The sequence below is a fragment of the Mustela lutreola genome, chromosome 12, assembly GCF_030435805.1.
Source record: "Mustela lutreola isolate mMusLut2 chromosome 12, mMusLut2.pri, whole genome shotgun sequence".
Taxonomy (NCBI): domain Eukaryota; kingdom Metazoa; phylum Chordata; class Mammalia; order Carnivora; family Mustelidae; genus Mustela; species Mustela lutreola.
The window spans coordinates 2,521,108-2,659,751 of NC_081301.1; the positions used below are offsets into that span (position 1 = coordinate 2,521,108).

Here is a 138,644-nt window from a genome sequence, read left to right on the forward strand (position 1 = left end):
GAGGAGAGAGGAGAGAGGGGAAGGTGGGGGCATCCTGAACATTCCCTCAGAGAAGGCCCTGCCTAGGAGTCGACACCGGAGAGGAGCAAGACAGAAAGATGCCAGAGAACGGAGAGGTACAAAGGCCCTGAGGCAGCAGCGTGGTCCCCGGCTGCAGTTGCCAGGCTCCCAGGCACATGTGCTGTGCTCTCTCTCATGCGCATGAGCACCAGCTGTGCGCCTGGTTCTGCAGGCGTGGGGCTCTTCCCCAGGGGCTCAGGCTCTCCGTGGAGGACAGACACACCAGCCAACGGGCACCCTCAGGGACGTCACCATGGGGCAAGGGGCAGGGGCTCACCAAGCTCAGCCCTCACATCTGTGAAGTGGCTCAGATGCTAACCTTGGGTGCTCTCTCCAGGGCAGTCTGAATCGTCCCCCGGAGTTCTGCTGCGAGGCCCCAGGAGGACGTCCACAGTCCCCCATGGCACAGTGAACACGTCTGAGCAGACCCCGTGCCATCTGGCACCCCATTTTGGCCTCCCTGGTTCTGAGGAGTCCACCAACGCCCCGTGCCAGGGCAGCTGCCGAAAGGGTTTGGTGGGAGAGGGTGGGAGTCCCAGGGGCGGGAGTCAACAGGGCCCAGCCTCCTCCCGAAAGCAGGGGCACACGCGGATGGGGGGCTCAGAGCCACTACGTCCGAATCCTGAGCAGGCTCTCCTACTCCCTCTATACCCATCTCCCTCCTCGCCAACTGGGTGCCCGCCCCCCGGCCTCCTCGGACGTGCCCGAAAAATGGGAAAGTCCTGGCTCAGCCCCAAGCACGAGAGCAGGGGTGACAGCGGCAGCTGCCCAGCTCCCAGGGGCTCCGTCCAGGCTTGGCCCGGGTGTGCCTCCGCACGGAGCCAGAGGGGTGGACGCGCGTGATGAGGTGTGAGCTCGGGCTCCCGGGAGCAGGTACGCCCCGCTGGGAGACAGGCTAGGAGAGGAGGACATGCCAGGGGAGGGGAAGGTGCACGGCCTCCCGTTCCCAGCAGGGTGCCGGTCTCTCCTCTGAGACACTGGTGCCTCCACCCCGCCCGGCCTCAAGACCACCCGGGCCAGACTTGCCTTCTGGCCCCTTCGCTCCTGCCCATACCAGGGGCTGCAGGGGCTGGAAGCGGCGGCAGGGACGGCCCAGAACTGGGCCAGGTGAGGGAGCCCGGAGCCCACGCTGGATGCCCTTTCCCGGTCCAGGACCCTCCAGGTGTCCAAACTGGGCCAGCGTGAAGCTGCGCATTTCAGAAGAAGGTCGATTCTCTAGCATCGCTGGACACGGCACCCGTGGGCAATAGAAGCCACGCAGATGGCCAGGAGAGGGAGGACACGGGACCCTGTACCCACCCAGAGAGCCCCTGGACCCCGAGGGCAAGTGGGGAAGACCGCACATGGCCCTGACCGTGGGGCACCATGAAGGGCTCCCGCTGAGCCTCGGACCCCTCATGCTCTGCCACCAGGTGCGCGAAGCTAGATCCCAGCCCCGTGTTACCCTCCTGTGCCACATGGCACTTGACCTGGGGTCTCCCTCGGGAGAGGGTGGATGTACTACGTCCTGCCCCAGACGTGGGGGACATGGAGGACACAGGACACGGACGCCGGGGCCTACCACTCAGTCTGTGTTGAACTGGGGCCTGCAGTGAGACAGGCCAGGTGACTATCACACGCTGTTCGTGCCCTCAGAGTGGGGAGATGGGATGTCCCCCACCCAGACCACTCAGCCTTTCCTGGGGAAAGGCGACAGGCAGGGGTGGGGGGGCCGGTCTCGGGCTTTGATTCTAGCTGGGAACCCTGGGGAGCCCAAAGTCCCTCCCACCGCAGGCCGGAGAGCAGGGCCCCATTTCCCTCAGCAGCAGACACAACGGCCCAGACATGCATTGGGGGAGGCCCCGTCCCAGGGGGTAGGACCGGGAGGACGAAGCTGGGCACGTGGCAGGTGGGAGCGAAGTTCTGCGAGGCCACATGTTCCCAGAAATGCCCAGTGCAGGGGGTCGCGCGGAGGTGCCGGGACTCCCCCCTTTACCAGCTGGGAACCGGGGGACCAGGTCTTCGCCAGGCCAAGCCCGGATGCTCCCTCTTCAAGACCGTCAAGGCTGGTCCATGAGAGCTACCTGGGAAGGAGCCCCCACCCCAGTGTAGGACCCCCACTCTAGCCCCCTAGGCTGCCCACAGCCGGGCCCCTGCTCGGGGTGGTCTGCTCTGCCTTGAGTGTCCAGAAGTCTAGGGCCGAGGGGAGATGCCCACCACCCCCAGGGGTCAGCCTGGCAGAAAGAAGCCCGATTCTGTGAGAGCTGTGACCAGGGTCCGGGGCCAGTCACCCCCCAGCCCCACGCTCATCCGGCCGGCCACGTTGTGGGGTCTGGCCTGAGCAGCCATGTGAGAACGGAGGAAAGCCAACCCCCCTCAGGTCTTGCTCTGGAGGCTCATGCTTGGGTCCACATTCTGCAGTCGCCCTCTTGAAATTCTTATTAATTTTTGAACGAGGAGCCCTAGGGCCCCCCAATTCTGCAGCCGGTGCAGAGCCCAGCTTTCCTGCTGAGTGCGTCAGAATCAGCCATGCCCCCACCCCGGGCCTTGGCTGCCCGTCTGTGAAATGGGTTCATCCCTGGTCCCCGGGGTGGCCCGGGGGGGGTAAAGGGAACAGAAGCAGCTCTGGAGCCCTGGGGTGGAGGGTGAGGTGCCCCAGAGAGACGGAGGAGGGCAGGGGTGGGGAGAGGCAAAGCTCCCCGTCTCCCACGTGGTGTCTGCCTTTCTCTCCCTCCGTGTCCGGCCCCACCTCCCCCCAGGCGCTGGCAGGAGCCGGTATGAGTCTCGCGGACAAGGAGAGGCTACACATTTTCTGAGATGTTTTAAATGTTGCTTTGGCAACGCTGCCTCCCCCATGGCCCGAGTCATCCTGACATGAGACAAGCCTGACCTGCGTGCCGGCCCCAGGCTTCAGCTGCCCGCGGCCCAGCCAGTCCCGGGCAGCAGAGGCCGGCCTGCCCTCTCCAAATGGCCTCTTTTTGGAGCCAAAACACACGTCTTCGTGCGCCGGGCTCTGCATGGCTAAGTAGACCCCAGACCCCAGGTAAATGTCTAAGGCCAGGAAGGGGCCCAGCCCAACTGGTGTGACTGGGCTGGAGGCCCTCACGCTGCAGGAGGAGAAACTGAGGCCCAGAGAGGCAGAAAAGCTCGCACGGCTGAGCTGGAGGGGCCCCAGGTGTTGTACCTAACAGGGTTGTGGGGCGCGGAAGGGCGCGGGCCTGGGAAGTGGGGCACAGGCACCAGCCGGGGGTTCTCTGACCCTCGCCTCCCTGCCTGCCAGCGAGAATATAAGATATTTCTAAACACGAAGGACCTCAGTGTACCCAAACTACCTGGGCCAGGGCCTGACGCGCAGAGGGCAACAGACGTGGTAGCTCAACCAGGAAAGGCTTGGATGGGCTGGCAGGTGGCATTCAGGGCCCAGGCCACCGGTAGACAGTGAAGGGAAGCCAGCAGACCCCCCTGGCAGGAGCAGACCCCCTTGGCAGGAGCAGGCCCGCCTCCTCTGCCTTCATCCCGGCTCCTCTCAACGTGTGGGGAGTTCCAGGGACATCCACTGTGGGGGAGGTCGGGTTCCCCCATACACTCTTAGGTTCAGAATTGGAAGGCTGCAAATTAAACTAACAAAAGTCAGGTTTGTGAAAGAATAGACAGATTTTTCACCCACGTAAGTACATACACCGAAAAACAGGATTGGAAAGGGGCTCGTGTGCCATCTTAGGGGCCCTGAGGGGAGAAGAGGGGAGAGGCGCCACGGAAGACAAGTGACTTCTGGGAAAGGTAAATGGGCCTCGGGAGAATTGGTGGGAGCTAGGACAGCATCATCCCAGCGCAACCCCAGGCCGCTGACACCAGGGTTCCGGAACATTCCTCACAGGTTCCACTGGGCTCTGGGTCATGTCCCTGCACGCAGGTGGGGGGAGCAGAGTCCAGACCCTCCTTTGGAGCCAGGGAGAGTGGACGGTCCAGGTTGCAGGTGACCCCCAAGCCTGGACTCCACTCCTGCCCGGGCCCTGGCTCAGCCCCTCTGCAGGGGGAGGTCTCAGGGTGACCCGCTCCAGCGGACCTCCCCTGCCCACTCCAGACCTGGAAGGGATGTGTGAGCCAAGGCCGGCAGGCCCATCAGGACCGGTGCCAGGGAAACGGGCTGGAGGTGAGCGGGGAGCCCTGTAGCCCCAGCCTGGGCACGAGGGCGGCCAGCCGAGTAAACTGAGCAGAGCGTCTAGGAGATGTGGCCGTGGACCAGGGGCCTGGAGGGAGGCCACGGCTCTGACCCTGCAGCTCCTTCCCACAGAGGCCCGCGGGACTCCCTGCCCAGGAGGCTCCAAGATGGCCTGTCCGAGCCCCAGACGCCGATGCCCTCCACACAGGCATGAGAGCAAGACATACCTGGGCCCCCCGCCATGCCTCGGGGCCCGCCGGACCACGGGCTGGGGTGTTCTCCTGCCCCCCCCTGAGGGGCACAGAAGGGCACAGAGTGTTAGGATTAGGAGCTAGCCTCAGCTTCACCCTGCACGCCCCCCGCCCCGCCCCACCCCACCCCCAGAGGACGCAAGGTTCCATGCAAGATGGACACTCTGGCGACAGGGGGCTCTCCAGCGGCTGAGGCCACCAGCACAGAGCTCACAGGCCACCAGCACAGAGCTCACAGAGCCCACGAGGGCCTGGCCAAGATGGGGAGACGGGGACAGGCCATCCGCTCACCCACGTAAAACCCGGGTGCCCTGGATCCTGGAAATCAGCCCCGATTTATTGCCCCCCACACATCCGAGCTGCCCTTCAGCCCCCCAGAGAGACCCCTAAAACCTGAGCCGCAGACACGACCAGGGCTTGGGCGACCCACACACACCTACGCTGGTCAAGGCTGTCGCTCCGAGGGGGGCAGGGCATTGGGCATGCCAAAGGTGGGGTGTGGAGGCTCGGGGCACCTGCTCCCTCCAAAGTGGACATCAGGGGACAAACAGGCCTTGGGCACAAACCTTCTGCTCTGCTTCTGGAACTTCTATTCCTCTTTTGCCACGAACAGAGGCACCAAGAAACCGGGAATGGAAGCTATAGCTGTGGAAACGTTTGGGAGTTTCCACCAGTGACTGCACAAACATGGAACCTTTGGGGCTGTGGGGTGGCTGGGGGCCCCACACCCCCGGACCGCCGCCAGATGGCCCAGGACAGGACCAGCGGAGGCCACCCTGTCTCAGCCACTCGTAGCCCCTCGTTTCAGCGACTCCGAAAACCTGCTGCCGGCCCGGGCGTTCTGCTGGCTGGGATTTTTACTGTCGAGTTGTTTTAAAGGTTTATTTTTTCCCTCGCTGCACAAAATTGATGTCCTCGCTCACCAAGCTGCCGTCTGTCTTCAGGTAGAAAAATGCACCAGGGGAGCCCTGGGACTGTCTGGTTTGTCTCGAGGAGAGGAGGGAGCGCCGGCCCAGTTCCATAAAGAGGCAGAAAACGCACCCCGAGCTCCCCTTGCTCACACACTGTCCGCCCCAGGAGTGCGCAGTTGGCCGGGGCTCAGGCGTGGCTGATGCCCCATCACCAGCCCCCGACCTGCCCCCGGCCCAGCGGCCAGCAGCACCCCAGCATCCCAGCGATGGACCTGTTTCCTGGCTTTCCTCGGCCACAGCCACTGACCGTGGCCAGTAGCTGAGAAGTGAGTGCCCCTTGTCTCCCTTCATCCTTGGGCCGGGTTCCCTCCAGGTCCCCCTCCGGTGGCGAGGCCCAGCACAGCCCTCCAGAGGCAGAGGCCAGGAGCGCAGCCTCTGGCTGGGGGCAAGCAGCCGTTGCAGCCAAGCCCACGTGGGAGCTCCTGGCTAGGGACTGTGCTGGGGCCTCTGTGTGGCTTCTCACTGGCCGAAGGAGGGGCTTCCATTAGGATCCCCATTTTACAGATGAACCAACTGAGGCCCAGGGGAGCTTAGTAACGTGCCTAAAGCCACACGGCCAGGATCGGAAAGCAGGTCCTCTTGATGGACACCACCACGTTGCCACATCCTTCCCAACCCCAAAGACGGCGCCCACAGGTGCTCTGGGGCCCAGCCAGCCCTGGCTGGGGGTGCCTGGAGGCCCAGTTCCATTCCAGCACCTAGAACCCACCCGACTTGTCGGACGCCGCCGTCCCGTGGAGAAGAGGAGCCGGGCATGTGGGAAAACAGGCCGTGGGAGGTGCCACGAGAGCCGCTGGGAGGATGGCCACCGCGGGCCCGTGGCTGAGCCGGAATGGGCCAGTGCAGCACAGCAGAATGTGTGTGAGTCACAGTGTGCGGCGTGACCCACGGGGGGCAGGGGCACTGCCGAGCTGCCGGGGCCCGTGTGGAGGGAGCCGGCGTGAGGTTGGAAACAGCTCTGCCCGCCCCAGCCTGACGCTCCAACCACACGGAGACGTCGAGCTGTGGCCTCGTGAGAACCCTGCTTCTGGGTCTTCGTGACAGCCACCACCGGTCGCGTCACCGCCAGCCACGGGCCCCCCTTTCCTCCCGAGAGAAAGAAACTGGAAGCTTCTTCACGCCAGGGCCCCACCCCTCGGGGACCTGCAAGGCACCTGCCGCGGGGTTCAGCCCTCACGGACACCCGGCAGGTCCCCGCCCTCCCCGTGTGGGGCGACGGACTCCCGCTCTGGTAGAGCAGGACGATGAGGGCCCAGAGTGGCTTGGCCTGTGGAGAAGGCGGGTGGGCTCCCTGGATGAGGCCACACCTGCACCCGTCAGGCCCCCCCCCGACTCGGGGGGACAGCTCATCTCTTTAGGCCATGTGTTCGGAATCGGGGGCGATTCTGTTTCCCAGGGGACATTTGGCAACGGCTGGAGACAGTTGTGGTTGTCGCTACGAGGGTGGGGAATGCCTGCCGGTGTCTGGCAGTAGAGGCCAGACGCTCGGGCCGTCCCCCTGCACACTGGACGGCCCCGCTCTGGGCCACCGAGGGGCGAGGGTACCTCCCAGACCAGCAAGACACGGCTCGCACGGGAGGATGTGGCCAGGGGCCCTGGCAGCCCAGAGGCAGGGGTTGGTTTGGGGGAGGGGGGCCCCAACTCCTGGGGCCCAGTGCAGGGGCTCCCCATCACAGGCGACAGGGGTGTCTCACCTTGGCCTCAGGAAGCCAAGGCAGGGGCCACAGCTAACTCAGGCACTACCTGAATCCCCTGAAATACATCCTCAAAAACAGGGTGTTTGTTTCTTTCGTGGCCTTTGGGAAAGAGCCAAAGGGTGGCGGCTGCTGCCGGAGGTCCTCACGGCCCAGAGCAGCAGTGAGGACAGATGGACAGCAGTGTCACCGTCGCCGCCGGCCACCTTTCCCTGGCCATCTCGTGGCCTGGCGCTGAGCATGGTCAGACGCAGCAGGTCCTGGATTCCTCACCAGAACCCTCTGAGGTGGGGGCTGGTCCCATGGCACAGACAGGGAAACTGAGGCTCAGGAAGGGTCTCTTATTGTCCAAGGTGAGAAAGCTGAGGCCAGCACGGCCAGGTTCTTCTGGTCCGGGCCCAGAGCCCTTGTCCAGCTGTCCCGCCGCTTTGGGGCAAACATGGCCACCGCCCCAGGAGCAGCCTGGGTCCTCTGCAGCAGGATAAAACAGACCCTGCTGGAAGCCCACCGTTAGCTATCCGTGTGCGTTAGTGACCGCGTGAGCGGGAGCCCCCTGGATGCTAAAATGAACAGGCAAAAAATCAAGAAGGAACAGGATATTTGCGTTCCCAGGTGACACGTGAAGGGCTGAGGGCCTCCCGGGAGAGGCCGGGACCCGACGGTCTGCAGGGCCTAGAGATCCATGACCATCAAGTCCTTGCAGGAACCCAGTGAGGCCAGGGCTGCTATGATCCCATCTCACAGAAGGGGAAACTGAGGCTTGGAGCAATGGCAATATGCTCGAGTCTGTGCAGGCTGTGGGCGGTGTCTGTGTGCAACGCCCAGCACCTTCCACAGGCCCACACGCCTGGCACGTGCTCGCCCCCCCATCAACACAACCGGGGCTCACGGGGAATCCTCCAGGAGCTGAGATCTCCAGGGAGACAAGAATTCTGTTTGCAAAAACCTAGAGCACAGGAAGGTCAGACCGCGTGGTCTTTCTTCAAAGGAGAAAGAAACTCAGGCAGGTAGAGGTGGTTCAGGAGGGCTTCCTGGAAGAAGGAACAGGGTCAGGGATGGTCTCCGAGCTTTCCAGGTTGGAGCCCCACAGCCGTGTGACCAAGACCTCTGGGATGCCCAGTCTGGGTCTTCCCGAGGCCACACCCACGCCCAGCCAGGAGGCCACCACCACCCCCCGGCTGGAGACCTGCCACCTGTCGGCCTCCCGCCCGGGCTACAGAGAGGACGAGGGAGTGAGTGTCTCCCTCAGCCACAAGCGGCTGCTCTCAGGGACACCAAGCCACAGATCATCCTGGTGACCCACTGCCCCCGAGACTGAGCCCCTCTCGATGGAAAGTTCTGGGGCTCCTGAGGATGCGTGCATTTCCTGTGACCGGGGGAGGCCCTCGAGGGGCTTGAGGAGGGATTTCTGACTCACAGGTTGACAGCCAAAGCCCCCAGTGGCGAAGCGGTGGAGGGACCCCACGAAGCCGGGGGGTGTCTCTGCACCAGGGCCATGGCCCGCGGGTCTCGGGGCGGCTGCGGCGCTGGCGGACACCCCCGGAGCTACGCTCTTCCCTCCCCAGCCCTCCGTCTCGGGACGGTCCACCTCCTGCCGCCTGCCGCCCGCCCCCACCCCATCGTGCCCTTGAAGGCCAGCAAGGGGTCAGGTCTGTCCCTCCCAGCCAGACCGTCGACGTCTGTCGACCCACCTCTCCCCAAAGCAAGATGCGAGCGGGAAACAGAGCACACGACCGGAGGGCAGGCGCCCGCTGGAGGCTGACCCGGGCCCAGAACCCGCCCGGCCGCCCCCTGCCCGGCGCTCCCACCTCACCCCCACCTGGGGAGGGTCTGACAGACAGACTCAGCTCGAGCACAGCCGTCGCCCACGGCCAAGGCCCCCGCAGGCTGTGGGAGGCGGACCGAGAGCTCCACGCTTAGCGCAGAGCCAGAGGCTACTTTCCATGGAAAAAATGTCTTCAGACCCCCCCAGAGGCCAGGAGGCCCCAGCCCATGACTCAAGGCTGCTACAGCCACTGCTGAACCGTGTCCCAGACAGAAGGCGCCCCCCGCCCCCCACGCCCTGTGTCCCGAGCCAGGCTCTGCCCCTCCCCCAGCCGAACAGCCTCCGGGCTGAGCCCCACAGCCCCACGCGAGCCCGGGGCCTCCGAGGCCTCGGCCTCCCACCTGCCAAGTGGAAGGAGGGGGGGGGCAGTTCACTTGTGCCCGAAGAGCCTGCGGGGCATTGCTCGGGGGAGCCCTGCTGCGTGGGCCCCCAGGGCAGGGCCTTGCTTCCAGGTCAGACCCGGGTCAGCTGGTCCCCTTGAACCTGAGTGGCTTTGGGCAGACACCGGCCCGTCCTTGCCATCGCTGGGCTTCTCTGCGGGGTTTTATTTCAAGAAACATTTCTGACGAAACACGGACGTGGTACTACGCTAGCCCCCCACCCTGCCCCGGGCAGACTCCCCCGGCTGTGAGGTCCCTGGGGTTGGCAGGCCTGTCTGGGAGGGGTCCGCAGCTGGAGCGGACGGAGGCCTGGCCTCCATCAGGGAAAGCTTCTACGGAGAAGCCCCAAAATCTTAACGACGGGCAACTGGCCCCCTTTCCTATACAGCTCCTGCCATGTTCCTGGACCCCTGGCTCTGGGCCCCAGCCCTCCATAGGCACCCGTCTAGCGGTGCTGAGACAGGCACGTCCTGACCCCAGGCTGGACCCGCCCAGGGCAGAAGGCACAGAGGCTGGCTTCCACCCTCCCTCCCACTCCAGGACGGAAGCCAGGACCCGGGCACAGCGTGACGGTCAGCGACCCTCGGCCCCCAACCCCATGGCACGCGTGGAAAGAACTGGAGTGGGGACACACTGAACCGGGGAGCCCTGAGCCCCACAGTCCCAGGGCACCTTCCCGAGCCTGGGAACCCTCGACACCAAAGGCGTGGCGGGGAGAGCTGAGCCGAATCAGCCAGGCTGTGTGCTGGGGCCAGGGGTGGGGGGTGGGGGCTTGTGGATGCCCCCCGCCCCCCCAGCGGAAACTAAACTTTGGCCACGAGCCCGGTGGAGTGCTCCTCCACCTCCTCCCTCCCGCCGAGGGGCGGCCCGGCCCGGCCACAAGTTTGGGACCAGACGCCCCGGCGAGTCCAAGGCGAGGGCCCCTGTTCTGCTTTCCTCACTTCTGGAAAAGACCCCGTGTTTCATCAACTGTCCTGATTCGAAAGCCAGGAGCCGGCCTGGGACCCGTTCTGTGTGTGTGTGTGTCACAAATCATCCCGAGCCTCATAGTTTCCCCCTGACGTCAGCCGCAGGGTTTGGCTCCGAGGGGCCTGGGAGGTCCTGCGAGCCTAAGCGCGGTCGTCTTTGCAAAGTAAAATCAGATGGTTTTTCCAAACCTCCCCCAACCCTGCCTCCTCCGCTCCCTCTCTCTCTCTCTCTCTTTTCATTATGTTCCTTGGACCACGTCCAGATGTTTCCTGCAACAACAGCCCTCCAAAATTCACAAAAAGAGAGAGCAAGGCGCGCGGCTTCCTGCCGGCGGGTGGACAAGCAGACGTGGCGGGGCGGGGGCGGCCACGTCCACAGGCCGGGGAGGCGCGGGCCCCAGGGCGCTCCCAGGCCTCCGCTGCCGCCCCGCCCCAGGGCTGGACCCTGGGAGGACACGGTTCTGGGGCCACAGGGCCTTAAGGACGGCTGCTCTCTCCTGACGCCAGGGTCCTGGCCACACTGGGAGCCCGGGGGGGCTGGGGCCGGGGAAAGAGCTGCGCAGAGCTTCGGGACCCGGCTTTGGGCTGCGACGGGCCTGCTGGGGGTCCCAGCCCCACAGCCGAGGCGTGCAGCCACGGGGAAGCCACGTCTCCACGCGGAGCCTCTGCTTCCACGCTAGGGCCCGTGCTGGGAGCGTCCAGTAAAAGCAGCCTCTTTCCAGTGCTGGCGCCAGAGACCGACTCACCTGGAGGCAGGTGTGGAGCTGAACGGGGAGGGCCGGTTCCAGAGGGCTCAGGGGAGAAGGGGCATCTGCGCCCTGGAGGGAGCCCAGGTTAACCTCAGGCAGAGATGGGGGAGCGTGGTCGAGGCTGGGAACCACTTGGAGCCACGGCCCGAAGACTAGACATACTCACAGTTGGGGCCTGAGACCCCTCTGGGAGGGCTGGCACAGGAGGGCCCCCGGGGGGCTGCCTGACGGGCCCGGGCCATCCCAGCTCTGCCGGCACCCCAAAGCCTCAGCGAGGCCAACGTGGAAGTACCACCAGAGCCCAAGGAGAAAGATCCAGGCGCCGCCTTCAGAGGCCCCCACAGGCCCCCTGCACCCCAGCTGCAAAGAAGACCCAAGTCTTCATGTCCATAGTTCTGCCACACAGTGTCCCCTCCACGCTGTTTCCCGGTGCCCAGGAGGGTCAGATCTGGGACGGGGCGGGGGGCCAGCACCCGCCTCCCCAGCCCACGGAGGCTCCCCACACCCAGAGCACTGTGGTTCTCCCCGGGGACTCGGGGATCCACGTGGCTGCCCTGGGGGGCCAGAGCTGGGAATGTGGACAGCCGGGGAGAGGCGTCGAAGGCCCGGGAAAGCCTCAGCGAAATGTGGCAGGGGTCTGTACGTGGGGGCTCCTGGGACAGGACTGCCCTCTACGGGCTGTGGCAGAAATGGGGCCGACACGGTCCCCACTCCCCTGCCCGCAGGGCCAGCCCGCAGCGGTGTGGTTCCGGGGCCCAGTCGGCGCTCACATGCTTCCCGGACCCGGGGTGCCCACACGTGGGGCCGATCAGGGAAGCCACCTGAGATCCCCGGCTGTCGGTCAGGTGCACGCAGCTGACCCGAGCCTTCGGCCCTGCAGAGGCCGAGCTGATCCCGTGAGGCCCAACTGCCCCTGCAGTGCCCCCCCATCTCTGCCTCAGCAGCAGAGACTCTCTGGCGTGCGCCACGGCCCCAGGGAAACTGAGGCAGGGCGTCTGAAGGGCTCAGACGGTGCCTTCCAGCAGCTGGGCCAGGACCAGACCTTTCTTCAGAAAGCACAGGCTGTGGGCACATGGGGTCTGCCGAGTTAACCCTCTTTTCCTGCATGGCGATAGACCAGCCGTGCACTGCGTGGGGAGGCACCGCCCGAAGGAGCCCGGGCAGGGGAGAGAGTCCGAGGGCAGACTCCCGGTCCCGCCCGACACAGGGCCGGCCCCGCGGGGTCCAGGACACCTGCTCACGGGGGATGCGTGGAGGCCAGATGGGGTCACGGAGCCCAAACCCACGCCCAATCTCACACGGCGCACCCACTCGGCCTCCCGAGAGAGGTGGACCCACACTTCCAGCGGCTCCGCGACCGGGCCGGGCCTGGCTGCGTGGGCGTGACCCCCCCCCCCCCAGTCACCACCGGGCTTCCTCCCTCGGCTTCAGGGGGAGTTCAGGCTCGACAGGCGCGCCCCTCACGGCGACCACACTGCTGGGCCCTGCCCCAACCCACCCAGAGCCCCCGAGAAGAACGCACAGACCCCTTCTTCCGTGGAAGGTGCAGCAAGTGTCTGCGGGGGGGGGCACTGTTTATGCCGGATGAAGCCGCGGGGTACACACAGCAGAGGAGGAAGGTTTGGGGGGAGAGGGACCCGCTGGCCGCCCACCCCGCGGCCCCGGAACCACAAACCTCAATCCTAGAACAATCCTTCCCCTACAGCAGGGAACATGGACCCCACCAGAGCGCGGAAGGGACATGCCTCTGGTCACACAGAGCTGTCAGCCCTCAGCCACCAGCACGGTCACCTATCCAGAGACGTCCCCAGTGCAGGCGTAATCTTTTGATTCTTCGCAGAAACACTTCGGAAGATCCGTGTCAAAAGGCTTTTATCAGCGAGGAGCATCCGAGCAGCCCGGCCCGGGGCCCCAGCAGCAGCCCGGGAGGCCTCGGTCGGGCGGAGGGAGGCCTCGGTCAGGCCCCGGGAAGACCAAACAGGCGGCAGCTGGAGAATCCTGCCTGGTTACGGGTGAGCTTTGGGACTCCCCACCTGCGACAGAAAACCAGGGGCTCTAGAAGGTTCTCAAGCATAGGCGCAACGGCCTTGTCAGCAGTGGGACCAGGTCGCCCTGTCCAGGGGCCCGGCCAGTACAGCTCGAGACCTATGGGCCCACCTGCCAGTAGCTGAAGAGGGGAAATCGTCGACACTGGTCGAGGGACAGAAATCAAAGGATTTAACCCCAGCGCTCCTCCAGGCGCACCTGGTGGGGAGGTCCTCACAGCTCCTCGACCTCTTCACACCATCCTCGACCTTCCCGAGCCCTACACGGGTCCCAGGGATGAAATTAGAAGATTTTGTGCCCGAGGACCTCCTGTTCTGTGCCCAGCCCCGAGGGGAAGCCTCCCAGCGCTCCCCCAGCCCCGCCCCTGGCTGCGCTTTGCCTGCGCTCCCGCCGCACTCTGAGTTCGTCCCCGTCCTGACCCAGATCAGCCCACACGTGCTGTCTGCCGGCAGCCCCGTGAGAATGTTCTGGACTTTCACTGTCCAGTATGCCAGCTACGAGCCACACGTGACTTCGGAGAGCTCGGAACACAGCTTGCACGAGCGGAGACGTGCTGCGAGTGTGAACGGTACCGCGTCTCTAGGACTTTGTGCCGAAAACCAAATGAAGAAGAGCTCGTTAGTAACTTTTGTGTTGCTCGCGTATCGAAGTCATAACAGTTCCCCATACTGGATTAAATAAAAGTATATTATTAAAGGTCACGTGGCTCCCGATGCGACTACCAGAATGTTCCTAATCCCATATGTGGCCCACACTGCGTCTCCGCCAGAGGCACCGGCCACCTGCCCAGCCAGCTTGGGTTTCTGGGCAGTGTCTGCTGAGCAGATGGGTGAGTGGGGGGGCACCCTGGGGTCTCCGACCCGCCCCAGCACGACGGTCCTGTCGTCATGCGGGTGCCCTGGGACGGCACGGAAGCACGGCCCCCTGCTCTGGGGTGTCGTGCGCTCAGCCCCGCCGGGCACTGGACCCCGTGCTGGGGTCTCGGGGCACCCCACGGAGAAGCCAGGGGGCCCCACGAAGGAGGAGTCCACAGGCTGCTTAACATGCCCCGGACCAAGCCTAGAGGCTTTGAGCGGGCAGAAGCAAGGCACGGGGCGGCAGGGGTTGGGGGGACTCAGTGCTGGCCTTTTCCCTGGAGCCCACGAGGCCAAGGAGAGCGGAAGCAGGAGGCAGGGCAGAGAGAGAGCGGGCCGAGCCTCCGGGCCAGGAGCGTCATGGAAGGCAGGTAAGGGGCAGAGCCATTTGGAAGGGGACTGAGAGGAGGCCGGTGGGGCATCTGGCTGGTGCCCAGCCCCGTGGCCCTCATGCCCTCCGGCCCCGGCCTAACCTGCCCATGGCCCCGCGCACCGGCTGCCTCCCGCCCCGCTCCCAGTCAAGGCCTGCTCAGAGCTCACACCTCGGACGGCCTCCCGCAGGCCACACACCTTTCCTCCTGACAGCCAGGCCCCCAGCGCAGGCTCCGGCATGTCCCACCGTGCCGGTCGTGGGGGCCTTCTGCGGTCTCTGGGGACAGGCTGGGAGCATCAGAGCGGTGTCCCAGGTGCTCAGAATCCAAACCCACTTCATGCCTGACAAGGTCTGGCCACGGAGGGAGCTCGACCTGGCCCTGCCCTTGGCCTGGCCCGGCCCGGATCCCCTCGTCCTGCATCCACTCCCCCCGCGGCAGGGGCACCCGCCCCACCCACTCCCGACCGTCCGGGTGTGAGCCACTAGCTGGGAGCCGCAGGCAGGGGCGAGGCGGGGCGAGGCGGGTCGCAGCGTGTCGGCCGCCTTCCCCCCAACCCCCGCCCCGATCCCAGTGCCTCCTGTTTTCCGCCCTGTGTGTCCAGGGATGTGGGACAAGACACGCATTTGAGGAAAGGGGGCCCCGGGACGAGACGGAACCGGAGATGCTGGCAGGGGCCCCTCGGCGCTTTGGCGCTCCCAGGCGGGCAGCAACTCGGCCTGGCGTGGGGACAGGGCGGGGACCTCTCCGGGGCCCAACCCGGTGGCAGCCCGGGCAGATGGCGCGGGGAGAGGTCATGGTGGAGGCGGTTGCCAGGGAGACGGCGGGCTTGGCCAGGCCACCGGGCACGGGGCTCCGGGGAGCGCTCAGCGGGGCGACGCTGCCCTCTGGTGGCGGCGGCCGGTGCTGCCCGCCTGGGCCGCAGCGTCCAGGGCCCTCCTTCCGTGCACCCCACCTGTCCGGGCTCCAGCCGCGGTGAGCTTCCCCGCCGCCCAGCACCCCGGGGACGGCCCGTCTGGCCGGAGTCGGCCACACCGGCAGCCCACACCACCTTCCACTGCCACATCGGGCTCGGACACTGTCCCACGGCTGGGAAAGCCCAGACACGGGTCTGGGCGTCCCCCATGGGCCCACACCGCAGCCTGTGGTTCTAGACGGACACACGTCAAGGGTTCCCGGAGGTCCCCGGTCCCTGGTCGGGCTCAGCCCGGCTCAGCACCGTGACGAGGTGCCATGGACCGGCCCATCGCACGGAGGCGGAAACCGAGGCTCACCTGGAGAGCCGAGTGAGGGCGTGAGTCCCGGCCGCAGGGCCTCCTGGTCCCCAGCCACTACCTGAGGCCACGGAGCCCTGCCGAGCCCACGTCCTCTGCTCCACACGGAGGCCCTCTCCAGTGGGAGGCTCCGTTCGGACCCGGGCTCTGGGGCCTTTCCACCCCCGTCTGGCTGGCCTGGAGCCTGGGAAGCCTCTGCCGGGAGCACTAGAGGCTGAGCACTAGAGGACTCCCGCTCGGGTGACATGCCGTGTGGCCCGGGCACCAAGCCGAGGCCCCGGGCTGAGGTCCCTGGTGTGTCTGGGAGCCAGGCCACGGCTGCCAGCTGGGCCCCGACGGAGAGGGGCGGCTTCGCCCCACAGGCCGGCCGACGGTCCCCCAAGCACCCAGGCTGCTGCTGGGTTGGCGGACCTCGGCTTTTTCAGACTGTGGTGTCCAAGCTGCTCCGGGACGCGGACTGGCCGCGTGTGGTTCTGTGACAGCGCACACCCCCGCCTGCACAGGTTCTCTCCTGGGGAGCCTAGGACTGAAGCCGCAGTGACCTAGCTAGTGACCCTAACCTTAGGCCCCCGTGTCTCCCCACCCCCCTGCGGCCCTCCCTCCGCTTAGCCCTCCCCTCCCCTCCCCTGCCAGCCCTCCCTCCCCCACCTCTGCCCCCCTCCTTGCGTTCTCACCCCTCCCTGCCTCTCCCCTGCCTCTCCCCCTCTCTCCCTGCTCTCTTTCTTCCCTGAACGTGAGATACTAGCAAAGGCTTGATGTGGAATCTTTCTGGAAAAGCCAAGTCTTTGTTTACAGCAGCCGGACGACCTCACGAGTACACGTGTTGGTTTCCGTAAGAACTCGGGCGACGCTCTGTGACATTTTTTTACGCGTACGCGGCATTTTGATTTTCGAAATGAACTTTTTTCCTTTAGAAAGGCATCAGACTTACCGCAGAGCACGGAGGGGGCTCGGCACTTCTGTCCGCGCGCTCAGCGTCTCCACCCTCCCCACGCTGGCCTCGGCCGCCCTCGGGCACGTCTGTCCTGGAGAACGAGCCCACCGGTGTGTCGCGCCCACGCGTCCCGGGGGCCGGCTTTTTTGTCCACCCGATGCCCCTTCCCTGTCCCAGGGGCCCATCCTAGACCCCATGTGACCTTGAGCCGCCATGTCTGGAATGACTTTCCTTCTGTCTGGTGACCCGCACAGTTTGAAGGAGGACTGGCCTCCAGGGAATGTCCCTCAGTGGGCATCGGCCCGTGCGCCTTGTGCTTGGGTGGGTGGGGAGGCTGGGAGGGAGACCACAGGGGGGGCTGTCCTCTTCACGTGGCTTCAGGGGTGCCCGCTACCGTGTGGCTGTCTCCCGAGGTGGTGGCCCTGGTCCCTGGCCGAGGCCATGCTCCCGGCCCCTCCACCATGGACTCCCGCTCGTCCCCCCATTTGACAGTGGCCCCTGATCAGGACGTCCCCTGCGCAGCCACCACTCTGGAGCGCACTCAGCCACCACCTCTCCGGGGATCGGGCGCCTGGACCAACCCCCCCATCACTTGGACACGGGAGTATCCGTGGTACACGGGGAGTGGTCCTCCGGCTCCGGTGGCCCGGCGAGCCCGGGTCAGAGACCAAGGTCTGGGCGTGACCACAGCGGTTCTGTGGGCGCGCTTGCCTGTGTTATGTGCGTGGGTCCCCCGCGTGGCCACACACGGCCATGTGAGGAAGGGGCAGGGGAGCCCATGACGTCTCCAGCTCTGCCCCACCACGTGACCGCCGCTGCCTCCCCCAGCCCGGCACCCCCACTCCAAGAGGGACGAGCCCGGCACCCCTGCGGCCTGGGGAGTAGCTTCGGGGGCCAGAGTACGGCTTCTCCCACACGTGCTCCCTCCACCTGCTGCCTCCAGCCCTGCTCCCTCCCTGCCCCCTTCGGTGAGGTTGCTGGCCCAGGACTGTCACCTCCCCTGGCCTTCTCTCTGCTCAGTTCCCTCACAAGGGGTGTGGCCGGGGCAGCGGGTCTGGACAGGTGGACAGCATCCTGTCCCCACCGTTAGGGCGGCAAATGGCATAGAGGTCCCCCCTGCTCCACCCCTGCTCGCACCGGAAGCCTGGGGACCAGGCCTTTCCTGGGACCGCACCCCCTCAGGAACGGAGTCTGGCCCTGTCCCCCCTCTAGGGCTCCTGTTACTCAGCGACACACATTTCTGATGCGCCCGTGTCTCGTCTCTGCCTGGCAGATCCATGAACCGGTCACCTGCTCGAGGGCCTGGCAGGGCCCGCCTCCAGTGACCAGGAGCAAGCTTCCACTAACGCTCCTGTGCAGGTTTGCGGTGGGCGTGCCGTCAAGGCATCACGGGAACACCTAGCAGAGTGACCGCTGGACGGCCTGTGTCCCTCAGAGCCACTCGCCCTGCCCCTCCACGGGGATCCAGAGTCTTCAGCCGGGCTGGGCAGCCAGTGGGCAGGGGAGGTGGCCAGGCGCCGGGCCTGGGCTCCACAGCCAATCTGACCCTGAGCTGTCACCTGCTCTCCTGGCCTCAATGGCTGACCCCAGCTGTGGCGAGATGACGCTCTGAGGCTTCACAGGGCCTGCTGGCAACCAAGGCCACCTGGCCACAGACAGGACAATGAGGCCGGGGAGGTGAGTGTTGTGCCCAACAGACCCCCAGCTGGGGACGGACACGGGTCCCGGCTTACTGAGCCTCACGTCTCCCTGGGGTGGGGGGCGGAAGTCAGCGCTGCTCCCAGGGCTGCCCCGGAGGCCTGTTGCCCCAGAGCCAGGGCCGACTTCCCAAAGCCACACCCCTGCCCTGCTGCATCGGGACCCCTTCGAGGGCCAGGGCGGTCGAGGAAGGCGCCATCAGACGGGTCCCTTCCAGCCCCCTCCCCGTGCTCCTCTCTGGGCAGCAGGCCGCACGGGCCCAGAAGCTCCCACAGGAACTCTGCCCATCGGCACTGGGGGTCCCCGGCCGGCTGCAGACACAGGCTGTCCCAGCCCCTGTGAGCAGAGTGTCGGGGCCTCACGGGCTTTGGTCGTAGATTCCCCAGGTCAGGGCCGGGAAGGGCTGGCAGGTATCAGGGTCGGGCCTGAGGCTGGGGGTTGGGGAGCCGTGCCCAGGCTGCCGTGCAGAGGCCCGGGGTGCAGGTGCTACCCCCGTGATGATGAACGGGGGCCCACCCTCTGGCTTCCCCCTGGGCAGGCTCCAACCTGGCCTTGGATTTGCACCTTCAAGGGCACAGTGATGGCCCACCTTGTGCACTCACAGCCCTGGCCTTCTCGGGAGGTGCCCCCTGCTCAGGGCTGACCTCTGAGGGCTCCAACCCCCACCCCTGTCCGGGTCCTGGCCCTGTGTCACAGCCTCTTTGGAACAAGAAACAGGAAGTGGGGACTTGGGGGCAGTTGTCTGGATCCAGGCCCCAGGTGGGGTCTTTGCTGTCCCCCTCCCCATAACCAGGCACCAGCCTGGACCTCTGATGCTAGACCCCCCGGGGGACGGCTCCCGGGGACTGGAAGGGATGGAGGGAGCCGGGTGGGCTGTGCCCCAGGGCGTCCAGCAGAGGGCAGTGCTGCTCCACGCCGCGGCCTCCCCTGCACTGGGGAGCCATGGTGGGGGGGCTGGTCTGGTCTGGGCGGTCCTGACTGAGGACTCCCCAGGGCTCCGCACACAGCAGGGAGGGTAGCCTGGGCCCCCTGCGCTCTGCAGCTGGAGGGCGGCTGGAAACGCTCGCCGGAACCGCTCGCCGGATCGGCCAGTAGGGTGACACTCGGGAGAACTCGAGGTCACCAGCAGCCCCCGAGTTTAGGGACAGACGGGCCCCTTGCAGCACTAGGCGCTGGGGACTGAGCGCTTTACATGGCCCCTTCCCTGACTCCCCCTGCTCCCGCCCCTCCCTGCCTGAGGCCTCCCCAACTTCCCTGCCTCTCCACGGGCTCCCAGCACTCGGCGGGCCACTGCCCTCACGCCCAGTGGTGGCACGAGCTCCCCTGTCCCAGGTGTCCGAGGCAGGGTGCCAGGGCTTCTCCCCAGCAGCTCCCCCCATTTCCATAGCTCCCAGCACCCTGCCCGGCTGCTTGCTGAGGGTGGAACCAGCCCCTCCCAGTCACGGGCCTCCGGGCTGCACAGTGGGTGCTCAGGGCTGTCCCAGCCCAAATGCTACCCCCACCCCCCGGCCTCTGGAGCCCTGGAGTTACAAACCCCAGCAGGGCGGCCTGTGCTGGCAACAAAGCCGTTGTGCCCAGCACCTCTGGTCCAGGGGGACCACCCCAGGCAGCTGCCGCCACGGGGGCTGGGAGCAGCAGGGAGGCCAGAGGCCCGATTGCCTGCCATGCTGGGTGCACGCATGCGTCACCGGGGGCCCTGCTCCTGGGGGTGGGGCTCCAGGGGTTCCACCCACCGCAGAGGTTGGGGTGCAAGCCGGCCCGGCAGGACTCGTTGGTCTCCTGGCCACGTGCCTCTGCTCCCCTCGTCGGGGTTGGCACAGCGCCCAGCTGTGCTCCTGGGGGTCTCCGTCCTGGAGCAGGTTTGGGGGACCCTGGCTGGGGGCAGGAGTGGCCCCCATGGAGGTCATCTCAGTCAATGGCCTGTTCTGGCCAGGGCTGCCCCTGACTGATTCGGACCGACAGACCGGGGTCCCCCACACAGCTCCTTAGGAACACAGGGATCGGCCCTCCCGGCCCCAAGGGCAGGGTCTGGGCAGGGCCACACCCTGAAAACCCGTGAGGAACACTCCCTGCTGGCCCCTGCAGGACGGGGGGCCCCTCCTCGCTTTGCAGCTGTCCCAGCTGTCGGACGGGGACACTCACACCTGGCGCCCTCCCAACCCACCTGCGACGACCTGGCATATCCTGAAGGCCCCGCCTGGAGCTGGGCTGGCACCTGCATGGGGAGGGGGCCCACCAGGGACCGGCGGCCCCACACAGCGCACTCAACGGTGGCTTTGGTCATGTGGAAGGCAGGACAAGGGCCCCTTCCCGGGAAGGCAAGCCTCCCGACCCCCCACCCCCACCCCCCAGGCCTGAGCCTCTTTGCATACCCCAGAGGCAGCCCCCAGGGCTGGTAACACGTGCTTCTGAGCAGACAGAAAGCAGAGCGGGTGGGTCCCCCGGCCAGTCCCAGCAGGTGGGGGGCCTGCTGCAGGCAGAAGTGGGCCTCCCTGTGCCCACCCCTCCTGGGGAGTCCAGGCTGAGGCCCCATGGGCACAGCCAGCAGCAGGCTGGTCCAGCCACGGCTGGGGCCCCAGGAGCGAGACGTCAGGCCCAGCTCACAGAGCGGGAGCATGTGGGGGGTGCCAACTCCCCCGGGGGAGACCCCTCTGTCCTGCGTCGCACTCCCAGAGGCCTTGTGAGGCCCCTGCACGCCGGTGTGCAAAGCGGGCACCTGTGTATGCAGGCTGTGCGCACGCGGTGTGTCCACAGTGTTAGGACGGTGTGTGCGCGCATGTCACATGTACACGGACGCTGTGGGCGAGCGTTGCTGTGAACGCCTGTCCTGAGCTCTGTGCGAGAGCTGGGTTGCGTGAGTGGAGCCTGTGCGTGCACGTGCGCGTACACGGGCCGTGTGTGGACACGTGTTGTGGGTGCACCTGCTGGGGAGGGGAGACGCGGGCCTGCCTTGGTGAGGTTCGCCGCTCTGGCTGAAAGCGCCCCTCGCCTGCAGCCGGCCGTCTGTCTGGTGGCAGAGGACTCCAGGCCTCAGGGCACCCAGAGCCTCCCTGGGAAGGAGCTGGGGGAGGACACGGACACCCGTGCCCAACGGCAGCCAGGCCCGGCCCGGCCCCCAGACAGCACGGAGATGAAGAGCGTTTACGACACGGCACAGAGCAGGTGGGCCGTCATTACTCCGTTAGGAACGTGGCAGCTGGATGACGTCATTCACTCTGTGGCCCCGCATGAGTGCGCTGGCCCGTTTGGGCTGGGGCAGCCTGGGGCAGGGCGGGTGGCCACGTGCCCAGTGTCCAGTGAGGCAGAGGGGCCCACAGGGGCTCCATGAGGGCCGCGGAGCAGAGACCAAGGAAGGAGCACGGTCGCAGGACGGGGCGCCAACAATCCGAGCCCCCCAACCCCCTGCAGGTCGGGCAGCAGCTGAGTTGCCCCCTCGCCTGCGCCGCCCCCAGGAAGCCCTCCTGCCCTCTCGCACGGCCCACTCCCGGCCCCACACAGGAAAGCCCCCAGCAGAACAAATGAGAACGGGAGTGGGATCTATTTTTAAACGCTCATATTTTGTTTCTCCTCTCACGTTTTCCTGTGTTTTTCTTTCCACGTTCTAACGCTGCTGTGGGTCCGCGCGCGGCACCAGGGGTGCCGGTGCTCCGAGAACAATCGCGCAGGGAAGAAAGTTCACAGTCAAACAGTCTCGGGAAGGCCAGCTGGCGACGGGGGAGAACAGAGCGAGGCTTCGAGAATCACTCAGAAGGGGAAGAAAACCCTGGACATCCGGGGCCCACCCTGCCCAAGGGGAAACGTCCGTGCCGTCTGCACAAAGCCCGCGCTGCGACCTCGGCCGTGCGAGCGCTTCCCGGAGAGCGGTCTCTCTTCCAGCCCTAGAAGCAGAAACCAAACAAGTCCCACCCCCCCACCATCCACGGATACATGAGGGATAAAATTACATTTGTACAAAAATAGATTTTTTTTTTTTACCTTTCCCGATGCTTTAGACACTTTCTCTCTACTCTGTACTCATCACCCTCCAGAGGGCTCGCGGCGCGTCCCAGAGAGGGCCTTGCTAAGGGTCGGGGGCCGGTAAAGCTGCTTTTGCTCCAAAGCATCTGAAAATAGATGCACTTCTCGCCTTGAGATCCTCACGCAAACCCGGTTTCCCCACGGAGGGTCCTCACGTACTTGCTTACGTGAAGCAGGTGTATAGGAAAACGGGGGAAAGTCTCGATTAGAAACGAAGACAGAACGTTGGTGACTGCCCCGCGTGGGCCGTCGGCGCCGCCAGCCCCGCGCTGTCTCTGCAGCAGGACGTGTCATGCCACACCCCCGCGCCGACAGGGCACGGGCCACGCGCCCAACTCCATGATGGGGACGACATCAGCTGATGGCCCACTGGCCGCACATCAGGCCAGGCCCTGCCGGCGGCCCCCACAGACCAGGGGGCTCCACGCGGTGTCTGCGCTTGCCGCGGGCTCAAATCTTCGAGGAACAGGAGACATGGAGAGCCGGGGGCGCGGGGCCCTCGCCCCAGAGACCGCGTGCTTCCGGGCGCGGAGGGCAGGTCGGCTTCCAAGGACAGCCCCTGCAGACGCAGGCAGAGTCGTCTTCGCTCCCTGCCCCCGATGTCACAGCGGGAACGTGAGTCCGCACAGCACTCCCGGGCCCCGGCAGCTCCCAGGCCGGGCCGAGGCGGGGACGAGCGAGGTGGCCAGCAAGCTGATGTTAGTGCTGTCTTTAGAAAATTAAAGATTGTCCCACCAAAATAATAATAATAATAAAAATAATTACAAAAATCACCTTAATTGAACCAGATTGATAACACGACTAGCGGTCCGGTTAAATAAAGCTCCTAGCTCTCTGCCGAGCCCCGCGCCGTCTCCCCACCTCCCCACCTCCCCACCTCCCCACCTCCCCCACGGCGCAGGAAGCACGACAAGGACAGCCGACGGAGGAGAGGACAGCCCTGCGCGCCCACAGTGCTGCGCCCGCCGGCCGGACGGGCTGGGGGCTTTCGGCTTTCCAGGCCGGAGCCTGGGAGCCTCAGGGCTTTATGGACAAGCAGCCGGGGCCCCCGGGCCCGTAACGGGGAGGTTGTGCAGAAGCCGACCCTCCAAGAGACCTAGCCCTGGGCTTCCTCCACGGAGGCCCCCATGTGCCCAAGGACCCTGGCAGTGGAGGGGCAGGGGTGACGGGGCGCGTCCGACTGCGGAAAGAACCAGGGGCATCGGGCGTGGGGCGGTCTACCGTCCCCACAACTGGGGGGACCCCGAGAGTCCCCAAGAGTGCCTGCGCCACTGCCTGTCACAACCGAGCCCCCACAGGCTTCCAAGACTTTCGGGAGAGTCTGGGAGCTGGGCAGGCCCTCCATGCTCCGCCCCTGCCACCCATGTGGCAGGGGACCCCTCCCCTCCTCAGGAGCCGCCGGTGGCAGAGGAAGGTGGCTTCCGGGCAGGCTTTCAGAGCCCTGGCCCGGCGCCTCACCGTCAGGTGGGCTGAGACCTCTGGAAGGCAAAGCAGGGCTACCTCCTGCCCCACGGGGCCTGGAGGCCCCACCCTGCCTTGCCCTAGCTGGGAAACCAGACTCTAGGGAAGGCACCCCCAACCCAGGGCTGCTCATGGGGGCCCCAGGAGGGAAGCCTGGCTACAGAGCAACCCCTCAGGGGCTGAGGACACCAGAGCTGCCCACCTCCCCTGCCCCCTGCCACCTCTGCTCGGGCCCCCAGCAGCGACAGACGCTGGGTTCGTGGAGTCTGAAGCGCAAGACCGGGAAGCACTCAGACCAAAGGGAGGGCGTTACAGTGCAAAAGAAGCCAGTTCAACCTGAGAGAGCCCTGCCTGGCATGGAGCGCAGAGCGCCCCACCCCAGGAGGCCGCACCCCTGCCCCGGCCGGGGAAACACTACAAAAGCAGGCACCAGCCTGGCTGGGGGTGCCGTCAGCCGGAGCACGTGCTGGAGCCCCGCCTGAGGCGGTCACTCCGACAACAGCTGGGCTGGCTGTCCCCGAGGGGCATCCAGCTGCATGCCCCAGGACGCAGGCAGGCCACAGTCCCCGAGTCCAGGACTCGTCTGCACAGAACAGGCCGCCGGCGTCGGGGGCCCCTCCGCCAATAGCTCCAGAGGAAGCCTGCCTGCCCCTTCCCACTGGGCTTATCTGCCCACGAGGCCTTCTGGCTCCACGTGCCCCGGGGGGCCCCTGGCTCCCTCCAACTGCCTGAAGACCCCCCTGGACAAAGCACCCTCCTGCCTCCAACCTCTGCCCTCGACAGGTCAGCATGGCCCCGGACTTGGGGAAGGCCGGGAAGCGGGCTCATCCTGCAGAGACGGGGGCTGGCCTGCCCCTCTGCCCAGACTAAACCCATGGACAGAACTGAGGCCGGGCTGCACACGGGGTCTACTCGCCCCGGCTTGCGTACGGCAATGCAGGGGGAGAAGCTGAAGCGGGGACTTGAAGAGAAAGGTCGGCGAGGAGGCGGGTGACCCCAAGCCCTGAAGCCTTGAGAGGGCCCTGGAACCCTGCTGGAGCAGCTCCTGTCCTGCTCAGCTTGGGGGTGACACGGCAAGTCATCTTTGGAAAAGGGGCCGCTCACCCTTCACGGTGAGGGAAGCTGGCTCACCCCAGAGCCCCCCTCGCCTTGCTGGGGGGCAGGTGGAGTCTTTGTCCCCCTGCTCCTGAGCCTGGGTGGGGCACACCGGCAGGGGGCACCCAGGGGTGGGCCTGCGGTCCGGAGAGCTGGCCCCGCTACCCCGGGAAAGCTGGGACCCGGCTTCCCGCACGAGCAGCGCTGGGAACGGCGAGGTGGCAACACGGAGGCTTAGCAGGCCGCGTCCCCCTGTCCGCAGAGGCCAGGCAGGGAAGGGGCAGGGGACGCGGCTCGGCTGAGAAGAGCAGCAGGCGGCCGGGCGGGAGCGGCCAGGCCGGGGGCGGGCGCGAAGGATGGGCTGGCGGGCCTAAGTCATTTGGTGGGGGGCTTCCAGCATCTCCATGAGGAAGGTGTCGATGGGCGTGTCCCCGATGAGCTTGAAGAAGAAGAGATGTTCCAGGCACTTGAGGCCGATCGAGCGCAGGGCCGGCAGGCGCAGCAGCAGCTTGGCGAACCTGTGGGAGGGCCCGGTGAGGGCGCGCCGGCCACCCTCCCCGCCTCCACCCTCCACCGGGCACCCGGTGGCCTCCTGGGGACAGGACGGAGCCCGGAAGCCGCAGCAGCAGAGCCTGGCCTGTGCACAGCCTTAGGGAAGGGGGGGCCGGGCCTCTCAGGGAGCGGAGACGGCAGGCCCAGGCCTGGGAGCAGGAGCGTGTGCGGCAGCCACGAGGGTCCTGAAGGCCCGGGGCAGAGGGACTCAGGAGGAAGGATCAGGGGCGAAACGGCAGCTGCTGCAGGCTCGACAGAGCTTCACGGGGAGTTAACCGATGTGTGCTTGCTCCGAACACGAGGAGGGAAGAGCTACGAAGATGGGTCTGAGCACTGGCAGTGCGTCTGGTGGCAGTGGGGCGGTCAAAGCAGAGCGGCTCTGGGCCGGGGGAGCAGGTCTGGGCTCAATCCAGCCGCGGCTGGTAAAGCACTGGCGTCCCCTATGCCGCGGGCCGGCACCCACCCCTTCCCCAGAAACGGCTCCGCTGGCGCCGAGCCACAGGCTTGATCCCCAGGCCCTGCCCAGCCGTGGGAGGAGATGAACAGGGAGGGGGGCGGGAGGTGCAGGGCTCGGGGGGGTCGCCAGGCTCGGCTGCCGCGTCCCCCCAGCAACGGCACGGACCCTTGAGGGGCCATGGGGCTCATTAATTATTCACAACGTCTGTATTTTAGGGGAGAAAGCCCTGTGGTTGGTCTGGCGGCCACACAACCCACGTTTTAAGGCAAAAAAAAAACGCAGCAGAGGCTGGACCGGGGCCAGAGAAAGCGGTTTTCTGCTGAGCCGGCGAGATGGCTGCGGCGGGGAGCCAGGAAACACAAGCCTGCCCTCCGTCCTCCTCAGCAAGGTTCACTTTAAACCGAACCAGATGAGGGCCGTGAGGAGCAGGGCACAGCCACCCATGCCCGCAGCTGCGTGTGCGTCCGGCGGGGGGTGGCGGCCGGCAGGGGGGCATGGCCCTCCCGAGAGAGGCCCTTTGCGGGTGCGGGGGGGCGGACAGAGTCAGGACAAGACTCACGATGGCACCAAAGCCACAGACAGTCCCCCTTGTCACCTGCCGTGCACCCGGCACTGTGGACCCCGGCGCCCCCAGTGCCTGCACAGCTCTGCACACGTGTACAAGCGCCTATCATGTGCTGGCATCTGTCCCCGCTTCGGGCAAGCATGCCAAGACCCAGCTCTAGGGGAGCCCATGAGGGGCTGGGGAGGCCCTAGGGCACTGGCTGCACGCGGGCCTGTGTTTGCAGGGGCAGCGGGAGCGCCGGGCACGTCCCCCATGCCCCGCACGGGCTCCCCCCCACGGAGCAGGGTGCTGCCTTCTAACTCACACAAAGGTACCAGAAGGGCCGGGGGCAGTCCTGCCTGGGGCAGGGGTCACAGGCCCCTGAGGCCCCGAGGGAGGCCGGGCCGGGGCTCACCTTCCCGGCTGCTCTGGGTACTTGTGCTTGCAGTAGGCCTCCAGGGACGCATACACCTTCTCTCGCAGCGCCTCCACCTCTGCCGGGTTCGAGAGCCCCTTGGAGTCTGCGGGGGAGGGGCCGCAGGTCAGCGGCCTCAGCCCAGACTGCTGCCCGGGGCACCCAGGCCCGCTCCCCACCGGGGGCCCGCCCGGCTGGGGCCAGCCGCAGCCGGACAGGCTCCGCCCCCAAGGCCGCCCCTCGAGTCCTAGCTTGGGTCCCGGCTTGCCACTCGCTGGACACGTGAACTGCAGCCCACGCCTGGACGCCTGGCTCTCGGCTTCCCCATCGGGGGTCAAGTGCACTGGGCCACCGTCGCCCTCTCCTGGTCACCAGGGCAACCAGGCTGAAGTGGGAGCCGGTTCCTCTGAGAGGGAGGAAAGCTCAGAACCATCACCCGTACGCAGGGCAGTGGGGGGAGAGGCTGACAGCCAGCCTGAGCCCTGGGACCCTGGGGCAGGAGCCCGTAGGCAGAGGCGCCTGGACGTCAGCCACCAAAGCCTCCAGGGCCCAGGGCTGGGATCTAGGGAGGCAGCGACGGGCGTCCCAGGGCTCGAGCAGGTGAGCCAGCCCGGCCCTTCCGACCCGGTCAGAGCCCACCCAGGCTGGTCCTCCTCTCGGCGTCGTCTCCCGGGGCTCCCCACGACCCCCCACGCCCACAGAGACGAACCCATCTCCCTCCACAGCAGCCACCATGTCACATGGTATCACGCTAGGGCTCAAAGGCCCCAGGTCTGGCCCCAGCCAAGGGTGGCCCATCCTGACAGGCCTGGGGCAGACGCTGGAGCCCACAGCTGCCCACTGCTACCATCTGAAGCCAGTGAGCCCCACAGTGGCTCCGTGCTGGGACAGGCCACCTCTGAGCCACAGACTGGGGGGCTCACACCAGTGCCCTCACCCCCGGCAGGTACACCAGGGTCCAGTGCAAAAGCCGCAGGCCACCTGGGGCCCTGGCCACCTCAGGAACGCGCCAGGCTTCTCTGTAGCTCAGCACCCAGGCCTGGGGGGCCTCCGCTCTGGCCACGTCCTTCCTGCACCCGCAGTGAGGGACCCCGTGCCGGCAGCCAGGCCAAGCGCAGCCGCAACAGAGAGGGCACCCGGCAAGGCTAAGCTGCGCAGCCCCGGCTCCCACGCAGGCAGGACCACAGGCTCAGAGCGAAAACCTGGGGAACAAGTGCCCCTGGATGTGCGCTGTCCCCGCAGGAAGACACTCCTCTCTCCCACAGCCAGTTCCCTCAGCACTGGAGCTGGCGGAAAGCGGGAGGTCCGGGCCCAGCGCCCCGGCACCATCAGGGCTTCCCCGCTGGCTGGCCAGCCCCCCAGCTCCCTGCGAAGCCAGCAGCAGCCCCGAAAGACACTGCACCCCTGTGTGCGCCGTCCCCCCACCGCCAGCCCGGGCTCCAGAACTTGCCCACTACAAGTTCACGGAGAGGCTGCCTCTTCCAGGGCCCAGGATTCCAGGCAGAGTGGGGCCACGCTTTGGATGCAGCACGCAAACCACAAGGGGTGAGCACAGCTCCCCAGGCCACGCCAGGTGTCGTGCTCACGAGCGCGGTGAGAAGACGGCGGCAGGGCTCGTCTCCCCTCGCAAGGAGGGATGGGCGACAGGCCCCACGGCGCAGCGGCCGCGAGCGCTGGGGGCCCGGGGCTGGCCGGCAGGCCGTGGGCTGGGGAGGCCGTACCGGGGTTGAAGAGGACGATGGCACGCAGGCAGCCGAGCTCCGTCTTGTCCATCTGCATGTCCCGCATCTTGGACACGAGCTCCGTCAACACCCTGCAGAGGAAGCGGGCCACCACCGCCGTCCAGTCAGACTGCGCCCCCCAACGCCCCCGCCGGAAAGACCCTGAGGACAGGCTCCCTACGGCCCGAGGCCAGGCCCTGCGGCCCACGGGAAAGCTGTTCTCCCCAGGACGTGGCCTTCCTTCCCCCTACCTAGCTGCCGGGCGGGGAGACATTTCGCTTTTTGTTACCAGACACTCGTGGCCAAAGCAAGCCGTGGCTCCTTGTCAGAGGGCAGGACTCTGAACCACCCCCGGCTGGCCCAGCCCCTGTGGGCAGTGGCGTGCGTCTGTCTGCAGCTCCCTGCGGCTTGAGCTCCCCGACCTCCTCTGCCTACTCACGGGCCCCCAAAACGCGACAGCTGTGCCCGGGGAGGGCTCAGCGGTCGGAGACTGGACATGGAACGAAGGACGGTGGCCCAGGGAGGGCCTGGACGGTCACCCCGTGGAGCCGGGGGTCCCCGACGGTCGGCAGGCAGCACAGGGAACAGATCCCTGGGAGCCTGGAGGTCAGAGTCAGAGGGGACAGGTGCTCCAGAGGGTGCCCCGAGGCCACGCTCCCGTTCTGTTCACTCAGAGGGCAAGGGGGAGCTGGGTGTCCCAGACGCCGCCTGCTGGAGTCTAAGCGCCCTGCCACCGTCGCCTCCTCCCAGCAGCTGGACACAGACGGGCAGCTCGGAGCATGGCGGGGGCCATGTCTTTAAACCCAAGCAGATCCCAGGAAGCCATACTTTCTAGAGGCCTCTGTGGACACCGAGGCGCAGCCCTCCTAACCGCCAGCGCTTCAAGGAAGAGAGCCGGAGGAGGCCCGTCTGCCTGTCCTGCTGCGCGCTGGGTGTCCCCAGCACGGGGACGTGCAGAGGCCAGAACCTCGCCCTCCTATGTCCACATCGACACCCTCCGGGGACAGAAGGGGCCACAAACCCAGGCGGGGCCCCCACCTGTCAAAGATGGCGCCCACGCCTGCGCTGTGGGCGCTGTTCCGGTGGACGTGCAGCCCGGTGGCCAGGAGGATCCCGTCCTTCACGGTGATGGACCGGTGGGAGAAGGAGGCGATGAGCAGCTCATTCCAGCCTGGGGGGAGGGGGGGCGTGGTCACACGGGGGCCCCCCGGACGGGCTGCCACTCAGCCCTCCGCAGGCAGCGTGCACTGTTGCAGAATGTCCCACAGGGGGTTCTGGGGACCCCGCATCCCAGGGGTGTGGCACAGAAACGCTCCTGAGCACCAATGTTGAGGACATGCCTCTTCCTTCTGTGGTGCAAACTCGGGCAGTAAAGGCCCTGAGAAGTCCCGCACAGAACATCTTCTTTGGCTCTGTGTAACCCACGTGCTCCCCAAACCCACGCGTCCCGGGAGGTCCCTTCCCACACAGGCAGGACACTCGTGCCATGGAGGATGTGGGGATCCTCTCTGGGACGGCCACGGAGGAGCGGCCACCCACCTGGTCTCAGCGGCAAACTCTCCAGCTACTGCGTGCTACGTGGGGCACCACAAAATAATAGATTCTTAAACTAAAAAAAAAACGCATCCTAGGGACGCCTGGGTGGCTCAGTTGGTTAAGCAGCTGCCTTCGGCTCAGGTCATGATCCCAGCGTCCTGGGATCGAGTCCCACATCAGGCTCCTTGCTCAGCAGGGAGCCTGCTTCTCCCTCTGCCTCTGCCTGCCATTCTGTCTGTCTGTGCTCGCTCTCTCCTCCTCTCTCTCTCTGATAAATAAATAAAATCTTTAAAAAAAAAACAAAAAAACAAAAAAAAAAACGCATCCTAGAGCCTCGGGCGGACGGGACACTCCCTCTACGTGGGCTCCCAGCAGAGACAAACCGGAGGAGGCGTCCCGGGTTAGGAGAAAGTATGGAAGCAAACCTCGAAATAGAAATGATTTCTGTGCCGGGCTCTCAAGGAGTCCCATGGACGGGAGCCCCAGCCGCCTCCACAGAGATGGCCCTGTCCACAGCTACACTCCCGGGCCGAAGGCTCTGGGCTCCGCGGCACAGCGTCACGCCGGCTATCCCACTTCCGACCACCTACAGTCCTCCAGAACTAGAGCCCCATTTTTCAGAAGGAGAACCTGAGGCCCGGTGCAGGCCAGAGCTCACCCCATCACACAGGGAGTCAGGAGCCCCGGCCCCGACACCTTTGCCTTGTGGCTCTGGGCGTCAGGTGTTATGCCCCAACTGGAGGCACCCACAAGGCCAGGGATGGGTCCTGCTGCGGGCCAAGCTGGCCCCAAGAGCATCTGTCCCCCCACGGTGGGCGCACAATGCATCACTCTGCCTCTCCCTGCCAACCCCCTCCCCCGGGACCTGCCCAGCGTCCTCCTACCTCTGGGCCGGCCACCACCTCTCCCGCTACCCCAAGCGCACCCAGGGCCCGGCAGGCATGGGGCAGGGCTGCCCTCTGACGTTCCCACGCACCAAGCACGTGCAGACGGCCCGGTGGGGCAGGAGGCCGGTGGGGTGGGGGTGCTTTCTGCCACCCCCCACGAAGGCCCAGCACCCCGCACAGCTGGCGACCCGCCCCTTCTGTCCCTCCAGCAGGAACCTGCACTCGGCGTGCCTGGAGCATGTCGGGAGCCAGGCCTGACCCGAACCCCAGAGTCTGTGCTCCTACCCCCTGTAAGGAGCAGAGGCCTCAGGGCAGGGAAAGGTCGGAGCACACACCCTCCAGGGCAGCCTCTCCAGGGTCCCCAGACACCCCCTGACCCTCCGAAAGCCACTTAGAGACCCGAAACCGATGACCTCCTTGTGGGTGGGGGGAGCAGGGCCAGACGGGAGCCCTACACTGCAGGAGAAAGGGGTGTCCCCCAGGTCCCCGCCCTCTCCCCCCACCGACCCTTCCCTGCCAGGGCCAACCCAGTCACTCACCTGCCCTCAGCAGGATGACCTGGTCGTCCAAGGGCAGCTCAGAGAAGTGCGGGACCCGCTTGGCCCACTCGACCAGCGTGAAGAGCTGCTTGTCCGCGGCCTGACAGATGTTGGTGACGGGGTCGTTGGGCTGGGCGGGGGAGAGACACCCACTGAGCGCCCGGCTGAGAGCACGGCCCAGACCGGGCCCCTGCTCCATGTGCTGCCCCAGCCCTGGGCAGAAGATCGGCCCCAGGCCCGTGTCCTCGCCCCCCGAGCCCGTGGCTAGTGCTGCTTTGCGCCCCGCTCTGTGGGCAAGATCTAGGGAGGGTTTGAGGGGGGTCCGGGTCATCACGGGGTCCCCAAAGAGGGAAGCAGGGGTCAGAGACGGGAGCCCGTGAGCAGGAGAGAAGCTGCCAGCTTGACGCTGGAGGAGGGCCCGGGCCAAGGAGGCGGCACCTCCAGCAGCGGGAAGGGAAGCGACGTCCTCCCCAGAAGGAACCAGCTCTGGCCACTCCGCGACTCGTCCCGGATGCTGCCTGCGGACTTCAGACCTCCAGGACTGTAAGACACTAAAATCACTGCTGTAGGAAGGCCTAGGTGTGGGGGCCAAGTGCCCCCAGTCACAGGCAGGGAAACGGAGGTGCGGGCGCGAGTGCCAGGCTGGGGGGCACTCTGAGGACAGTGGCCAGTGCCGACGCCTCTGGGTCACTTCTTCCTACCGGGTGTGGAGACCGCACACAGATGGGGGCATCAGAGGCCCTTCCAGAAACTTCTAGCCAGAGGAGACTCTCTCCTCATTGTCACAGATGAGGAGACCCAGGTAGGCCTCAGGGGAGTCCCCTCGGGGCTCCTGACCAGCGGACCCTCTGGGTCCTGAGCGAGGGGGAGGACGACAGCCAAACACGATGGCCGGGGCATCCTCTGAAGAGCTCCCTGCCTCGACAGCAAACAGCTGCCGCACAGGAAGGCTCAGTTGGAACGCCCGGGGCCCGCGGGAAAGGCCCGCTGAGGGCACATGTGGGACGCCCGGTAACAAAGTGGCACAGAGGCCACAGGGTTGGAAGGGGCTGGGGTGTGCAGACGGGGACACGGAGCTGCACACACAGGCGTCAGCCAGGGTTTCTGGGGCACAAGGGACCCCCAGCCCAGGGTGCCAACACCCAGAGCGCCCCCACATTGGCCCTCACCCCAAGTCCCTCCTCTGTCCCCGGCAGCAGATTCGGTGCAATCCAGAAGCCCGGGGCCCTGTGCCACACCCCGCGGGTGTTCCTCCCACCCCGCGATTCGCACGGGCACAGGGGCCACCCACACGGAGTCCCTGCGTGAGACGCACCCAGCGGCCAGCACGCCAGACGCCAGGGCTGGGTTCTAGTGCATTCCACCATGGCCAGACTCTGCTCCTCAGAGGCTCGGGGCAGCCCCGTGCGGGGAGAGCCCAGGCCCAGGCAGGCAGGAAGGCAGGCACTTGCTGGGCACGAGATGACGCTCCCTGCTCAGCCGGCCCCTCTGTGGGGTCCACACCAGGGAGCAGAGGGCGGCCCCGGCTGCTCCTAAGAATGTCCTGGCTTAGCAACCCTCTGCCCACTTCCCAGTTCCTTCTGGAGTTCCTGTGCAACCGTGAACGCCTCGAAGCTGGCCTCCCCTCCCCTCACTGGGACTGCAGGGGTCGGCCCCATGTGCGCCTTCTCCCTGACAGGGCACGGATCTGAGGGGGGCCGCGGTGTGCGGGGAAGTGCAGGGGAACAGGCACGGCCCATCACCCGGCCACGGGGGCCTGGCGAGCACACAGGACCCTCCCAGCCTGGGCTCTGTGTGAGTGCCCACGGGCAGGCGGGGTCCTGGCTGGAGCTGGGCCGTGACCAACCACCACCTCCAGGCACCAACACACCACACGCCCCACTACTGGCTGCCGCGTGCTGGGGGACAGGAAGGAAGCCCTGTGCCCCGTCATGGGGCCAGACACACCTTTGCAGGGCCATGAAGGCAGGCCGGCGGGAAAGGGGCCCCCGGGAAAAGGGACACCTCGGGCCAGACAGAAGCCTGAGGAGGAATCAGGGGGAGCCACACGTGCAAAGGCCCTGGAGTTGCAGGGCACGAGCTGGTTCTGTCCAGCACGGTGGCGGCCGCTCTGGGCCAGGTGGAGGACAGAGGGAGGGAGGCTGCTGTGACCTCAGGGTCAGCCACAGGGCTCTGATCCCAGCCCTGACCCCACAAGAGGACACAGGTGAAACCACCCCGCGGCCTGCACGCCTGGGGCAGGTACAGGACTCCCGAGACCCAGCTGAGCAATGGCCCGAGGCCACAAGGAGCCGGACAGCACGTGCTGTGTCCTGGCGTTCAGCGCTGGCCATGACAGCTTGGGCCTCCAGCACCACCCACCAGGGGCCAACGGTCCCCGAGCAGTGCTGGCCTTGCCGCCCCGGGGGAGGCCGTGTGTGCAGGGGCAGAGCTCACCGAGTTGGGGTTCAGCCCCATGTTTGCGTCCACATACGTCTCGGTCTTGGGCTCGACAGCCAGCTCCGCCTCCAGAATCTTCTCCACCGGCATGTCCTCGTTGGCGCTGCTCGTGGACTCCACCTCGCTCTCGCTCCTGTCCTTGCCCCGCTGCCTCTCCTCCTGCACGGCTGCAGGGGGCAGGGGGGGGCAGTTAGCCCGCGACTCCCTCAGCCGTCAGGAGCCAAGCAGCACCAGCCGAGCCAGCGCGCCCGCCGGGGCCACAGAGGGAGGCATGGCTCAGAGCTGGACAAACCCTGCCCCATCTCTGTCCCAGGTCTGGCCTCTGGTGGCCAAGTGTGCCCAGAACACAGGGTACAACCGCCCTACATTAATCCACCCAACACACTGGGCCACACCAGCACCCGTCCAGGGCCAGGCACACAGCGGCCAGAGTACACAAGGCCGCTCTCACGCAGCTGACTGGTTGCTGAGCAGCACTCCCAGCATACAGTGAAAAAAGCTTCAATGGACTATGGACTCCAACAAAACCAGGAAGGCTTCCTGGAAGAAGTGGCAAAAAAAAAAAAAAAAAACAGGTAACAGTTCAGGCAGAGGCGGCAGCATGTGCAAAGGCCCAGAGCCGGAACAGAGCCACTCCTGATGAACGGAGACCTCTCCCACTGGCTGGAGAAACACCGCAAGGGGTACCAGTGGGGGGCAGGAGGCACGTTCCTGCACAGGGTCTGACGAGCCACAGGAGAGAGCACGGCACATGCGTCTCCAGCTGTAGAAAGAAGAAGGGTCCCAAGGGAGACCAGAAGCAGGAGGCCAATCCCTAGTGTGAGCCAGGATGCCCCGGACTGGCCTGGTTGGGGTTGTGGGGAGGGCTGAGCACAGGGGTGATCAGAGGGTGGTCAGGGGGTGGCCTAGCAGGGAGGGAAGCCTATGCAGGGAGACAGAGAGGCAGAGATGGAGGCATTGACTTCCAAGCAACCCCACGGAGCCCCACGTGGACAGGTCTGCTTACAGACCTTGGGCCACGGACCCCCACCCCCCAGAGTCCCACTAGCCCCCGACACGGCTCCTGAGGTGGCTGCGGCCCCCCGGGCTGACCCCCGTCTCCTCCCCCTCTGCTTTGGTACTAGCACCAAAGGCCCTGGCCTGGGGCAAGCGAGTCAGCAGTGGGGAGACGCGCCACAGGCCGGGAAGGGCTCTCCACATGGCGCTGGTCAAGCCTGAGATGGCTAGGCTCTGGGGCCCCCAGAGGCTGTCAAAGCAGCACCAGGACGGGCCTCCCCCAAGGCCACCCTCTGCAGTCATGCTCTCCTGAGCCCCAGACGCGTTGACACGCCCCAGCACCAGACCCCTGGGGTGGCCTCGGCCTCCGCAGGGCCGGCTCTCTGCCCCTGCCCCAGACAAGACCCTCGGCTTCTTGGGGCCCCTGGAGACCCCATCACAGAGTGGGAGCTTCGTAACGGGACTCAGACCTCTGTCCACATGCCCATCCCAGAGGAGAGGAAGAGCCTGGAAATGGCCCCACGCTGCAGAGCCCAGGGGCACTGATGAAGCTGGGCCCACTCCAGGTCCGGAAGGCTCCTCACCAGTGAGGACGCACACACCAGGCCTGGGTCCCTCACAGCACCCCAAGCAGCTCCGGCTGCTCACCCCTTACCAGAAACCCCAGGGCTCAGAACAGGGCAGCAGCCATTCTCAGGAGATGGCCCCGGGCAGCCCCTCCTCCAAAGACCACCGCCAGCAGACCAGTCTGCTGGGCCCAGCACACTCCACGGGCCCTGCAGAACCTTCACCTGGACAGACGCCCAGACCACCCGACGGGAGCTCGGGCCACGTGGCAGCAGCTCCCACCACCTCCCAGACCCTCACCACCCCCGTCCCTGATCACGCTCCGAGGCTCTGGTACACAGCCCGCTGCGGGGGGCCCCAGGGCAGAGCATGGAGATCACACACAGTGACGTGCGCGGGGGGCTGAAGCCGCCCAGGGCGCGCCCCCGCAGAGAAGCCAGCTCAGGTCAGCGGAGTCCGACAGCTGTAGGTAGGGCCTCAGGCCCACCGCCCAGCTTCCAGCCAGCCTGGAGGGGCCGGCTCAGCCAAGGGGCCTCGAGGCCTTCCCAAGGCTACCAGCCGCACGCTGGGACCTCTCTCCCTCCGCCGGGCCTTCCTCAGGCCACCTCCCACTCCCTATCTCTGACCCATCGCAGACGGACATCCCCAAAACCAGGTTGGAGCCCCAGTCCCTGCAGAGCCACAGCCTGGCACCCCGCCCTCACCCCTCACGCTCCCGTGGGACTCCACACTCAGTGCCCTCTTTCCGGGTCCAGCGTCCTAGGGCAGGGCCTTCTGGAGAGCAGAAGATACGGCCCCTCCCGGGGCTTCCTGAGTGCGACAGCTCTGGGCCTTCGACGGAGCTGGGCTTCCTCTCCAAGGGCCGGAGCTCTCCAGGGGACCACACATAGTACCCCTCCGAGAAACCCTGGACCCACCCCCCGGCTCTGGCTCTGAGGGCCCAAACTCAGACTGTCTGACCCGTCCCTCTCCCCTTGGGCCCTGCGCTGGCTTCGGCAAACGCTGAGGCGCCAGCAGGAGGGCGGGTGACGCGGTTCTGGCACCCTCTCTGCCCAGCCTTGGCTCCCAGCGGGCCCTGCTTCCGGCGTCCACAGCTCCCAGGATCGGCCGGTCCTCACTGCTCTCACGCCTGCAGCCCAGGGGTGTGGGGGGTCCCCGATGGTGCTGGCCCCAGGGGTTCCCACAACATGGCCCACAGCTCCCTAACCGTCCACATGAACACCTCTTGACCACCCGTGGGCCCCTGAGGGCAGGCCCCATGTCCCTCGTGCACGGACAAGTGGCTGTCCGGGCCCAACCCCGAGCCAGAGGCTACGCTCTCTGGGACCCAGAGCACCGACTCAAGCGAGGGACTTGCCATCCACACGGCAATTCTCAAGGCGGGTCAGCCAACACCTTCACGCCACACCAGCTGGGCCAGGAGCCCCGGCAGGAGGCCCCAAGTCCGAGCCACTGCAAGCTTAGCTCTTCCACAGACTCTGACAGCAGGGGTGTCCACGGGGGCTCGAGCCGGCATGGCTGCGGCCGGCTGCCCATCCTCTGGCCCCTCCCCAGCCGGGCCTCCGGACGCCAACAGGGGGTGGGGGTTGGGCCCCTCGTCGGTTCCCCTCAGCCACAGGGGGTGAGAGTCCAGGAGAACCACCCGAGCCACAAGGCCGGCAACCAGGGTGACACACCCGCGTCCAGGCGGGCCCGTGTCCCTGAGACCCCGAGGATGGGGTGGTCTTCCAGGTCTGTGCTCTGGGCAGAACCCGAAGCTGTTAGAGCCAGGAGGCCGCCAAGAGGCACCTCGTCTTACCAGCTGGGGCGACAGGCCCGCAGCAGCCGAGGGGCCCGGCTGAGCTCACGGAACAGTGGGCGGCTCCAGGCTCAGGAGTCGGGCAGCCCGGCCTCCTGGGTCCTGCCCCGCACTGGACAGCCCTGTGGCTGCACGTGCTCGGCCCCGGAGCGGGGAAGCACGGTGCTGGCCCCGGGCGGGACCCTCGAGGCGCTCACAGCTCCGTGCCTCCTGCCCCCACACTCCTCACACACGGCCGGTGGTGGGTCTCCTCTCACTGCACAGACGGGACGGACGGGGTGGCCGTAAGGCGGGGCAGCACCCAGAGTGGGGTGGAGGTCCCCAGCACCTGCCTGCTCCGTGGGGGCGGCGCGAATTAAGGAGCCAACGCTCCGTGAGGCACTTTGAAGCCGCGGAGGCCGGCAGCTCCGCATGGCATCATTATAAATATTATGGTTTTATTTATAGACACGGAGGGGGCAGGAGGGAGCCCGGGGACTTATGTCTTGCCAGCTCAATCACCTTTCAGACAGAGTCATGTTTGCCTTACGTTGTGCTGGCGCCGGGAAGCCTCAGGCAGGAGGCGTCTGCGAACACGGGGCCTCATTATACCCCCAGGCCGGAGCCCTGTGGGATCCTGGGAAGACCACAGAGGCACAGGCTGGGAGGGGGTTCCACACCCAACAAGACCGGGGTCCCCAGCATCTGCGGAGATGCTGATGTGGGGATGGGGGGGCAGAGCAGGCCACCCCCGTCCTGGTGCCCACCGCCACCCCTCCCGGCTGCTGGGCTGGGCAGGAAGCCAGGACGTGGGCAGGGGGTGTCTCTGGAAGGCAGCACCCCAGCCTGCTGCCAGTTGGCTGGGCCCTTCCTCTGTCCCGTGTGCAGCCCCAGGACAGACAGGACTGACGGCCCAGAGCCCCTTCGTCCGACCCAGAGAAGGAACCATCCCGCCGACCGGCTCTCCAGCTCAGCGGACACGTCCCTCCCGCTCTCCGGGCACTCAGTCCAGGACAAGGTGTCGGCATGCAAGAGTGACCCCGCACATGCTCTCTCTCTCTCTCTCTCTCTCTCACACACACACACACACACACACACACACGCTCTCCGCTCTCCACCCCACATCACTGCTGTCCTGTTCCGCAGGGAGCCGCTGCGCCACCACGGTCACCTGAGGAAACAGGCACAGGCAGTCACCCCCTCGATGTCACCGGGGCGGTGTGGGAACCCAGCTGGGCTCTTTGTCCACAGCAGGAATGTGTGGGGCACTTGTGCAAGCACACACACACGCACACATGCAAACGTGCACACACACAGACGCGCACGCATGCACACACGTGGTCAGGTGACAGAGCTCGGAAAGCAAAGGGAGGCAGGAAGGAAGCAGGGAGAGGCCTTCCTGGAGGGAAAGAAGGAAGCAGAGAGGAGGGCAGCAGGGCGCTCCTCCAGCCTGGGCGGGCGTCACCCCAGGTGGGGCCAGGCCCCCATCAGACCGGGAGCGCCAGCAGCGCCCCCCACCAGCCCTGCCACCGTGCGCTCCAGCAGACAGGCCCGGGCACAGCCTGGCCGGAGGCCGGCATTCCCACCTGGGCCGCAGCCCCCACCTCCCCGGGAATGCGGCTGAGCGAGTCCCAAGCCGGTGCTTGTGTACGCAGGCCCCTGCATTGCCCAACAGAGATGCTATCTGCCAGCACCAAGGAGGGGTCTCGGTCCCTTCTGAGCTAGAGCGAGCCACTCCTGAGCTCTCCCTGAGGGTCAGCCAGTCCGGATGCCAACCCCGAGCTGCTCCGTCCCGCGCTGCATTGGGGGACACTGTCTGGGTGCAGCCCGCTTCCTCGCTCGTCCCGGGGCCCTGATCACAGGCTTCCCTGCAGGGCTCCGCAGCCCAGGCCAGCCTGGAAGCCAACACCTCCCATCCTCTGCGCTCCAGGCCAAGCCTGGCTGGCACGGCCCCCACTCCCTGGGGGTGCCACGCTGCCCTGCTGCTGCCAGGGGCCCCAGCTCGTCTCCGAGACAACAAAGAGGAAAGGAGCGGTTTCAGGAGAGTTCCGGGGGGACAGGGCAGTTCCCAGCACCCAGCCACAGGCCTCGGGGCCTGGGAGACCCTGGAGCTCCCTGCTGGACCGGTGCCAGAGTCACACTGGGGCCACTGGTCACTCCACTCAAGACAGAGGCTGTGCACTGGGCCCCGAGCACTGAGCAAGCACAGGGGAGGGGCCCGGCTGTGTGCTGCTGTGTTTCGGGCAGGAGAGAGCTCCGTGGGAGGGTTTTTACTGCACATTCGTGACTTATAAATCCAATACAAGGCAAGAAGCAGGTGGGCCCTGCCAGGATCAGGTATTTATCTAACGGCCCATAACTCAGGTCTTGAGGGCCATGTGCTACCTCAGGAACGCACCCAAAGCACCAGATTTATCCATCAGATGAGAGAGCAAGGCAAGAGAGACACACAGGCTGGAGCGACTCCGGACCGAGCTGACGGGGGCAGCCCAGCCGCCCCCCACCTCTGCAGCCCGTCTGTCTCCGAGAAGCCCAGCAGCACGGGCAATGGGGCAGGGTGCCCAGTGAGGCCCTGCACACAACACCCTATCCCCGAGGGCACCAGGGCAGGGGCCAGACCAGGCCTCTTGCACCCTGGGACCCTGGAGCTGCACTGGGACAAGACAGGCATCACCCAGTCTCTCCCAGGACGAGCAGAGGAGGCGGCAGCTGGAGTCTGATGGCGCCCAGGCTCCAAAGCAGCCAGGCTGAGGAAGAGCTCAGCATCTCCGCAGCCGTCCAGGAGCAGCTCTACCGGCTCGTGTTCTCAGCCTGAGCACACGCACGCCCTCTGGCTGGGCTCACGCTCTCCCCACACCCTCCAGTCTTAGGGCATCAGGCTGGACATCGGCCCGCAGCTGGGTTCCCCGACTGACACAGACCCCACCAGGGGCGAGGGCCTGCCTGGTAACGTGACAATCATGGTCAGCGGACGCCTGCCCACAGCTCAGTGCTCGCGCCCAGCACCCAGCATGGCGCCTGGCGCCAGGAGAGCTGCCTTGGCAAGCCAGCGGTCTCGGCACTAACCCAGGCTTGCCCTGTGTTAGGCTGTCCTCAAGGGAGCCCGAGCCTCCCACAGGATGCCGGCACCCAGCCCTCTGCCCAGGCCCCACACCTGGGCACACACCTGTCTACTGACTGCGACATGCTTGCCCTGCCCGAGTTCCTATCCCAGCAACAAAGCTGCATGGACCTCCCCCAGCAAGGCCTCCCTGGTTACAGCGGCATCCAGGGGAACCGGGGCCAGATGCACATGTCCCCGGGCCGGGCACAGGCTTCCTCCACCCGAGATGGCCTGCGGAAGGAGGGCAGCACTGGGAGCCAGACGCCTGCGTGCCACCTGGCGTGCGACCTCAGGCAAGCCCTGGACCCTCGGCTTCAGTCCCTCCACCTGCACGAGGAAGAGTGGGTGGACCGAGCAGCACAGGGAACAGGCACCCAACCAGAAGGCCTGGGGGCACCCACTCCCCACGGACGGCGCCGGCCCCGGCGGCTCAGTGCCGGAGCCCGCGGCTCCCCTTGCCGGGAGCGGCGCCATGTCCTGCTTGTCCCCTGCAGCCCGGAGCAGGAAATCCTGCAGGACCGCACGGCCCGTCTGGGTCTCAGCTTCTCCCCAAGAACCAGAGGAGCTAGAAAAGAACATAAGAGGACAGCCACAGGCACCGCAGGTGACAGTCCTTGGCGGTGGGCCACCAGCCTGGGGACCGCGTCAGAAGCAGCGGCAGCTCAGAGAGGAGCAGACACGGAGCCCCTGATTCCCACGAGGCCCTGGGTACGAGCGCCAGCGACATGGGCCCCTCCCGCTGCATCTGAGCACAGGAGCAGAGTAACCCAGGGAATGAGCCAGCAGGACGCAGCGGTCGGCAAGCCCACAGATGGGGAAACTGAGGCCCACAGGGAGAGGCTGGGCAGAGGGAGGTCACACTGCCACGCTGGGGCCAAGGACTCGGGCCCAAGTCTGGCTGAGTCACTTAAGTTCAGTGGCCTCAGGGGAGTGACCTTCCATGCCAGCTGTCTCCCTGCCCTGCCCCTAACAAACTGTCCATAAAGCAGGCCCCCATACCCAAGCCCAAGAGTCCGACTGCTCTGAGGACCCAGGGAGCCTCCTCCAGGTGCGCAGAAGGAAGCGGGGCCCAGGGCAACCTCGGCACTTGGTGGGCTTGGGGACACCTGCTCGGTCTCCAGAGTGTCCTGCTCCGGTCCGCCCCCTCTTCCGTGCTGTCCCCGCCCTGGCTGCCTTGATCAGCCCCTGGCCAGACCCCGAAACGCCGCTCAGGACACGCAGGCACCCGTGGCCCTGGGCTCCTCCCGCCCCGACCGCACCTCCCACCTCCCACCAAGGCCCTCACGGTGCTTCTGCCCTGGCCCGGCGCCCCAGAAACCACGCACCGGGTTGCCACGACCTCATGGCACGACCACGAGGAGGGTTTGATCGACGCTAGTCCATCACCGGGCTGGAAGGACGGATGTCCCCCCTCAGCGATCCCGGGCACGCAGCAGGTGCCAGGGAAGGTGGAGCAAAGCCTCCGCGCAGCCCCGCGTCCGCAGGCAGCGAGCGCCCAGGCAGGCGGGACGCAGCAGCGCACCCCCCCCCCCCCGGCCGGCGCCCGCGCCCACCTTCCCGCTTCATGCCCATGGCCAGGCACTTCTGGTAGCGGCAGTACTGACAGCGGTTCCGCTGCCGCTTGTCGATCAGGCAGTCCTTGTTGTCCCGGCAGGTGTAGGTCAGGTCCTTGCGCACCGTCCGCTTGAAGAAGCCTTTGCAGCCCTCACAGCTGTAGACCCCGTAGTGCTTGCCTGCGGGGAGAGGCCCGTGACCACGCCGCCCCGGCCGGCCCCCGCGCCCCGCCCGTCGGGTCCCGTGGCGGCCTACCTGAGGAGCGGTCCCCACAGATGGCACAGATGTGCTTGGTGAAGGACGCCATGTTCCCTGAGGGGTGGGCCGGAACTTTGAGGACACCATTGAGGCCGAGGGGAGGCTTGATGTCCTCGCTGCTGCTGACGGGGTTCATGGGTGAGCTGAGCTGAGGAGGGACAAGTGGGGGTGTCCGGTGGGTCGGCACGGTCCCCAGCACCTACCCCGCGGTCGGGAGTCGCCAACATAACCCCACTTTACAGAGAGGGAAACCGAGGCTCAGAGGGGGGCCCTGCCCGCCACAGGCCACACAGCTCGGGAGGGGCAGGGCCTAGTTGTGCTGAGCGGCCGCCAGGCTGCAGGAGGCTGCTCTGCCCACAGCCCACCCAGACCTCAGGGGAAGACCCCTGAGGCCCTGCTCATGCCCCCGCCCCTCATTCAGCTAAGAACAAGAACCGGGCCCCATTACTGCGCACGCCCTGGACAAGACCGCGTGTACTCGCCACCATCCCTGTGAGGCAGGCACTTGGGGGAACCGCGACCCACAGATGGTGGGCGCCGAGGGCTGGTCCCAGTAGACCAGAGAGTCGGGCTCCATGTCAGCAGGCCACCCTGCCAGGGCCTCAGGGATCAGAGTGGGGGTCCCGGGTCATGTGGCTCCAGGCGTGCAGGGCCAAGCCAGCACCCCCTCGGCGCCCAGCCCCGCCCCGCCTGGAGGAAGCGTGGGAAACTCACCAGTCACCCCGGCAACCGCCGGTGGCTGTGACACAGCGGTGACACAGCAGTTTTGGTTCTGCTGTGTCCAGTCCAGGGCTGCTGTCAGCGCCCAGAGATGCTCCCCACGGCAGCCCACAGGCCAGCCCCTCTCCCCCGGTGCCAGGACCCCAGCCGCGCGGCACCCCCGCACCCCCACTTCTGCAAACCCGACGGAGGCGGAAACCGGGTGATGCGGGCGTGCGTGGGGAAGGGTGGCAGGCACCACACTGTCCCCTGGTAGCCCCGGGACCCCCGCCAGCGGGAACCTCGTCTCCTTCCTTCCCCACGGCCCCCAAACTGCCCCCCACCCCTTTGCTCAAGGGGCAGGAAGAGCGTGGGCTCAAGGCTCATGAAGCAGAAACCACCCAAAGCTTCCTTCCACGTGGGCCTCCGTGTGGTCCCCCGCCCATTCTCGGTCCTGGGCCGAGCGGCTCCGTGAAGACACTTAACCCTCGCAGGACCCGGGTGGGGCACCACGAAGAACAGAGCAGCCCCCCGGGCAAGGCCAGCAGGCCCACTTGCTCCGTCCCCAGGCGCCAGGAGCGCCCCCCAGGGAAGACAGGGGCCTGAGCAGGGGCTCAGTCTGTAAGAGCCCCAGAGCCCGCACCGGGTTCATGTGTGCATGCCCCTCAGAGCGTGGGAACGTCCCCCCAAACCCCATTTCCTGGGCCGGGGGACTGGCGGAACAGCAGGTGAAGCTGAGGCCTTGGAGTGGCAGGTGGTGAGCACGAGGAGCCCCTCGCGTGCTGCAGAAGGGGTAACCGAGGCCCCAAGAGGCTGGCTTGTCCACAGCTGCTCAGTGACCCCAGCCAGGCGGTCAGAGACGCAGCACCGCGGGGCTCACAGGCCGGGTAGGGACAGGGGAGAAACGGGGTGAGGGGGACAGTGCAGCTTCAGCAAGGCCCGCTCCATTCACGGTGTGCCTTTGGGGAAATCACTGTCATTCTGCCCTTGCGGTCCCCGGTGTGCGAGACGAAGGGCTGCGGCCGGATAACCCAGCGGATGCCCGGGCAGCTGCCTCAGTGCTCGGCCTCCAGGAGGAGGCGCCGCCAGCCGGTCCTGGGCAAAGGGGACGCCAAGCCAGTCCCCATGAACCCACCCGCAGGGAGCCACCCAGGACACAAGAGCAGGGGGCCTGTCCCCGCGCTGTGGGAGCCTGGGCAGGTCTCCGTGGGGCTGGACCCACCGGGAGCACAGGGAGAGGAACCTGGGCATTTCCTCTTCCGTGCTTGCCCGCACCATGCTGGGCGGCCGGCGGGCCCCCTGCCCTCCCAACCTCCTCAGTTGACCCGGGACTGGTGCCTCCCCTGGGCCGACTGAGGCAGGGCTGTAGCAGGAAGGGGGCTGCCCGGGGACCCACATGGGAAGGAGCCACAGGCAGACGGACGGTCAGTGCTGAGGCCCCCGACCACGTGCCGGGGCACCCCTGCCCTCCCGGGCCTAGGCCTCCCGCGAGCAAAGTAGTCGTCCCAGGAGACCCTGCGCGCGTGGAGACGAGGCCGGGCCGCAGACCCACTCAACACAAGCCACCCACTTCGTTTCTTTGCCTCAACTCGTACGTGGTCCCCACAGGGCCACCAGGGCAAGGATGTTGGGGTCGGGCCCCCTCTCCATGCTGCTCCCCCTGCCCAGCTCCAAGCTGATGGGCCTTGGGTGGGTTCACAGCTCCCGGACAGAGGACAAACCGATTCCCGGGGCTCGTTCTACCTTGCGGGCGCCCCACCTACGAGGGGCTGCTCCCGTCCTGTGGCCCACCCCACCCCACCTCTGGGGAGACCCACGGCGCCAGCAGCCCCACGCTGGAGCCCGACGGCCGCGTGCTGTGGCCAGGGTGGGCCCGTCTCGTTTCCCCTTTCAGACCCTTGGCATCTATTTCAGTTCCCACCGGAGCCTCCAGGACTTACTAAAACCACCACCTGCCTCCTCCGTGCCCCACCAGGGTCTCCTGCCGCCTCACGAGGCTCCTCTCTTCCGCACCCACCACGCCCTTCCTCCGGAGCCCACGGCAGGCCCCCCTCACCAACCCACGGGGGAGGCCATCACCCACAGCCAGAACCGGGGTGGAAGGCTCCGTCCCGCCACACATGGAGAAGGTCTTCGGCCTCACAGGCCTCACGCTGCCAGCAAGGCAGGGGCAAACCCAGCAGCATGACCCACCTCAGCTGGTTGCCCCGTCCCAGAGCCTCACAGCCACAGAACCCCCCAGCACTGGCCACCCCGCTGGCCCAAGAGGATCCCGCACCGGGGAAGCTTCACTGGGCTGGAGACGCCTGGTCGCGGGGCTGCCCACGGAGGGCCAGGTGCGGCGGGCAGGCTCTGGGACAAGCGGGGGACACTCCTGGGCTTGGCGCTGATGGAGCCCCCAGACCAGGAAGAGATGCGGGGCCGTTTGGGCACTCGGCCCAGCTCACACGGCGGGCCAAGTGGGGTGGGCTCGGGTGTTGACTGCCCCCTCCCTCAGAGCCGTGGGCTCGAGCAGGCAGCCCTCGGCTGAGCGCCGGGCCTCCCCCAACAACAGCAGAGAACCTCCCTATTCTGGCAACCATGACTTCGCGGTTGTGGTTTGGGGAGGGGGTGGGGCATGCCCCCCTTTGAACTCCACCCACACACCCATGAATATGGGGAACCCCAGGTCTCCGAGACAAGCTGCTGAAACTCAGAAGCTGTGCTCGCTCCAGGAAGGAGCTGCGGGGGCGTGGGGCTGGCGGCAGGGTTCAGGGGAGACAGAGGCCCACCCGGGAAGGGCAGCCAGAGAGGCCAAGCACCGTGGGGGGAAGGGGTGTGCAGACTGTGGCAAACTCCCTGTGGCCCACCCAACGGACGGACACACAGACAGACGGCCGATCCCAGGACAGTAATGAGCATCTGGGACACGGGTTTGCCTCCTGCCCTGCCCCGGGCCCGATTCTTGCCCTGACTCCGTGTCAGCTTCATGGGGCCCGGAGCCCCTTTCCACACACAACCCGGGTTCAGCCAGCACCTGCTAAGTGCCAGGAACCTAGGTGAGCGCAGAGAATAACAGAACGGGACAGATGCGGTCCCGAAACCCCCTCGCTCCCTAGCACCGCGCAGCCCCTGCCTCCAGACAGGTGACCGGCAGCGAGGGGCAGGTGCCCCCAAGGTCTGAAGGGCGCCACCGCCACCACCAGGCTCCTGCTGTGCACTCGGGGTGTCTGGGACTGGTGGCAGGCCTGAGGCCAGCAAGGACCCCCGTGGGGCTGAGGGTCGGCAGGTGCCTGCCTCCATCATGGTCCCCAAGGGGCTAGTGCGGGCTCCAACTCCCTGTGCCCTCTCACTCCCCGCAAGGCGCTGTGCAGCCAGCAAGAGTGGGGTGGGGTGACCTGGCCAGGCCCAGGAAGGCAGCCGAGCCTCCTGCATGCAGCACCTCAGGCCTCCTGCCTGCTCTGGGGCCCAGCTGACATGACAGCGGCCCTAGCTATTCTGCCCCCTTCCCTCGGCCACCAAGGGCCACCAAGATCGCTCTGGAAAAGCCAGCAAGATCCTGCACCAAGGCCAGCCCTAGAGAACAAGCCGGACAGGCAGCGGGCTGGCTCAGCTCAGGGATGCCCCAGGCCTCCCACGCCAGGGCCAAGGAGGGCTGCCCTGCAGGCGGCGTGGCAGTAGGGGTTTGGGAGCCCATGGGACGCGGCGGGCACAATTAGATGTAAGGCTCTGGGCAAGGACGCCTGCACTTCAAGTGTCTCCCAGCAGGCCGTCCTGAGGCTCCGTGGAGAAGGTTTAGAGACCCCCCCACCACGGGGGCCTTCACCCACTGGGGCAAGAAGGGTGGCGCGTGCACTTGGACTCGGACCGGGAATGGAGCCACCCTACTGCAGCGAGGACCACTCGTCCGCAGAGAGAGGAAGAGCCGGCTAGGACTCAGGCAGGTCTCCCATTCACCCAGCAGAAATCCACCGGGAAGTACACGGAGCTGGGAGAGGGGAGACCCGACTGGGCCCCGGGGCCCCTTCACAATGCAAGGACCTCCAGAAGAGCTCAGGACAGGTCTGCAGGGGTTTGGACAAGAGGCGCCCGGCACAGAGTGGGCCGGGCCTCCAGGATCCGCATCGCAAGAACCAAAGTGAGCCAGGCCCTGCCAAGCACCAGCTGATTCCTGATTCATGGACGATCCCAAACGCCAGACGGTTCCAAACACATGACTGTGGGAAGGACCACAAGCCCAGCGGAGGAGCCCAGGGCCTGGTCCGAGGGGGGAGCATCTGCACGGAGCCTGCGCGTCTCTGCCCTGGGATCGGGGCCCAGGGGTGATGAAGCCCCAGGCGTGGGCTGAGCAGAGGCTCAGCAGCGAAGGGCCAAGAAGGGGCAGAGGCTCCAGGGAGGCGGGTTCAACCCGACACACACAGAGCCCCCACCTGCAGAGCCGCGCCCCGGGAGCAGGGAGCCCGCCGACAGCAGGGGCCCACTGGCGCAGACAGCCAGCTGCAGCGAACTTGGCTGATGACCTCTGAGAGTCCAGGGCTGGGGAGTCAGCCAGAGCCGGCCTCAAACTCAGGTGGGAGCCTCCTCTCTGAGGCTCTGCTTCCCAGCGGCAAAGGGCAGGAGTGACAGCGCGCCCCCAGGGTCCACAGGAAGGTCCCACCTCTGCACTTACCTGGGGGCTGCCTGTGCCGAAGCCCAGGGCAGGCGTGGTGGGCACTGACATGGAGTGGGGGCCCATGGGGGAGCTGATGACGGAGAAGGGCGGGCCCATGCCGTTGATGGGGGAGCTCAGGGTGCTGATGGGCGAGTGCAGCTGTCCCGGGGAGCCAAGAGAGGAACCAATGCCCGGGCCCAGGGAGGGGTGCAGCGAGGGGGCAGCCATGGAGCCTCGGCCCGTCGGCGAGCTGAGGGACGAGGAGTTCACCTGGGTGGAGAAGTCTGTAAGACAAGAACCCGAAGAGGGTGGTCAGGAACGCACACTGCCCGGCCTTCTCCCTGCGGAGCACAAAGGCCACGGCGAGGCCAGGCCCCGGTGCCCCCATGGTGAGTCTAACCCCACAACAAGCCTAACAGTTCATGCTGCAGATTCCTGCCAACAGGAGGCCAGAGCGCAAGGAGCTGCCCCCCGACACCCACCAGCCCCGGCCGCGGGGTGCAGGCTGGGCCAGAGCAGACAGCGCAGGCCGAGCAGGGGACGGCTGCCAGTGGTGGCTCCCTGATGCCCATCCAGGCCAGGAGGCCAGACAGCCGCCTGTCCACCTGGAACGTCTGCTCACCACGAGCTGCCGGCCCCTCTGCCCGTGCACCCAAGGGGAAGAACTAAAGGTGAGCCGTGACAGTAAGAGGCACGAGGCTGCTGCTCCCCGAGTGCCCACCATGTCCACAAGGTGGACCCCATGCCCGGGCCTGAGAGCCACGTGGTGAGGACGCGTCCGGCCCCGCTTACAGACACACAGCTGAGGCCCCGAGTTCCCACAGCTGCCCAGGGCACAGCACATCTGCCACCAGGAGGCTGACCCCCGCTCCGAGTTCTGTGGCCTCCACACACCACCCTGCCCACGCCCACCCAGACGCCCCCACGGCCACGGGCCCTCAACCCGCGAGGCCCCGGAGAGACGCCCGCTTCCGATGTGCCCGGGCCTGCTTCCGTGGGGGCCTCGTGGACAGGCCGGGGTGTGTGCCAGCCCAGAGGCTGCGGGGAGAGGCTGGGACCTCCCACACATGCTTTCATCTCAGGGATTTCAAAGCCCCAATGAGAGAGCTGAAGAGGCCCTCCCCCCCCCCCCCCGCAGGCTCTGCAGGAAGAAGGCTCCCCCGGAGGAAGGCTCAGGCGGCGAATCCACTGCCCGCGGGCAGGCAGCACGCACCAGCACAGCAGCAGAGCCGGGGAGCCCAAGGCCGCCTCCACCCGCAGAACGCCCTGGGGCCCCTCCTCCGGCCTCAGCCTTCCCACCTGCAAACGGGCCTCGCCCACAACACCCCAGGTCAGAGGGCCCAACCCGGCTGCGCCCCTCAAGGCTCCGGGTACCACTTGCCTCCCTGAACCTCGGGGCGGCTGTGTTCCAACGGCCCCCCGAGTCTTGGGGGACAGACCCCCTCATGCGGCGGGACACCACGACCAAGCGGCCCAGTTGAGATGCAGCACACGTGACTCTGGCCAAAACCCTTACCCAGGGCCGTGCGACCCTGTCCCCGGAGATGCTGGGGGTGGCCAGCCCGAAAGGTGGGGTGGTCCCGCAGAGACGTGCCGCCCCACCAGAGGCCCAGCCCCTGTGAGCATTTACCCGTTTCTGCCTCTCAGCCCCGGGCCCGCAGGACACTTCCCCTCCTCCCCATTCCGTGGGACCAGCGGCGCCGAAGCCGGCCCAGAATTCCACGGTCCAGCTGGGGGTGGGCAAGCCCCCGGCGCCCTGACTCCACTGACAGCAGCCTCAGCCGAACCAGTGGAAACGCCTCACTCACAAAATCGGAGATCGCCCACTTCAGTGAACTTGAGAATGAAACCTGGAATCCCAGCGGACTGGGGGCCGGCAGCGCCTGTCAGCAAGGGTGGGGGTGGGCACCGCCGATCTGCCCTGTGGGTCTCAAAGCGCCCGAAACACGTGTGCCTCGAGGGTCATAACTTCCCCAGAAAGCCCAGGGGGAGCAGCGGGGCTGACGACAGAGGACGGGCTGGGAGAGGTATCTACACACACCGGACCCAGGCCGGGCCGCCGGTCCCTGAACCACGGGGCTCCTGCGGCCCTGTCCGCCCACCCGAGACAGACACAGAGACTGAGGCACAGACCGCTGGCGTGAGACTCGCCCGAAGGCAGGAGTGCAGAAATCCGCAGCTGCCCCGCACCAGGCAAGCAGGGACCCACTGTGGGTGCCTCCCCAGCCCGCAGCCAGCCCCGGATGAGGGCCCAGTGCCGGCTTCACCCCTGCCAAGCCCGGGCTTCCCTGTCTGCACACACCCGTGTTGCAGAAGCCAGCCACGGCCTGGACCAGGGCTGCCCCCTCCACGCCGTCGGACGGGCGCCTCTCTGACTTCACCGTGGATGCGAAGGGGACAAGACGGCCTCTGCGAAACAGCATCAGCGGCCAGCTCCACGGGAGAGCACGGAGACCCCGCCAGGCAGCCAGGGCACCCGGGGCTCCCAGGCCCAGAAGGGCGTCTCTGCACCCCCACGCACCTCTCTTCCTAGAAGCGGGAAGGAGACCAGGATGCCAGGGCCAAGCCCAGCAGCCACTCCTAGACTCCACCCCTGCCCAGGTGCTCCGGGGGCCCGGGGGGGCCTGAATCAGACCAGGACACCGCAGGGCTTCTCAGGGGCCGCTCGCCTCAAGGGGCGGGGTGCAGGGGTGCAGCCAGTAGCCACGGTCGCTGGGAGGAGCATCCACTGCTGCCACAGCTCCCAACTGCAGGGCCCCATCCGCCCACCGCCCACCCTGCGGGGCCCTGAGCTGCTGCTGGTTTGCTGCTCCCCCCAGGAAGGGGAGGGAGAGGCAGGAGAAAGCTTGGCCAGAAGGAAGGAGGGAAGGGAGGAGAGGCCGGCTGCCAGGCTGCACCCAAAGCCCCCAGCCCCGCAAGGCACTGCCTGCCCCTAGCCCAAGTCTGAGAACCAGGAGGGGGGTAGCCACCAGGGGAAGGAGCACCCACCGCCAGCTTCTGTGCCGCCCCACCCCGCCCCGGCTGGACGGCACAGGCCCAAGTGTCCAACAACTGCCCCAGTGTGAGCTTCTGGGGTGGCTGAGTGTGGTAGCTATACCGGCCCCCCTCAGTGCATGCCCCCTCCGGACCCCTGCTGTCCCCAGCCACCACCAGTGCATGCCCCTTCCAGACCCCTGCCGCCCCCCTGCAACACGTGCCCCCTCTGGACCCCTGCTGTCCCCAGCCCCCCCACCCCCCTCCCTGGCTTTGGGTGTTTCCTGTTTACACAGAGCATCCGCAGCAGACACTTTCCCGGAGCCTGGGTGACAATGGGCTGGGCGTGTTTTCTGGAGTCTTCTGGAGAGAGACACTCTGGCCAGGAAGGGAACGTTACAAAGAAAAGGCAAAAAAAGCCCACACATCCTCCGCCTGCAGAGGCCCGGCCCGCCCCCCTCCACACGCGTGCAAGGCTCCTCGCGGCCAAGCCCCTTACCCGCCCCCCCCACCGAGGAGCAGAGGAGTGCTCAGGCCTTGTTCTTTAAAAGTCATACTTTGAACCTGCTCCGGCTTTGCCACTGGCTGGTCACCACACGCTTAACTGACCCCTGCTCGGCGGGGCTGCAGGACACCGGACGCAGGCTCCCTGCCCCAGGGATGCAGAGGGGCTTGCAAGGGAGGGGCAAAACCCGAACCCCAAACCTCACACCCTCCGCACCCCACACCCCTTACACTGCGCATGCATGCACGCGCACACACGCGCGCATGTATGCACACACACGGATGCACATGTGTGCACACGTACGCACACACATATGCACACACACGCACATATGTACGCGTACACACGTATGCACCCACCCCTTGGGGACTACAAGCAATCAGTGAGACTGGGGAAGGAGGCCATGGCCTGGGAGCTCACAAGGACCTCCAGGAAGGACAGTCCCTGTCCAAACAGGGGAGGCGCAGCAGCCGCAACATGGGTGAAGAGACCTGGAAAGGCTGCCAGATTCAGTCCAGGAAGGCTACATGGAAGAAGTGGCAGGCAGAACTCTCTTTTGGCACAAAAAGCACTCAGGCCACAGAATTGCTTCTAAAATGCTAACACCCGGAGGCCGGCATCAGCCACGGGGCAGAGACGGGACGCGCTGGGGTCTGAGCCCCAGGACCTCCCTGCGCCCCAGAGCCCGAGGGTGAGGAGTTGTATTTGGTAAAGTTTCAAGTCAAGAAAGCGCTCCTGGGGGCGCCTGGGTGGCTCAGTGGGTTAAGCCGCTGCCTTCGGCTCAGATCATGATCTCAGGGTCCTGGGATCGAGTCCCGCATCAGGCTCTCTGCTCAGCGGGGAGCCTGCTTCCCTCTCTCTCTGTCTGCCTCTCTGCCTACTTGTGATTCTCTCTGTCAAATAAATAAATAAAATCTTTTTTAAAAAATTTAAATTTAAAAAAAAATAAATAAAATAAATAAAGTGCTCCTGGTAATGGACAACGGCAGGGACTGCTTCTTGGGGTGGTGAGCTCCCCATCAGAGCCACATGCAAGCAGAAACCACATCCACCGCTCAGGAATGGCCCAGCAGATGGCCCCTAAGGCCCCTTTGACAGAGGGACTCTCTCCACCACCCTCCAAAATCCCTAAGCTCCGTGTGCTCCCTCCAGAACGGGGTTTTGGAGCCACCCCACAGCAGGGAGCTGGGAAACCCCACCAACGCCTTTCTGCTCCCCACAGGGTAGACAGGGGCATGTGGCAGGAAATGCCAGCCAGCCCCAGTGCGGTGGGGTTGGGGTGCACCCCGGGACACCGCCCCCTCCGGGACAGCTCAGGGCTCCTCCAAGGCCCTACTTTGCAGAACCGACTGGGGCGGAGTCCCGGCAGGCCACGGGCCGGGGCCGCGTGTCCGGCGGAGAAAAGGACATGGGGCCAGGCGGGGACTCAGAGGTGTGGGCGACAGGAGGTGCGACGGCAGGAGCGTGAGGAGGGGTCCCGTGGGCGGGCACAGGCCAGAGGCTTCGAGGGGGGCCAGAAGGACCGCAAGGGGGCAGGAGAGCAGGTGCCCAGGAGGAAGAGGGACACAGAAGACCCCGGGACAAACAAGACTGGGTTCTGAGCACAAGCTCCCCCAGGCTCTGCAATTCTGTGTCCCCGCCTGGGGACCCGCACCCCCCCCCCCGAACCGAAACCCCACGTAGAGGCGCTGGCAGGCCTCAGGAGCTTCCCGGGACACCCACCTTCAGCCCCCACCTTCCGGAAGGACTGCTTCCCCTGCCGCCGCCGGGGGAGGGAGAAGTGGCCGCCTGGCAGGGACTGCGGTGGGGACCACGGCGAGCGTCTGGGTTTGGGGGAAGCTGAGGGTGGCTGGAACAGACAGAGGAGGTGGAAGGAAGCTTCGACCGGCCCTGCAGGGTGAGGGGCTTTCGGGAGCTGGGGCTGGGCCGGCCCTGCAGGCGCAGACTCCTGCCTGCCCCCGGGGCGCATGGACCCAGCACCGTGTAGCCTGTCTCCCCTCCTGCACACTGAACCTACCCATGGCAAGAGGCTAGCGTGGTGGCCACTCTCCAGCCTGCAAACGGTGGGCTGAGACGCAGGGTTCCCGCCACCTCCCAGCCCACGGAGCACAGCACCCCGATGGCCGTCCCGCGCAGTGTCAGCTGATGGCTCAGGGGGCTGGGGCTGAGATTTCAGCTCCTCTGGGGTCCCCCTGCCCTGTCCCAAACCAGTGGTGCCAGCCCCAAACCCCAGCCCCTGCTGAGGAGGACACAGGTCAGCTGGGCCTTCCCAAGGGGTCGAGAGAAGCCCGGGGCTACCCCTGCCCTGCCCCAAGCACCAGAGGCCTCAGAGCAGGGTGTGTGTAGGGGGAGCGCACAAGCCGCCTCGGAGGCCCACCCTCTGGCAGGCTCAGCAAGCCCACGGGCCCACGGTGGCCAGGACTCGGGACCTGCCCAGCTCTACACGGAGCCCACGGTGGACCAGATCCACCCAGATCGCGGACCCAAGAGGGAGAGGAGGGGCACCGCGAGCCAAGACACGCGCTCCTCCCCTGCCCACACCTGCGCACCGCGAGCGGCTCCAAGGGTTTTTGGTTCCTGGGCGCCCGACAGGGACTTCACCCCCCACAGGTCCCCTGGAGACCACCAGCTGGCTTCTCTGAAGTACGGCTTCACGGCGCCGCCCCACCCAGCCCTCTGCGACGCACAGGGCGGCCAGGGGCCCAGGAGCAAAGGGCGGTCAGGCAGGGGGACACTAAAGACCCGGGGACAGACAGGACATTCTGCTAGATAAAGGACAGACATCATGACACCCCCAGCCCCAAGGCCTTGTGGGGAGCTCAAGTGACCAGAGACGGTGGACCTAGCAGGCAGAGCCTCCCCCCAAAACTCAGGAAGGGCTGAGGCTTCCTGGGGACCCCAAGCGTTCATGTCTCAGGGACCCCAGGTGCGCTGGGCCAGCTCAGGCCCCTGGACTCTGATCTGCGCACCGCCTCTGGGAGCTCAGGGCCCCTGGGAACCTACTGTGCAGGAGACCTCAAGGACTTGGAAATGCCAGACCCACTCGTGTGGTCACTGATCCCCACCCATATCGGGGACAGCAGGGGCTCGGCTCCAGTCCCACACCCCAGAAGCAGCCACGCAGCTGGGCTCTCCCCCGTGGAACTCACAGCTCAGCCCCCTGCCCGCCCTTGTCCCACTGCCCCTGGAGCCACCCTGGCCCCCCATGATGGGGTCAGGGCCTGGCTCAGAGCGGGAGCACAGGAAACAGGAAACAGGACGGAGGGAGGAGTTACAAGGTGAAGGCCAAGGGGCCTGGGCCCCGGGCCCCGACACAGGAAGGTACCCAGCCCCAAGCACGGCTGGTCAGATACCTGCCGCCCCCCAGGGGAAGAGACGGGGGGGGGGATGGCACTGGTAGCCCGAATCTACGGAGCCCCATCAGGCCCCTTCCCCACGGCCCCCCACAGCCCCCCAGGGTGTGAGCGCAGGACTGGTAACACAAGATCTGGAGCCAGGAGACAGCAACCTAGAGCTCTCAGTGCTGACCGCCTTCAAACCCCCCCGCCCGAGGAAACAGCCCCTGCCATGCCCCTCATGGGCACGGGCCCCGTCGAGGCCCAAAGGACCTAATGGGGAAACCACTCTCTGTAATAAAGCTCACGGCAGGACATCGGTGCTGATATCTGGCGAGCACTTAACGACAAATACATCTGTCCTGTCACCAGTACCACCACTGTCACCGTCACCATCGCCATGACCACCATCACCACCCCTGCCGTCACCCCCACATCACCCCCAGTTGTCACCATTGTCACCATCATCACCAGCAGCACCGTCACAATCACCATCAATCACCATCAATCACCGTCACAGTCGCCGTCACAATCATCGCCATCACCATCACCACCAGCACCATCACCATCACCCATTCCCTGGGCAAACCCCCGCCCTGCCACACCACACACACGACAGTCGCACGCTCAGAGTGCCTGAGGCTAAACGGGACTTGCCACAAGTAGTGAAAGGGACGGCATCTCGGGGTCGGGCTGGCCGTCCCCCGCAGGCCAGGGCTGGTGGGGGCAGTGGAATAAGAGGGGTGACGTGGCCGACTGTCCGGGGAGGCCCTGCAGTCAGGCCCAGCAGCAGCAGGTGCACGTGCAGCCACTGGGGGGGAGCAGGGAGCACAGGAGAAGTGGGTGCCCAGGAGAGGGTCCTCTTGGAACAGCCAGCCAGCCAGCCCCTGGGCCTGGAAGGTGCTCCAGAAAGAGCTGAGGAGCAGCAGCACTGAAGCCTGGGGGCACGAGGGCCGGCATCGCTGCTGGAGGTCGCACTTTGCGTCCCTGGTCCTCGTGGCCACAGCCCCTACCGCAGGCACAGCCAGAGTCAACCAAAGGCATCTGCACCCTTTCCCCTGACTCCTGCAGCCGGCGCTGCTTTCGCCTGCTGGGCTGGCAGCACTCAGCGAGGCCTGCGGTGGGCACTCTCTGGGGTACCCTGGGGGCTGAGCTGTGCGCCCAGCCTGGGGGAGCCCTGCTCGGACCATCACGGCAGGAGAACGAATGGGAGTCTCAGAGCGGCACGTGGCCCCTAAGTCTTAGCAGCTCAGACCCACACAAGGAGAGGAGCAGAGTGGGGGTGCGCGGCACACCTCGGCCCGGCACCTGGGGTGTGGGGCGGACTCCCCCCTGAGCCCTGCCTTGGCCCACCCCATCCTCACCACACCACCCTGGGCCCCTGGGTGCTGCAGAGAGAAGATCCCAGAGGCTGCTCACGGCTTCAGGGGAACGGGGGACATGGCCTAGAGTACGGACACCTCCCTCCTGGTTCTGACCTGCACAGCACACAGACGCCCCCAAACACAGGCTCAGGAAGTGCCAACTCCCCACCTCTCCCTCTCCCCTGCAACAACAGGGCCTTCCAGAGCTCCCGGCAGGGCCGGCTTTTCCAGGAGAAGTTACGTGACCACAAACAGGGTGGGCCCCCAGCAGGCAGACTGGCCCCAGAGGCCTAGGACTGTGGACAGGCAGTGGTCAGGACTGGTGGTGTCGGGTCAGCGGCTGTGGGACAGGCGAGTCCTATCCCGAGCACTGAGCTGGGTTCCTGTTTGGGGGGCACTATTTCTCCATCCAACCCACAGGCAGAAACCTCAAAGGATGCTGGCCCCAGAGTTCCAGCCACACAGTCGCCCACTAGGGCCCCCACCCCATCTTGAGACCAGTCCTTTTAGGAGAGCTCCAAGGCATCTGATTTTACAAAAGACAGGCACATCCTTCTACCCCAGAGATGACGGTGTGGGGGCAGGGCAACAAGGCTTCAGGTGGCCTCACTGATGGGGCTACGCACCCGTCCCAGGAACCCCGAGGTGAGGACGGCCCAGCCCACACCGAGGAGGGCGTCAGGAGAGTGCAGTGATTGCCAGGACCCGGCTCGGGCCCCAAACAACGCTGCGTCCCCTGCCCAGAGAGATGCTAGTTCCCAGCCCTGTGGCCAGAGAGCCCTCGGCAGGCTGGCCGGGGCACCCATGTCCCTGGGCACCACAGGCAGACTGCCCCACGCGGCTGTCCGACAGCTGGGCCACACCTCGCACTCGGTGGCCTACCACGGGCCACCTGCCAGAGAGGCCAAGCAGCAGCCGCAGCGGACGTCCCTGGGCCTGCGGGAGCCAGGGGCGTGGGGGGAGGCACTGGGGCAGAAAGGGGGTGACAGTGCACAGAGGAGCCGGCAGCCACGACCAACCTGCAGTGAGGCCACCACACCGGCCACGGTCAGACGGAGCTCCCCATACCCGCAAGCCTGCCCCCTGGCACCACGGGGGCTCCGAGGCTCCCTGGAGAGACACCCCACTGGCTCTCGCGGAGCCGAGGCGGGGCCTCCAGAGCACACCCAGCCGGCGCCGTCCCAGGAGCTCTGGGGACTCCTCCACAGGCAGGAAGAGGGCTCGGGGGGCTGAGGCTCCTCCCAAGCCTGAGCAAGAGCCAGACGGGGCCCCCCACCCCCACACAGACGCCCCGTGGCCAGGGCGTGGCCAGACACCTAGCTGCAGGTGCCACAGAACCCGGGGGCCGGCAGCCAGGCTCACCGGGGGACGGAGTGGCGGGAGCGGGAAGCACGCTCAGCTCTCCGGGGCCAGGCAGGGGCTCCTGCGTGCCGTGGCCTCCCCTCCGGGCTGTCCCCTCCGCTGGCCCCAGGCCCGGCGGGGAGCGGCCCAGACGGCAGCCGCGGAGGAAGGTGCGTGGGAAGGGGGAATTCCTGGTGAGAGCCCGCCTGCGGCCTGGCACCTGGAGGCGGGAGGGGCCCCGAGCCGGGGCTGCTTGAGCCCTTCTCTTCAGCAGGAGAAGAGACGGTATCGATTCAGTGTGAGCTGTGCTCCGCGGCTGGCTCCACGGCGGCTGGCTCCACGGCCGCTGGCTCCACGGCGGCTGGCCCGGGCCCTGCTCTGTCGCGGACGCCTGTGCTCTCTGCCCACTCCAGCCGGTTTTCTACTTTTCATTCGCATCCCCGCTGGCTTCTGAGACACGCTGGCCCCGACGCCCAGGGCCTAGCCTGCCACACGACACCCAGCCCCGGTGGGGGGCGGGGCCTCTGGGCAGGTGGGTGCCAAGTCCGGGACTTCTGGGATGGTTAAGGAAAGGGGATGCTCCGGGTAAAACTCTGGGCGCAGCGTGCATGGGTCTCACCCAGGGGCAACCCCAAGCCCCCTCTGCCCACAGAGCACCCCCCTTTCCCGGACGTGGCACGAATGCTCGAAGACCCCAGGACGTGGCTGCCTGGGGCCACGCAGCGGGCAGGACCAGACCAACCCAGGAGTCCCTGGACAATAGTCTGCTCCATTCCAAAGGGCTTCCCGGAGGGCTTCCCAGGCCCCCCATCACCACGTGCCGTGAACCCTGGCCACACAGCATCGTCCCCTGGGCAGAGGCTCACCCACGCTGTACTGACTCAGCTGGGAGCCCTAGGCTGGGCCCAGCTGTGCACGGGGCAGCAGGCAGAGTGGTGCAGCCAGGAGACAGGGCCTCACCGGTGAGACAGACCGAGAACAGGACGTCTGCCTGCCAGAGCGGGGCTTCCCCGGGTCAGCGGCTGCAGGGGCGCCTCCCCTCCACGGGGCGGGGGCCTCTGTGGGTGCTCCCCTGCATGGCGCGGCCGCACAGCCCCCATCCCTACCCACTGGGCCCCCCCACCCAGAGCTGCCTGGGCACACCCCTGCCCTGCCCCGCCTGAAAGCCCTGCCAGCTCCTTCCCTCTCGAGGCGAGAAACCGCCTCGCGGGGCCCCCTCTGGGGGGCCTGATGTGTGAGCCCCTCACTGCCGCGTCCCTGGCTGTGATGCCCACGGGCTGCGCTGGATCCCCTGCACAGAGCCAACTGCTCACCCAGCCACCCACTGGGGCCCTGCCGTGTGCCAGCGTCCGCCCTCGACTTCCTCCCCTGGGCTGCCAGCCTGGGCAAGGAGAGGGGAGACAGAGCCCAGGGAGCCGTGCTAGCACGGGGCCAGGCCTGGCGGAGCCTAGAACTAGAACTTCGTTCGGCTCTGTCCTCACAAACATCAAACCATGTCACCAGGATGCAGACCGCTAACGCCCCTGGGGGTTGGGTGTGGCCACAGAGGGAGACAGGCGGCATCCGACTCCAGCGGTCCCTGCCCCCGGAGCCCAGAACAGGCCCCAGGGAGCACCCACGCTTGCACCCAGCCCACCGCGTCTCCAGCAGAACAGGGGGCAGACGGACGGAGGGACAGAAGGCTCAGGAGAGCCTCTCCCTGGGCTCCGGGTGATCACGACCTCCGTCCACCCCACAGTGCCCCCCACAAGTGCTCAGCAGCCCCCCGGTACAGAGGACAGTGGCAAGCAGCCAAGCTCAGGTCTGCTGCAGACTGGCAAGCACCGCCTCCGCACGCCCAGTCCGCAGCCATCCCTCCTGCTGAGCCCTCAGCAGCACTGGCCACAGCCCACGGTCACTGCCAGCACCGGCCATGGCTCCCCGTCATACACCCCCAAACTCCAAAGCCCCTGGCCCATCGTGGAGGCCTGAGGCCCTCTGGGGCCCCAGTACTCCTGCCTCTGCCACACTGGCTGAGTGAGGCCAGGGCTTCTACCCTCGCACCTCCTGCCCCCAAGCCCCCTCCCGGGCCCTCTAGCTCACCAGCGTCCACCTGTCTCGAGTCTCACAAACAAGCCGCAGAGTCAACGTGGGGGAGGGGACCTGGGGAAAGTTCGCTTCCACTGTCTGCTACTGTCCTTGGGGCTATCTGCGAACAGCTCAGTGAACTACAAACAACGGGCAGTCCTGAACGCCCGGAGTGGGGGGAGGGGTGCGGAGGGCAACAGGGCTGGGGACCAGCCACCCCAGGACCAGTCGGGACCAACGTGCGTGCCCAGTGGCAGGGCCATGCTGAGAAGCCCAGGGGACCGGACCCCTGCCCTGGGTGGCTGGAGCTCGGTGTGGTCCAGCCCCAGCAGGCAAGGCCGAGCGCAGAGGCCAGGAGGAGGCCAGCCCGGCACAGCGCAGCGTCCATCTCTCACTCCACCCAGAGAGAGTCGGGACACCCTCTCGGCATCAGAGAGAGAAGCAGGGGCCCAGAAACATGCCTCTGAGACTTCACACCCACCCCAGTTCCCAAAACCCAACAGTCCACGGAGCAGCTGCCCCGGCCAAGTGGGCAAAGGGCCTGGAGCCCCCCGCCGCCCAACGAACACGGTTTGCCAGCTGCCTGGGGACCCCTCAGCACCTGGCCCCAAGAGCACCCAGCTGTGTCACCTGGAACGACCTTCCTCTACCAGAGGCCCCTGACACAACCCCTTCTACTCAGATGCCAGAAGACCACAGGTCCAGGTGCAGAAAGACCCCAGAAACATGGAGAAAACCCTGATGTGCTCAAACAGCGGCCACAGACGCCAGAGGCTACAAGCTTTGTGCGTTTGACTCCCAGGAGCCGTCCCTGCTCAGAGCCCACTGGGCCAACACAGCGCGCGGGGCTGACACACCACTCGGGGGGCGGGGGGGAGGCTTCCCAGGAACGAAGAATCGGAACAAGCGAGACGTGGGACCAAGTGGTGACAAGCAGGGGACCGTGGGAGAAGCTGAAACATGAGACCAACGCCCAGCAGCCGGGTCCACGCTCCAGGCAGGTGGCCAGAGCCACAGGCCCACGCCGTCCACAGGGAAGCGTGGCCTGCAGGACGCTCAGAGAGCCTGGCCCCACCCCAGTGCCCATGATGACCCCCCTCACACCCCGCACACACACGCACCGCGGGCCGCCCAGCTGCAGGAACCGGTGCCCCAGCCTCTGTTCAGGAGCCCAGGCAGGGCCCCACGGCTCGGGACAGGTTCTGTGTAAAAGTCACTATATGATTTTAAACGTCCGTCGTGACAAAAGGTAAACAGCCCTAGAAAATTCTCTACCTGGGTCCGTTTTACAGATATGGAAGCCAGAGCCAAGAAATGAAGGGGTCCGTTCGGGGTCAAGCCTGGAGGCAGACAAGACACACACACACCATTCTCACCCCCAAGGAAGAGCTGTCTGAGGGACAGGAGTCCCAAACCCCGCCAACACCTCCAAAGCCGGAAAGACCGAGCCCCTCATTCCAAGACACATGCCAGAAGGTTCTTTGCTGTAGGAGGACAGGGCGACCCCGAGCGGCCCTTCACAGTCACTTGGCTAGGATGGCCCGGCTCAGAGGGCAGACGCAGGTGCAGCTCTGGGTCACCAGCAGGCCAGAGCCGGCCCCAGGATGAGGGTGCACGACGAGCGTGCCCCGGGCCCGTCCCTCGGTTCCAGACACCACAGAGTGTGGGAAAGGCTTGAGAAGGGCACGTCAGGGGCAGGCAGCCACCCGTCAGGACACTGCGGCACCCAGCTGCACGTTCCAGGGCCAAGACCCCGGAGTTCCCTGCACATCCACACGGCACAGGCCAGGCCAAGCCACGGCTCCTGACACAGAAGACGCATGCAGGAACCTGAGACAGTAAGAGTTCAATGTCCAGCAACTGCCAGACAACTTTCAAGGGCCTGGTGGTCTGAGCTCACGGCCCCCAGCCAGCCAGGTCTGCTTGAGCCCCTTCCCTGCTGCACACCTGGGCCTTGGTTTCCCCTGAACCCAGGCACAGAAGACCGTGTCCCACCAGGGACATTTACGAAGGCAAGTCAACCACCTGCACCGGCCCCAGCGCAGGCAAGAGCAGAGCACACAGGCACCCCTGCTCCTGTTCTAGGGCCAAGAGCCGGGACAGGCAGGGGCACGCCCCCCATTATCACGAGGGGTTACTGTCGTCTTTCGCCTCTCGCCAGAGCCGGCACCCCCACCCCCTGCCAGCCTCCTCCCTGTCCACGGACCCCTCCAGTCAGACTTGTTCCACGGGTCCCCCCCTAGTCTCCCAGTGAGAACAGGGAGTGAGCCAGACCCCGAGAAGCCCTCCCCAGAGCTGGCCGCCCTTCCCACCGCGCCCCAGAATCCAGCGCCCACGCACACAGGCCAGGCTGCCCCCAGGCCTGCGAGTCCCGGCCTCACCTGCCAGCCACCGGTGGTCCCCAGGCCGCCAGGCCAGGCCCCCTCCTGAGAGAGAGGCCAGGAGGTGCAGCCTCATGGTGAGTGTGGGTGACAGGTCCCACCAAGGGGGAGGCCCCATCAGCCCCCGGCCCTCTGGCTCGGGGTCCCACGGCCTCCGACGATGCAGGGCGGCGGTACAGGGGCGGCAGGGGGCCGGGAGGGAGAGGAGGCACGGGAGGACCAGCGTCGCCACGAAGCAGCTGCCGGCGTCCGGAGCGAGTAACGCTCGCATCAGCCCGGCGGGCGAGTTCCCCTTTCCCAGGGCCTGCCCAGCCCACCGCCCTCACCCAGACACCTGTGGCCACAGGCAGCTCCCACTGGCTGAAACCAGCACTTCTGGGAAAAGAACAGGGACCCCAGCCTTGTTTCCTCAATTGGAGACGCAGCAGCCCAGGCCGCAGCTGGTGCAGCAGATGGGCACGCCGCCCGCCAGAGCCTGCGACAGAGGAACAGCACCGGCAGACCGGAGTTCAACCTGCCCCCACCGGCCAGCCCCCTGCCCCAGTGCTCGCTGCTGTGAAGATAGGGCAGGCAGGGCACCCCCGTGCTGCCAGCCCCCCCAAGCTGTCAGCCCGCACGGCCTCCAGCAAGGGCTCCTGCATCCAGACGCACAGAACTTGTTCCAGCCTGGCCTGCGATGCTGTGTCCTCCCTCGTCCCCAGCAGCAGACGCGGCATGGAGCCCTGGAAGGCAAGGGTCCCACGGGAGGACGGCGCAGCAAAGGTGCAGGCCCAGAGGCCAAGAGTCCGGGACAGGACAGACAGAGGGAGGCCAGGGTGGAGGGACCACAAGGCGCTGCACAGCCAGAGAAGCAGGGCCTGCGCAGGCCAGGACGGGCCCCCTCTGCCGCCCGCAGGGACTCAGCCTCGGAGGGGAGAGGGTCTTCGGGAAGCAGGAGGGAAGCTTTCACAGGCCCCCAACCTCTCTTCAGCCACACAACGGGTCATTCTTCTACAGCACAGAATGCCTTTTGTGGCCCATCAGCCAATGGCCCCCGGCGGGCGGTGGGAGTGGGGGAGCACAGGAACCACAGCACGCACCCTTCAACCCCACTGCCCCTGCCGGACAAGGAGCCCGAGGTCCGACCGGGTCTACCCACGCTGGGCTGCACTGCCCAGAATGCCAGGGCCGAGATCATGCGGGAGACTCTGAGCAGCACGTCCCCCCAGCCCTGCCCGCACCCCCACCCCCACCCTCACCCCCGGGCCTAGCACTGGCACTGGGGACGGGCCACCGAGACGGAGATGTGGCCAGGGCTGGAGGACCACACAGGCCTACGCCGTCCAGAAGCCCTCCGCAGGACTCACAGATGAGCCACTGTCCTCGCGCACAGGCCAGACAGCCCCTGCCCCCAGGCCACTCCAGTGCGCCCCACACCTGTCCCATCATCCGCCCATGTCGCCCTCCTCCTGAAAACCAGCCCGCTGTGGGACTGGCAGCCCGGCCCTCTGCCTGCGCAGGTCCACGCTCCCGGGGGCCACTGGGTTCCTGATTCTTGCCCTCCTCGGTGGCAGGCCCTCCTGGTGCTCACATCCCCACGGCCGGTCACATCCCCCACCTCCATCCTGTCACCAGGGACCCATGTCACGTCTCAGCCCCCTCTGCACCCCACGAATGGCTGCCCAATCTGGGGTTCCGGGATCATGAGGGAAGGGCCCAGGAGTCACACTGCGGAGTGGAGAGGCCCAGGACTCCCAGCTCCAGGGTGAGAGATGGCACGGCCTATGTTTTCGTTTGGTTTGGGTTCTATGCTCTACGCACAGGTTGTCTTCGTGGTGACAGGAACCACCTCTGCAGCACCCTGACTGCAGCAAGGCCTCGGCCAGACGGGCCAGGCTGCCGCTGCCCTCCTCCGTGTTGGCCACAATCCCTCACTCACTCCTCTCCAGCCTCCCAGCGCCTGCCCGTCTGGCTCAGGGCCGGGGCCGCACCTGGGTAAGCTCACCCGATGGACAGGCACGGCGGCAGCAGGCACGGCAGCCCGGCCCATGTGAGGCTTTCCGCCAGCTCTGCCGTGGCTTGTGTCCAGTGGGGCCCCCAGCTCCTCCTCAGCCGCCTGTGGCCTGGCGGGTCACCGGCTTGCACCCCCAGGGCCGGGCACAGCCCCTGTCTGACTCCAGGCCCCCATCCCACGGGGTCAGCTCACTTTTCCACAGCATCTTCTCCCCGGAAAGCTAACTCTTGCCGTTTGGAGCAGCCGGGGAGGAAAAGGTGCCCAGTGCCACCCCGGGCTTGCCCTCCGCACCACAGGGGTCTAGGACGGCAGAGCCACCTCCTGGAGGCCACACAGATCTATGCCTGCCTCTGTAGGACAAGGAGCAAGCCCCGCAGACCAGTGGCCTCAGTAGGGCAGCCTGGACACTGGTCCCCACCACGGCCCACCTGTGTGCTGACGCCCGGGGAGGCCAGAGCGCCCCCGGCCCTGGCACATATGCCCACCAGCCACCTCCATGTCGGCCACAGGCTCCTAGAGTTCACCAGCACGGGGCTGGCCCGGGGCATGGCCAGGTGCCTCCGGGCCCCTGGGGGTCTCGCCAACAGTCCCATCCAGACAAGCTCAAGCACCTGGCGGCAGGCGCGAAGCAGAACGGGGAACAGAAGGGCGTGCCCCGCGGGGGGGATGGGGGACACGGGGCAGGTACCACCCAGGGACTGCTGCAGCTGCCGGCGGGCTGGCTCACACGAACCAACCCCTTGGCGATCAGCCCTGAACAACATCATCAGTAGCTGGACGCTGGCCGTGGCCAGAGCGTTCGCAGCACGGAAACCGGGAACCCCCACCCATCGGGGCCTCCCCCCCACCCCGCCCCGAGCCGCAGGGATGCCCCCTCCCAGCCTCGGCTTCCCCGTGGACCGGAGAGGCCCCTCCGCTCCCCCCACACCCCCCAGTCCCACAGACCTACTGTCCCTTGCAAGTCAGTCCCCTGCCTCTGGCCCGCGCGGCTGCTCCGGCCACGTCCAAGATGGCGGCCCGGAGGCCCAGGGGGCGCGGGAGGCCTTCCGTCCCCTCCGCCCGCGGCCGCCCCGCCCCGGCACCCAGCCCGGGGCCCCTGCGGCCCCCCGCCGCCGGCCCAGCCGCCCCTCCCCGGCCAGCGCGCCCAGAGCCCCGCGAGGAGTGAACACACACACCGCCCCCACCTCGGCTTCCTTCCTCGCCCTGCACCGCGGCAGCGAGGGGGGCGGCGAGCCGGCCGAGGGGCGGGCAGGGGTGCTCGCGCCCGCACTGGCAGGGGCGGGGGCCGGCGTGGAGACAAGCTGGCCTCTGCCACCCTCCCGGGTCCGGGCACGGGCCCCCCACCAGCTCCGCCCGAGCAGCGCCCCCACCGGGGACCCCCGTGAGCCCGGGGGTGATGGGGGTGGAGCCGCCCTGCGAGCCCTGAGGCTGCTGAAGACCAATAACCATGAACTCGGGGAACCTCAAGTTCACCCAGGGGTCTGCGTCCGCCACTCCCACCGAAGCTAGCCCACCTCCCTCTCTCGGGGGGGGGCCTGTGGCCACAGAGGGCTCACCTGCCCCCACACGAGCCTCAGCGTCCAGCCCTGCCCAGACCCCAGCCCCCTCCAGTCAGGCCCATCTGCCCCTCCGCGCCCAGCCCTGGCCCCCCGAGCAGACGCGATCGTTCACTCTGGAGCTTCCTGCCGGGAATACTTCCTCCAAGAAGCCCTCTGCCCCTGCCAGAGCGAGCCCCAGCCCCGAAAGACCCTCTCAGAGCCCTTAGCCTCAGCCCTGCAGTGGCTAGTCCGAGCCCACCAGCCCAGAGTACAGGCCATGATGGTCCAGTCATCTCTGGACCCCAGCCCCCAGCCCAAACTAGACCCTCTGGTCACCACTCCCAGCCACATGACCTCTTCAAAGCCCCTGAGCCTCAGACCTCCTCCAGCCACCCCCAGCTCCCCCAAGACCTCCCACCACCAGCCCAGGCCACGTCTGTCCTTCACGGTGGTACCCAGATGGCCCCCTGAGGGTCTGGGGCTTTGCCCTGGAAAGCTGTGCCCAGCTCACAGCTGGCAAGAGGCTGTGCGGGTCTCAGACCCGGGCTCTGACTCTACCCACAACGGTCTGCCCCGCTCCCCACAGGGGGAGCACCAGCCCCCCGACTCCCCTCCCCTGGGACTCTGCTGTCTCTGCAGCCAAGTGTGCCTTCAGGAGGATGTCTGGCTACTGTCTACCTAGGGACACCTGCAGCTCTAAGGCCCCTAATACCGGGCCTGGTGGCCCTAGCCCCGCAGGGGCCCTTCCTCTGGCCTCTGACCCCCCAGGACCAGGTGAGTCTCGGTGGCCAGTTCTACGCCCACCAGGCACAGGAACAGGAGTGGACCAACACCAGGCTGGCAGCTGGGGGGCATAGGGCGCTGCCCCTTCAGGCCCACCACACTGCCATACCTGCCCCCTGGCCATGCAAGGGCTGGACCCCTTCAGGCCCACCACACTGCCATACCTGCCCCCTGGCCATGCAAGGGCTGGACCCCTTCAGGCCCACCACACTGCCATACCTGCCCCCTGGCCATGCAAGGGCTGGGCCCTGTGTCTCCCTGCCTTCCTGCCTTGCTCCTCCCTCCCCACGGGTTTGCTGTGCACGTGTGAAGTGGGTACAGAGGCAGCATCTGCCCCTCACGGAGCACTGACCTGGGGAGGCACCAGCTTCTCACAGCCACCCCGTCTCCCCAGCCCCAACAAGAGAGCCCCTCCCCCCACAGGACAGGCTGGTGGGAGGCGGGGTCTCTGAGATCTGGTCCACAGCCCAGCTTCCCCGTGAGGCCACAAGCAGGGCCCCCACCCACCCTGACCCCTTCCCTGCCAGTGCCAGGCCGGTGGCATGTCTTGGCACGCCACCCCACAGCCGGGCCCCTGCCACCCCTGCTCCGAGGATCGGTGTGACTCACAGGGTTGGAACGCCGCCTGGCCCCCACACACCTGTCCAGACTTGCTGCTGGCGGACGTCAGGAGGACCTGGGAACTGGGTGTCCCCAAGACTGTGGGGCCAGCCAGGCACTGTGCCACGGAGGAACTCCCAGGAGGGACTCAGGAAGGTCACGCTCCAGCAGGTGGCTCAGGAAATGGAACCCCTATAGGGGTGGAGCCCCGATCCCAAAGGCCCTAAGGGCCAGAGGAGCACCTGGAGAAAGGGCCTTGGACTCGGATGGAGACCCGCCTCCCTGGCCCCCGTGACGCAGAGGCCAGCATGCTGACCACCACGGAGTCCCCGGACCCTGCACGTCCAGGTTCAGGGCCACTGCCTCCCCCCACGGGGCTGAGCTTCACCCGGGGGCTAGGCAGGTCAACGGGCCCCAGTCCCGGCACGGGCCTTCTGCTAGGGCCAGGCCAAGGTCTCAGCCATCCTGTCACCCCCTGGGAACAAGGGGTGCTGAGAAGGGGCAAGAGACAGGACAGCAAGGCCCTGCCGGCTGTCGGGGGGGCATGAGAAGCGCCTCCAAGGGGCAGCCTCATCTTGGCTCAAAGGGCCAGAGCTGGCCTCGGACACAGAACTGCTTCCAACAGCGACATCCACGAGCCCAACTCACCACCGCAAGGGAAGGGTCTCCTCGGACATCCCCACGGGGACCCTCCTCACCACAGGTCCCGGAGGCCATCCCCACAGGTGGCCAGAGAGCAAGGGAGTCCCCATTCCAGGACACTCTGGGAGCACAGAGTGCTGGGCATGCCCGTCTCCTGTGCTTGGGTCACAGGGGAACCCTGAGACGGCCTGGGCTTTGCCCTCAGGAGCGCACAGGAAGTGGGCAGAGATGCTCGAGGAAAGGGGCCTCCCTAAGTGCAAGTGAACGGGGGCAGAGCCTGAAGGAGAAATCAACAAGAAGGTCCAGGAAAGAGTACAGCAAGGACAAGCAGGCAGGACAGGGAACAGCATGACGTCTGGTTCCGCTGCACAGAGGTGTGCAAGGCAGGGCCAATGGCATAGGAGGGGCTGGAAGTCTGGCCCCAGGTCCGAGGCGCCGCAGCAAGAGAGCTGGGTGGTCAGAGAGGGCAGCACAGCCCCCCACCCCGACCCCAGGAAGGTGAGGGGCTCGTGGCCCCACCCAAGGACAGAGCAGGCCTCTCTTCGGGTGTGTGATGGACGATCTGACTCCAGGAAACCAAACGAAGTCACAGCCAAGGGCAACGTGGCTGTCACCCTACGCTCTGCTCGAGGGGTTTGCACACACTGCGCTGGCCAGGGGCCAGGCCGACTCCCCGCGTGCGGCACCTCCAGCAACTCCAGGCTGACACAGAGTCAGGCCGGGGCACCTCTGGGGTCCAGCACCCTCAGTGCACAGAGAACTGACCTCCCTCGGCAAATCCCAAGTCTGAGCCGAGCAGCTGGGTGGGCCGAGCAGCTGGCGGTCAGAGCCCCCACTCCCTGGCTGTGACCACGCTGTCCTCCAAACTTGGTGAACCGCAGCCCAGAGCTGAAAGGGGCAGCGGAGGGAGCCACAGGGGCCACCACGGTCTGGCCCGCAGCGCGCCCCCACCCGGAAAACGGCTCCTTCGGGACAGGGAACGCACCCCAGGGCCTGGCTCCAAGCAAACCAACCAGCCAGTACCCTCACTGCCCTCGGGGCCACGGACCCCCCAGGGCAGGCTCCCTCTTCCTTCTCCACCTTAGGAGACAGGACAGTGCTGCCTGCCTGGGGCGTGGGGCGGGCTGGGGGCGGGGCCGGAGTCCTGGTGCGGGGCCCTGCGCACCACCACCATATGGCCACACCCGTGGTGGCCAGGCGCCCCCGGGAGCTCAGCCCCCCTCACCCGCGCTCTCCCCTGCCGCCCCTGCCCCAGCCTTGGCCGCATGGCCGCTGCCCGCTTCCAGCTGAGCGCACCCCTAGTCCCCAGAGGCAGTCTGCACGACTCACCAGCCCGGGGGGCCGTGCTCAGCGCCCGGTCGTCCCCCCCAGACGGGAGGCTGTGACCAACGCAACACAGACACGCGGTAGCAGAGAGACGGGGGACGCAGAGCCCGGACGGAAACTAAATCTCGAGCAGGGCAGCGCTCTGACGCGGCGGCCGGCTTTCACTTTCTTTGGCTTTGATGACAGAGCTACAGGGGGTCGGTTGGGGTGTTTTGGGGGGCACGTCACAGAACCTCAGTCAGCCCTGTGTACAAATCACCCCACCAAAAGGCCCCTCCACGCCAATGCAGACAGGATTTTCTCCTAAACTCTGCCCACCCACAGAGCCCCTCCAACCTCCCCCCAAGTGAGTCGGCAGGAGCCCTGGGGGACCAGGAGCTCCCTGCCCAGCGCCCCCTACCCACCCCTCTGCTCCCAACCCGTGTGCTCAGCTGTAAGAGGAGGGGCCTGGCCTCGACGAGAGGCTGCTTGGGGAACTTGAACGCCAGCCCATCTGAACGGTCCCTGGACTGACCTGGACCTGAACCCGGGTTTACTCTGGACTGGGGCCCCAGAACCAATGCCCCCAGCACCCTACAACTCCAGAAAGGGCCAAGGTCCCCCCAGGGGACCCCCCAGTCTCCCTCCAGGAAGTGCCCCCTTGCCCAGACCCTGACTGTGCCAGCCCAGCGAGCACCCAGAAGCCACTGCGACTCTGGGGGTGGGAAGGTTTCCTCCTGGGCCTGGGCCGACCACGGCCACGGTGGCCGCCTCCCGCCCTCCTCTCGCTCGTGTTCGCCGGGCTGGCCCACTCTCCACCCCCAGCCTTGGAAACCAGGTCACTTCCAGGAACACGCCAGCTCTCCGGCCTCTAGGCTTGGACAGGCTGTTCCCTGGGCTGAAACTTCCCCTGCGTGTCTTCTGGCTCACTCCAAACCAACTTAAACACCTCCTCTAGGATGCCCTCCTGATCCTCCCAGCCACAGTAAGGCCTCTTCCACCACATACCCCCAAGAGGGCCCCAAGCTGGCCTGTCTGAGGCTGCTAAAGTCCGGGGGCTTCTGCGGGTAGGAGCCCCCAGTGGTCCATCAGGCACCCTTAGGTCCTGGCCTGGAGCCTAGCCTAGCACCTGGCATACAGGGGTCCCACGTAAAAACTTACTAAATTTTGGCCCAGCCCGGGGCGGGCGGGGGGCAGGTAGGAAAGGTGGGAATGGGCCGGTGCAGGACTCACCATGGTCCTTAAGAGCCGGCCACCAAGCACTGACTTCTACAGAGACCCCAGTGCTGTGTAAACCCAGCAGGTAAACCAGCGCTCTGAGCAGAAACTCCATCGCCTATGAAGAAGGTGGCCAGGAGGAGGCAGGGGAAGTGGACGGGGCACCGCGAAGCCGGCCTTTCCTCATCTGTCCCCAAGGTGTGAGCGGCAGGTGGCCCTCAGCCAGCAGGCGGCTCCGTTCCCGGCTCCGACTCCAGCTCCAGGCCAGGCAGGCCCGCAGGCATCTGCCCTGCTGGGGCTGAGAGCCCCGTCCTCAGAGAGGCTCCGGCCCCCTCCGTGCGTCACACCTGCTTCGGCACTGCCCCCACGCCAGGAACAGGAGGATCAACAAGGCCAGGCCCTGCCCAGGGATGTGCCGCCCGAAGTCAGACAGAGAGACTTGCAGGAGCCCGCAGCTGTCAGCCCCCGACGCACAGCAGGAGGAAAGGCACGCTGCCCTCGAGCGGACGTCGGGCAGGGCTTCCCGTAACAGGCACCCTCATCTTTCTGCAGCTGCAACACGGTAGCTGCCTACATCCCCCCAGAACAACTCCTGCACCCCGTGAGCACGGGACAGACGTCCGCCGCGGCAGAGGGACGCAGGGGACCCCTGGCAGCAGGAGGCACCCAGACCAGGGCCCAGGGCCAGTCTCACCGCCTCGTGGCCCAAGACCTCAGGAAACGACATCACCTCTCTGGGCTACAGTGTGAGAACACCAGGGAGATGGGCGGATTGACCCTCCAGACACAGTTGCATGAGGACGTACCTGGGGCGTGGGATGGGCTGAGCACGGGCCCGGCGCCCCGTGGGCCTGCGGCGGCGGGAACGGAAGGCATCGACCACGACCCGACCCAGCACACGCGGTGGGGGCTCACGGGTTCCTGCCCGAGTGGAACCCACAGCACCCTCCCCACCCCAACCACGGAGACTCCCACCTCACCAGGGACTTCCACCTCTCCCGATGCCCCCTTCTCCAAGGCCCCCGGCGTGGCGGTTGCCTCGCCGTGTGGCCCAGGCCCAGCCCCTCGTCCTCTCTGGGCACCTGCTTCCTCCTCAGTAAGAGACAGTCTCCAGGGCTCCTCCCCTGCTGACAAGCGACAGTCAGACGCCACAGCCAGGGCGAAGCCTGACCACAGGTTCCTAGAAGCCCAGCACCCCCTGCCCCACAGTGGGGGGGCTCGCTGTCCCGTGGGCACCTGTTCTGCTCCCTTCACCCACAGAACGGGCACTAGAGGTGTTCTCAACCAGCTCCAGGCCCCGGGCTGGCACAGCACCCTCGGGCTTCCTGGGCCACTTGCCCGAGGTGGCCTTGTCCAGCGCAGCAGAGCTCAGTGGTGCTCCCAGGAGCGCGGCCTCCTGCTGGACTGCGTCCCCCCGCCGCATCTGACCTGGAAGGATCCCAGAGACAGTGGCCTCCACCGTCCAGCAGCCCACTGTGTGATGCCAGCAGGTCAACCCGCACGCCGGTGGTTTCAGGGAGACTGCTTGCTCCCCCAAGGCCACAGGCCTGGAGCCCAGAGGGTGAGCGGAGACTACAGCTGTGGTGGCCGTCTGTCCTCAGGCAGGGCGGTCCAGGCACCAGGCCCTGCTCCAGGCGAAGCCCGAGGAACGCCCCCACCCCCAGGTCTTCCTCACAAGGGGGTCAGCCCCGAGAGGGGCCCACGCTGAACTGGGACAGTCTGTCAGAGGGCGCAGATGGAGCACGCTCACGGCGCCGCGTCCCCGGGCCTGACCTGGCTCCTCCTTTCGCCTCCCTGATCCTTCCTGCCCCGAGGGCAGCAACGGCACTGACTCCAGGCCCCGGGTTCCAATGCTACTCCCCTCTACTCCGAAGCCAAGTGATGTACCTAAAATGCGCAGGTCACAAGGACTGTGAGGGCTTAGGCTTGTGTCACCCCGTCCTAATGCCACACACGCCACTATCAGCCTGGACAGCAGTCTGGGGATAGTGGTCTCTCCCCATCTCCCCAGGGAGGGAGCAGGGAGACAGGCACCCAGACAGGGGCCCTAGGCTGGTCCTGGCACCCGGCTCCTAACGCTGGGTCCTATGACGGGCCAGCAGGATGTTGGGAAACCCAAGAGCACTTGGATTTCAACACCACGGGCCGCGTCAGCAACTGGTTTCGACACGCAGCGGCACCCAGGAAAGGGCCACAGCCCTCCGGTCTGCCTGCCTACCCCCGCGCCATGCCACATCGCAGGGGGGTGGTCAGGGGAGCTGGCCTCGGGGACAGGGCTCTCAGCTCCCCTTTCTGTCCAATTCGGTGATGTCCCCTGCCCTCAGGGACACACAGAGACAAGGGTCAGATCATTTCAAAGGTACAAAGGCCACACCTTCAAAGCCCGTTTCCCACACCCCAGGGCCGGGCTACAGGCCCAGTGAGCCAGGGAGTACCAGGCCTAAAATCAGCCGCCCGGCTCTGCTCCAGGCCTGCGCGCCACGGCCAGGACACCAGGACAAGAGTTCTCGGTGGAACTCGCCCACACTCCGCTGCCCTGGGGCACCCTGCCCGCGTGGGCTCGCCTCACTGTTCACACGTCCACACACACCCGCCCCACATGCCTGGGGCCAACCTGCGGCCAACGCGCCTGTGCTCAACCTAAAGCAAAACCAAGAGCAGGACCAAGGACAACAGCTGCCACTCCGGGGGACCCCATGCTCCAGGAACATGGTCCCGCTGTGCTCTCAGGACAGTCCCACCCCCACAGAAGGGGACACAGTGGCCCCATGAGAACAAGGGACTCAGCCAAGGCCTCAACTGAAGGAGCAGAGCAGCCGGCACCCCACTCCGACCTCACGCCCCTCCACAGGGCCAGCAGTGGAAGAGTTCTCGCTGGGGTGGGGGTCTGCGGGGGGTGGCAGGTTAGCGTCAGAAGCAGATCTCTGGGAACAGGGACTGTCGGCCTATCCGCCTAGGGGCCTACCACCTGGCGACCCCAGGACGTGCCAGGAACCCCAGAGCCAACCGACGCCCCCGCCCGGCGCTATCTCCAGCTCCTGTGGTGGAGGTTCCCGGCGCGGGCAACCCCCCAGTCTGCTTGCTACAGCCTCACCCCAGGCCCTTGGGTGTCTTCCCAAATGAGCTAACAGACGGGACACACCGCCAGCACCGCCTCCATCCACGACCGCGGCACCCCCTCGGCCAGCTACCCGACTGCCACCTCCCCAGCACGTGTGGCCTAGGGGCAGCAGGGCTCCCTCCGGCTCACCCCCCGGGGTCCGAGCTCTGCTGCTGCACACAGGGCCCCCAGGGCCCAGCCACCCAGCAGCCTCACCGGGGACGCTCCCACACCACGGGCCCCCGGGGGCCACGCTCCAGCCGCCCCCACCCCAGAGTTCAGCACGACAGCCAGCTGCTGACTGCTGGGGACAGCTCGGGGTGACGGAGAAAGATGACTCGGCCGTCACCCTGTACCAGGAGCTCTGAGAGCCCAAGAGGCTCTGTGCAGCCAGGCCGCGCCAATGGAGCGGGGGGGTGGGGGGGGGGGGCCACGGGCACAAACCGGCCCGCCTTCTCACAGCAGATGTGGGGACACAGCAGAGAGCCCGCCGGGGGAGATAGAGGGTGAACCCGCACATGGGTAAGGAAGGGAACTGGGGCTGGAGAGGCAGGGAGGCCCCCGGTGGTTCTAGGGCCCGGCGCCCCGGGCGGCAGGAGCAGCCGACCACGGGCGCCTGCAGGGCATGGAGTGGGCTCCACCAGGAGGCCCTGAAGCCAGGGTTCAAGCTTGGGTGTGAGGACATCCAAACCGTCACCCCGCATGGCCCTTGAAGGCCCCCCTAAGACACCCGGCAAGGACAAGTGGTCCTCCTGCCTGTCCCCTCGTCAGGAGACCGAGAGCCACACCCAGGCTGGGTCGTAGGGAGTCCGCCCATGAGCTGCCCCCGACCACCACGTGCCCAGAACCCCGCCACATCTTCAGCCCAAGGAGGGTCCGACACTTGAGAGGGAAGAGGGCTCTGCCTGGTACCGTGAGGCACAGCAGGACCCCCGCTCACTGCCTGGGCCGGGGGTCTGGCGCGAGGTCACGTGCATGTGTCAGCGTGGCCACGTGCACGCAATGCAGGCCAGCTCTCGGGTGCTAGGAGGGGGCCTCCCGACTCTACCCGCCCCCCGCATCCTCCCACCTCTGAACCCCAAGGCTGCAGGAGACGGTGGGGCAGCTGGGGGACACGTGCCTGCCTGGCCCGAGGTGAAGCCACCCAGGTAGAATCCCGAGGCAGGCCCAGGACTCGCAAACCTGGGCAGCCCCTGGGGGCAAGGAGACCCTGCCCAGGGAACCAGCAGGGACAAAAGGGCCCAAAAGGCTCTCACACTCCCACACGCGTGCACACTCACACGCACACACGTGTGCACCCCCTCAGAACGGCACACCCCATCTCTCACTCAAAGCAGGCCAGCCAGCTCTCCAGAAACTTCCACTGCCCGTGTCTTTTCACTCCACGGGGAGAATCTCTCCCACATGGCCGAGGCTGTCTGGCCCAGGGACGGAAACCCTAGGCCCTCGGGGGCATCCTCGCCAGAGCCCTGGGACAGCCAGAGCGAGAGCAGCTGCTGTCCTTTCGGTCAATCCCTGACCAGCCCTCTCCTGAGCCTGTGGGGACACCAGGCACTGAGGGAGCCAGGACTGGGAGCAGGGCCGCACACCCGGCATGTCCACCCTCACCAGCAGCAGGCCCACTCGGGGACCGGGGCTCGCTCAGAGGGCCCCGGAAGAGACGGGAGCTTTCATGCGCCCACTCCCATGCTGTTTACCTTCTGCAAGCTGTTGTTCCCCAGGACGAGGGCCTGGAGCGCCCTCAAGCCCCGGACCCCTCGGCTCAGGCTGGGGAAGCCCCCGCTTCACCCCTCAGACAGCGGGAGGAGCCCCAGGGCCCGGGGAGGCCCCAGATCCGCAGCCGCTGCACTCCTGGGGACCCCAGCTGGGGTCCCGGGCCTGGAGCACAATCACGCCGTGGCAGTGCCGGGAGGGCAGAGATGGCTCCGAGACGCGCAGAGCGTTCGCTGCTGTTTAACACTGAACCCCACCAAGCAGGCGGGAGCGTCTTCTCGCGGACTCTCTCCAGCAAGGCCGAGCCCATCGACTGCGGTCAGGAGCCCGGGGCCATCAGCTTCATGAGCAGCGCCCGCAGGGTCGGCGCAAGCTGCAGGCAGAGCCAGGGCCCGGGAGCCAGCGTGGCTGCCGGGGACAGGCGGGGCAGGTCCTCAGGAAATACCTGGTGAGGGAGAGGACCGCGCGGCCGCCCCTCGGCGCTCTTGGCAGGTGCCAAGGACGGCTGTGCCCCTCGGTGGGCGCAGAGTCCCCATACACGCGCCGCCCTGGAGGGCAAGTGAAGGCCTGAAGGCAGAGTCCGAGGCAACCTCAATGGCCGGGACACCCCGCAAAGGCCCCAGCGACAGAAGCCCATCACATGCTCCCCGCGTGCCGAGGGCTGAGAGCCTGCCCCGGTTCATGCCCCGTCTCCAGGCGGCTGGTCCTGAACCGCTCGGTGCCACCAGACTCCCGAGGCCCGAGCCCCAAGGCCGCGGCTCTGGCCACCCCTCCCAGGACCACAGCCCCCGGGGCGCTGCAGGAGTGCGCAACCAGGAGGCCAGGGTCAGTCCTGGGCCGCAGCGCACTGCCCAGCCTCAGGCAAGGGACCCGCCTCTCTGGGTCTCCTTGGTTCCCACGCTGGGAGCAGCCCCTCGAGCCCTTCAGACCCCGACACTCAACTTCCAGGTGGTGCTTCTGGAAGCTGGAGACCAGGCCAGCCAGAGACATTCTCTGGCCCCACCCGGCTTCTCCCAGCCTCCCACCGCCACGCAGGCCCCCGGCCGGCCTCTCCTGGCCTCCCCCGTCTGAGGGGACCAGGGCAGGGGGCAGCAGCAGTGGGAGCCCGGGAGCCCGCGGCGGGCAGCTACTCTGCTGCCGACACCCCGAGGTAATGGGTTCCAGACGCGGCCGGTGCCGGAGGGGGCAGCCCCGCACCCGCTGAGCAAGCTGGACGCGGCCCGAGGTGATGTGGGATTCCTGAGCCAGTGCCAAGGCCCGTGGCCCGGGGAGGGGCGGCGAGCCATGCTGTGGGAGAGGAGAGGCCGCTCCCCCACCCACACGTCAGAGACCACCCAGATGGCGCAGATGGAGACACCGCCACCCCGGACCACGGCACCCCCACTGGGGCCCCGGCATCTCTGAGCCTCAGCGTCCCTCTGGGACTGGCAAGACACCTCTTCCAAGGCCGCCACCAAAACCCCTGGGGGCTGGGCTGAGACACTGGGGACGCGTCAACCCCAACCCCTCCAGAAACAGGTGCAAGCAGACTCCAGACAAGAGCCCCGGGGTCTTAAGGCCCCAGCTGAGACAGACAGCGCTCCTAGAACTCACCCGCCCGGCCCTCCAACTCGCAGAGGGCCCAGCTTCATCGCTGGGCCTCCATGCGCACCTCCATGGCGGGCCCAGCCCCCCATCCCACACAGGACCCTTCTCACAAACTGGGCCTGAGCTGGGCAGGACGACGGGGAGGGGGTGCTTTCTGCCCGACGCACCTGCCCTTCCTTCAGTCAAGCGCCCCTCCTTCAGTCAGCCTGGCCCCTCGGAGCCACCCTGGCCAGGGTTTGCAGCCACCAAGGACAGACGTAAAACTGGTCCAACTGTGCCACTGAGCAATGGTGAGGACCCAGTCCGCGCACAACCCGGGCTGCCGGGCCTGGCGCCCTGCCTCACCCCGCGAGCAACGGCTACGGCTGTGGGCCCAGCCGCACACGGCACCCAAACCCGGCACGGAGGCTGGCGCGTGCAGAGCCGCAGAGAAGCCAAGACCACTTAGGTCTCCCGCAGCTGCTTTTCTTGGGAGCAAGTGTACCTGCCAAGTTCTGTCCACCCGGAGAGGGTTTGCTTGCGCTCTAGGGGCGCCCAGGACTTGGGCTCCTCGGCTCACCCACCTGGGCACCAATGGCCCCCAGAGGAAGCAGCGGACAGACGCAGGGGCTTCCAGCAGGGGAGGGCGCGCTGCTATGGTGTGGCGCTGAGTCTCCATCTCTTTACCCTTCAGGGGGGCTCCCGAGACGACCCCACAAATGCTTTCACAAGGCCTGGTGCACAGCCAGCAGCCTGACCCCAGCTACGTTCCCCACCCTGACCTGCACAGCTCTCACACACAGGGGGACGGGGACAGGGCGCAGCCCTCTCGAGACTGTCTCCTATGTGAGAGGCAGGGTAGACAGAAGGCTAGGGATGGACACCCTCATCTATAATGTTCAAAAGGCCAAGACCACCAGCAGGGCCAAGAGGCTGGCCCCACCTTGGGGACTCGGAGCCCACACGCCCAGCTCCTCTCCCCTGACCGGCCAGCACCAGGGGAGACCCCCCCCCCCCCCAGCTGGGTCCCAGACAGCCCCAAGGTCACCACAGGCATACCTGGGCAAAGCACAGTCCCATAGATGGTCTCACCCAAACTCCCAGAGCACCCTACGGCCTTCCCTGCCCCTGCTTGGCAGACCCCAGCCCAGGTCACCTCCAGCAAGAAGCCACCTAGAGGGCTCAGGGGAGGCCAAGGCCAGGCAGGCCTCAGCTTCCAAGCTGTAAACAGTTGGGACCCATGACGGGGCTGCCATCATTACCGTCAACAAAGACACCAACCCCGGCCTTTCCTGGAGCCTCTTAGCCGATGAGCCGCGGTTCCCGGCGCCCACACGCGGGACGCTCGCCCAGCCTTCTGCCCTGCCCACCCTCAGGGCCTCCGCACCCTGTCCCCGGACACCCGGATCTCACAAACAAGACGCTGCGGAGCTTGGAAGCTCGGCTCGACGAGATGTCTTCATTGAGCCGGAGACTTAGAGGGAAGACGCGATCAGTCCCGACAGCGCTGCGCGGTCCAGAGAGCCGGCGGGAGGAGCGCGGGAGGAGGAGAAACCACCGTCGCTCAGAATGAGCTGGGGTTTTTCTAGCTGGAAAGTTCTTAAGAAAGGCTTTTCCCCACACCGCTAAAACAAGGTGAGCGGACGAAGTAGGCGACCCAAGGCCCACTCACAAGTCACAGGGCTGCACCTGCCTGAAAGCCATCCCCCACCCCCAGCCATCGGCGCCGGAGAGAGCGGGCGCTGCCCTGGACATGGGGGTGCTCCAGGCGGCAGAAAGACCGCGGGCAGCTGCACCAAAGTATCAGCCGAGCGCGGATGTGCACGGAAAACCCAGCCCCGCGCGGGCGCAGGGCTCCAGGTGGCGTCCTCGGCACCACGTCATGCAGCCCTCTGGCCACGCGCACCACCTGGGACCCTCCTGGAAACACTGCCAGCAAGTCCCAGAGGCCAGACAGCAGCAAAGGGCTGTGCAAACACAGGAGCCCCTGCAGGGGTGAGGGGCGAGAGCCTGCATGCGGGTCCACCCCAGGTCCAGCAGGGAAAGGCGCTCAGATGGGAGACCAGCGAGGCGTGAAATTAGCTGACCCTCTACACAGACGCCTTCCTCCCCTCCCCACCGGCAGAGAAGGGGTGGCTGGGCGACCCGTGGGCTCCGTGGGGTCGGGGGTGCCTCGGGAGCAGCCCTGCCCTGGCTACACATGTGGGGGGAGCGAGGAGGTCCTGCTGCCCACGGGGCTGCCGCCGTCACTCAGGTTACATCATTGCCAGACACAGGGCCCCCTGGGAGGGTGGGTGTCCCCGGGCAGAGCAGCAGAAACGAGCACCCAAACCCCAGGAGGGAAGGGGTGGGGGGGCGGTACGCCAGCTGCACCTGCGGAGCTCCAGCAGGCAGACCCTGGTGCAGGAGGGCAGCAGGGTGCGGCACAGGCATGCCGTGAAGCGAGGCAAGCCCCTCCAGCCGGGCTCAGCCTCAGCCGACGAGGGGCACACGGGAAGCAGTGGTGGGCTCGGCTCCGGTGCACAGCCTGAGTCTCTGGTGGGGCCCGCGGTCTCCCTGCTCAGGGGAGCTGGCTTCAGGTGCTTCCGTGCCCAGCCCAGCACCTGGCTTAGGGGAGATGCTCCAGAAGCTCCAAGGGGGGCTCTGCCACCTTGAACTACGTCGTGCGTTCATGCAGCGTGCCCCACGGAGACTGCCGGGCTCATGGTGGCCGTGAGGCCCCTCGGCTCCTGTCCTCTCCAGGCTCACAGTCAGGTGGGGACAAGCCACCCGAATCATGGAGTTTGGGACACAAGGAGGAATGCTAGGGGCTGCAGCAGCAGCATCCAATGGGGGCCCCGACTTGGGCAAGGGGTCCAGGAGAGGTCCCCGTCCTAGGCAGAGACCTCTGTCCAAGAAAGGCGCAAGGAGCGAGAGGCCCCTGTGGGTGCGGTCTGGGCTGGGGGACGCCCGCACCTGCACTGCAGCTCCAGGCTGGGCAGGGGCTGGAAGACGCACGGTTGGCCCAGGGGGGATGGAGACCCACTGAAGGCAGGGGGGGATAGTGGCACTCCAGCACGGACATGCACAGCTTAGCCTTCAGAGCCCTGTCCCCTCCAAACCCAACCGACAGAAGTGGAACAAAGGCCAGGAGACGCGGTGCAAGCCAGGGGCGAGCTCAGGGCCGGGAGAGGGCCACAGCCGGAGTGCCTCTCACCAGTGGGTCGGAGGGGGGCTGGCAAGCCTAGTGACCACATGGTGGAGGGCTGACCCCACGGGAGCTGAGCCTCCAGCCCATCAAGGCAGCAGGAACATCCCAGCTCCCGAGGGTGCTCGCTGCAGAGGACAGGCACTGCTCTCTCCAGTCTGTAGACCGGCAACAGAGTCCCTGACATGGGTCAGACCCAGAGATACCCAAGGCACTCGGGCTCTAAGTGCTTGCTCCAGAACCGTCCACCAGCAATGGAGGGCAGCCCTGAGAGCCACAGGCCTGTTCCCAAGCAAGGAACCTCTGGAGTCCCTCTGATTTCTGATTTAATCAGAGTCATTAGGCGCCTGCCCGGCAGTCAGGAAACACACATTACAGAGCAAAAAAGCTCGTTACCAACAGAGGACGGCACCACCGCGGAGGGCACAGAGTCGCTGAGGGACGGCGCTGGGAGCATTCAGTCCCTGGGAACCCCCGTGCCCTCAGGCCTGGGTGTCACCCGCGCCCGCCAGCTTGCACATCTGACGGACGGGGCTGGACAGAGCGGGGAGATGGGGACAGGGTGCGATGCACAGGACAGTGGGACAGGTCCTCAAACTCGCCTCTGCACATAGCAGCCCTCAGCTAGAGCTGGTCATGGGACCGAGGGCAGTGTCCAGGAGGGGACGCGAGCAGCAGAGAGGCAGCCACCCGCCTGCAGGGAGGCCTCAGTTTCCCCATTTGTGAAATAAGAACATTAAACAGGATCTCCAAGTTCCTTTCTAGTTCTGGGACCAGGTGCCTGACCCAGAGAAAGTTCCAGAATCGTTAGCTGATAAACAAATCAGCAGAACAGTCACTACGTGAATTTGATGAGTCAGATGGCAAGGCACGTGGGAAAGTCAAGTCTGACACCAAAAGGCCCACCCTCTCCTATCAGATAAGATCCGAGCAGAGCCGGGGAGAGAAGGTGCTTCCCAAAGGGAGCCGTGGGCCCAAGCCAGGCTCAGTGTGGGGCTCCGTTGGCAGGAGGCACCCCAGGAACCTCGTCAGCCTCCCTGGATTCCAAGACCACCCAGAGGGGGCTCCTGGACCCCAGACCAGGAAGCCAGGGCTCCGCTGGGTCTCTGACAGCCACTGGGGAAGGAGCCCCCTCCCCCAGCCTTCCCTGGCACAGACAGCAGTCCTGGGGGGCCCTGCCTTCCTGAGCGCCCAGCACCCCCTGATGCGGGCCCTACTTCAGCCCCAGGTCTACCCTCCAGCCCAGGTGGAGGCCCCAGGCCGGGGCCCTGTTGGGGGCAGCGCTTCCCCAGGAGAGTCAGGCCAGCACTCCTCACCCAGCGACCCAGATCCCAGGCCTGGCCCCGCACAAGGCAGGCCCAGGGGCCAAAGCACCTCCTTCCCCATCCAGGACCCGTGGCCCGAGAACGTTGGGCAGAGCCGGGCTCCGCCATGAGCCACCGTGGCGACGGCCTCCAGACGGGCCCTGGGCCATGCCGTCCATGCCCGCCCTCAAACCTGGGGCTGGTGCAGGGCCACGGGGCACGATCTCGTGACCCGCAGGGGTGAGAGCGGGAAGGAGCAGCTGCTTCCTGCCTGTTCTGCCCCCACCACTGGCGACAAGCAAATGTGCAGCGTGTCCCAGCCAGGCGTCATTCCTGCACCCCACAGCCAGTCGGGGTGACCCGCAGCTCCCAGCCCAGCCCAGCAACCCTGGGACGCCCCCAGGCAAGACACAGAGAGAGCCGGGCCTTAAGGAAAGGCCCCTCCACGAGGAAACCAGTTCAGGCAACGACATCACTGTTCCACTGGCCCTCCTGGCTCCCTCCCCCATGGCCAGCCCCGGGACCCCGGTGGCGCCAGAACCTTCCCCTGCCCTTCAGTGGGGCGACGAGGAGCCTCAGCTATGTGAGCCCTTTCCCTTCCCAGGCCAGGCCTGCCCAGAGCCCTGCCCAAGAGGGAAACAGACACGGGCAGCCTGGGACCAGAGCACCAAGACTGTCAGGGGACCTTCCAAACCCCAGCGGGAGTGGGGGTGCAGCCCGTCCCCTGCTCCCACCAGGGCTCAACCCTAGCTTGTTCTGGACCCCAGGACCATGTGGACCCTGCCCTCTCCTGGGATTCAGGCCACAAATGACTACTGGGTTTTTGACTGTTACTAGCAAAGTGAGTGAGGGGTCCTCAGCAACCCGGGAAAAATCAATCCAGGCCCACTGACGGGGACAGGCTCGTTAGCCACCTTCCCCAGGTCCCACCCTTCACAGCCCAGCACCTCCAGCAGACAAAACCACACTCAGTGTCCCCTGAGCGAAGGATGAGGGGCTGGAGGGCTGGGGCCTGGGGGGAGGGCGGTCGCCCCGGCAGGAGCACTGGAGAGAGACTACAGGCAGGAGGAGAGGGAAGGCAGCCCGGTGGGGGAACGGGCGGGAGGGGGCACCACTGTGACTAATTAGCTCATTACTGCCGGGTAATTATGTCAGGGCAGGCTCCAAAACACAAGAGGCCCCGGGGTAGCCCCGTTAGAGCCACTGAGCCCACGTGCCCTTACCAGGCTCTGCGTGCCCTTGGGTGCCCACTGCTGGGCCTCGGTCTCCCCCAGTTGCACAGTGACGTCCGTGGCTTCCAAATGTGGCCCCAAGACACGCTCAGATGGAGCAGGGACCCCCAGAGCCCAACCAAAAAGGCACACTCACCCCCTCGCTCTCACCCCAGATGGCCAAGGACAGCTCTTCAAGGCCATTTCTGCACCCCAGGCCTCACCCGGCCTCTGCCCAGGCCCCCACTCTCTGGCCGCAGACCCTGTCTCCTCCTGGGCCTGGCCCCACGCTTCTCCTGCAGCCGGGAGTGCTCAGTCGACACCCCCGGAACTGCACAGGCCCCTCTGCCGTGGCCCGGGCGAGGGGGAGGCGAGGCCGAGGCCAGGCCCTCGGGGGGGCCCTCTGTACCTCTACCTTCCAGCCGTCCTGGGACCCCCCCTTCCTGAGCTCACCATGATCAACTGCAAGGCTCCTGGCCCTCCGCCCCCTTGTGCGGCCTGCTTTCACACACAGGCCACGCTCAGACATGCCAACACTCCCGAGGTGGCCACTGCCGTCTCCCGGAGACCCTAGCCCTGGCCAGGCCCGCCCCGGGAACGGCCTGTCTCTGGCAGGATGGAGCGCCCTGCCGGGTCCCGCTGACCACCTGGGCCAGGAGGAGGGTGGGGGACAGCCCGAGGCAGCACGGCTCTGCCGAGCCACGCCCAAAGCGAAGCCTGGAAAGCCAGATCCCTGGACTCCTACTGGGCCCGTGGGTTCCCGCACACAAGGCGCCCACGATCCTCCAGACCTCGGATGGGGCCTCTGAGACCTCCCCGCGCAAACCCAGAACCCCTCCCTCACCTTCGGGCCTTTGCAGATGCTGTCCTCTCGTCCGGACCAGCCGACGGTCACCTCTTCCAGGAAGCCCTCCCAAACACTCCACCCCAGCCCAGGCCTACGGAGGCCTTTTCCCAGGATGGCAACTGCCCAGCTCCTACCCCTCACCCCAGCTATACTCCACACCCTTACCTACCTCCTGCCCGAATGTGGCCACTGACGGGCCTCCTGCCCAATTCACGGCTCATCAGGTCAGGGTCCTCGTGAGGCTGGGCAGGGCCTGCCGTCTCAGCTCTGACCAGGGTTAAGAGCTCACACTGGGCCGGGGACCTGGGCTGGGGCCAGTGCGCCGGGACGGCCCTCACGGCAGTGACGCGGGGCTTCCCGTGGGGACGACTGGAAAGGGGAGGACACCAGGGTCTGTCCGGGGAAACACCTGGGAGCATCACAGCTCATCCCAGCCACGCCCCACAGTGCCAGAAAGATCCTGCGGCCGCCCGCGATCGGCATCCCCGCCAGGTCCCCATGGTCCCCGGGGCACGGTGGACAGCTAAATTCTCCCCAGCTCTCCACTGGGTGGCCTCCGCCTTGGCTGTCACTTCTCCCTGAACTCAGGTTTGCGGCAGACTGTCCCCAAGCTCTTGTCCTACGATAAGACAGGTGAAAGGTCACCAGGGCAAACTGACAGACTTATGAAGAAACCATGATTTGTATCCACGTTTCTAAGAACATAGGCTCCGACCTGATGGAAGCCCTTCCTGCCCACTTCTGGCCCGTGTCTGTGTTCCAGAAGGTTCTGGCTGCCAGAAACCTGACTTTGGCTTAAGTAGGGCATTTTCTACCTAAAATCCACTCTTGATGGTGTCCACCACGGCCACTCCCTTGAACGCCAGGGCCACAGCGGGGGGAGGGGGGCAGGACGGTCCACTGGGGCCTCGGAAGCTGCCACCCTCCCCACTGTCACGGCCGTGCCCGGGCCTGGGCTCACTGCGAACCATCCAGCAGAGAGGCAGAGCTCTTTCACCCTCCACCCCGCACCCCTCCAGGGAAGCACCTGACAGGACAGCTACGGGAGCAGGGCCAAGGCGGGACCCGGCTCCGCGCAAAGCCGCCGCTCCCAGGACCCGCCAGGAGCCCGCGCCCAGGCAGTGACCTCCGGCCAGGTTCTCCCCTCCACCTGGGGCAGGAACCAAACCCGTCGGACGGGCCCAGACACTCCTGCCCCACGACTATCTGTTCCATCACTTTTCTCCACGGCACCAAGCCAGCCGTTGCGACAGGCTGCAGGACAGATAAGGAGGCTCGGTGGGGGCCGGGGGCTGGGGGTGGGGTCTTGTTTTGTTTTGTTTCTGCCCTCCCTGGGCCTCCCCGGCTCCCCAGCCCTGCGCAGGGCCAGAGGCTTCCTGGGGGTGCCCCACAGGGGCCTGGGTGCTGGCGCTCGGGGCCGCCTGCCTGCTGGGTGCTGGGCTGGGAGGAGCAGCTAGGGGTCCCCAGGGAGACGCCCTCCATCACAGGGTGGGGGCTGAGCTGTCTGCAGGGCAGGGGGAGGCTGGGGCAGGGTGGCCGTTTCCCCCCCCCCCCGCCCCCGACAAAGCCACTATTTCCCAACTGCAGGACAAACGTGCCACCAGCCACACTGTGACCTTCCCTTCCAGAAGGGTCGTGATGAGAGTCCTCCATTCCCAGTCCGTGCCTCAAGGGGGTCCTGTCCAAGCCCCTAAACAGGATCATCATGGCCACGTGCCTGGCAACTGAGGCTCTCAGGCCCTTCACGGGGGGAGAGGGAGACGGGGACACGCACCCTTGGGTGAGGCACTAACTGTCCCCCAGCCCTCCCGGGGTCGAGGGTGGTCCCGCCTAGCTGCCCTCATGGGTGGGGGTCTGCACACAGTCAGAGTGCACACTGCGGTCCCTCGGCCCCCGGCCCAGCCATCCATCGGGAATCTTCCTCAAGAGCCTAGCCCGACTCCATGTCCTAGCAGGAGTGAGCTACACAATTCTTTGCTGCTTTACAAAAACCCAAGGTAGAACGTTTTCCCCCATTTCACGTGGGGGAAAGCGAGGCTCAGAGTGACTTGCCGGGGCCTCTGCTCCCCAGTGGGGCGGGGGGGCAGTCACCCACAACAGCCTGACACAGTCCACAGGGTTGGGGGCCGGGAAGTCGGGTGGGAGCACGGCCACTTCCCAAGAAGCAGCCCCCTGGCCCCAGCCCCCCAAGGTAGGAGGCAAGAAACCGCAGCCCAGCAGGGTTCATGCTGTCCCCGCCAGCTCCCCGCAGGCGACACAGCCCTGCCTCTCTGGGACGACATTGAGGCCCAGCAGCCATCCCAGAGGGCAAACCCCCACTTCCCTGGGACCAGGGTGCCACAGAGCTTTCCAGAACACGCGGAATCCTGGGCAGACACTGCCCAGGGCCATGGAAGAAAGTCCCCAGCCCCACCGCAGGCTGTATGATGGCTGCGAACCTACCTGCCTCTGGGTGTCACCAGGACCTGGTGGCCCTCTGGCTCGAGACGGCCCATGACAGCAGCTGGGTATCGCCCCCACCCTCAGCAGCCCTCCTGGGGCCCTGGCCGGACACGTGCTGTCTTCTCTCTGCTTCCATGCTCCACTGCCCTTCCCCATCCCGACCTGTGCCTCTCCTTCCCCACCCCATGGAGACAAGAAGCCCCAACTGAGAAGCTGACAAGCAAGAAGCCCCCGCCCCCAACCCGGGCCCTGGGGAGAGCCCTGAGCACCGCTCACCAGCCCAACTCTCCTGAGGGCAAACCTAGAGGCTGAGGCCAGGAGGGGCGGGAACGGGACTGTTGCCTGATGTCTCCGGGACCCACACTGAGGGTCAGGCCGGTTCGGCTAACAGTGCTGGGCAGGCTGGCCAGGACCTGCGGGAACAAGGCCTCCCGTCCCCTCCAAGGTGGCCTCCCCCGGGGCCCTGCTGGGGAGCTCAAACCAGCCGGCCTGTCCAGCGCTGCTTGCACAGACCTACAAGCTCACAGATGCCACACCTCCTTCAGGTGAGGTCAGACCCCGGGGGAGCAAAGAGTCAGACACAAGCAGCCAAGGACACAGAGAATGGCTCACAGATGCCCAGCCACAGCCCCATCCAGACCCCAGGGCCAACTTGGGCACATGACAGAAGAAGGCACATTCTCCCTGGAATTGTGTGTCCTGGGCCTTTCTATAACTGACACCTCACTCGTGCAGCCTTCTGAGAGCAGAGGGGCCAGCCACTGGGGGTCCCTCTGGTCCAAACCCCCCAGAACTCTGGGGCAGCCTCCCAAACTGCCCAGTGAGACCTCCTGGGGCCCTCAAGGCCATCCAAAGCCCGGGAGGCCCGTGGAAGCTGGAAAGTGAGAGCACACAGGTCTACGGAGGGAAGCCACTGACGGAGAACTCAGATAACCATCGCCCGAGGCACACGAGGGCCTGGGACCCGGGGAGGAGGTCTGACCCGCATCTGAGACTTCACAGCAACGAAGACTTAAAACCTCCCATGATGCCGACACCCGCGAAGCTGTACGCACGGAGCCGGGAAGAGGGGAGCGCCCCGTGGATGCGGCCCCCGTGCGCCGTGGGCCTCCACCTGATCTCATGCAGGGACCACCAGGGAGCCCCGAGAAGCCCCAGCACCCAGGCACCGCCCCAGGGCCGCGGGTCTAGTGGTCTGGGGTGTGGCCCGGGCCAGGGGCTTCACGGGGTCCGCGCTGGCGCTGACGCCTGGTCGGCCAGCGCACGGCTGCGGTGAACGGGGTCAATGTGTTGGCCCCCGCACCCCGCAGACCCCACCGGCCTTCCATGCCCGGCTGCTCTCCGAGAGAGAACAGGGCGCCATTACTCAGCTCCAGCGGAGGGGCCCCCGGGGAGGCGCAGGGGGAGGCGCAGGAGGCGGCGCGGCAGGAGGCCACGGACCCAGGCCAGCCCCGCACGGCACGTGCGCCCTCCCGTCCCGTCCCCCCGCGTGACGCCACGCACCCGCCACAGCACGGCTCACTCCGAGGACCCAGAGTCGTCGCCCTGGCACCCCACCCACCCCACCACCTGGAGCCGCACGCGCCTGCGCCTGCCCGGGTCAGCCGGAGTGAGGGGTTTTACGGAGACAAGAGTGCTCAGGGTGTGAGTCCCGGCCCCTTCCTTCCCGGGCCCAGGGAGCACCCCGTCCCCATCCGAGCTGACGTCCCGGGCAGGGTCCCCCAAACGCAGGCGAAGCCGCCGCACTCGCCCTCAGCACGGCTTGTGGGGACGCTCAGAGCTGCCCCGGGGTCTTGCCACATCGCCCCGACCAACAGAAGTCAGGAATCGCAGATCCCAAGTGGCCTGACTTCCCCAAAAGGGACACCAGCCCTGCAAGTGATTCACGTCCCAAAGGCAGCCCCTCCTTTCCCAAGGCCCGGCACTGCCACAGAGAGGACACCTCGAGCCTCCTGCCCAGAGACGGACCAGGAGGGGGCAGACCACCCGCGGACCTGGGGAGGGGGAGGCCCAGGCACCACCTTCGGGAGGACAGGAACGCTCCATGCGCACCGGGGAAACACAGACCCCAAGAAGCGGACAGCGCGTCACTGGGCAAAGCCAGGCCTCTGGAAAGCCTGCGACAGTCTGCTTAAAGGCAGGAATGCCTGCGGCTCGGCCTCGAGGAGGGAGACCGGCCCGGCACATACAGGTGTGAGCACATCCGCGTGCAGACAGACACGTGCACACGGGGCCACAGTGTGCAAGGCACAGCCCGAGCCACCGGGCCTCGCACAGCCCCCACAGCCAAGGGCTGCCAGAAACTCCACCTTCACGGGAAATCTGAGAACACGCCCTCAGGAGCCCTCCACCCCTTAAGAGAACTAGCACGACGTCCCCGCTGAGCCTGCTCCGTGGGTCCCGGGCCCCCAGGACTCCCAGCGACAGGCCTGCCCCTCCCGGTGCACAACGGGGCCAGGGGCACCAGGCTCAGCCACCCAGTCTGCAGCACCCAGCCCGGTGTGCGCTGCCCGTGACGCCCGCCACAGCGAGCAGAGCAGAGCCCCCAGGGAGAGACAAAAAGGCGGGAGAAGCTGGGACCGCGTACTCACCGTCGCGCGTGGAGGGGAGAGCGAATGGGCTCCAGCACCTCAGGCGACTCGGTTCCCACCTCCCCCGCCCCAGAGAGGCCAGCAGAGGCCTCCCTGGGCATCCCCGCAGGGAGCGGGGCACCCCTGCCTCACAGCGGACCATGCCCGACAGCAAGCAGGCCCCTCTCTGCGCCCTGCAGGAAGGGGACCGAGCGTGGCACTGCTCCCCCACGCTGTTGTGTTGCCGCACGCCGGCCCCCAGCCAACCCCGCAGCACCTGCCCCTGGGGGAACGGACGCCCCGCGTGCAGCCGGCCTGCCGAGGAGCAGAGCTGCTGCAGCACCCGTCGGCAGCTGCATCAGCTCCGATCCGCCAAAGGAAAACAAGCGAGGCCCAGCAGGAGAGTGACGGGAGGCTGGGTGGTCCAGACGCTCGGCCTTGGGCAGTCTGCTGCCTGGCGAGTGGCCACTTCTGCCTGCTGCTGGGCAGGCGTGAGACGGGGAGGGGCAGGGCAGCACTGCCCAGCCCTGCGCAGCCTGCCTGGGGGCCTAGAGTAGCCCTGCCTCCTCCCTGGGGCCGGTGCTCCCGGGGTCCTGATGTGGACTCTCAGAACCCGGGGGGCCCTGGCAACCAGCCTGTCCCCCTCACCCAGCGCACCCATCAGGGCTTCCAACACACCCACCTGCAGGGCCACGGGCCATCGGGGCCTGGAGGCCCGTGCCAGCCACCCGGGCAGCCCCAGGAAAGGGCCCCTCCTCAGCCCCAGGGCCCAGACCACTGTTCCCTCACTGCAACCAAGACTGGCCTCCCCCTCACACACCACTGCCGGGACCCTCGCGAGCCCCACGCTGTTTGCGGGACCTCAGGGCTCCAGCCCCCCGGGCACCGGGCCAGGCAAGCACGGTGGGGCTCCAGAGGAGTGGGCAGCCAGCCCTCAGCCACCCAGCCCTGCCCAGCCCCGCACACGCACACGCGCACCCAGAGACCAGACCCCCCCCAGCCCTACACACACGCACAGACCAGATCGCCCACAGCAACACCCATGCCTGCCCACGGCCCAGACGCAGCCACAGTCTCTGCGAGGCCCCCGCTCGCCGGCCCTGAGAAACCCTTCCGTGCCCTGGTTACCTCTCATTCTGAGGGTCAAAATTCACTCCTGGCAGCTGATGGCTGATCACACCTCGACCTTAATGGAAGACGGCCACGGAATGGCATTTTAAACCACAATGCCATTTCTAATTGACGTGGCTCTGTCACCAGGAAAAACACTCCAGCAGGCCTGACACAGGAGCGGTGCCCCGCCCCCGCGCGCCCCGAGCCGTGGACAGTTCAGCTTCAATTTTTAATCCGTTGATGAAATATTCACGGGCTGGGGAGGGGCTCACATTTCCAGAGGTGTTGGGTCCCTGCCCTCTCCAGGGGCTCCCTGAGCCAGGAGGACACCGAGTTTGGGGTAAAAAATCAGGGCCGGCCAGCGGAACAAAGCCCACAGGGCGGGGGCCAGACACCTGCCCCCACCACAGCCAGCACCCTGCATGTCCCCGGGGCCACGGGTGCCTGCCTTCCCTGGGTCCCTGCTCTGGGCGCGTCACAAACCCTGCTGCTGGTCAGGGGCCTCCGATGGGTAAGTCCTTCCAGAAGGACACTGTGGCCTAACATCTCCAGCCATGAGCCCTGGCCCCAGTCCTGCCCTGGCAGGACCTCCACTGCCGGCTCAACCCTCCAGGACGACCAGCCCTGTCCCCAGCACTCCACTTCCTAAGCAAAACGTCCAGGTGCCTGGCCCCTAATGCCGGGACCACCCCACATGCGGGCAGGTACACCTTGAGGCTACAGAAGCCTCTCTTGAAGGCTGAGAGGGCTGCCCCGGGATCCCAGAAGGGGACGCTGAGGCAGGAGAGGAGTAGCTCTGCCCACCCTCACCAAGGAGCAGGAGCACAGCCAGGTGGGAAAGGCACGTGATGCCCTGGTCCCGTCACGGAGCCACCGCGCGGCCAGAGCCAACGAGGGGCGGCGCGTCAACGTCTGGCACAGGCCCTGGACCCCCAACTCCCCGGGAAGTGTCCCCGCTGGCGGCGGCATGGCGAGGATGTGCAGGGCATGCGGCGTGCAGGGCGAGGACGGCCCACCTCCCTCTCACTCCGCCTCTCAGCAAAGAAAAAAACCATCCCAAAGGCACAGAAGCCATGTGTGGCCAGGAGACCCCCCCCCCCCCAAGGAGGGGAAGGACAGGCGGAGAGGGCCCCGGCCTCAGCCCCAGCCAGACGCCAAGAGCAGGGCTCCCTGCGCCGCAAGTGCCTTCTGTTTCCCCCCCAGATACACAGCGAGCCGGGGACGGAGGCCACAATCCTCCCGGTGCCATCGGGCAGGGCAGAAACCACAGGCCCCTAAGAGGGAGCCCAAGCCTCTCCACAGGCAGCCCCCCGGGAGCCTCTAGCTGCCCACATGCGGGCCCCATGGCTCTGCACCCTCCTTCACCCACAAGGGAACTGAGGCACAGAGGGCCGCCAGAGCTCCAGCTGATAAGTGGGGGCCTGGGTGTGAGCCCAGGGGCTCGAGGCCAAGGCTGGGCCCGTCCCAAGGGACTCCCCGAGGCCCGTCCCCCCTCCCGCCCCGCCTCCGGCTGAGCGAGCCTGACACTGCACAGCTGCCCTGCAGCCCCGACCGGCTGTCGGATCAAAGCACCGGGGGCAGGAGGCTTCTGGGGTCTCGGGGCCAAGAAGCCCGCCCGGCCCTCTGCTGGGCCTGTTCTTCCTGACCCCAGGCCTGCATGTGCTCCGGGTGGGGGGCAGAGCTAGGGTCCGGGGTCCAGGGCATGGCGAAGACCGCATGGGAGGGCAGGCCGGGCCGGGAGGAGAGGGCAGCGCTGAAGGCAGAGCGCGATGCTGTCCCCGTGGCTCCATGGCAAGCAGCCCACCCGCCCGCTCGCCCCCTGCACAGCCCCCTGGGGAGCGGCTGCACAGTCCCCGCTCCGGGGACTCATGGGTACGCAGCCGTCACTCCCAGCCCAGACCCTCTGGTCACCACTGCCAAGGGCAGGGATTTTTGCCCCCAAGGGCACAACTCAATCAGTCCCAATAAATCTTGGAGAGGTCGAACCTCACCAACACCCAGCACCACGTGGCCCCGGGGGCCGCCCGCCAGCTGAGGTCCAGCTGCACACAGCCCACCCAAGCAGCAGGCTTTCCTTCACTCACTCCCAGAGCCCCCCAAAAGCCCCGTCCACATCCTACTGGTCATCGAGGGATGCCCTCTCCCCCACACACCAAACCTGGCCATGCCCTGCACCCTGGTCAAGGTGTCCCTGGCCCAGAGCTGGCCTAAGCAGGACCACCGACTGCGCACAGTGACCAGGCATAAAGCCCGGGGCAGCTCGGGGACAAAGGCCTCCACAGCCCAGCGTCGAGGGTGGTGGCTCCAGGCCAGCTAGAGCAGGGGGCTGGGGGGCTAGGGTCTGCAGCTCTGGCCAGATCTTACCCCACTTCCACCCACGCCCCCCAGCTGCCAACTGTGAGCCCAGGAGCAGACCAGGTCCCTGTCGGGACAGCGGGGCACAGCCCAGCACCACCCACCCACCCCCACCACGCGCAGGCCCCTCTTCACTGGGTCCTCAACGTGCCCCCACCCCCGGAGCCTCTCTCAGTGACAAGACACCATCGCGGTCACTCACACTCAGCGAAGCTGGCGTCAGGGCACAGTTCCACTCTCACTGGGGACTATAAACCCCACAGGGACCAGCTGCCCCGCTGCATGTCCAGCATCTGGGAGGTGTTCTAGCAACTTTCACTGCCTGACGGCAGCAGAGGGACAGGCACGATGGAAGCCGGGGACCCTGGGAGTGGGTGCGGGTCCCACGCACGGGAGTGCCCTCTCTCAGGAAGGGAGGTGAGGAGGAATCCCCACGGTCTCTGAACTCTGCAGAGCTGGAACCACAGTGTGCGGTCCCCTAGCCATGACCCTCGGCCACCTGCAGCAGCGCGTTCCTCCGACTGCCCTGAGCTCCGAGAGCAGCCCGGCCACCTGCGCCCTCCCAGGGACACAGCACTCACCACACCAGCAAAAGCCACAGCGATTCCCGCTGCCACCTGTCCTCACCCCCCAGCCCCCGTCAGCTGACAAAACGCAGCTCCAAGAACATTCTGAGCTCTGACCACAGACCCCGGAGTCCCACGTTTCTCCCTCAAGCCTAGACATCAGTCCAGGCTCCACGCAGCCCTGTGCCCCCTCGCCGTCCACCTGCCCAGCCAGAACCCCGGACCCCGCCCCCTGCCACACCCCGCAAATGGTACCTCCACCGGGGCCCAAACCTCTCGGGCAGCCCAAGCCCCTGGAACCCCAGCCTGGCCTGTCGCGGTGGCTGTAACTGCAGCCAGGTCCACCAGTGCGCCCTACCTCCTCGGGGCCTCTGGACCACTCTTGCCGGGGACCATTGTCTCCCAACCTCCACCAGAGTCCTTGCTCCCCACTGAGCCCTACAAGGGCTTCCCATAGCTGTCAGGGCAGGCCCAGCAACCCCGCCCCCACGGTACCCCACCTGGCTTTTCCTCCCACCAGTCTTGCCTCCTGCCCCCACCTCGGGGCCGGACCCAGCACCTGCCCTGCACCAACCCTCGCAGCCCAAGCTCACTCCCTAGTCAGGGCCTTTGCACACACCCCCCCCCTTAGCCCGGAACGCCCTTCCTCCACAGCTCTGCCAGCCACATCTTCCCCGCTCACAAGCTCACCTCAAACGTCGCCCCCACATACCCGGGACTTGCCCACGGTCAGCACAGGCCCCAAGCGATCCTAGCTGAGCCCCCGAGCTCCTCTGGAGACAGGGGTGCAGGGGTCAGAGGGGAGCCTCATCGCGGGCCTGCCCTCTCAGCAGAGGCCCTGACACTCCCGCGGCGGCAGCCCCTGGCATGCCGGCTTCCCGTGCATCCAGGCGGCGTCTGCCCTGCGCTGTCTGGCCTTCTGGGCTGACGGAGGCCCCAGGCTCAGCGGCGTGGAGACAAAGGCAGGCTGACCACCAGGAACCCGCAGTTCATCTCGGTCAACACCACGGTGAGCGGGGCCGTCCTCCGCCCCAAGATTTACATTTTTATTAAATCACAACGGAAAATTAGAAACATTATTACTTCCCTCAATCTGTAACCCTTTGTCTGCCGGGCTCTGTACCCAGCTGCCCGTGCCATCTACCCCGGGGTGACTGCAGGGCCCTTCCCCACAGCCCGGGTCTAACCCAATACTTCTCAAACCTTCCCCAGTGGCCTCAAGGCAGACAGCACCTGCCCTCAGACCTCAGTTTCCCATTTCTGTAAGATGAGAAGAGTCAGGAAGTGGCAGAGTCTTGGCCGGGCCCCCCACGGTGGCCCCGCCGCCCAGACACTGCCCCAAGCACCTGGGGCCCCCACAGAGCTCTCGCTTCGCAGAGCCCAGCAGTGCCGCAAGGACCAGCCCCTAAAGGCAGTACCTTCCCTTCCGCCCTCCCTAAGGCACCCACTGTCTCCACAAGGTCCCCCATGGGAGGAGGCAGAGGACGGGCAGCCGCAGACCCCAGAGGTGGGGTCTTAGTTCATGTTCTTCCTGTATCTGCTGTGCTGAAGATGTGGGAATGCCAGCAGTCCCTGGGGCACCCAGAGTCCCAGAGCTCACACCCTGGCCAAGGGGACAGAAGGGAGCCCCACAACAAACCTTCAGAGGAAAATAAGCAGGCTAGGCTGGCTGAGCGTGACCGTGGGGGAGAGGCCACAGCGGTGGGTGGGGGACACCCAAGTGAGATCAGAAGGGAGAAAGCGGGGGCCCCGGGGCAGTGGAAGGAAGAGCATTCAGGAGGCAGAGCACGTGCAAAGGCCGTGAGCAGTGAGAGGGCTGGGAACATTCGAGCAACAGGAAGTGGATCGGCACAGCTGGCCGGCCTCCCCCGCAGGGACCAGCGCCAGGGCCAGAGTTGGGCCTTCATGAACCCCGAGGACCGTGCCAGCATGGGAGAGATTGAAAAAGGGTGGCACGGTCAGGGTCAAGGGTTTTGGAACAAGTGAGCACCGCAAGCAGGCCCTGTGTGGTCCCCGGTAGGAGACCACGCTGAGCTGTCGCCCCCACATGCCCACCCCAAAAGCTGCTGCCAGCCCCCAACACAGTCCCTACAGGAACGTGGGGAAAAGACACCATCACACGCAGAAGACACTAGGCCTCAGGCGTGGGAAAGAGCCTCCCAGGGGTGGGGGCGGGGGGCACCTAGCAGGGCTTCCTGTAGGAGGGGGCATCTGGGCACAGCACGCAAAGCGGGAGCAGTAGCACTGCCATCGTCCCGCCGCGCGGCGCCCACTCGTGCTTATCTGTGCCAGGCGCTGACCCAGATTTAGTCATGAATGAAGCGGGTGAGTCGAGACTCATTGCTCCTCACTCTCCCTGGTCCTGCGCTGTGTGCACGGACGGTGAGTGGGGGGGCGACAGGAAAACCGGCAACACCATTAATTTCAGCTTTAATTGTTCTCTCCCTCCCTGCGCTTCCCCCATCCCCCAGGGAAGAACCTTTTTTAGCTCGTGTTTCACAAATATCTTTAGGGATCAAGGAGGCAGCTGGCACCAAGGGCGGGGGCGGGGGGGGCACTCAGCCATCAGACGCTGAACTAAGACCCGGCAGGAGGGGCCGGGCTAAGAACGCAGAAGGCGAGGTCCGAGTGACGGCACCGTGTACCCCCCTTTCCCCAAGTGCATGGTGGTGGACCCCGCTGGCTCCAGGCCACCGGACCCGGGCGGACGGAGCTTCCCAGCTGCAGGCTGCAGACCCCGGCCCAGCCGCCTGCACGCAGGCCCTGGGGGGGCCCCGGAGGCCCATAAGCCGACAACATGCACCCACCGCCGGCGGGCGAGGAGCCACGAAGCCCCACCTCTGCGTTTGGCCCAAACTTCGGCCTCCTCCCAGCACGTGCACCCACTGGAGCTGGGGCTGCCCCAGGGCGCAGACACTGCCCCGAGACCCGGTGGGGGCCGGTCTCCCCACGTGACCCAGTGGAAACCGGGGCCCCGGCCCCAAACTCTACCACCCCCCACCCCGACCAGGCGCTCACGGACAGCCTGTGGGGGTGCATCCTCCGCCACCTTCTGCACAGACGCACTGCACTGGGGGCCGCAGCCTCGGCGGTGGGAGGCGCCCTGTCCAAGACGCTCGAGCAAAGGCCCTGTGAGCGCCGGCCCCCACTCCCCGCCAGGAAGCCCCCCAGAAGGCTGGCCCCGGGCTGGAGGGCTTCAGCGCTCCCTTCCACACCCACATCACGGAGGGAGGCCCCAAGCCCCAGCCTGCGACTCTGCCGGGGCACCAGGACACCAGGCACTGCCGCCGAGGGGTAGCGGGACCCAACCCAGGAGAGCCCCCTGAAGGAGGCTGCATCCACGGAGAGGGGCCAGAGCAGGAAGCTGGCGGGTGAAGAGGCGTGTGGGTGGGAACCAGAGGCAGAAGCCGGCCTGGCTCCCGAGGACTGAGAGGTGCCCCGTGTGGCAGCGGGAGGCACAGGGTGGACGAGAAGAAAGCCAAGCCAGGAGGCACCGAGGACCTCGTCTTGCAGGCACTGGGGAGCCGCAGAAAGCAGCGCACTGGAGAGCGAGGTCTGGGGTAGGGGGTGGGGAGACACCCCTGGACACACCCCCAGAGCCCCGGATCCAGCCCCACCCCCAGTGTCTTACTGGGAACCCAGTAGCAGGAATCAAGGGCTCCACTTCCCACCTTGGAGAGAAATCTGGGCCCTGTGGCAGATGCCCAGGGTTGGGGTTTCTGTGGAGAAACCTCCGGTTTCCCCCACCCTGCGGCTGCTGAGTCAGGAGCACAGGGGTGGGACCCAAATCACAGACCCTTCCAGCAGCATGGGCAGGAAGCCAAGTCCACTGGCCCCAAGCCCTGCCAAGCGCCTACTGCATACCAGCCAGCTCCCAGCTGAGCAAGCCAGCTCCTGGCCCCTTGCCACAGCAGCAGCCCCTCCCAGGACCAGAAGCCACACCATCCTCACTCCTCAGGGCTGGAAGGGACCCACTTGGAGCTGGGAGAACCAGGGCCCAGGGTGCGTGAAGGTGGCCTTGTCCGTGTTTGGCCCAGTCCCCTCTGGGGTACGGAGCAGATGGGGGTGGCAGGCACCTCAGAGGACAGGGACACCCTGCTCGGGCCTGGGGACCAGCTTTAAGGGGTTGGAGGCCCCATGGAATCAGGCTCAGGGACAGGAAAGCAGGGGAAGGAGGGCACACCAGGCAGAGGGCACTGTCTGCACAGAGGTCCAAGGTGGGCACACGCAGGGCACGGCCCACCAGGAACTGCCGCGGGGGCCCCCACGAGAGAGGCCGCGTCCGGGGGGGAGAGCTGCCTGGGCAAGCCCACCCCACCCTGATGGGGCCGGAGGGCTGGCACGGGGCCGGAGGGCACTGCAGGCAGGAGGGCAGAGGGCAAGGGGGGAGGAGGGACGTCATATCTGCTGACCAAGCCCCCGCCCCCACTGCCCTCAGGGAGAAGCGCTCTTTCCCACAGTTACGAAAGATCCTCTTTGCTGGAAGGAAGAAGGGGAACCCAGAATCACTCTACTCCAGGCCTCGGTGTTCGCACTCACTGACGGTGGGGGCTGGTCCCCCGAGACCTAGGGGTCCCTCCCCGACAGAAGACACCCGGACACCCATCCCTACCTGGGACCCAGGGAGAGGCCCGCGAGGACTGGACAGGGAGCACAACCCCCCAGTCCACGCCAAGGCCACACCGGGCGACAGGTCCCACTCCTGACCCTGGGGATTCCTGGTTCCCAGGATGGTTCTGGAGCCCGCTGCCCCGAAACCACCCCTCCCAGGGGAGCGGAACTGTCACATGGTCCCCACACTGCCCAGCCCGACACCGAGTGCTCCCCACCGTCCAGGCGCCGCTGGGCGCTGACGGGCCATCCTTGCCATGTCCCAGCACCAGAGCGAGAAACTCCTCTCCCCGCCGGGCAGATGAGGACCCTGAGGCTCAGAGGGGCCCCCGGCCACCAGCCCTCCCTGCTCCCAAGCAAGAACTGACGGTCTGGCCCAACCTCGGTTCACCCTCACGCCCACCCCATCGCCCCACTCCACAGACAACAAAGTCCGGGCTCCGAGAGCCAGCCACAGGCCCAGGCCACACAGCTGTGCAGGCCTGAGCACGAGTGCAGCCGCCCCCGCACCCCAGAGCCACCCAACCCACGCAGGGCTTCCTGGCTACGAAGAGGAGCCCCTCTGCCCTGTGATAACAAGGCAGCCCCACCAGCCAGATGCTCCCTGCCCACACAGGCCACCTCCCACGGGCAGGGCTGGGAGAAACCCGTAAGCTGTGGGCCTCTCCAGGAAGGAGGCCTCCCCGCCTCAGCTGCCGGATTCGGTGTCCTGGCCTGTGATCAAGGGATTACCCATGATGCCGGCACCCACTCGTGCACACACACACACACACCTACCGCCCGCATCGCTCACACCACGGGGTCTGTGCAGAGGACTACGGCTGCCCGCTGTGCCCGCCGGAGCCAGCCAGAGCAGGAGGGGCCAGCGGGCGGGTTCGTCCCCCACTGCCGCCCACTACCTCCTCGGGCCAGAAGCCCCCATCCTCTCCAGGCAGGCCTGAGTGCTGCTGGGGCTGCCCATGTCAGCCCAGGAGACCACACCTGGTGTCCTGCAGGCAACGGGGGCCACAGGCTGGACCTGGGAAGCCCACCCAGCACTTCCAGGAACGGCAGAAGGCCCCAGGGACCCGTGGGGCTTGGTAGGATGGGTTCAGGATCAACAGCTGCTTGGCCTCGGCCCTGGCCGCCAGCGAGGGACAGACACACACAAAGTGGGCCCCACTGGTGCAGAGTGGGTTGGACCCGGCCCAGACGCCCTCACCACGTCTGTGCCCTTTGCCTGTCCTTGGGAGGCCCCGACCCGCTGAGCCCTGAGCCCTCACCCAGACCCACCAGTCCACACTTGGCCACTGGCCACGCAGCACGCACCAGGTCCCGTACATATTGGCAAGATGGGCCTATGTCCCATGTCTCCATCCAGGCAAGCAGCTTCCCGACATCCAAGCCCTCCCGGGGCCTTCCGTCCTGACGGTGCAGCCCCCGGCCTGTGCATAGCCCACCCGGGGTCCTAGAGAAACCCCACCCCCTTCACTGCAGCCCCCCCCCCGCCCCGTTCTGCCCGGCCCCTCCCCACTGAAGGCCTGGAACGGGCCCGAAGCAGAGTCCCGTGCTGCCTCCTGTGGGATGGTGGCTTTCTTTGCCTCAGTTTCCCCATCTATGAAAGGCCAGGAGAGAACGTGGCCCCGAGCTGTGTGACCTTGAAGATCTGCCTGGCCTCTCTGAGCCCAGGCCTCGTCTACACATAGAGCACTGTGGGTTCAGCACAGGCCACGCTGGGCGCCCAGCGGGCTGCATCCGGCTCGTCCCACACCCCAGCCCCACTGGAGCCTGTGCGGGCCCAGAGCCTCCTCCAGCCTGCTCTCACCGTTCAGGACCCCACGCCACAAATGTTGGCCTGCTGCCTAGCTGTGTCCACACAGGCAGACAAGGTCCCCAAGACCCCGCACCCTGGGCTGGGCCATGAGCCCGAACCTGGGGTCTCCACGTGCCCCACAGCCAGCAGTACCCACCCCGGGAAGACCCCAGCTGGCCTGCCGTTCCAATGACCCCCGCCCTGGGGGTGGGCTTTGCTCACCCCACAGCACAGCCGGTCTCTCGGGGTCCAGGGCCCTTGGTGGACGTGGTCTGAACAAGGCCAAGTCCAGCCCTGCCCTCGACACACCCTGTCCAGCCAGGTCCAAGGCAGGAAACACTACACACTTATCCACCCGCGTGGCCACAGCCCAGCCCACCTGGCACACACACCTACACCAGTCACCCTCTCTCCTCTGCCAGGCCACCCCAAGCCTCAGCAGCCCACTGAGAACCATGGAGGGGTGTGAGGAAACTGAGTCAGGAACAAAGACACACCCACCGCCCTCACACCCCCCGCCATGGCTGGTCCCAGAAGATGAGAAGGGGCCACTACAGAACTATCCGGTGAGGGAGTGAGCTCCCCGTGACCGAGTGAGTGCAAGCCAAGCTGCCAAGTCCCGTCGCTGCCCCACCCCCAACAGAATCACATACACTCCTCTTCTCAGAGGCCCCGGGCCTGGGCCAGGAAGCCGGGTGGGGACTGGAGGGCGGGGGCCTCTCTGACCCAGAGTTGCTAAAAAGAGCCAACAGGGAAGTAAAAATAGGAAATAAAAATAAAGTCGCCCTGGCCGGCCCGGCTGTTTGTGCGGGAGACAAGGCACGGACCGCCCACAAGGAGGGGGCACGGACCGCCCACAAGGAGGGCTCAGCACCGGCCCCTCCCAGGCGAGGAATGTCTCCCCTAGGCTCCAGCTGCCATCAAGACCTCAAACACACACGCGAGCCTCGAAGACGAATCCCCAGGGCCTGGTTCAACCCCCAGCTCTGCCACCACCCAGGCGGGTGACCCTGGGTAAGGAGCTGAGCACCCCCTCCCCATTGGCGGGTTACGAACCTACCTCCCAGTACGGAGGAACGGGGCCACACCATGGTTCACACAAGGCTCCTGGGACCCCCACACACCTTTCTGCCAGAATCCCCCCAGGCACACGCCCTCTGCCAGCGCCCCATCTGCACGCTCGCTCTGCCATGCAAGGTGGGCAATCAGAAAAGCCAAGCCCCAGACTAGAGTGAGAGACGGGATCTGGCTCCCGGCTGGCCCCAGCTCACTGTGCGGCAATCAGGCCTGAACTTCCTCGTGGAACAATCAGAGGAAGCCTTCCTTCCTTTCCTGTCGGGCCGTCCAGGACTGGCACTAGGCTCATTCACACTAAAGTGTGCATGACTGACCCTGGCCTCAGGTGTGGCTCACTCTCCAGGGAACAGAGCTGCACAGAAGAGAGTGAGCTGATCCTGGAGCTGAAACACCCAGCCAGAGGGCAAGGAAGGCCCATGTGGGCCCAAGCGTGCGTGCTGTCCGCCCCTACCCCCCGCAGCATGAGGGTCCTCCACCACTGGCCCCATTCAGTGAGGCACCTGCTGGGTCAGCACTCAGCCTGCTCCTGTAGCAGTGGCTGTGTGTCGCCGGTGGCCCCAGTAGCGCCCATGTGCTAGTCCACAGTGCCCCCCGACACCCCAGGAGCCCTCGCAGGCCACCCCTGGATCTGACGCCCATAGCCCCCTCCCGAGGAACTGAAGTGGGCTGGGGGATGGGGGGGCCAGAGAAGTCTGGGGTGACATAACCGGTCTGACCCAGCAGCAGTCAGCCCCAAACCACCCTCCCCACGAGAACCCGCTGTCCTCTAGAATGCACACCAGCTCCCAGCCCTCGCCAGCCGCAGGTCCTCGTGGAACCCACCTGCCTGCCAGCCCCTGCCGCTTCCTTAGCAATGACTGGCTCAGACCTACCCAGGCCTCCCTGTGCACATACCCGTCCACACCGTCTGCTCCGCCCGCCCTGAGGGAGCCAGCCCATGGGAGGGCAGGCCCATCTGCAACTTGGGCGGGACCGTGCTGGCCAGCAGGAGTGGGGGGCAAAGCCCACAGACCACACGCACAGGCTCGCAGGCTCACACAGGCTCACACGTTCCCAGGCACACAGGCTCACACGCTCTCGCAGGAACTCATTCAGAACACTCCGGCTCTAGAGAGAAGGAAGCCTGCCAGGTCCCTCTGCCCCGCGTGTGTCTGGCTCCGAGGCCCTGAGCACAGTCTGGAGAGGACGGAGCCCCAAGGGCGGGCCGGGGTGAACACGGGAGCAGTGGGCCACGTGCCCAGCACCCTGCAGCCGACAGCCCCTCAGAGCCTGCTGGAAAGCAGGAGGTGGCGGGCCCCGTGGCTGGGGGAAGCCAAAGACAAAAGGTAGACTCTGGGCCCCTTGACCTCCAGGTCCTAGGGCCAAGCCTGAGGTCAGAGACTCCAGAAGCCCACCTGCCACAGGCACCGAGGCTGCTGACCGGGATCGGAGCTCGCACTCACGGCTTCTGGCTGGGGGGGGCCACGCACCAAGCATGAGTCTAGGCAGCCAGGGGGACAACAGTGGTGACCACGGTTCCCTAGTTCCGCAAAATGGGGGGGCTAGCGGGAAAGGGGGACACGAAGAGGTGCAGAGCCAGCAGGGCAGGGCGGCCCAAGCCTGGGGCAGATCCTCTCCTCACTCTAGAGTCCCTGAGACATCCCCACGAGGCCCGACCACTACCCCAAGGCCAGGCTCAACCACACCTCCTCCCAGCCCTCAACCACAGGGCTGGACAGAGCACGGGGCCTGGCCTCAGGGCCGGACAGAAGCGGTGGCTGAGGGGGTGAGGGGCACTGATAGCGAGCCCCGCAGCTTATCAGCCACATCCAGGGCCAGTGTGGGCTGGCGAACCGGCCCCTCCCCCTCCCCCTCGCTGGCTCTGCTGCCCAATGCAGGGGACACAGTCACTACCCACGGGCAGATAAGGCCCAGGACTGGGCTGTGGGCTGGGAGGCAGGGCTCGCCGCAGCGGGCAGACCCACGCAAGGGTCACGCCTCTCCCAACGCTGCCGCCAGCGAAGGCACCGGGAGACATGACCTTGCCCTGGGACCCTGCGCCTGCTCAGAGAGACTGGGCATCCCTAGTCCCGCCCACGGCCAGGAGCACCCAGATCATGCCCTGACGCGAGGCAGCCTCTGAACACCATGACCCGTTCTCTCTGTAAATCTCATCCCACCGCAGCCAGAGAGAAGTCGGCAGGCATCAAACACCTCGTGGTGGGGGGTGGGGGTTCCAGGCCAAGGGCCACGCCTGCACGCTGGCCCACCCTTTTAGCCCGAGGAGGGAGGCCCAGAAAAGCCTGTATGTCCCAGGCCTTTCCTCACCTCCCGCAGCCCTCGGATACCCTGGAGCCGTCGTGAGCCCTGTTTGCAGGTGTGGGCACCGAGCTGGGACCCGAACCAGGCCGTTCGGCCAAGGCATGTGCTCCACGGGCACAGGTGGCAAGAGCGGGACGGGCCTCCCGTGTCTCGGGCGCCTGGGGCCAGCCAGGGTGGAAGGAAGCTCTTCCAGCAGCTGCCGAGCCCGGCTTCCCACAGACCATCCAAGAGCTGGGGGCAGAGGGCACGGCGGGGACAAGCCCGGAGAGCCCGGCCGGAGCCGACGGAAGTCCCAGCACTGCCCCGCACCCCACTCCACGGCAGGGATGGGGCTCCCCTCCTTCCTCTTTGGGGTGCTCTGCAGACACAGCCCCCCGTCAGGCTGACGGGCACAGCTCTCCCCACCAATGAGCCCCAGGCCGCAGTCCCCACCACAAAGGCAGCGCCAAGAAATAAAAGTGGGGGGTCCTGCCTCCAAAGCGGGGCTCCAACAGCACCCCCGCAGCACAGCCTGGAAGCATCCCACTGATGGGTCCGGGGCCCTGGCCTGCTTCCACCTCTGCTCTCCATGAAGCCAGAGGAGTGACCTCCTCCCGCTGCCAAGCTTTCCTGCCTCCCCCGCCAGCCGACGCCGCACATCCCACCCCTGACCTCTCCCCTGCGCTCCAGCCCCGCTCGGCCACTGCCCGCCAGACCTCTCCCGGGAGGTGTCAGAACGCATCCCACTCCGAAGTCCCGACCACCCTCAGGACTGCGCCTCTCCGGCTCTCTGCACTGGGTAAAAAACCCGTCATTCTTCCCCTCACGGAGGCCGCGTCCACCTGGTGACCCCCACCCCGCCCTCCAGCCCTGCCTCTGACACAGCCACAATGGCTCCGAGCTCCTGGAGGCGGAAGGCCCAGAGCCCTCTCCAGGGCCCCCGACTCCAGCTGTCCCCTCTCCCCTCAGTGGTTTGGCTCTACCCACACAGGCAGATTCAAGGAGCTCTGCTCTGGGGTGGCCTCTGACAAAACAAAGCTGACACCGGGTCTGAGAGGACAGACACCGACTTCGCTGACACGGGTCTGAGCGGACAGACACCGACTTCTCCCAAACTCCTATGCATCCCTCAGGACCCAGTTTAGAGGATGCAACCCACCAAACCTCAGGGCAAGCTTACAACGCTCTGACCCCACCTGCCTTCAGTACGCCTTTCTGCCACCGCACTCACACCGTGTCCTCCACGAGAGTGACAGCAGGGCGGCATCAGACCAGCAACCTCAGCGCCACACTCACTGCGGGTGACTTGCCCTGATCTGCCATCAGCCCCACTTTACACATAAGAAAACCAAAGCCCAGGAAAGTTTTTAAAAATCTGGCCCGAGGTGACCCACTGAAAGCTGGTAGCCCCGGGTATACTCTGTTCTCTGACCTCAAAACCCGCTGGGGCTGAGCTTTACCCAGCTCTGCCGCCCCAGCAGAGCCAGCTGTCTACGGACACACGGCCGGTCAGATGGACGGACACACAACAAGGGGCAGGCGAGATGTCGCTCCGGGCCTCTTGGCCTAGGTCCCCGCCACCCCCCACCCCCCACCGACCCAGTTTCAACAAGATGCACTTAGCGGCAAAGGAAGAACCAGGTCCTGCCCCGGGTGGTCCTCTGGGGCTGAGGACCCTTCCCCAGATGCGTCTGGGTGTCCGAGTTCAAGGGCAAGCCAGGATCGTTTCAGCGGCAAAGGCCACTATGTTTAAAGCAAGCTAGGGCGGGGGGACGGGGGGATAGGTGCTGGCCACGGGGGCAAGAACACAGATGCAGCAGGCTCCCTCAAGGGCACCAGGGGACCCTGCAGGGCAGGGTCCTAGCCCACTGTCCGGGACCCTCCCTGCTCCGCCCCCAGGCCGTACACCACAGAACTCCCCTCCCTCGGAGGCCAGCAGACGTCCAGAAGGAGGTGGATTCTGCACACGGGTGATAATTTTAAAAGCCACCTTGGTGAGGGCTGGGCTCGCTGCACGGGCCCTCTGAAGCGACAGGGCAGGGGCAGCGTCTGCAGGGCGCTAATTCAATCAACAAACATTTGCGCAAGGGGCAGAACCTGGCACTGTGGCTTCAGCCGCAAACAATACCCAGGAGCCACCCCACGTTGGAGGAGGGGCGGCCTGCGGTCTCAGGGACCCGCAGTGGACAGAGCCGTACCGCGGCAGCCGTGCCTGCCAAGGGTCCCGGCGGGAGCAGCGCCCACCACTGCAATTCCCAGCGCCATCTCCTCCCCCCCACCGTCCACTTCGCCAACGCGGAAACCAAGATAAAGAGAGGACGGAGCCTGCTCCGACACACAGAGCTCCCGAGGCAGAGCCGCAGCGGGAGAGTCAGGGGTCCTGAGCGTGCCACCGTTCCCCCAGGGCCCGCAGTCTGGAGGGGTCAGCCTCTCGCGCAGAAGGCTCCCTGAGGTCCCAGCCTTGGGGCTAGAAGGGGTCCAGCCAGCCAGGAGGGCTGGAGCCCTGACCTTGTGCCCCCAGAGACAGAAAAAGGAAGAGGGAGGCCCTGGCTGCCCTCCCCGGCCCCCACGCCCCTCCACGTGGGCCCGGGAAAGGGTCCAGGAAAGCCAAAGCCGGCACTGCCCCGCCCCAGGGGTCCCGGCCCAGCACGCAGTGCCTACGGGCCCCGCCTCCCAACCCTCCTCTCGACCTTGGTCCTGGGAAGAAAGTCCAGGGGCAGGGGTGCGGTGGGGACCGCCCCACCCCCACCCGCGGACTCCGGCCGCATTGGTTTCTTCCTCAGCGCAGGGAGGGGACAGCCCAGAGCACACACAGGAGGCCCCTGAGCAAATGCTGCCCAGCTGCCGCGGGGCAGGGGCAGGGGCAGCGGCAGAGCGACACCACAGGGATGGACTGAGGATACGGGGACTGAGAGTCCGGGTGCAGAAAGCCCCCCAACAGCTGCTCCACCCAGAGAGGGACCTGGCAACAGCCACTCACCCCAGGAACCAGAGCTCTGAGCCAGTCCCACAGGTGGGGGGCCAGTGTAGGTTACACCCCAGACCAGCACATTCCAGGGCCTGGGAAGCAGAGGGGACATCAGACAAGGAGGCAGCCGGCTCAGAGGGGCTGCCGACAGCCAGAATGGGGTCCGCCGGGTCAGACAGGCCCCTGCCACCCTCCCTCGTCACAGGGTTAATTATTCCCAGACCAGCTGACTCCACCAGCACCACCACTACCCGCCAAGGCTCCCATGCCTCCTCACCAGCACAGACCCAGAACCCAGCCAGCAAGGCGGGAGCCACGGGAGCCTGGCCAGGTAGCCAGATTCTTCCACGATATCCCTACCAATATCCACAGAGGCACTGCTCTCCATATCCCTCCCTGGGGCCAGAAATCCCCCAAGGAGGGTCCACCCATTCTCGCTACCTTGATTCCCTCCCCACAGCCCATCCCACAAACTCCTATTCATGCCTTGAAGCCCAGCTGCAGCAACACCGCTCCTGTGACGCCTCCCCAGGCAGTTTACAGGTGAGGAAACAGAAGGCCAGACTGGTGAATCTGCCAACCCAGGGCCACACAGACTCCAGTCAGGGCCCGCCCTCCTCACTCAGGCGGCTGCCCCACAGCAAGCTGTGAACACGAGAAAGCCAGGAAGAACGGAAGGTGGTGCTGGATGCGGCAGGAGGGGCTCCCGGGCCACAGGACACGGAGCTGAGGCCTGGCCTCTGCGCTGAGGGTGACGAAAGCCACGGAGAGTTTCAGGCAGGGGAGATCGGAGCCCAAGGAAAGAAGAGGCTGGCTTGACCTCGGGTGCCAGAAGCAGGCCGCCACTGCCACCCACCATGCCCAGGCCTGGTCATAAGGGTCACGACTTCCTCCATCACAAGCTACTCACCCCAAAGTGTTTTACCCTAACACTCCGAGTTCGGACCCAGAGCTGGGCCCAGCCAGAGTGACCCCAGGCCCCACCCCGGCCAATTCAGGGCCAGTGGCTTCCTGGCACACAGGCACCTCACCCCCAGAGTCACTTCCTGAGATGCTAGGCCCCAGCTGGGACACCCCATCAGAGAGCCACCAGCTTACGGAAACCAGGCCAAGTACCAGGAGGGAAGGGCAGAGACCCCTGGCAGCCAGAGAACCCCAGGGAACCCGAGGCCAGGAAAGAAGGCACCTGTCCAGACACGCAGCAGGCTGCCCAGAGCACACCGGGGCCTCTGCACAGAGCAGTTCTTCTGCCCCGCCCCCAAGCAGGGCAAGACGAGGGGGACCAAGGGACGCCCCCACCAAGTCCACCTATACAAGCCTCTCCCAGGAGCAGCAACGACAGCTTCTGCTGGGAGCGCCCCGAACCACCATGCACAGGGCCGAGCCCAGGGTGGGGGGGGCGCGCAGTGAGCACCCGTGGCCTCCAGGAAGGACCCCTCCTCAGCTGAGACCCCAGGGCCAGCCTTCTGGGCCTTCACCAGCCACAGCACCTTCGGCGAATCATTCAACCTCCCTGAGCCTGAAGCCTGCATCCCAGATCTGTGGCCCAAAGAGCTCCAGCAGTGGGCTGGGGAACAGTCAGTTCTCAGCTACGACTGCAGTCACACCAGCCCCTGGACGGTCCCTGACCAGTGCGGCCCAGCGCCCAGCCCTGCCTCTGACAATGAGCAAAGTGGGCCCTCAGGACACAAGGCCCAGGTTTAGTGCGGAGCGGGGACCAGGCCACCCCACCAGCCCCTTGCCAGGACACTGGGCAGGCTCCACAGGGCAGGTATCCAGCTGCCACCGACGGGCAGTCGCACGGTCCTCTCCGGGCCGGTCCTGAACCTGCCACACACGGCCTGGACCCCCTGCTGGGCACTGCGTGACCACACACCCTTGACGCGGGCCCCGCTGCCAGGAAACCTCAGAAACGAGGGCCGGCAGGGGGCGGCCTGCACAGGAGGAGAGCCCACGGGCCAAGAACCTGCTCCACCACGGCAGGCCTCACACCCCCGCACACGTGCCTAATCCACGGGGTCCCTACAAGGCGGCACAATGACCGCGTGGAGGCGCGAGGAAGCAGCAAAGGGCCCGCGGCTCGGAGGGCGGGTTGCAGCCCTGGCAGCCTGGCAGCGAGTCCAGGCCGCGCGCACCGCCCGAACCGTGCACGGGACACAACCCAGCCCCGGCTGGGGAAAGCCAGCAGGCCCCCGGGAGGACGTGGCTAAGGACACGGCTCTAAAGCCAACGGCACAGATGGGGCAGAGGGGAGACAGGGGGCTCCAGGCCCCGCGGGTGCCTGGTCCAGAGAGCTCCGTGCAAGGCGGTCATCCGTCTGGAGCCCGTGAACGCTGCAACACGGGCCACCTGGGCTGTCACTGCCCGACCTCTGCCCGGGGCCAGTGCGGACACTTAAGCTAAATTGGTCAATTATGGGGTACTTAGATCCCTCCCTGGGCCTTCCCAGCCTCCCTCGGTTCTGGGCCGCAGCACCAGGAAGCCTGTTGAATCAGTAACCTCATTACAGCCAGGAGGCCGCACCCGGGCCGGCTTTGAACTCCATGGGGTTTATCCACTGCGCGGGAGGATTTACACACCAGCCTGGCCCAGGCCCAGGCCCAGCTCGCACTCCCCTCCCCTCCCCTCCCCTCCACACTGGAGGCTCCCTCTCCTGAGACCCATCGCCACCGGCCCTATGCCCCAAGCACAGCAGGGAAACTGAGTCAAGGCTGGAAACCACTGCTGCTTTGATGGGTCCACAGAGGTGCAGAGAGGCCAGGGCCAGTCTCTGGGTCACCCTAGACACAGGGTCTCAGACCAAGAGCTCCCCTTCCCCAGCCCCAGCAAGAAGAGCCTGGAGTCACCGACCTCAGGAGCTCGGAGCCTAGGGCCGACTGAGAACACCTCAGAGGGAAGAACGCCGAGTTAAAGCCTCACACTGAGGGGCTGCGGGTCCAGGCCCAAGGCCGGTCCCAACATGGCCTTCAGGTCCCTGCCCTGGCCCCAGGACGCCCAGCCGCCCTGCCACCTACGGACAGCCTGTCCCCCAACCCGATGCTCTTCCAGACCTGGGCTTCACCCTTCGTGGTCACCAGACTGTTCTGCCATCTTTCCCAGAGCCCCACTAGCACCCCAGGCCCTGGAATAGCTTAGTTAACATGGGGAGGGGCGCACAGGCTGGGCAGCATCCCCCCCCCCAAGGACAGGCCAAGGGCCCGAGGCCCAGGAAGGGAGCTAGGGAGGGACACGACTCCTCCCCACGATCGGGGACGGCAGATCCGCGGTCTGGCCCTGGGGCCCGGCGCGGGGGAAGGGAGTGCCACCCCCAGCACGGAGGGGCACCCCACGGAGGCTGCCGCATGGACCGGCTCAGCCCGGGCAAGGTCAGTAGCCCATACAGAGGGACACCTACCAAGCCGGGTTCCAGGCCCACCGGGGACGTCTCCCCCTCCCAGCTCCTGCCCGCCTCCAGCCCACCCGCTGCGCAGAGCTGGAGGCCTCATTCCTGCCATGGACATCATCCTGCCCACGGCCCCCCCTGTGACCCCGGGCCCCCCACACCAAACTGAGCACCCCAGGCCCTCACCTGGACAAACTGTACCCTCCTATCTTTCACACAGCACAGCCTCTCCCCGCTGTGGCCACACGGGCCCAGAGGCCAGGCCTGCAGGCCTTTGTCTTCTCTGTCCCTGCCACCAGAGACCCCTCCCCCAACCACCTGTTGCAACCCTGCCTCTCCAGAGCCCGTAACAAAACCAGCTCCAACGGGAAGGTTCACCAGCCCCCAGTCCGCAGACCACCCCCAGGGGACGGCAGGACGTGGCCAGCGCCCAGCAGCCACACTCCAGATGCTGTGTGGACAGAGCCCGGCCGGCAGGCCTGGTCGTCCTAAGGAAAAGCTCGTCAGGCTCTGTGAGGCTAGGCTGGGAAAGCCGGGCGTGTGCCCCTGTGCCTGCACTCGTGTGAGTGTGTGTATGTGTGGAGCTGTGTGTGCCCGTGCACATCGGTGCGTGTGCGCGCATGTGTGCACGTGGGCCTGAACACGTGGACTCGTGTGTGCACGTGTGTACGCGTGCATCAGTGTGTGCACTGGGAAGGATGATCACAGAGACAAGGCCCCGCCCTGCCCCGGGGACCCGGTGTGGCCATTCTAGCCCAGCCACCGGCCACCTGGTTCCCTCAGGAATTTGCTGCCAAATAGCTCAGTCCCGGTGGGGGGAAGAGGTACGCCCCAGTCCATGGGGGTCCTCAGGCAGGGCCTCTGGCCACTGACCCCACCCATGGTTTTCCAGCCCATCAGCTGACCCGCTGCCCCTCCCCACCAAAGACAACCCTGGACGAGGATCAGGGTCTCCAGTCCCCAGAGGGCCTTCAGTGTGTGACAGGGGACAGAAGGGACACAACAAAGCTTTCACCTCCACCGAGTCCTACAGAACAGAATGCTCACTCACCCGCGGGCCCAAGATCCCTAACAGAGCTCCGAGGGAGCCAGGACTGGGCGCAGGCCCAGGCTCTGGTAGGCAAGTGGCTCCTAACAATGCTGCCTGAGGGTCAGGAGACCTAGGGGGACAGCGCTCTCATCCTGGGGGCAGTTCGGACCCAGAGGCTCAGCAAAGGCCATGACGGAAGGGCTCGCTGAGCCTGCCTCTGTGAAGCCTCCACAAGGTCTAAAAGTCAAGTCCCACGTCCACAGTAGGTGCCCAGAGACTGGGGCCATCGGCATTCCCCGAAGGGGCAGCACAGAGACTGACGGGACAGGCGAGGGCCGCACGGGTCCACCTGGATTCTGAAGACCAGGAAACCGGGCTCCAGGAGGCCACCTCACTCACCCGGGGCACAGGGACACAGAGACATGGGGATGAGGGGACACTGGGACGCAGGTCTCAGGGCCAAGAGGCCACACGGACACGGGGACACGTAACCAACGCCCCTGGGTAGAGCGCCAGGCAGGGCCCAAAGGCAGGGGCCGGAGCACGGTGTGGCCACCGCTGTCGAAGAGGGAGAATGTGACGGGCCCACGCCCAGGCCCTGCACACATGCTCACCCCCAATCTCCCCTGCACCGACCGCGCAATTTCATTTAGCTGTTTTCAGCCCCGTTCCACACTCGTCCAGCTGCCAAGCGCCACGACTGTTTGGAACTCCAGGGTGCGATCCCCAGGTCTGTGAGGCGCTGGGGCACAGCGTGAGGCTCCGAACACCTCGCCCCAGGCTACAGGGGAGGGGGCGCCCATGAGTCCCTAGCCGTGGGGCTCCAGGAGAGGCCTCACAGTGGGGACAGGGCAGGGGCGAGGGCAGCCGGCCGAGGGGCCACGCCAGTGCTTGCTGAGCTCACAGAGGCGGGGGGCGCCTTCCCTTCTGCATCTGCGCCCCTGAGAGCCCGGCCATCCTCTCCGCTTCAGGGTCTGGGTCGGTCCCGCGCCCCAGACCTGCGCGGCGCCCTGACCCAGGCAGGAGGAACGGGGAGCCCTTGGCCGCAGACCTCACTGTGGGAGGGGCCGTGGGAACAGAAAGGGCTGCCTTCCCCGGGGCCGGCAGAAGCCGACCCCGCATCCGTTCTACAGAGGCACAGAGGCACAGCAGGCCGCACACGCGCGCGCGGGCAGCAAAGAGCGGCCGGCTCCAGCAGCCGAGGAGCACAGCACAGCCGTCCGCGAAGTGCTCACCGCCCCTCAACCCCAGGGAGGGCAGGGTGGCTCCAGAGACAGCAGGTTCAGGTTCGGGGAGCAAGTGACAAAGGGGCGTGCCTGGGAGAGGAAGGCAGGGAGGGGGAGGCTAAAGCTGCAGCTCCCAGGACACCGATGTGGATGTCGCAAGCAGGGCCATGCAGGGGAGGGGCGGGACAGGAGGGCTCAGCCCTCTCCCCCACCCTTCCGCAGCATCCCTCAAATCGATCCGCTTAATGAGCACCGGGACAAAGGTCTCGAAGGTGACCCCCAAATGAGCACCAGCCGTGCCAGCCCCCTTAGGCTCACGGTCCACACACCCCAGGTCCTGAGGGCCTGGACCCCTGCCCCAGCCCCAGCGCCGCCAATGACCACTTCCCATGGGAATGGACACCTCAAAGCCCTGGCCGCCGAGGCCCGCTACAAAAGACAGAAAACACAACCTTCACCCAACTTGAAGCCCGTGGCAGAGGGAAGGAGGAGCAGGTCTTGGCTTCAAAGCATCAGCCCGACAACAGGCCTGGCCTAGGCCAGCTCTGCAGCTCTGACTCCGTGTCCAGCGGAGGGCAGCTGAGCAGGCCCAGAAGCCTCTTCTCCTGGAGGATGCGCCCCACTTGCCACCGGAGACCACAGCCGTGAAACGCAGCCATGGTGGAAAGAGCCCAAGCCGCCCAAGAAAATATAACTCCACCGGCGGCTCCCACGGCCCCGGACATCGCAGACTCTCGCCACACCTCCCTCCGTGCGGCCCAAGTCCGTGCCACCTAGAATCACCTGGGAGCCGCTCTCCTGATGGCAGAGCCCCAGGCCTGGGCACCAGCCGAGCACGGGCAGGGGACCCACCCCAGTCATCCATCCTACGCCCGTACAATTCCACAGCCACCCCCTCCTCCCTTCCCAGGACGGGACACCGAGACAATGGGGGCCAGGGAAAGCAGCCAGAGGGCCTCCTGGAGGAGGCGCAGGTCCTGCAGGCCCTAAAGGACAGACAGGCACAGCCGGAAGCACAGCCGGAGCTCCGGGGCAGCCACCACTGGGTAAGCAGGGCTGCTGGCTCGACTCTGCCTAACCCCAGCTCCCAGCCGCCAGCCCTCCCGGCACGGCCTTCCTGGGGCCAGCTCATCCCACCCATGTCTGGGCAGAGGGGGTCAGGGCTGTATGCCGGGCCCAGGCGAGCCTGTAGGCTGCAAGGCCTCGGCCACGGTCAGCCCGCAGGAAGGCTGTTTTTCTCGCCCTGACACTTCTCCTGTCAACAAACAGAGCCCCCTCTGGAGTTCACCAAAACAAACGCCCCAACAGTCGGCAGTGCCCGGCAGTACACAGAACGGCCTCAGCAGGCCGGACTCCAAGCCCGGACTCCAAGCCCGGCCTCCCCAGAGTCATGTGACTCTGTTATTTCAGGAGGCCCCAGTATGTGCTCTATTTTGGGTCCCTCGGGGCTCTGATGTTACCAGAAGCCCCTCACCTGGGTTCCAAGCTCACTCAGGTTCCCGAGAGGGTTAGGGACCCCCTATCGGATAGCCAGTGGGCCTATCACTCTGCTATGGGCCACCCCTTCCCGCCCAGCAAGTGAGCCACTGCTGGCCCAGCGGGGTCTGGCCAGACCTGAGACCTGTGGGCCTCCCTTGCAGGCCCAGCCTTCTGGCCCCACCACCCAGGTGGGTGCCAATGCAGGCCTCTCCCATGGGTGTGGGGGGCACTGGGGAGCAGGGGCAGGAAGCAGGGGCTTGTCCCTGTCCCTCACAGGCAGTGGCCAGGAGACTCCCAGGTGGGTAAAGGCAAGTACCCAGCCCCACCAAGGCCTGAGGCCGTGGCTGCTGGGGGAGGAGGCCTCTCTGCCCAAGGCCCCGCGAGCCCAGGCGGCAGGTGGTGCGGCCTTCCCAGCAGCACCAGGGCTGGCCTGGGCTGCCAGCCGGGCCCTGGACAAGTGAGCGGGCCTTCCAACACGCACCCCCATGAGGGATTAGGCTGTGTTTACAAAAGAGCTTGGGCAAGTAGCTGCTTAATCGGACCTTCAACTCCACGGCTCTTTAAAGCCAGTCACAAGCTCAGAAAAAAATAAAATGTCATCAGAGCCCGGGACTCTCCACTCAAGCCTGGGGCTTGGGCTGCGGGAAGGCCGCCAGCCTAGGGCAGGGAAAGCCTCTGAGTCTCTGAGGGACCCGTCCGGGTTCCTGGGGCCCTGGTCCAGAGGCAGGACCCCTCCTTTCCATGGGGACACCAGCACCGCCACCCTGCAGCCCAGGCCCTACCTGCGCCAACTCCCAGGACCCTACCAGGACGTCGAAGACAGAGACCCGTCCTGCCCCCAGCACCCAGCCAGGGCCCTGCCACCTCGGGGATGGGGAGCAAAGACAGAGCAGAACATTCCTGACCCAGGAGGTACCCTCCGGGAGAGCCCAGCTCTGTCTGCATGCGTCGTGGACGGCACAAAGCCTTGGTGGGGAAAAAGGAGAGACAACTTAGCTTTCTTTCCTCTTCCACACACACTGGCACCCACGGACTAGGGGTTCAACTCCAAAATTCACCACTTTGCATCCTGTGGCCTCGGCTTCTCCCAGCCCGTTTTCTCATCTGCACAATGGGCGAGCGCGCCCACCGGCAGAGAGCTTGGGGAGGACCAGGCTCACGCGAGGAGGACACTCTGCTGGGAGGCTTCAGGGTCTGCATCTTACAGAATCGGGGAGAGGGTCTTCCCAGATCTCACAAGCCTGGCTGACCTTGGTCCAGTCTCCCCGCAGCACCCCAGTTTGTGAGTGGGCTGAGGGGCGTCTGGGAGTGCTCAGATCCTCACCCTGACCCTGGGAGGAGGTGGAGGGCAGCCCCACGCTGGCTCACCTCCACCTGCAAGTCTCAGCAGACGTCAATGCAGCCGTGCTGGGGTCTGACGGCCAACCTGCTGCCCAAGTGGGGCCCCGGGCTGCGGGGGGGGGGGGGGGGGGCGGGGGCGGGCAGGAGGGGCGACTGACCCAGGGGTTTCATTCATAATCAGCTGTTTCAATTTCCATTCCGCACAGACCCTTCACCCAGCCTGACAGCCTGGCGGCCGGCCCCACCACCCAATTAATATCCTTCCCGGCGCTCGTTCATAAAGTCTCCCCAACCCCTCCCCCTTCCCTGCCTCTCACTGGCTCCCAAACCCCAGGGAGGGCAGCGGCTAGGGGCGCCCGGCCAAGCCCCTTTCCCCTGCGACGTGGGTCGGGGCCTGGAGCCCGGGGGCAGTCTGGGGCAGAGAAGCCCCTGGGCGGGACGGCACTCGGACGGGAAAGCGGAGCCTCGGCGCCTCTGGGGTGTCCTTTCCCCAAGTGCAGGGCCAGCCCCCCTCCCCTGAACGCCCCGCGCAACCCTCCGGGGGCGCCCGAGTGAGGGGCCCCGTTTCTGGGATGGGGCCTCCCGGTCTGGTGTTCCCGGTGCCACGGCCCCTGCGTGACCCTGCCCACCCGCGCCCGGGCCGCCCCGCGGGAGGAGGGGTCCCGCGCGCTCCAGGGCCGGCGGCCTGCTGGCCTCGGCAGCCCGGGCGGCGGCGCACAGGCCGTCCCGGTGCCAGGGCGGCCGCAGGCTGGGAGCGCACAAGTTGCTCCGCCCGCCCCGGCCCGGCCCCTGCGCGGCCCGCCGGGAGCTGCGCGCCCCGGGGCCGCAGGCGGACCCCGTAGCCCAGGAGGGGGCTGGGGTAGCGGTGGGGGGAGAGCCGGGGCGGGACCCCCGTCCGCCGCCGCCGCCGCCCCCGCCCCCGCGCCGCCGCCGCCGCCCGCCGCCCGCTCCCGCCCCGCGACCCAGGGCCGGCCCCGAGCCCCGCGCCCCGCGCCCCGACCGGCCCGGGAAAAGTTGCCCGGCCGCCCGCCCCGCGCCCCAACTCGGCGAGGGCCGCGCGAGGGGCGCGGGGCCGAACGGGCCGGGCCGGGCGCACCGCGAGCCGGGAACGCGCCCCGCCGCCCGCCGCCCGCCGGCCCGGCCCGCGAGCACTCACCGAGCGGCAGGAAATGTTTGGTGTCCATGTCGGCGGCCCCCGCGGCCGGCGGCGGGACGGCGGGGCGAGCGCGGCGGCCCCCGGCGCGGCCGGCCGGGCCCGGGCGGCGGGAGCCGGCGGCGGCGGGGCGGCGGCGGCGCGCGGAGGCCGCGGCGCGGCGAGTTGTTGCAAAAGTCGCCCAACAATGTAAACTACTTGCGCTGCGCGCCGCCGCCGCGCGCCCGCGCCCGCGCCCCCGCCGCGCGCGCCCGCGCCCGCTCCGCTCCGACCGCGGCGGCGCCGGCGGGGGGGCGGCGGGGGGCCCGCGACGGGCGCGGACTCGGCGCAGCGCCGCCGCCGCCGCCGCCGCCCGGCCCGGCCCGGCCGCCCCGCCCGGCGCGCGCCTCCCGCGGACCCCGCGCCCCCCGCCCCCGCGAGCGAGCGCGCGCCGGAGCGCGAGCGCGGAGCGGGCGCCGCGCAAACTTGCGAGTTGGCCGCGGCCGGGCTTCCCGGGAGCCGCGCGGGGGCGGCGGGGGAGGGGCGGGCGCGGGGTTCCCTCCCCGCTGTCCCCGGCCCTCCGCGCGGAGGGGGAGGCGGGCGGGCGGGCGGCGGCGTCCTGCGCGGCCGGGCCATTGTCTGGGCGGCCACACAAAGCGGCCGGCTGAGCCGCGCGCCGCCCCCGCCCGCCGCCACGTGGGGAAACTGAGGCCCGCGGTGGCCCGGGCTCGCGCGGGGGCACGGGCTAGGCCTCCGCCCGCGAATCTTCTAGTTTCTGACACGTGCCCCCGCCGCCCCCCACTTCCACGTCCCGGGGAAGCCGCGGTCCCCAGGCCCCCTCTGCTCTGCCCCGCGGCCGGCCCCAGCGGGCAGCCGGGCCCTCCGGGAGGGGCAGGAGCGGGGCGGAGGGGGGCGGGGAGGCTCGAGCTCCCTGCGCGCGGGCCGGACTGGGGGACCTCTGCAGCAGCGCCGGGCTGGGGAGGAGCGGCCCTGAGTTGGGTGCCGACTTGGGAGGCCGGTGGCTACTTCTCTGCCCAGACTTTTAAATTTCTGATTTGTTTGTTTAAAACCGAAAGGAAGGAGCTGGCTCTGGGACCGCTTGGCGGCAGGAGTTAGGGTTCCCGCGTTACCCGCTTGGGGGGAGCCTCGCTGAGCAGATGGAGTCCAGGGCGCCCCTCCCCACCAGCCCGCAGGAACCTGGGGCTCTGCTGTGGAGGGGCTAAGCCGAGTCACACCTGCGGCACGTGGTGGTCCTGGGGCCAGGGGGCTGCTGATGGTAGAGGGAGCTGGAGGCTGAATGTGGAAGGCCTTAATGCCCCCAGACGGAGGCCCTTGACAAGGAAGGGAGTCCTACCACCTGGCTGCCACCTGTGTGACCCTGGGTAAGCCTTACAGTCTGGGCTTCCCTTTCCCCTCTGGGAAGTGGGGCGTGGCAGGACCCATGACCCACCTGACAGCCAGGAGCTAGATCTCAGGATGGCCACTGCGACCTGTCCTGGGGGAGGCTCCCATCCCACTAGGGGCAGGAGCACGGCAGTTGGAGCCCTGGTAGGAGAGCCACCTCCCAGCACCACCCCCAGCCAGCAAAACCACAAGCCGCGGCCCGGGTTGGACTGGCCCCGGGTCGGACTGGCCCCGGGTCGGACTGGCCCCCTGGCTCCTGTTGATCCACCATCCCCTCCCCTTTGCCGGCTCTTGGCCCCCTGCCCGCCACCCCCCACACACGCCTCGCAGCTCCCCGCCTTCCTTGCAGCCCAGCCTGTTTAACTGAGGCCCTCACCCACCGGTGTCAGACCCTTCCTCGCTTCCCCAGGGCACAACTTCGAAAACTGACTTCCTGTGCCAGGGCTGGGGGCAGGGAAGCACACAGGGAGAGCTCTGAGAAGGAGCGGGCGCGGGCAGTGACACGCATGGAGAGCACGCCGGGGGCCAGACCCAGCTCTCTGGCCTGCCTCCGTGGCACTCCGGCGTGCCTGTGGCCATGGTACACCATCGGTGCCCCTTCGGGAGCCTGACCTACTGGCCGGCACCATCAGACCTTGCCCCTCCACCTACAGAAGAGGCCAGATGCCCTTTTTGTCCAGAGAGAGACCCAGGTGGGCATAACTGAGCGGGAAGAGGAGCCCACTGAGACCATAGCGCTTCCTCCTTTGCTTGACGGTCACCCAACGTCCCATGGGCTGTGGACACTACAAGCCGCCCGCCTGGGGAGGACACACAGGCTGAGAAGTAACACAGGAGCATGTCTCGCAGCAGTGAGGGGGAAGACAGGATCTGAACCCAGGCCTGTCCTTGGCCCTTCTGGGCCTCCAAGGGCGCCAGGGTGCAATCCTGCACGGGTTCCACGGGCCGCGGTGACCGTCGGTGAAGTTGTGGTCCTACAATGTCCCGTAAGGACAGCTTATCCGCAATCCAAGACCCTGGGCCTCGGGCCAGAGAGGGTGAGGCTGGGTGGGTGAGGAAGAGCGGGAGAGAGAGCGATGAGCGAGCTGGTGGCTCGTTCAGTCATTCAACAAACATCTGTGGCGCCCTTACTCAGGGGGAGGTGTGGTCCCAGGTGGGGTAGATCCCAGCTCTGGCCCTTTCCAGCAGTGCAGCTAGGCCAAGTCGCACCCCTCCCTGGGCCTCAGTTTCCTCATTTGCAAAGTGGGGATGACACGCCCTCCCCCTGAGTCACGGTGCAGATGAGCGAGATAACAAGGAAGGAGAGCCTGGCACCGAGGGGGAGGAGCTCGGTGAGCTCCGCAATTACTTCTGCCACTACTGCTATTACTACGAGATGATGACTTGGGCCCTCTGGGAGCCCCCGCCCCGAACCAGAGACAGAACATGCCTACAGGGGCCTCTCGTGTGAGGTGCAGAGCCGTGGGCACGCAGGAAGTGGTGCGGACCCTGGGCCTCACGCAGCCGGGGGCCCCAGGCACTTCCGGGGACCGCCAGTCCTGCAGCTGGGTTTTGAAGAAGGGAGGTTTTCACTGAGTAGAGGCAGGGGTGAGGGCAGGGCGGGCGGTAGGACCGGTGTGAGCGCCGGCCTGGAGGTGAGGCGGGAGGTGCTGGGCTTCTGCAAGGAACAGCCGGCAGCCCGTTTGGAGGGCAGGTCGGAACTCGCTGGGCGCCGGTGGGAAAGCCGGTCGTGGAGGCCTTGGAAGGCTGGGCTCAGACATCTGAAGTCACCTCTGGCAGTGGGCAGCCTGGCACCAGGGACTCCCAGCCCCTCCCCAGCCCCACCCCTGCCATGGAAAACTCTGGAATCGCGGGGGGCGGGGGCCTGAAGACTGGGAGCCACACGCAGGCCAATTTCCACATGGGCTTCCCACGCCCAGGGAAGGGACAGGGACAAGGGCTGGGGGCCCCCTGTTCCTAAGAGATCCAACGAGGGGTCCCCCGGCCTCAGCCTCTCTCCAGGGCGGCGGAGAGAATGCGGGATCTGAAACCACAGACCCGCCTAAAATCCACCTCAGGGCCCACACATGCCCCCGCTGACCCCAGGGGCCCGCGGCCTTGCCTCCCGGTGGGTGTGTGGGGCTCGGGGCACCCCCGGAGCCATTGCCCATGGCTGGAGGGCTCAGCAAACCCGTCTCTTGGGTGGAAAATACCCGTGCTGCTTGTTGGTTCTATTTCTCGCTCTCGCCTGAAGCCGGCACTCTCTGTGGAAACGCTCCCACAAGACACCGCCCGGGACGGTGGCCGCCCCGTGTGGAGTGGCCCGGCCCCAGCTAACCACGGAAAAAACCGCCCCCCGCCTGCCTGCCGTGTGCTTCTGCAGCCAAAAATGTTTTTATAGTTATATTCATCTATTTACAACCTGAGATCTAAGAGGGTTTTGTTTTTTGTTCGGGGCTTTTTTTATTTTTCCTTTTAAAACATCCCTGAAGATGCCGTTTTGGGTACTGTGGCCTGTTTCATGTGCCTGTCTCAGCACAGCCTGGTAAACACTCTCCAGAATCACTGGGTGGATCATATTTTTGAAGGCCCGTGTCTGCTGGCCTGGGGCCCCTGAGGCCGATGTCCGGGTGGACCGTCCCCAGCAGTTCCTGGGACAGCAAGGACCACCTCGGCTGCTTCTGGTTCCTTCCCCTAAAGAGGGTCCATGTGATCCTAAGTGACCTACAGGACCCCTCAGGGGCTTGAGGCCATTGGCCCCCAACAAGCAGAGGGGCTCGGGCACTCACACTTGTCCTCCCGGGTGGGTGGCCTTCCTCTGTCCCCAAACGCCCAGCCCAGAGAGCCCTCTCTCCCCGACTCTGTGGCTCCTCTGGGGGTGACACTCTCTGTCAGGGGTGACAGGTGAGCCACGCTGGGAGATGAGGATGAAGACCAGTGAGTCCCGCTGGAGCTGACCCCGGTCCCGTTCTGTCTCCGTCAGTCTGAAGAACACGGGAAAGCGGCTTGTCCACACCTGGCCTCCCGCTTAGAGGGAGCAAGGATGGGAGAAACGGGGAGGGGGAGGGGCCAGCAGCAGGGGAGGGGGAGGGGGAGCGGAGGGGGAGGGGCCGAGGGGGAGAGCAGGCTGGCTCTGTCTAGGAAATGCCCTCAGCCCTGCAGCGCCCCGACTGCGCCTGTCAGCAGCTCCCGGACTCGAAGTCGCCCCCCACCCCCAGCGCACACCGAGACCCACCAGGACAGCGCTGAAGGAAGCCTCGTACTTCCATCGCGGGGGTGGGGGGTGGGTGGTCCGTGGCAGACTTCCAGGAGGCTAAGGGAAGTAGGCAAAGCCATTCAAGTGAGGCCTCAGGGGACAAGGGGCCCCGTGGTGGAGAAGGACCAGGATTTCAGAGAATGGGTGGGTCCCCGCCAGGACCCTCCGAAGAGACGCTCCGGGAAGGCGTACCAGCTGCCTGGAGGGAGGCAGGGGGCAGCCGGGCGGCTGGACAGGGCCCGCACTCCCGGGAGTTCCGCGGCAAGGGAGGACACAGATGCTTTCTGGGGGCCTCTTGGTGTCAGGTCTGCGCGTACGGCCAGGCACTGTCCCCTCCAACCACCCAGCCCAGCGGACGGAGACCCCAGTTTCCCCATTTCACAGATGGAGCCACTGAGGCCGAGAGGAGCAGTGACTGGCTCTGCACTGTGCAGTGGCTTTAGCACCAGGGTCCCCGGACTCATAGGGGAAGCCTCAGAACGACCACAAGCCTCTGACCCCGCCTTGAGCAAAATCCTCCGGGCCCTGCTCCTCACAGCGTGGGGGAAGGGGAGGCCACCTGGGGGGGGAGACGCGAGGGGGGCAGGCAAGACCAGACTCCAGATGGAAGGGCCAGACAGCCAAACGGGAACATTGGGTGGCAGGTGGGTCCAGGGAGGGGAGGCCACGGCCTGGTTCGGCCACCAGTGCTCACGTGGCCCGCTCCGACTCGTGGTCTCTGACAAAGTGGAAGAGAAGAGCCACCAGCCACGGACCCTTCACGGCACACGTGGGGAACCTGTGCACAGCGATATCGGTCACGGGAGCCACAGGAATCCGCCACGGGAGCCCGAGGAGGGACCTGTGCCCAGAACCCCAGCCCGGCGCCAGTCCCGACCTTGCCCGCGGAGGCCCGGCCTCTGCTCCCGGCTCCGCCCCCCGGGGCCCTCTGCAGAGGCCGCCCTGCGGGCCAGAAGGCCGTGGGCGTGCTTCATCGGGACCTTTCTTCCCGACAGTTGCTCCGCGAATCTCCCTCCGCACACATACATATCCATAAGAGGTAAATAAATATTCCGCCAAGAGCCGCCGCGCCCAGCCTCACTGATGGAGTCGGCTTGCCCCCATAAAGATAACGGGAAATGATTCATAATATTTATTTGACAGACATGATATGAACCGTAATAGCCTGTTGGGATTAAAAATATCCGTACGTCTCTGTCATCCACCAATGTGGTTTAAATATTATATATGCGGCCACTGCGGCAGTGGGGAGCGGGAAGCCTTATTGATGGCGGCCATAAAAAGGAGCTGTTTTGCACTGAAGAATGGGAAAAGTAGCCGAGGAGTTTGCCCTAATGCTCCTTGGTGCTCGCATTGAAAGAGTCCAGGCTCCCGGCCTACAAGCTCCCAAGCACATGGGGAGGAAGACCCGCCTCGGCTTGTGGCATCCGTCCCCAGGCTGAGGCCCAGGGTCCCCACGGAGGAGGCTGGCCCAGGCCCCACCCTCTCTGCCTGGAGACCCCGCTGGTCGGCCTGTCCCCAGCCTCCACCCAGCAGACAGAGGCACCCTCTGCCGCCTCCCTTCAAGTCGGTCACTCCCCGCTTCAGAGCTCTTCATGCTCCCCACTGCGGGAGGGATGAAGTCCGAACTCCTAAGAAAACCGCCCGGGCGCGTGCCTCCTCCCAGCGGCCAGCCCCCTCCCCACAAGCCACCACCCCAGGCCAGCGGGACGGAGCTGCTGCTCTAGACCCAGGCCCGCTGCCGGCCAGCGCAGAGTGACCAACTCCGAGGGCCCCTCTGGGCAGTTTGCCGACTACCCTCTCCCGGCACACCCCCCTCACGTCTGGCTAGGGCTTCTCTGTGCCCCACGGCAAGCTGTACCCCGGGGGCCTCCATGAGGGCTATTTCACTGATAGTCCCAAGGCCAGGGATCCAGGATCGCCCGCTTTCTAGTCCCGCCATGGGAGCTGGAAATGGTCAAAGAGGGAGGAGCTCCCCCTCCAAGCCCTGGGGGGGCTCTCAGGACCCCGCTTCTGTCTCCAGGCTTGATCCTTCCAGGCTTAGAGAAGCACCCTTTCTTCCCAGGACCTCCGCCCACCTGCCCCTGCAACATGCCTTCAGCATGGGAGGGGGGTGTCCAGGCCCCTCGAAAGCCCCACAGGCACTCACTCACAGGAAGCTTTTCAGGGTTTGCTTTGGGAAGTGCCCAAAAGAGTTGGCACTGAGGGAATCGCAGGGAGGGTTACCCCACCCCACCACCACCCACCCTACCTCACCCCTCCCGACCTGGTCCCACCCGCCAGCCTCCAGCGCCATCAGGGAGCCCGGTCCCCAGGCCCAGTGAATTACGGGCTCGTGGTGACAATTGGCCTTTGTCTGTCCCACTAATGAGGGTCCCAGCTCCCCAAAGGAGCAGATTCAGAGCTGAGACATTGGCGGGAGGGGCGGGGCTGTCCTGGAAATGAGGTCACCCAGGAGGAGGGCCCCATCCTCGACTGCTTGCAGTGCCTGGAGTCTGGGCCGCATCCTCAGCACCCGCCGCCCTGGGAGAGAAGCCCAGCCGGACTGGAGGATGGGAGAGGCGAGCACCAGGCCGGAGCATCGCCGATCAGCCAAGGGACACGCAGCACGTGTTTCTGCTGCCGCAGGCACAGACCCTCACTTCACCCTGTTCCGAGAGACCAGGCTCCTGCTAAAGCCCCTGCCCGAGATGTCCCCAGCCTCCTGCTTTGTAGGCAGTGCTGGTCGATCACGTGTGTGGTTCCCCCTCCACCAATAAATACCGGGACTGGACAGGCACTCCTGCTGTCCACGCGCTGAGTCCCCTGGGCCTCTCTCAAGCAGAAGAGCTCTGGACCTCAGGCTCCTCCCATCCCCCTCACAGACCCCGTCCGAGCCCCAAGAGGGCTCTCGTGGAGTGGGCCGGCTGCCCCCCTGCTGCCAGCGGGCCCTCTCCCCCGGGGTGTGAGCCGCAGGGGCCCCACCTGCCACGGGGCAGTGGAACCTCAGAAGGGGGAAATGGAGACCCAGGGGTTCATGGGTCCCAGGCACACCCTGGACAGCTGTCCCAGACCAGTGGGCTTCAGATGCGCTGAACAACATTTGACTGTTTTTTCCCCTTAAAAAAGGGGTGCCTGGGTGGCTCAGTCGTTAAGCGCCTGCCTCCGGCTCAGGTCGTGATTCCGGAGCCCCGCATGGGGCTCCCTGCTCAGCGGGCGGCCTGCTTCTCCCTCTTGCACTCCCCCTGCTTATGTTCCTGCTCTCAATGTGTCTCTCTCTGTCTAAATAAAAAAAATTAAAAAAAAAAAAAGAGGGCACCTGAGGGGCTCAGTGGGTTAAGCCTCTGCCTTCGGCTCAGATCATGATCTCAGGGTCCTGGGATCAGGTCCCACATCGGGCTCTCTGCTCCGCGGGGAACCTGCTTCCTCCTCTCTCTCTGCCTGCCTCTCTGCCTGCTTGTGATCTCTCTCTGTCAAATAAATAAATAAAATCTTTGAAAAGAAAAGATTTTCCTTCCTGTCATAAAGTGTTTTCAGGGATAAGGGCGCTGGCAAACGCGCACACCCCGGTGCCTCTGGACCAGACCGTTTCCTCCCGTCACACCCACCCCCACTCTTGGGGACTGGGGAAGTGGGCGCAGCAGCTGGCACAGAGAGACCCGCAGGAAGACGGAGTCGCGGATTTTGCTCGGCTCCATCTCCTCAACGCCCCTGGGGTAGGAGGGCAGGGGAAGCCAGGGCAGGGGCCAGGCCCTGGGTGGGGACCAGCGGGGGGGCCCCCCCAGCCCGCCCCCCACCCCCCTACTCCTGAGGGGCCACCCAGTCACGGCCAAGTCGCAGTCACCCGAATCAGAGGGAACCCAACGGAGGGGCGGCGGGACTGCCCTGTGGGGTTCAAGTGTGGATCAAAGGCTATCATGTCTGGAAAGCCGCCAGCCCGGACAGCCAGTGCTGAATAAGGCTCGGCTAATGGGATTAGGAGGCCTGAGCCAGGCCACAGCTCCCGGGGCACACCTTCCGTCAGCGCACCCCTCAGCAGAGAGCCCAGCAGTTGCCTGCGGAGGTAACGTGCCCAAGGCCAGGTTCCAGCATTGCCCAGTGGAAGCCCCGTGGCAGAAATTTCCAGATTGTGCTGCCGTTCAGACGGAGTTCCCTGGTGTTCCAGGTTCATTCTAGCGGAGTCTGCCCATGGATGGGGTTCGGGGCCCAGGAGCTGAGCAGGTTCAGGGCTCTTCCTCACCCGCTGTGCCTCACCAGGTGGGCCCCCCCGCCCCGGTCTCCACTCTTGAGAAGCCTGACTCCCGGGAAGGCAGGAGAGCACGGACAGAAGGGCTTCCCAGTGGGCCCCTGGCTGGAGGACACGGGGACAGCAGCAGAGAGGCGACCTCTCGCCGACCACACACCCCATCACCCATGGGCAGAGAACGTGGCTGAGAGCTCCGGGGGGAGTCGGCTGTCCCTGCCCAACGTGGCCCACGCTCAGGACCGCCGGTCCCCAGTTGCTGGCTGGCTCACCACAGCCCAGCTGCTGGTCCTCTCAGCTCACTGATCAGAGAAACATTAGCCGAGGGGAACACTATCACCCTGATAGTCTGACTGGTGTCGCTTCCTGGGGTTCCGACTCAGGGAGGTGTCGCATCATCCCCCTCCCCCGGCCTCGCTTTCCTCCCCCGTGAAATAAGCCCGCCTCCCCACGCCCCACCCGTGTGGGGTTCCAGAACTCTCTCCTGGGGATGCCCCGGTCATCAGCACCTGGACGGGACCTGGAGCAGAGCAGGGACCTTGCCAGAGTCCAAGCCCGGTGTCCTCCAGGCCGTGCTGGGTCCGAAGGACGCAGTCTCAGAGGAAGGTCTAGCGGCCAAGGGGAGGGGGCACGCCCCCTCCCAGCCTTGCGGTTGACCTGCTAATTGCACACGTGTGCCAGAGTAACGTGTTGCCGAGTGAATAAGCAGCAGTTTAAAGTTAGGAGCGGAAGGACTCTGGTCACGAAGGCAAACACAGAAGTCCGGAAAGAAGCACCCCCCGCCCCCACTGGCTCACAGTTCTGGGTTCTCGCAGTGGAGCTGGGAGCTGCTCAGATTCTCCTCTGTGCTTTTCCTCCTGTGCTAGAATGAGGCTTTATTTCTATACAATCACAAAAAAGGAGGGTCCACAAAGGTCTGTCTGAAATGTGTCTGAAACCCCAGCACAGGTCCCGTGTCCCCTCGCAGGACCCCCAGCCCACCCCACCCCCACAGCCCCCACGTGACAGCCTCCCGGCCTCCTCCGTTTCGACTTCGTCCGGATAAGAACGTGCTCGCCGGCCCCTGGATTGGCTGCGCGGACATTTATCTGATCTGCCCACCTGTCACTGGGCCAGGCGGGATTAATAATACACTTAATTTCACAAGCACGGAAGGTTGTGTCTAAATGGCCAAAATATTTGGACCGCAGAACGACAAGTGAGGTCATTTCAGTGGTTTTAAAAGCTGACGCAGAGGCTGCTTGGCATCTGTTCCCCGCTGTCCATTGCCAACACAGTGAGTGGTTGGGCTTGGCCGAAAGGTTCTGAGCAGCGGGACCGTACCCTGGACCCCAGTGCCCTGCGAATGTCACCCTCCCTCAGCAGGGCTGCCTGTGAGGGGGGCGGGCAATGAGGAGGGGGACACAGCCCTGGCCCCTCTTCTCTTCAGCTCCAGGTCACACGCAGGTGTGACACATGTCCCATGGGCCAGATCCCACGGTGACACCCGGGGAGGGGCGGGACACAAACCTGGAGAAAGAGATGAGGGTCAGAGACCCCCAGGAGGCATTGTTGGGCCCTCTGGCTAGGTATTCAGGAGCAGTGCTCCGAGGGCCTGGAGGTGGGCCCTGTCTGGCCAGGGGACGTGGGAGGGTAAAGCCTCCCGGTGGGGAGGTCAGACCGCAGTTGGGTGCGTGGGGTGGGGACATGGCACCAGGCGCTCCATCGGGAGCAATGGGGTGGCTCGGGCTTGGAAGGGCGTTTTGCACTCAGCCGAGGTGCTATGAAGTGGCCCGGGAGCGCGGTGAGTCTGAGCACTGGGGACTGGCCCTCAGGCGGCAGTGGCATCACAGCTGCCACTCTCACAAAAACAAGTGCCTCGTTGGCTCCCTGTTACAAGGAGGAGCCAGGCTTCCAGATGCCAGAGGCCTTGACTTAGACCATAGCGGGGCTACGGCGCTCTCAGGAACCTGGTGCCCAGAGGCAGAGCAGGGCTGAGCCGGCCAGGGCAGGAGGCTGGGGGACCGCGACACAGCCCACCCCCGACTTCACCCCAGGGCAGCTCAGAGGCTGGGCCCCCACCGCCCTGTGCCCCAAGAAAAGCCTGTGGCCTCACCTTGTCCAGACCGCCTCCCAAAGAACCAGCAAGCACGATGGCCCTAGACCACCAAAAGTGGGACTTGAGGCCCAGAAGAAAGGAGGGGCTTGCCCGAGGCCAGAAGCTTCCAACTGAGGCCAGAGAGAGGAAGGCTGCCCGCGCCCACTTTTGACTCCCCTCCCTGCCGGCCCGCGAGGATGAGTGCCTCAGGGGTCCGAGCGCCTGCCCTCCCTGACTTGCCGGAGCTCTTCATCATGCGGCTGCCCAGGAGCCGCTCTGTCCGCGATTACCCCCTCGGCCCTCTGAAGGGGAATTAGTGTGGGCATCCTTCCTCCGCCCAGACCACCAGCCCCAAGAGGCTCCGGGACTCAGCCTCTCTTCTAGGGAGGCAGGGGAAGGTGCCCAGAAGGGCCGCAGCCCGCCTGTGGGTCAGGCAGCCCTCCGCCCTGCTGCTGGGGGCCCCCGCTGGGGGGCGTGGAGAGAGCTGGGCCTCCCAAGCAGCCCCTGGTCGAATCCCTGCTCTGCCCAGCTCACAGGCCGCTGGGGCTCAGGCGAGCCTCTTGGCCGCCCTGACCCTGTTTCCTCCCCTGAAAGCGAGGGCCTCACGGCCCTCTGGGAGGCGGTGGAAAGCTCAGAGCCTCCGCGCTGGCGTCAGGCGCACAGAAGGGGCGTGTGACCGGCTGAGGCTCACGAAGGGTGCAAACTCTGAGCCCCGTGTCTCGCACAAGCGGACCCTGCGATGGGCGATGGTTTTTTTGGTCCCATGATGGAAGGTGCTGGTAAGAGCTGTAGCTGCCCCCTCCCCCCCGCACATGCAGACGTGATCCAGGTTCGTAGCCTGGGGCTGCCAAGAAGTCCTGGCCAGTTGGTGTCCCCGCGAGGCTGTGTCCGGCCTCTGTTGGTCCAGGACACCCTGGAGGTCCCTTTGGGCTTCTTCCCTCCAACATGGAGCCCAAAGGGCACCCCCTCTGCATTAGTTACCCACGTCCTCGGGGCACTCCAGGGCGGGCTGGAGGGACCTGCGGCTCGGCCCGAGGGGCCTGGCAGGCCTGGCTGGGCCTGGTCTCCTCGCCCGAGAAGGGGGCTAGCGGTTCCCTTCCAGGGCGCTCGTAGCACCAAAGATCATGGCCTGGTGTACATCAGAACGAACGCTTCGAACACCTGCTTTAAGAAAAAGTAAAGCTTGACTGTTGGAACAGGACGTGGGAACTGCCCCACGTCACCCGTGTGGGAGTCAGGAGGCAGCTCTTCTCCCGTGAGCCGTGCGCCCACACTGCTCAGCTCAACGGCGGGCTCTCAGCCTTTGTCGGGGATTTTTCAAGAGGAGGCGTCCCCTCTGTTGCGGACGGCCCTCACGAGCCCCCTGCCAGCACCTCAGCAGGAACCCAAGGACACACGCTGCTTCCACGTCCACCTCACGCCGGCAGCACGGGTGGTCACCAAGGGCACGTCCAGCCCGTGGGTGATGTCTCAGCTTTTGGCCACAGACAGGTCTGTGTTGGATTTCCTGCTCCCCCGTAGATGCTCCCCATGCTTGGGAGCCTGGCCGAGACCCACCCCGCACATCTGAGCGACGGGGGTCTCTGCAAGGCTGCCTCGGAAGAGAAGGTGAGAGCGTTTTCCTGGTCATCAGACCCCGGTAATGACCCGCAGCCTGGGTGAGGAGGCAAGAAAGACCTCTAAAGTCCAAGAAGGACAGACCGATGGCAACTGGGAAGGCCAAGACATTGCCTTGACCCACGAGGAGGCACGAGGTGGTGTGACCAGTGTCCTGGAGCAATGACATGAACAGAGTCACGCAGCCAGTGATGACAGGGTCACAGAAGAGATGGCAGGACTGCTTCTGAGAAGGAGGGTGATGTCTGAGATGGGTGGGGTGGGTGGAGAAAGGCACCCATGAAAGATGTCTCACAGGTGCCCCGTCCTCTCCACGGCATCCAGGGAATTCACGGCATCACTGCCGAGATCTTTCCCAGCGCCTGGAACTAGGATCACGGGGCGGAGGGCAGGGGGGGACGCTCCTGGGTCCAGCCTGCCCTCCCCAAATACAGGCACTACATTTGCGATCTGAAAATGACCCCCCACACCCAAATTCACGGATGCAGCTAAAGCAGTACGGGGAGGGAAACTTATAGCTTTAAATGCTTATATTGGAAAAAAAGGAAGGTCTAAAATTAACGACCAAAAGATACCGTAAGATGATTAAAAAAAAAAAAAAAGGCAAAGTAAATGCAGAGTAAGTGAAAGCAAGGCAATAAAGAACAGAAGTCAATGATGCGGACAGAGACGCAGAGAAAACGGACAGAGCCACACGCTGGGTCTGGGAGAAGATCAAGGAAGTTGACGGACCCTGGCGAGGAGGCGAAAATGAAACAGCACAAAAATCGCCAGTGTCGGGAGGAAAGGAGAGGTTATCAGCACAGACGCTCCCAATACGAATGAAGCAACGCCGTAGACAACGCTATGCCAAGAAAGAAGACAACGTGGGCAAATTCGACGCATTTCTCAGAAGAGGGACCTTATGAAATAGACACAAAAAGGAATAGAAAATCTGATCAGCCCTACAGCCGCGAAAGAAACTGACTTAGTATGAAATACCTTCTTGAAACAACAGGCCAGAACGTTTCACCGACGGATTCCGTCAGTCACTCAAGTGATTTATCCAAGATTTTATTCAAAATATTTTTTCAAAGGTTTTATATAAGCCCTTATCAAATGTGTAACAAATTAAATCCAACAATATAGGAAAGGGGTACCCAACGATCAGCTCGTGTATCTCAGGGACACAACGTGGGTCTGACATTGGACAGACACCCAACAGAATTCACCCTATTAACAGATGAAAGGAGAAAACTCTTATAAAAATACAATTATTTCAAAAGACTCGGAAAAACATTTAATAAAATTCGTCATCCATTCGTGATAGAAACTCTTGGAAAACTAGGTAGGAGATTACAGAAGTGAAGTTTCTCAAATTTCAAAAGCGAATCTATGAAAAGCAACATACGAGGCCCGTGGTGGGCTCAGTCGGTGAAGCATGTAGCTCGCGGTCGCAGGGCCATGAGTTCAAATCCCACCTTGGGAGTAGAGTTTACTTAAAAAAGAAAAACCAGAAAAGATAAGCAATGTATACCAACCTCGCCCTGAACAGTGGAAACAGACTGGTTTCCTCCTGAGGTCAGGAACAAGCAGGGGGTTGTATGTGTTAAAAAAGTTGCCCCTTGGCCCCAAATAGCAAGCCACAGGCTAGACTGGCCACCTAGCGCTTGGCTGCATTTTCTCCCTGAGCCCCCAGAATAAAAGAGCGCTGCTGGTGTGTGCTGGGCCTGTCTGATCAGAGGACTCTGAACTTCACCTAAGGGGTACGGTTTGGTTATTCCCCGACCGTGGCCCAAACCTGGGGGCTTCTGTGGAAGAAAAGCTCAGGAAGGCTCCCATCACCCTTAAAGTATAAACTCTTGGGACTTGTTGGAAGGTGGCCCCGGGAAGCCTCAGGGGACATGGGCTGGGGGTCAGGCAGACCCCCCTCAAATCCTGGCCCAGGACTGTGATGTTGGTCCGGCCCCTGAAACTGTCATCTATAAAGCGAGCGGGAAAGGAAGCCGCCTCCCCCAGGCCGGTTCTGAGGCTCTGTGAGCACGGGACTGACCACGGTCTGTGCTTGTGGACACTGGCACCTCCTCCTCTCTGGCCTGGCGTATAAAGTCTTATTCCCTCCTCTCTACACACTCCTCTTTTCCTCCCAGCAGCAAACCCAAACCGCCCCCCCAGGGGGTCCCTCTTTGGTAGGGCCCAGCAGGAAAAAGTACCAGGCTGTGGTGGGGACCACCAGGGGCTGCCGGGGTGGGGGGTACCCATCAGCATGTCCTGTCTTCCAGGGCTGCCCTGCTCTTGACCAGGAGTGCTTGGGGTCACGGGTGGTGTCCCCCTGGGGCCTGGGGCCGTTCCTGGTTCTCACACTGCTCTGAGATCTCTCCAGGCCCACGTGTGACCTTCCTTCTACGGCATTTTACATCTGTGTGACCCCCAGCTCCAAAACACACCCGCTTGGCCCATGCTGAGAAGTCAGAGGTCTTCACTGCTCTTTGTCTAAAGTGGACCCCATATCAGGGCAAGGCCCAGGCAGGGGACCTACGTCTGTGACATCTATAAACACACGCCCCTCTAGGATGTGACCGACACCAGGACCTTCTGGAAACTGCTCCAGTTGGCTACTGCTGTGCTATCCCCCAATGTAGTGCCTTTCACAACACCTAGGTCGGGTAGCCCATCAGGGGTCCCACCGAGCCACCCTTCTGTCCCAGGCAGCATTGGCTGGATTCACTTGGTGGCATTTCAACTGGCAGCCAGGCTGGTCTGGAGACTCTAAGATGGCGTTATTTCCATGTGTGGTTCTTTGCCAGCATAACTAAAAGCCTGGGCTCAGCTGGGACCCTCACTCAGATCACCTACAGGTGGCCTCTCCAGGATGGAGCCTCAGGGCATCTGGACATCTTACATGTCCAGACATGTCACAACTTAGGGTGCTCAGAATGTCCTAAGAGGTCCGTGCGTCAGAGAGCCTGCAAGGCTTCATCTGACCTAGACTTGGAAGTCCCATAACAACATTTCCTCTAGGTCTCACCAGCCAAGCAAGCTATGGAGCTAGCCCAGATTCAAGGGGTGAAGGGTCAGACTCCACCTTGCAGCGGGGGAGGGATCCCTTTGGAGGGGCTGTTTGGCAAGGCTGTTTCTTTGGTTGGCCATACAGAGACCCTACGAGAAAGACGTTTTATCATCTCCATCAGTATCACCATCATCATCTTTACCATCATGAGTACCGTCATCATGATCACCACCATCACTGTCATGACCACCATCACCATCGCCACCATCACCGTCACCGTCATCACGACATCACCGTCATCACATCACCATCACCACCATCACCGTCATGACCACCATCACCGTCACCACCGTCACCGTCACCGTCATCACGACATCACCATCATCACGACATCACCGTCACCACCATCACCATCGCTGTGAGCACCTTCACCCTGGGCTGTGCATCTCTGAGACCAAGGCTGTTAGAATCCCTATGGAACAGAGGAAGACACGGAGGCGTAGATGAGTTTGCCCACGCTGAGCGTGATGGAAGCATCAGGCCTCCAATGCGAGTGGGTGTACCCCACACCCTGCCCATGTGCCGTCCTTTTAAGCACCTGCTCCCCTAGTCTCCCCAGAACTCTCACTGTGGGTAACCCATAAATCTTCACCAGGGACCAGCCAGGGAGGCTCTGCCACCCCCCACCCCAACTAGAGTCAGGGAGCTCAGGGCATACTTTATCTAAAGTGAACCCTATATCAGGGCCAGGCCCAGGCAGGGGACCTAGGAGCATAGGGACAGAGAGGGACAGTTGGGGCGCAGCTGGAGGCCCAATCTCTAGCTTCCAACTTCCCTCTTGTTCTGCTGCAGCTGTCCGAGACCGGGGGACTGACGCAAGGGGCTGTGCAGAGCAGACGCAGGCGGTTCTGTCTACACTAATCAAGTTCACTGGATAATTGCCACTTCATGGTGCTTGGTGTTGATGCAACTTTGAACTTGATTTTTTTACAGAAGCCTTCCTCTGAGCCTCCCGGGGGGCTGCCCTGGATGGCAGATCAGGCCTCCTGCTGTCCCCGGACAGAGGCAGCGGGTCCCCTTTCCTAGAGGGCGCGCACAGCGGAGGGGAACGGCTAAATGACGATCCCAGGTCACGAGGTGCCAGACCGTGGACGAGGTGACAGGAGGAGCCTGGCGTCTGCCCTCTGCCTCCGGCTCTGACAACTAAATCACCCCAAAGAGACGTGTGTGATTTCATTTCTATTCCGTCTGCAGGAGGGGGAAAAATCAATGTTTGCTAAATGAAAAGGAAAAAGATCAGCAGCAGGAAAATGTATTTCCAAGTTTTAATAGGGCTTTATCGACAATGACAAGTCAAAAGCAGAGCAGCAGGCCCGTCTGGCCGTGGGGCTGGGCTGGGCTGGGCTCGGGTGACAGGGACAGTGCGGGACAGTTAAGCCTGGGGTGGCCCGCAGCTTCTGGGTGAGCTCCAGCTGTGTGCCCCAAATGGGCAGTGGTGGCGGAGATAGGGAGTTGGGCAGGGCAGGGACTCCTCTGTGCCTGGGAAGGGAATGGGAGCCAGGACAGCGCCTGCCTGCAGGACCCACGGCCTGCTCCGGCCACAACGCACGCCGCGGAGAGCAAACAGGCTCGCCGCCCCCTGAGTCTCCTGTGGGGGGGACACGGTTTGGCAAGGGTCTGGTTTTATTCGTTCCTTGAGTCTGGTGTCTACTTCGGGAAAAGCCATTGAACTTCTATGCGGTGGCATAGTGGTGACATGGCCATGCCCGGGGCAGAGGTGCCCTCTCTGTGGGGTCTCTGATTTGGTAATGACAGTGACAGATGGTGAGCAGGAGGCCGGGGGCACCAAGGCGGGCGGAGGCCTCCCAAGGAAGGGAGTCTCCAAGGAAGGAAGAAAGCTTGTTTTCAGATGATGGAGCCGTGGGGGTGGGTTCCCAGTCTTGATCCCTCCCCCTGAACTTGGCTCTTGGTGACCCGTCTGTCCGCTTCCGTGACTTTCAGTGCTCCCACGTGTAGGTTTCCCGGAACCTATACTCCACCGGGGTCCCAGCCGGGGGTCGGCTCAGCTCAGACCTTGGCTTCCCTTGCAGGGAGACAGGACTGGGGGCGTGCAGGGGTGCGTGGGGGGTGAGAAGCCTAGGGGAGGCGTTCCCGCTGAGTCTGAGTGGACGGATGGTCGAGCCTCGACGGTTCTCCCGAGGTGACCCAGCGAGGCAGGCCAGAGCCAGCCACGACACCAGGGAACGGCAGCAGCAAACTGTAGGGTGCCCTGCCCAGGTGGGCGCTGCCGTGAGATGCTGTCCTCGGCCGACCGGGCCGCCTGCCCGAGCGCCGCCCTTCCCAGGCGTCCGATCCCACCGCGCGGGTTTTCTTAAGTCGTTTCCTTTTTAAACCACAACAACAACAAAAAGAGTAATTCATTTGAGAAAATCTGGAAAACATACAAAGGTAAAGGATAAGAGACAAAATCAAAAAGCCAATAAATCCCGTCACGGAAAACGGGTCCTTACGAACACTCTGGTCTCTCCACTAGCCCCTTCGTCTGTAAATATATTTATTATACACTTTATATGTGATATTGTGTATTTTTTCATCCAGAGATCATGCTCTATCTACCTTTTGTACCCTATTTTTTTTTCCTATTAAAATTACATCCCGCACGTGTTCTGTCTCATTAAATACTCGAACTATTATTTACCACGGCGACCGCGGGGTCCGGCAGGCAGATTTAGAGTAATTAACTCTCGCCAGAATTATGCACCTCTGAGTGTCCTCTGCGTCTCTGAGGGTCTCGGCTCATCACTCCCTGGACCAGTGGTCAGAGGCGTGCTCCCCGCCGGACTTGACGCCTGCTGCCGGATGACCGGGGGTCCAGCCCGTAGAGCCTGGTGAGGCCAGGGAGGGTCCGGCCACCGACCTCCACTGTAGTCTTGATATGTGTGTGTGTGTGTGTGTGTGTGTGTGTGTGCGCGCGCGCGCGTGTCTGTGATCTTGGGGTTTCAGCTTGCATTTCCCTTACGACCAGGCTATGGGACTAATTCACCCTGTCCACAACCCCGATCAGAACCCGGCTGTCTTTCACCGAGAGACAGAATTTGCCAGAGCACCTTGTCCGCTGTCCTTTGCCCGTTCTGTGAGATGCGCATCCGTGGGGGCCCCCACGTCCGTAGTCCAAGCCAGGTGACTTAAGGAGTCCTCACCAGAGTGAGTATTGGCAGGGCCCTACCCGGGGCCAGGGGACGGAGATGCTCAGCATCCTAGGCTTGAAGGGGCAGAGGGGAGGGCACGGGACCCGAACCTGGAGACAGAGAGGGCTGGGGGAAGGGTGCCTGGCAGGGGTTGACCTTGCAGAGAGCTCCTTGACCGTGCGTTGCTGCAGGCAGCCTCCAGATGATGCCGGTGACCGTGCCTCGGGGTGTGTCCCCTTCGTGGCCCTCCCACGCTGAATGCAGCCGGCCCGAGGGCCCCGCAGGACACAGGGGAAATGGTGCTATAGGACTCTTTGGCCTTGCCCTCTCTGTTGGCCACAAGCTCCGGGACAAGGGGCCGCCACGTGGCAGGGCCACAGAGAGAGGGGTCCAGCGGGGAGGAAGCCAGGCCTCCCACCAGCGGCCAGCGCCCATGTTCCCAGGATACGCACCCCTCGGAAGCGGACCTCGCAGTCGCACCGGGGCCCATCTGCTCGGCCGACAGCTCGGGAACCAGCCTGCCTGGCCAAGGGTCCCCACGTTTCTGCCCCCCCAGAAACCGTGGGCGAGCAGAAATGGTCACTGTTGCCGCACACTGCTACATGTTGGGGGCTGACCCCTGCCTCCACAGAGGACTGTCACAACACTTGACTGCAAACCCAGGGGACAGTTGGAAACCCAGCCTCGGCCGCTCCCACACTCTGGGTCTCCAGGTGCACCTGGCGGACAGAGGCACCCATCAACCCAGGGGCTGCCTGGGGAAGAGCTCGGGGCCGAGGGCTAGTCATGGGGACACCACCCCTCTCTTAGCCTCAGTTTCCCTTGTCTGTAAAATGAAGGAGCTGGGCTAAGAGGGCAGTGCCATCCCCTCCCCCTCCCCAACCCTACCTCAAGGTGAGCCAGGGCTGTGGCTGCACCCGATGCCCGAAACGCCAGGGACAGGACCCGCTCTGCTCTCTGTTTGGCGGGAGAGGAGGGTGTGGCCCCGGCTGATCCCAAGTCCCCCCTACAGCTTTTTTTATATATATATTTTTAAAATCGAGGTGTAATGAACATACAAGTGTCGCGCTCTCGAAGCGTCCAGTCCAGTGGCTTTTCCTGCACTGACCAAGCTACGCGACCACCACCACTACTACCTTCAGAACATTTCCCTCACCCGAAAACGAAACCCAGCCCCTGGCAAGCCCCCGTCTGCTGTCATGTCAGGGCATCTGCCTGTTCTGGACTTCCCAGGTACGCGGACTCACGCGGGAGGGGCCTTCTGGGTCTGGCTTCTCCCACGGAGAAGACGTTCCCGACGCTCGGCCACAGGGCAGCGTGGGTCCCTGCTTCCTCCTCCTTACGGCTCCGGAACGTTCCGTCCTGCGGACACGCCCCCTGCTGCTGCCTTCCTCTGCGGGTGGGCTTCGGGGGGTCCCCGTCTTCGGCTAAGGCGAGCAGAGCGGCTGATGGACGGTCCTCTCGTGGGCGGAACCCGGAGGGAGACCTTTACTTTTCCAAAGCACTTTCTGTACCTGAGCAAGGGCTGGCCTGGCCTGCAGACGGGAGTGGCCAGGTCCAAGCCCCGCTTCCCGGATGCTCGAAGTGGGGAGCTGGTCCTTGGTGGGCCTGCTGCGGCTCAGGGCCCTCTTGAGCGTGGAGGGAGCCCCAAGGGCCTGGGGGTCCCTCGCCGGGACGAAGCTCCTCCTGACCTTGCGGCGGCCCCAGCCGCCCCGTCTCTCCGTCTGTGAAATGGGAGGGTGACGTCCATATCCTTGGGCTGTTGGAGAGTCAGCGGGCCCATGGAGGAGGAGGTGCACCCTGCGGCCGGCGGCTCCGGCCCAGTGGAAGTGAGTCGTGGGCCACGAGGAAAAGGCGGGGGTGATGAACGGGTCGTGCGTGAATGTGCACTCGGATCAGATGTGCACTCGGATCAGCGAAAGACAGAGCAGAGGCTCGCCTGCGAATACCGGCGGCCGCCTCCTGTCCTTCGGGGCCACAGTGGGTGCCAGTCCCCTGCTTCCCTCCCACACTGGGGCAGGCCCACATGTTGACCAAGGGAGGGGGAGAAGGCTGCCACCCTGCGCCCACAAGCCCAATAGGGGACAGGACCGGCTGCTTTCAGCTACCCCCCCTCACCCCCGCCCGTGTGACGCCTCCCCCTGGCAGCCTGCAGGCCTGCCCCTCTCCTGGGCTGGGGGCCATCCATCTTGGTCTGACCCTATTAAAATGCATGATAAAGGGAAGAAAAGAGTGAGCCAGGAGGTGAAGGGGGTGGAGAAAGCCTTTGTCTGCTCCCCCGTCCAGGACCTCAACAGCCAAGATAGAAGGGGCCTGGGCTTTGTTCTCCTGGGCGGGGGGAGGCCGAGCTCAACGGGCTGACTCTGTGGGAAGGAGTCATCCTCAAACCCCCAGGGCCTGGGCACCCCGTCACCCCTCCACCTGCAGACCTCGCCGCTCCTGCAGAGACGGTGGTCTGGAACTTTCCTGCCCCCAGAGCTGGTGCCCGGCTCTCGCTGGGGCCCTGAAGCGCCCAGGAGGGACAGCCGCCCGTGGGCAGGGCCTCCCCCGAGATGGCACTCTGGGAGCTGACCCAGTGGGGCCGAGTGGGCAGCCCGGCCTTCATCCTGGTGCTGGGGGCAGGGGGGAGGCCTCTCAGAAGCAGACGCCCCACACCTGTGGGGTCGGGCACTCCCTCCACCAGGAGGTAAAGCCCCATGGCCCTCGGAGGGCCCAGACCCTACACTCAGGACTCTAATTCCCCTTGGGGGCTACCAACAGTGAGCCAGGCCCGAGGCAAGGCCTTTTAGGAGCCTGAGAGCTTTGACCCTTACAATCACTTGTTAGGGCTTGAATTCCATCCCTTCCCCAAAAAGATGACGTTGGTCGTCACCGCCCCGCTCCGCACACCTCTGCACCCGGCCAGGTTTGGGAACAAGGTCCTTCATCACAGATATACTCAGCGAAGGTGCCAGCGATTGGACCGGAGTCCTTAAAAGACAACGGGCACGCGGGGACACGTGGGGAGGAGGGCACATGCCCACGGTGGCAGAGAGGGTGCGGCCATGGCCAAGGGGCACCCATGGTCACCGGCACCCCAGGAGCCAGAAGAGACAGGAAGCATCCTTTCCCGTGGGTCTCCCCGGGAGCACAAGCCCTGCGGCCCCTCAAGTTTAGATTCGGGTCCCCCAGAACTGGGAGACACGACGTTTCTGTGCTGGCCGGCCGCTGGGTTTGGGGACAGTCACACAGCGAATCCCAAGCCAGGATCCCAGCACGTCACGGGGCTGGTGCTGCCGGCCAATGTCTGTATGGGGACCCGTCACCCCACGGCCCTCCCTGCCCCCGGGCTCCGAACAGAGCACCGTGCCCTGCGGATTGCAGCCCCTGGGGAGGCTCAGGCCGCTGGGGGCAGCCCCTTCTTCTAGAGGACGACATAGGATGCCCTTGGAAGGTGTTTGCCCAGCGGGGAGAGCGGGGAGCGGGACTCTTGGGGCCGCGGCATCCCCACCGATATCCAGGTCTGTATTCTAAGGAACGTGCACACAGAGGGCACACCCGTATTGTTGCTGGAAAAGCCCCAAGGCCGGCTCCACAATTCCTGTGTCCTGTCCCTTCTGGGGTGCCCTGGAAACCTGCCATCTCCAGGTCCAAAGCTGAGGGTTTTGAACGTGTTATACGAGCAGATCTGGGACTGCGGTCGGTGATAAGGGGCGCCTCGGAGGCTGCTGTCACTCGCCGTGTGAGCTGCTCCGCCCAGAGGCTGGGGCTCGCGTCTGCTGACCCCTCCCACGTCCCGGGGACGGACGGTCCAGGTGCAGGCCCTGCCCGGCAGAGTTCACGCTCTGGAGGAGGGACGTGGGGGTCACACCGATGTGTTAGGGACGGCCTTCAGAGCAGGGGCCCTAACTGGCCTGCGGAGCCCAGAAAGGCTTCCTAGAGGAAGCGCCAGGCCTACAGGATGAGAGGTGGGCCCATCTTGTTGTGTGTTTGTTGAGAGAGAGAGACTAACCCTCCCTGAGTAAGAGTGACTCCCCCGTGTCTGGCTTCACACTTCATTCGCACCATCGGCTCTTCTGGGTCTCCACCTGCTGGCCCACACTGCGGCTTCTATGACCTGCTGTGCCAACTCCCTGTAAGAAGTGTTTTCCTCTCTCTGTGCACACCGTCCTGGTTCTGTCTCTGGAGGACCCTGGTCACAGCACAAGCCCCCCACCCCCCGCCCGGCCTGGCTGAAGCCAACCCTTCGGATATCGGCCCCCAGCAGCAAGGGAAGAGGGGGGCGTGGTGCTCCGCGGGTGGGGGCAGGGCTCCGGTGCCATTGTCAAGACTCCAGCTCCTTCCTGGGAGAACAGGCCGTGCTCTCTGATCCCAGTGGGTCTGGGGTCACCGGCTGAGTGTCACCCGTCATCACAGAGCCCCACCGAGGCGGACGGCACCCCAGGTGGGCACAGGGCAAAGCCACACGAGTGGATGATGGGGACCTGGGCGTCGCGCAGGTTTGGAACGAGGCAGTGTACTGGAGACAGAGCCAGGAGGAGGTGGCCCCAGGCGCCATGTTGGAAAGGACCCTACTGAGGCCCTCACCGGTGGTCTTCGGGGAGAGGCACTCGCTTGTCCAGTGTCTGATGGCCACGCTGGGGTCAAGAGAGTGCCAAGCCGCCCTTTCATTCTTCCTCGCCATGAGGGCCCGGGTGGGAGAGGCCGCCCCAGCCCATCTTCCTCTCCACCCACTTAGCCTCACAGCGCTGACGCCTTTCCTGGAAAGAAGCATCTCCAGGGTGGGTTGGCTCAGAGAGCTGAGGGTGAGCATCGGCCCAGCCTGGTCTTGCCCGGCTCCCAGCTCGGCACACAGCAGGCCCGTGGCCGGTGCGTGGTGAGCCGGGCTCGGTGACCCACCGCCCTTCCGCCTGCCCGAGCCGGGTTCCACCAGCCCGATCCGCGGTGGCCTGGGGGTTCACGGAGATGCCCCCTCTTCCCACCCCGTCCAGCACGGCAGCCGCTCCGAGGTCCCACACACTGCGCTTCCGTACGAGAGTTCTTTGAAGGCTCAGACCTGCAGCTTACACCACCCAGTCGGGGAGACTGGGGCTCGGGGCTCAGACACAGCTCCCTCCCGGTGACGGCCACCGCGTGAGGAGTGGAAGCCAGGCTTCCACCCAGGGCGCCGCCTCCGTCTCACGGGGTCGCGTCCTCAGGGATCAGATGTCTGTGAAAACTATCCCCAGAGAACCCGAAGCTCCGTTTCCAGCCAGGGCTAGGGTTCCAGAGGTCGCCCCGAGCCTGATACGAACACGACGTTTCGCATCGAGTCCTTCCCCTCTCGGCACCTCTGGGAGGGAGTTCGTCTGCTTCCTGCCCGCACTTGGCCGTTCTGACGCCGGTCCTGTTTGCTCAGCGCAGGGGAGACGGAGGGGAGACAGCTCCGGCCTTCAGGGGGTTTGTCTTTTGGCGCAAAGATGGCCTGAAGCTGCGCTTTCCACGCAGGGCGTCCTGGGCTTCCTCCTCCCCGGACACGGGGCTGTGGACGTGAAGGTGGCCCGCGGCCACCCGTCGGGGTGATTCCCTGTGCATTAACCAACACCTCGGTCTCCACTCTGGATCTGGGGGGTGGCCCTGCGCGACGGCTGTCGTCCGGGCCAGCAGGGTCCGAATGGAAGCAGGAGACAGAAACCCGCCCCCCCCCGAGGCGGAAACTCATGAGGAGGACCCGCCCCCCGGTGAGGGCTCTGAGGCCAGGGGACACCAGCACCCCACAGCTCTGCCAGATTTGGGCTCCTGGTGGCTTCTGCTCGGCTACCAGCTCTGACCCGGCTGGCCCGCACCACCGCCCCCCTCCCCTGGGGGCGCCCTGGGCTGGGGTCAGGGCTGGAGGAATCCCCGTCCCCTCCCAACCTGACCTGTCCCTCCACTGCCCCCGCGCAGGTCTCCTGATGAACCTCTTTCCAGTGTCCACCTGCTCCTGGACAAGCGACTGAAGGGAAGTGTCCCGGTGTCGGCACAAAACCCTCCCCACTGCGAGCTAACATATTTGGCTTCCGGTGACCGTGCACACACGCCTGCTCGCACACAAACAACCAGCTAAGTGGGCACCTACTGAGTGCAGAGCGCCTGGGCCTCGCCCCAGAACAGG

General features: G+C 65.7%; 1 protein-coding gene and 1 long non-coding RNA gene across 7 annotated transcripts; one reads left to right on the plus strand and one right to left on the minus strand.

Annotated features, from left to right (window-relative positions):
- Positions 1-10,628: 10,628 nt before the first annotated feature.
- On the plus strand, positions 10,629-13,784 carry LOC131813245 (uncharacterized). Its single transcript, XR_009346687.1, has 2 exons — positions 10,629-11,046; positions 12,745-13,784. It is a non-coding gene; the product is annotated as an uncharacterized LOC131813245 (long non-coding RNA).
- A 9,826-nt stretch (positions 13,785-23,610) lies between these two features.
- RXRA (retinoid X receptor alpha) lies at positions 23,611-113,962 on the minus strand. Of its 6 annotated transcripts, none has more exons than XM_059143584.1 (10): positions 113,825-113,962; positions 47,482-47,747; positions 42,132-42,282; positions 41,876-42,055; positions 33,877-34,046; positions 31,441-31,570; positions 29,517-29,649; positions 28,479-28,570; positions 26,758-26,863; positions 23,611-25,307 (listed from the first exon to the last, which is right to left on the minus strand). In XM_059143584.1, the coding sequence occupies exons 1-10, from the start codon at positions 113,850-113,852 to the stop codon at positions 25,160-25,162; spliced, it is 1,404 nt and encodes a 467-aa protein (XP_058999567.1). In that variant the 5' UTR covers positions 113,853-113,962; the 3' UTR covers positions 23,611-25,159. The 6 variants fall into 6 exon arrangements, with proteins under 6 accessions (XP_058999567.1, XP_058999565.1, XP_058999566.1 ...); XM_059143582.1 differs by lacking the exon at positions 113,825-113,962 and adding an exon at positions 98,946-98,967; XM_059143583.1 differs by lacking the exon at positions 113,825-113,962 and adding an exon at positions 70,489-70,510.
- Between the last annotated feature and the right edge of the window lie 24,682 nt (positions 113,963-138,644).

What these genes read in the sequence shown, in the direction of transcription:
- RXRA (XM_059143581.1), bottom strand. Translation starts at nt 70,384, where the DNA reads ATGCCTTCCGTTCCCGCCGCCGCAGGCCCACGGGGCGCCGGGCCCGTG. An exon ending in TCGGCACAGGCAGCCCCCAG is followed by an intron (nt 42,283 to 47,481) that starts GTAAGTGCAGAG and finishes GTCCCTCCTCAG; the next exon opens with CTCAGCTCACCCATGAACCC. An exon ending in TGGGGCTGAACCCCAACTCG is followed by an intron (nt 31,571 to 33,876) that starts GTGAGCTCTGCC and finishes TCCCCCGCCCAG; the next exon opens with CCCAACGACCCCGTCACCAA.